At 38.2% G+C, this 119,699-nt stretch overlaps 2 protein-coding genes across 5 annotated transcripts; one reads left to right on the top strand and one right to left on the bottom strand.

Moving 5' to 3' along the window:
- Positions 1–21,345: 21,345 nt before the first annotated feature.
- On the bottom strand, positions 21,346–94,244 carry LOC149837124 (uncharacterized). Of its 3 annotated transcripts, XM_090005836.1 has the most exons (9): positions 93,741–94,244; positions 70,412–70,630; positions 55,207–55,613; positions 42,157–42,342; positions 40,517–40,709; positions 25,657–25,733; positions 22,693–22,843; positions 22,491–22,521; positions 21,346–21,553 (listed from the first exon to the last, which is right to left on the bottom strand). In XM_090005836.1, the coding sequence occupies exons 1-9, from the start codon at positions 94,062–94,064 to the stop codon at positions 21,468–21,470; spliced, it is 1,674 nt and encodes a 557-aa protein (XP_089861962.1). In that variant the 5' UTR covers positions 94,065–94,244; the 3' UTR covers positions 21,346–21,467. The 3 variants fall into 3 exon arrangements, with proteins under 3 accessions (XP_089861962.1, XP_089861960.1, XP_089861961.1); XM_090005834.1 differs by lacking the exon at positions 21,346–21,553 and having other exon boundaries at positions 21,555–22,521; XM_090005835.1 differs by lacking the exon at positions 21,346–21,553 and having other exon boundaries at positions 21,555–22,521; positions 40,517–40,646; positions 42,187–42,342; positions 93,741–94,197.
- An 18,504-nt stretch (positions 94,245–112,748) lies between these two features.
- On the top strand, positions 112,749–117,856 carry LOC149837123 (uncharacterized). 2 transcript variants are annotated; one of them, XM_090007252.1, is made up of 11 exons: positions 112,749–112,929; positions 114,122–114,286; positions 114,379–114,497; positions 115,300–115,374; positions 115,537–115,630; positions 115,773–115,832; positions 116,018–116,083; positions 116,200–116,298; positions 116,491–116,535; positions 117,211–117,313; positions 117,613–117,856. In XM_090007252.1, the coding sequence occupies exons 1-11, from the start codon at positions 112,807–112,809 to the stop codon at positions 117,690–117,692; spliced, it is 1,029 nt and encodes a 342-aa protein (XP_089863378.1). In that variant the 5' UTR covers positions 112,749–112,806; the 3' UTR covers positions 117,693–117,856. The 2 variants fall into 2 exon arrangements, with proteins under 2 accessions (XP_089863378.1, XP_089863379.1); XM_090007253.1 differs by lacking the exon at positions 115,773–115,832.
- Positions 117,857–119,699: the final 1,843 nt, after the last annotated feature.

The raw sequence follows: 119,699 nt of genomic DNA, 5'->3' as shown, positions 1-119,699 counted from the left end.
GTTTCATTAAAGAGATTCGTACGTAGAATTTCTCAGATTTCTGACACCCTATTTCTGTGTTTTTTTGCAGTCGTAGAAGATCAGTGAAGTGACTCGCTTTTGAGAGAACTACGAGTGCTACACGTTTACTAGATAGCTTCACAGATAAATAGTGTGACTTTGAATTTTCTTATGTTATTATCTCGAGACAGACTATTTCTTCCTTAATTAATAAAACTTTAGTTTGCTATGGTGTGGATGATTAATGTAAGATCCTTTGTGGTTGGTTAGTTATCCAATGGTGAGTAAAACTATAAAGGCTCTGGATCTTTGAGAATGTTTCCGTAATGGTAAAAAAAAATTTATACTTTTTAAGGGGTATGAGTTGGGGTCGTTACATTGTATGTTCTTCCCCGAAGACAAATTTGCGTGTTCCGGTGTGTACAGAGGAATATCTTGGGACCCGTGATAATTCATATGCCAATGTTACCCATGACAGTTTTATAATAAAATAACATATAAAAAAGGAAGATATGCGTTTGACGAAAATGTCCTCCCATAAAATAGATATATGTTTGACAAAAATGTCCTCCCGTAAATAGCTTTGCATATTTCTGTGACTCTTATCATTGCCTAAGTCGGAGCCCATCGGCTCCTTCAAGGGGACAGTGCCTGAGCTGAAGTTTGTGAAGCATATTCTCAAGAGTTCACCATTGCTAGAGTCTCTAAGAATCAACCTCGTTTGCTTGGAGGTGATGTATCCTCAGCTACATATAGAATCGCTTTGCAGTAGGAAATGAACTCGACGATGAACGTTCTGAATCACCCTTTGATAACGCACCATATGTTGTAACAAGAGCTCCCTTTAATGATTCACCCTTTGTCGTCGTTTGCTGCCATCAGAGCACCCTTTGTCGTCGTCTGCTATCGTCGGAGCACCATTTACCATCATTTGTTGTTGCTGGAGCACCCTTTGTCGTCATTTATTGTCGCCGAAGCACCCTTTGTCATCGTCTGCTCGTGAGAAATAGTTGAACTACTAGAGGGATCAACATTATGTTTATTGTTCATCATGATACCTGGGTGCAAGCATCGAACTGAGTAGGCATAGAATAATGATTTACATAAAAGATAATGGTGGCAGCGTCAAACTGAGTAGACAAAGTGCAGTGATTTATAATAGAGATCAGATCAGAGAGTAGTGATTTACAGTAGAAATCAGATCAGAGAATAGCAATTTACAGTAGAAATCAGATAAGAGAGTAGTGATTTACAATAGAAATCATATCAGAGAGTATCGATTTAAAGTAGAAATCATATTAGAGAGTAGTAATTTACAGTAGAAATCAGATTAGAGGGTAGCGATTTACAGCAGAGATCAGATCAGAGAGTAGCGATTTACAGTGAAAATCAGACCAGAGAGTAGCGATTTACAGTAGAAATTAGATCAGAGAGTAGCAATTTACAGTAGAAATCAGATCAGAGAGTAACGATTTTTACTGTAAATTGCTACTCTCTGATATGATTTCTACTATAAATCATTACTCTCCGATCTGATTTTCACTATAAATCGCTACTCTATGATCTGATCTCTATTATAAATCACTACTCTTTGATCTAATTTCTACTGTAAATCACTACTCTTTGATCTAATTTCTACTGTAAATCACTACTCTCTGGTCGGATTTTCACTGTAAATCGCTACTCTCTGATCTGATTTTTACTATAAATCAGTATTCTCTGATCTGATTTCTACTGTAAATCGCTACTCTATGATCTGATTTCAACTATAAATCGCTACTCTCTGATCTTATCTCTACTGTAAATCGCTACTCTCTGATCTGATTTCTACTGTAAATCATTACTCTCTTATCTGATTTCTACTGTAAATTGCTACTCTCTAATCTGATTTCTACTATAAATTGCTACTCTCTGATCTGATCTATATTGTAAATTGTTGCTCTCTGCCTACTCAGTTCAACACTACCACCATTATCTCTTCTGTAAATCATTATTCTTTGTCTACTCAGTTCGACACTTGCACCTTAGTATCATGATGAACAACAAACAAAATGTTGATTCTTCTGGTAGTTCAACTATTTTTCATGAGTAGACGACGACAAAGGGTGCTCTGACGATAGTAGACGATGACAAAGGGTGCTCCAGCGGCAACATACAACAACAAAGGGTGCTCCGGTGGCAGCAGACGATGGCAAAGAGTGCATCATCAAAGGGAGCTCCTGTTATAGCAGATGGTGTGTTGTCAAAGGGCGATTTGGAATGTTTAGGGCAAAATTTTACGAGGAGCTCCTTTTGCAGTAGAGGAGTTTACTGCTTAAGTTGAAAACAGAACGTTTGGACTTTAAAGAGTTAAGATCATCCTCCTTTTTCTGGATGGAGGACATTTTTGTCCTTTTCTAGAATAATCGTTTCATGGAAAGAATGGCGAGAAAGCGTACTTAAGTCTTTGCAACCACACCAGACTCCGATGCTAACTGATGCTGACACACACGAGGATACGAGCCCCACGTGCTTACATATGTGGCGCTCATTCGGACCCTCGAAGACACACATGCGTGGGGGGGGACATATAACCTACTTCGAATAAAAGGTGTTGGAAATATTGCAAGTTGAACCAACGGGGAGACCGCTTGTCTGGCAGGAGCAGTTAGTGCCTTATGTTGGGATGTTGCAAGTTTGAATCCCAATGGTATGGTTGTATAACTGGTAGGGGTCTTCTTAACCCCAGCTATTTTCCCTATCAAAAAAAATATTGTGAGTTGAACCATCGAGTGTAAAAGAAGGTGCATGAGTGTTGGATACAACCAATTTAATTTCATGAACCTCATGCACAATGCCAACTTCTCTTAGCACCGAGAGGTCATCGGAACATGGCTACCTTGAATAGCTTCATATATATATATATATATATATATATATATATATATATATATATATATATATATATATATAGAGAGAGAGAGAGAGAGAGAGAGAGAGAGAGAGGAACTTACATACGAAATACCAAAGGCAGTCAGGGTTTAGTTAGAGTCCAACTGAACAGTCAAGAGGACAGCTTGCAAGTGCCCATAAAAGTCAAACGTGTAGAATGCATTTGTTAATGTTCAAACTAATAATATTTACCTATAATGGCTCAAACGGCCACCCACAACTAGGGCTAGTAAACAAGCTGAAAGAATACAACAGGGCATGTTCGGGCTTGGCTCGTTACCAGTTGATTGAGCTCACGATCATGTTTAGCCAAGCCTAGCTCGAGCTTGGCTCATCCTTAAATAAGACTAGCCAAACATGAGCTGGCTGGTAAAAACATTTTATGTTATTTATACATAAAATATACATTTTTATATATATTACACTTAAAATATATCTTTTTATATATTATACTTAATAGTTTATTTTTTATCATATACATCCTTCTCTTTTTATATATATTTTATGCATTATTCTTTTCATATATTGCACTTAAAATATTATATATATATATATATATATATATATATATATATATATATATATATATATATATATATATATATATATATATATATTATGGAAAATGATTGTACTGTACAACAAAATTGACATGCTTTTCTAAATGGCTCATAAATTTTGAAAGTTGCCTGATGTCCAATTTCGTTGTTTCCTAACTTTTGAGGATATTTTTTCTCTTAGCACGAGCATATTTTTTTTTATTTTTTTGTGTGACGTTGTAATGCTCTCTTGATCTTGTGAAATATCACTTAAAATGAAATTTGCATGATATTTATGTTGAAATCATGATTTTTTCATAAATAGTACAAATATCATGACACTGCTTGCAAAAATCTCTTGTAAATTTTGTCAAGAGTTTTGTGTCTGTGAAAGTTTGCCTTTCTATATAGAATTCATAAAAAAAATTGTAAAATTCATGGACTTTTGTGTAAGACTTGAGTTTTTTTAATATATATATATATATATATATATATATATATATATATATAATATCTGATCCAAGTTGGATTAAACCTGGATCTGGTTCTCAGCCCATGCATTGCGTGGGCTATTTAAACCAGAGTTACCAGTCGAGGAAGCGGGAGCAGGAAGCGAGGCACTTTCAAAAATTTAGGAAGCGGGGAAGCATGGGACTACTTAGAAGAAAATTCCGAACCGTCTCGGAAGCGACCTAGGAAGCGAACCGGAAGCGAGGGGAAAGCGAAAAAATAGAAAAAATAGAGAAGCGAGGGGTAAGTGCGGGGGAAGCACGAGGGAAGCGTGGGGAAAGTGCGCTTCCCATAAATGGGAAGCGTGTTTCCCATAAAAGGGAAACACGGTTCCCATAAAAGGGAAGCACACTTCCCAAAAAGGGGGACGCTTCCCCTCACGCTTCGGAAGTGCGACGTTTCGCGCTTTCGAAGCGCGCTTCCCCTTTTACCTAGGCGCTTCCGGTAACTCTGATTTAAACCCTCCCCTGTATTCTTCTGTCTCTCTCCCCCTCGACCCTTCTGACTTCCCAAAACCCTCGCTCTCTTCTCAAACACCTTCTGATGCCTCTCTCCCCCCTTTCTGTTGAAAGCTGGAGCTGCCACCGCCTCCTTGAGGTATGCACCACTCCTCCCCCTCCTCCCCCCCCCCCCCCCCCTCTCTGTTAGACGACAGGAGGGAGTCGCCTCTCCTACCATCTTCTCCCCTATGTTAGCAAGCAGGGGCACCACCCCTCCTGCCTCCTTCTCTCTCGTTTCCTTGTTAACCTAACAGAGGAGGGGTGTCGCCCCTCCCTACTCTTCTCTCTTGTCTCCCTGTTAACACAGCAGAGGAGGGGCGTCACCCCTCCCTACTCTTCTCTTTCATCTCCTTGTAAATCGAGGCAGAGGAGGGGCACTGACCCTCCTACCTTCTTCTCTCTTGTCTCCCTATGAATTGAGGCAGGCAAGGGTAATGCTCCTCCTGCCCCCTCCTCTTCTCTGTTAGCAGGTAGGGGCGATGCCCCTCCTGCCTTCTTTTTTCCTTTGTTAGCAGGTAGGGGAGATGCCCTTCCTGCCCTCCTTTTTCCTCTGTCAACAGGCAAGGGTGACGTCCCTCCTGCCCTCCTCTTTTTGTTTCCCCCTTTGCCCAGAAATCGAACCTGACTCGACTATGGCCTACCCAGCCATGATGGGAAGGCCCGATCGAGTTGAACTCAATCATTATCCAACCCAGATCGGTCCCCGCCTTCTGCTGGTCGAACACATCCGGGCTGAGCCCGGCTAGCATAGAGCCCAGCTAGGTTCACCCTTGGCATGAGCTCGGCTCAGCTCGGTCGGCTCAAACTAGGTTCGAGTTTGACCCCTGCTATGTAAGAGTTGCTTACTTCAACAAACTAAAAAGATTTTATCATTTTTTTTAGCACGATAAAAGTACCTTTTAGCGCACCCTATCGATGTAATGGATGTGGCATGCGTACCAAGGCACGAGCTCTTTGATAACCTACCCTCAGAATCGTTAGCAAATCAGACTATCTTCGAGGTAGAAAAAAGTTGCATATAAGGACAAATGGCATGACACACACACACACACACACATATATATATATGCTTTTAACTCAAGAACACAATTTTGCATATTCTTGTCCAGTTAAAATTTATGTCATTTACTTTGCCATCGCGTTGTTACATGCACAAGCTACTGGTTACGTTATTTATTTAGCCGATGTATGATTTTATAAATCGTGCATCGCTTACGGAGTTTATTTAGCTCAATGTGTGGTTTCACATATTGAGTCTTGTTTTATGTCATTTACTTGCCGTCGCGCTATTACATGCATGCGCTACTGCTTACGCAATTTATTTAGTCGTACGGTTTTGTATATCGTACACTGCTTACGCAATTTATTTGGTTGATGTACGGTTGTGTACATTGTGTATTGCTTACGCTATTTATTTAGCTCGATATGTGGTTTCGTACATCGAGTCTTGCTTTATGTCATTTACATTGCCGTCATGCTGAGATGTGCACATGCTTATGCTTTGATATATATATATATATATATATATATATATATATATATATATATATATATATATATATATATACATATATGTGACTTTGTAAGGTACACAATTTTGCATACTCCTACTTACTTTGCATTACACTTGCATTTAAAGACACAGATTTGCTCATACTCGCCAAGTCTTTAAAGAAAATGGGGATTTCATATGCGAAATCTCAAAGCTTGTAATATTTATTGTTTCAAAAAGCAAAAACAAATATTTGGCGTTTGCATATTCGCAATCAAGTCTTACCCTCAACTCTAAATAACGAAAGGGCTTCAACTGTGTAACCCTTAGTAGTACGTATAGTCCTTTATTTTGATATCCAAATAACTCGAGTATCCCCAGCCCAATGTATCGGGACTTTGAGATTTCAAAAGAATGATGGGGTTTCTTTTTAAGAAATTGATACCTCTTTCATCATAATGGTACTATCAGACATGCACGACATGTTAGTACTACGATGATTAAATGAGAGGTTTATGGTAACCTCATAGCGTGCAAATGCACAATGATGAAAAAAAATCACATAAATGGTGATAATCAAGACTTTGAGATTTTAAAAGAATGTTCAAGTTTCCTTCTTAAAAACTAATACCCCTCTCTTCGTAATGGTACTATCAGGCATGCATGACATGCATGACATGCAAGCATTATGATGATTAGATTAGAGGTTTGACAACCTCGTAACATGTAAATGCACAATGATAACATGAAAATCACATAAATGGTGATAATTGCCTTTATAGGCAAGATGCTTGAGTTGGTTTGAAAGACCAGATCATGTAAAATGGGTCGTCAGTTAAAATAGAACCTGACATACCAATTAGTCTCTTTGGTTTCGTCAAGAGAGAGGATGAGATGATACAAAATATCTGATGAACAAGTTGTTAACAACTACGCTTCTCGAGTAGCAATTGACTTGATATCCCCGATCATCAGAGTTAGGGGACGGGACTACCAAAAATTATTCTAAGTGGTAGATCCCATGAACTTCTGTAGAAGTTTGATGCATCCCTTGCCACGAATGACTCTAAGAAATTCTCTTTCAATCACTGGTTGTCCCCTTTATAACAGACTCAGCTAGTTGTCCAGAGTATCAAAATACAAAGAATAACAAACCCCTGGGCAGTCTCGGTTGTTTTTACGTTTCTCCTGTGTGTGCCTTTAGGATAGTTAATATTGAAACAAAGTTATCATGTTTATTTTACTTATGTTGATCACGAAAGGAATAACGCATGTGTTAGTCTTATTATAAATTGTTATATCTATGCACCTACCATATTTTCATCAATCTGACCCGTTTCAAGGGTACAAGTGATGATTAGGTCGAAACAGCAGGTGATAGCGCAATGGCAAGATGATATCAAGATCTCACTGTTTCTCTGGCATTTTATTCCTAAACACATATTTTTTATAAATTTTGTATAAGAGTTTTCTCAGAAAATTTTATTTTTGTATGAACTCTAAATTATTAAAAACCTCATTTTGAATCTATATGGTTTTAATGATTGTATGAAAGTACAAATCCCTTGCATAAAGGAAGGTTCATTGTAATGCGCCCAAGGTTCGTTGGCTTGTTATTTTAAATATCATTTTTCGCTGAACTACTATTTTAAAACTCTAAAAAGTGAATGATTACAAGGCTTTTCAAAGTTTTCTAAAAGTTACAAGTTTTGAATTTTGGGGCATTACATTTTGCATGCTATCGACTTATAGCGATGCAAAATTTTGTTTTAACATCCAAATTTGCGTATATATAGGTGATTAGAATACAAATTTTGCCAAGAGTTTCATGTTGATGGTTGTGAAAGTCTACTTTCGATGAAGAATTTATAAAATGTTTATGAAATTCACGTTCTTTCACATGCGGTCAACTTTAAACAATGCAAGATTCTATTTTAGTATGTGAATTTACTTGTATATATATAGGCATTTGTGTTCATTTTTTTCTTATTTTTGTTTATATGTTAAAAGAGTTGTAACCCTTTTCCCTCTAGAACCCTAACTCTTTTCTCGGTATCCTTGTGGTGATTCTTGTGAAAGTTTTTTTGCTCAATTTTGGTGATTGCCATTGTTTCTAAACTTTTTTCTTTTTCTATAGATATGAGCAGTTAATAGCCTTGTAGTATTTTTATTTGGTTGTTGTTATGAATGTTTTATTTATGTAACCATATGTTTTAATTAATATTTAACACTAGATTTATCATTTATGATTTAATATGTTTAGGGTTTTTTTATTAGATATATATTTCTTGTTGTTTTTATAGTCAAATTGGGGTTAGGGAGACTCCAACACCTGTGATTTGTATACAAAAAACCATCCTTCTGTCAATGAGTGTCAGTTTGGGGGTTATCTTTCCAAATCTTGGTTATTCTCCCTCTCTCTAACTGTGTTAAGTTTTTAACCAAAAAGTGAGCTTTATAGTAACTGTAGGTAATGTTAACCCTATCAAAACTATACAAAGTATGTAACAGGTCTATAGATAACTCCCTTCTTGGATCCCTTCCTTCCAAGGTCTGTAATACTCAATGATAGACATTCATTCAAGTTGTTTTTAAGATAACTTTTCCTTTCACTCCTGCATTCTTTAGGATTTTTTATCATGTTGACCATTCCCTATATTTTAACTTCTCATACCTTGAGAAAGTATTTAGCTAGTGGGTTTTAATGAATTATTTCTTTATAATTTATATAGTATTTTTCAATGAACTACTCAAATGTCTTATATTTGATATGTATATCATAGGTATCTCACAAAAATGTACTATGTATAGACGTGGCACAAGAAAGGCATGTAATCTCTAATCACTGGCCCCAATGCCACCCCCATCTGTACCCTCAAGGAAGGATGCAATTGAGATAGTTAAAGTATAATTATTAACATCCTGAGTTATGTATGTATACAACCAATGGTACTTACATGTACTTGTTGATATTCAATTTTAATTGGTGATAAAAACTGGGTGATGATAATAGAGAAGACATACAATAATCAAAATATAGTGAAGTATTGTTCGGAGAAGAAACATTGCTGGCATCAAAGTGAGTATATCATATATTTTTTGATTATTTTTTTGTTATGTTTGTACGTTGACTCATTTAAATCTAAAATAAATGTATCACTTATTTTGATAGTGCAACATCTAGAAAGATTCATAGAGAGACTTCAAAAGTATCACATGGAGCAAATGCAAGCATGATATAGACTGCCAAAGACTATTTAGTGTACCTCGTATTTCTTTGAGTCTCAAAGCGATGTTTTTATTATTATTTTATCGTCTAATAGAAACTATCAGTAAATATGAACATTTACAACAAATACTCAAAATGCCAAAACATCGAGAAGGGGTTCACAAATGCTTGGAGACCGACTAGTTGTCATATCCATTATGTGAATGTGATAAGGTATGCTTAATGTTTATGTTTACATAACATAAATTTTTGACTGCATAATGACCTTGAACTCAATTTATGTTGCAAATTTCGATTCCTATCAACTGAAGCAATTACCATTGGGTTCTTTGAGAAATATATATGAATGCAAAGAAGTTTAGGTTGTACAATTTCACGGGGTCTACAGATCTTGTTGATCAAAACGTTGAAGATATGGTACAATCACATTACTTATTCAATACTGTGTATTTTTCTCAAGTACTTGTTAGGTTAAATATTGTATTGCAGGTTTATGTTTTGGTAGGATGATCACTATTATACAAGATATTCCTAAGCAAACAAACTTTTAATTACTTTGCACATGTTTGTTAACTCAATTCGTATATGTATTTGTTCTTGACTTGATATATGATTGTTACCGGTATGATTATGAAATATTTGTTCTAGTGTGTATTCAATACTTGGGCTTAGGCGAAGAATTAAATTTCACACGAATATGTGTATGTTATCTTTTATTAAAGTATATGTTTTGTTTTTTTATGTAAGCTATTGTTAGTTGTTTACTAATAACTTTTTTTTTCAGAATAATGGATCTATTTACATGAAGTATATAATGGAATTATATAAATATAAAAGGAAGAAGGTTCATTTGTAGTGGGCCAAAGAGATGGCTGAGGGGGAGGAAGAGAGTGCATCAGACAATAAGGTGCCGGATGTCGAGAAAAAGTTAGTTGAGTTTTGGACAATCCTTGAGAGTATACGTTGATGGTTATATATATTCTATTTTGACAATAAAAAATATAAATATAATTTTGACAAAATGAATAAAAACATGAATGTTATTTGGATGTAAAGTTCATTCATGGTTGTATTTAAAAACTTTGTTACAATTTTGCATTTTAAGTTGACAGAATTTATAATTGTTCTGTTATGTTTGTAGATGAATTTTAGTTGTGAATTTTAATTTTATTTGTATGTATTGTTAAATTGTTAAACAAGCGAATTTGGTTTGTATCAGTGAAATTTAAAGAAAAAATATCGCATATTTGATAAAATTTTATACATAAATTTAAAATTCACATATTTAGTTGAAAATTCATAAATTTAGGAGAAATTCACATGTTTTGTATACTACTGTTTGTTCTATATACGTGTAAATTTTTCATCCTTTTGAAAAATTTTGCAGATAAGAAAGAAATTGGCCTATGTGCAATTTTACATAGAAAATCCACATATCTATTCTTATTTTTAACATTTACCTGATCATGGAAACTATCATAGTCTGGTACTTTGTGTTTTTGGGCTTGACAAGGCATTGTGATTTCTAGGTTGCTCTACCATTTCTTGATTGTAATTTCTTTACTGTATTAATGCTCTCTGTCTCTCGTCTCATCTAACAAACACTCTCATGAAAGAAATAGATGTTAGGAACTTGTTGGGCTTCATGTTATGACAGGGCATTTTTCTTAGCGAGGTAGTTGAATATAGTGCTTACTGGATTTGTCTTGTGGTGGAAGGTCATCAACTTCCAATGGTAACTGTTCAGGCAGAAATGTGACTACACTGTGTGCCACATCAGGCAAGGCCTTTACTTTGTACAGGATGTGTCAAAGGCATGACTATAACTTACAAGCCTTACAGTTGCAGAATTGTGTTTCAACAATATCATGGAGGGTGGGGTATAGAGTTCTCAGTGGAGGTTGTCAAATGAGTAATTGGCCCAATATAGTTTACATATTACCGCACATTATGCTAAATTAATAAGTGATGTCTGACCCGAGCCTAATAAAGGCTCATGTGGATGCTGATGCAATGGAGTGAAACAAGGGAGGAAAATTAATGAGATGTATTTCTTTTAAGAGTTTGCCTTTGAGATAGACAATGATGTTGCAAGCATTGGTCAAGAGTTTCCCATGTCTATACATGTCCTATTTGCCATGCTGGTCATATCGTGCTTCAAACTTTCGTCAATGACTTTAAGAATAACATGTACCATTCCAAGTATAGTTTTATGAATAACTTGCATTTCTACTGTGTTCAATAAGTATCTCAGTTGTGTCATGTTGTAAGTACGCCAGTAAATAATCACAACATTCTCATGCCCTAAATAATCAGTATCTCATAGTATGTTTTTTTTTACTATTTTCAACTTTTACTGGCGCACAAAATAAGTGCGCCCGTAAAAGTTAGGAATTTAATGAAGCAGGTTTTTCACTGGCGCTGTAATTGCGTCAGTGGAAACTAAATCATTGAGGCAAAGATTGCGCCACTGAAAAGGTTTTAACTGGCGAATATAAATTGCGCCAGTAACACCTTCACCGGTGAGGCTTTTATTGCCTCCACGATTGCGCCAGTAAAAATCGAATTCTTGGGCATGCATTTGTTCATATGTTGATTTATAGTTGTACTATTGAACATTATAACTCTTTCACAAATGCACAGAAGGGCTTGAACATCTAAAGTTTCCTTCCTCCACAGAAAGAAATCTTCTCATGAGTTTCCTCTTATTCGATCCACGTACACCAGAAACTAGGCAGGGAGCATGCAATGCACTGCAATGCTGCCTGCCAAACACTCCACACATCCAAACAGGTATCCATTTTTTGTCAACTAGATTTGTTTGTGAGCCCCACCAACACTGCTAATACTCATCATGCTATTCTTTGCACGCGTCATGAAGCTCGCAGACTTCTCATGTGTGTTTGTTTTGGGCATAGCTGGTGGTGCATCTTTTCCCTTCTCAGCAGTTGGTGGCACAGCAGGAGGAGGAGCTGCCTTACCTTGCACTGCTGCTGCTGCTGCTGTTGGTGTCACAGCAGGAGGAGCAGCTGCCTTACCTTGCACTGCTGCTGCTGTTGGTGTCACAGCAAGAGGTGTGGCTGCCTTGACTTGAACTGCTGCTGCTGTTGGTGTCACAGCAAGAGGTGTGGCTGCCTTGACTTGAACTGCTGCAGAAGGTGCTGCCTTTCCTTTTTCTGTGGCCACTGTTGGCAGCACAACTGGTGGTGCTGGCCTTTGCTTTTCCGGTGCAGCCGGCACGGCAACATTGGCAGCAGGTGGGTTCAGCTCCCTTGTGGTTGTCTTTGCCGCAGATGGGACGGTGTAGATGCCCGCCTTCAGATGGTCTTGTGGTAGCTGCTGCGGCGCCGCTGTTTCAGGAGTCTTGCCAGCCAACCTTTCCTTCACAGCAGCAGCAGCATTGGTTGTAGCAACTGCCTTGTCTTGGTCACCTTTTGCAGTCGCAGAAGCCGAGCCGGCTCTAGTTTGCTGGGCTTGTGTCTGGCCATCTTCAGTAACAGGTGAATTGCTGCCAGCTGTAAGGCGGGGGCGATGGAAGGAGAGGAGGGAAGGCCTGTTTGCAAAAGCATTGTAGAGTTTCTCACACATGCCAAGAGGATTATGAGTTGTGGTGGTTTCTTTCTTCTCCATTGCAGCTCTCTTTCCCCTTGATTCTACTCAGGAGCCCAACGCTGTGGCTTTATATAGAGGTTCTACTTGGCGTTGTTTTTGAAGTTTCTTTTGCTTTGCTTGTGTGATCAATAAAGGGTTGCGTGGAAATGGAGCAAAAAGGATCCCATCTTTTGAGACAGGGTACTATGTATCCTTTGTGGATCTTAGCCGTCCAGCTGATGCATCTAGACGGCTAGAATCAGTCTACGTCAAGGTGAGAATGTGGACCAATGCAAGCCATTGGTTGGACGGCTAGGATCGAATGTAGGATGAAACCCATTCTATGTCAAATGATAGGATCTGTACTCGCAAAAACTATGCTGCTGAATTTTGTTTTATGAAAATTGTTGAATCGTGATTTGGTATCATATTCTCGCTATCTTTCTTTATGTACATGCGTTAACAAAAATTCTTACTATTTGTTGAAGCCACTTAGTATAGTCCTATAATATGAAAACATATGGAATAACTTCTCACGGAAGTTATCTTTAACTTTTCTACTTTGAATTAGGGGATGTATCCAGCTATAGGTGCCATAGGCCACCCTGTCTTTCATGACAGTTGGGCATATTTATGGCCATCAGATTGCATCAGTTCTATATTCGATATACCAATTGTTGGAATGCGTAAGATTCCCACCACTCTGTATCCATTTAGATTGTAGGTCATGTTTTCTAAGGGGTTCCTAATCAGACTTGAGAAAGATCCAATTCAGTTCCACTTCTGCACATCAATTTAGATCCAATAAGCTAAGAAGAACCAGCTTGTCTTTGAGTATCTGATAACGCTTGATACATGCATCTGTGTTTCTTAAAAAAAAAAAGGTAAAAAAAAGAACAGAAAAAATCCATGCATCTATATTGCACCTAGGCCCCTAGGTTCAAACCAAGTAGCTCATCAGGGACGCCCATGGATGGACTCAAGCCAACCATATAGCTCCTTATGACCATAGAATGGAAGGTCAAGTCGAGATTGGGTTAGGACTTGGGAGGTTCAAATTTGGTGGACACCACTCATTTCACGCACCTGTTTCTTTTGAAAAAGAGTACTCGATGCCTAAAATATCAAAAAAGAAGTTCCAAACATTTTTCACAAGGACTAAAAATAGGGCTGGTACACCAGCCGAATGAACCGAACAGGACATCCTCGGGCTTGGCTCGTTTACCAGTTGTCCAAGCTCATGAGTCGGCTCGTGCTTGTGTTTATACATTACACTTAAAATTATATGTATTATATATTACACAGAATGGTTCATATATTTTCCATGCATCTATATTACACCCAAAACATATACATATTTTATCTATACAAGCTCACCCAAGCTTAGCCGAGAGGTTTGACTCGTTTAAGCCAAACGAGCTGCTTGTGACTCGGCCCCTCATTTATACAAACCGATCATAAATGAGTTTGTAGTGAGCCTAGCCGAGCTGAGTCATGAACTGCTCAGTTCTCTTAACATCCCTAACTACAAAGTGAATGTAGGAAAACTAAGGTCTCTGTTTAGGTCATTCTGTTAGAATAGAAAAGATAGAGAAAGACTAGTGTTATGAAAACCGGGTCTGAGTTTTTACTTATCCAACCTGGTTTTATAGGATAGTTGTGATGGTTTACAAGGAAATTTGGTAATGATTGGTTGGTTTATGAATTTACTTGTTCCTCTAAAATGAAAAGGAAAAGTCCTCCTAAACCTGCTTGCGCACTACCACAAGAAATTAAGCTTATTTCTTCAAAGCAATCATCAGCCTATTTTACTCTTAAACCCCTCCAGCAGTATGCCTCCATGGACATGGCTATGGGACAGAACCATTCTTTTGGATTTTTTAGAGTAAATTCGGTATCCCTGTGACATGGTTTAAACATTTCAAGCTCTGTAACAAATATCGTGAGATTTATAAAAATCTAGCGATAATATCGCGAGAAATTGCCAACGGCAATTTCTCCCAAGATTTTCAATCCGTGACAAATATCGGGATATTTACCATTTTAGCAGATATTTATCGCAATATTTTCATTTTTAAATGTGTTTTATTTATATTTTCCTATAAATTTTATTTTTTATTCCAAGATTTTGCGGAAAAAAAATATGAGATTTATGAAAAGCTTCAAAATCTCCCGAGTTTTACTCCCGATATTTTGCCATTTTTAACTTTTGTCACTATGATTTCAAGTAGCCGACTGTTCCATTATTTTTCTTCCTCGAGATAATATTACAAGAAAATTTTTAGTATCTTTCTTTTTGTCTCTGTGTGCCCAAGATAAACATGAGATGATGTCAAATAAGATAGCATCACTGGTTAGAGTTGGACGACCCCAGCTTGACTATTTAATATGAGAGAGCTTTTGTTCTTCTAATTCTCGAATTTAATTCTATATTTTTGGGTTATAATGCCAACCTGGGCTACACTGCCTGATTTATGTTCGATTTATTCATGGCTTCTATACAGCGGCATCCATCAAATATCTACTAATAGATGGACAGAAGTGGTGCGAACAACTAAAATCTCTTTGTGGCTACGATGGAACAAGATTTTACACATTTTCATTTCTTGGGAAAGATAGTCATACATCAAATTTGATATTGCACTCCTAAAAGTTTAAACAATACCCATCAATAGTAAAAGTGGAAAGCATTAGCATTTGCTATGTTAACAATTCATAAAATGAGTGGACTGTACGACAAAAAATGATATGTTTCATGTCCAAAATCGCAACTAGCCAACTTTGTTAGTACTTTTTTACCTTTCGTATGTGCGAAACTCAAAAAGTTTGCACAATATATCGCTTCTCTTGTTGGGTATTTTAAACTTCCACTTAAAAGGAGGTCTGCAAGTTTATTTTTTGTTGACATCACGAAGTTCACATAATCATATTTGCGAACATCCTGTTAAACTCAAACTTCAAAACTTCGTAAATACCTGACTAAATTTGTATGTACAATATGAATTCACTTAAAAAAATATGTGAACCTTCTATTAAACTGAAGCTCGTAACCTCGCAAATATCCTACTTAATCTGCATATGCCTTACGAAATTCAGACAAAAATATTTGTGAAGCTCCTCTTAAATTGAACCTCGTAACTTTATAAATATTGGGACTAAAATCGCATATATGATACTAAAATTGTGGGATACCACACAAACCTCATTTCAATAACAATTAGATCCACAAATATGTGACTATCTGTGTGGCATGTGAACCTATATAACTTTGCATTAAGGAAGTCCACAAAAAAGATAAGAAAAAATTACCAATATTTGTGAGGATAAGAAAGTCTACATAAAATATAGATGAACAATGACCAATATTTGCGATGATGAAAAAGTCTTCATAAAATATAGGAGAAACAATGATCAATATTTGCAACGATGTAAAAGTTCGCAAAAAAAAATGCAAAAAGTTGACAAATACATTTGTGAATTCCTCCTATAAAGAGTTGAGATTATCGAAAATTTTGCAACAAAAAATATGTTATTTTCCTTCCATCTGTATTTTTTTTATTATGAAAAGTTTGTTTCACGCAACTCTTTGTAGAAAAAAAATTGCATATTTAGGATGAATTCGCAAATGTATTGGTCAATTGTTCGCAAATTCATTTTGTGAACTTTCATATCCTGATAAATAATGGTCATTGTTCATGAATAATGTATGTAGACTTTATCATCCTCATAAATTTGTCATTTTTTGCTTACTATTTAATGCAGACTTTTTCATCATTGTAATTATTGGTAATTTTCACCTATTATTATTGTGAACTTTTGCATCCTTGCAAATATACAGTTTTAGTAGCTCAAATCAAATTGACGACATTTACACAATTCACCTACTTACAATTACAATCTACAGATATAAAAATCACTTGTTACATTCAAATTCATAGCACTTACACAATTCACCTGTTTAGAATTATAATCTACAGATATAAAATCTATAATTATAATTTCAATTTTATAAAAGCTTCAGCGTTTACACAATTCATCTATTATATTCTAATTTATAATACTTACAATTGAATGTTTACAATTAAAATTTACAACACTTACAATTTAAATTCACAACACTTACAATTCAAATTTACAACAGATATACAATTTAATAGCTTTACAATAAATCATTGTTATGATTTACAATTCAAATTTAGGATTGCATACACAATTCTCTTTTTCCTACTCCATTTGCAGTCTTTCAGTACTTAGCCCCAACTTCCTCCTCCTCCTCCTCAATGGCCCTTTCTACTAAAGGATTGTGTGTAACCTGCTATGATACATTAGCTACACAGTCATCATTGGTGGTACATACCATGAATGACAAGACAATGTCTTTACCTCTGTCATGCCAGTCTTCATGTTCAAAGATGAATATTGTGGGATAATCCTTTATTTGGTCCTTTATTTGTTGTGAGATAGATTTGCTAATTATACGAAAGTGATAAGGTTGTTGAAAAAATTAAACTGTCAAACGATTCGACTGCCATTTGGCACTCAACTTTATTCATGTTGTGCAACCAAATATCCATCTTCGTGATGTCTTTCGCTCCCATAACCATGTCAGAATTCTCCTCCTCCTCTTCACGGAGGCACCACTTAAACTACAAAATAAAGTTTTATTTATGGTTAGTCTTATATCACATTATTTATAAAAAACATAAGAAATATTATCAATAATACCTATATTTGCCATGGTCAGTCTGCATAATGATGCAACACATTGTGCATGTCTCATGTGAGGATACACCGCTCTTTGATCAATCACCTCTTCACTGTGTGATCAACTCCATATTACAACACATGAAAATTCATAAAGACAATCACGTATCCGGGGCCTTACAAAGGATATGTGCTCTCATATCCAAACCTATAATGATTAGTGCAAGAATTAACAAAAATTAATACATAGTATACTACATCAAAAATGTTAAATAATGTTTGAGTATAAACCAAAATTTTAGGTACAATAAAGGAATAAATACCTCCAACAACACCAACATCCCAACCATATTTTTTCTTTCACTCCTTTTACTACTCAAACTTGCATGCAAGTGTGCAAGTAAGGTTGTTCTCCATGAATATTGATCGATGTGATTCAGGTCTTGCAATAGTTCAATGTACGGTACATGGATCAACTTCGCACCTATGTCAATGAATAATCATGTGCCAAAAAAATAGAACAAGAATGTTCTCACCTCCTTTTTCACCCTACTATCACCCTTTCTTCTAACACACGGTAGCTTCTCCTTCATCCTCCTTCCCCTATTGGGGTCATAGTAGTTCCTCAGCCATAATAACTTCAGTCTTTCTTTACTTTCAAATAAAGATCACACAAGTATTTAAAATCTCTCTACGGGTCCACTCATGAACTCCCTATAACACTTAAATCTGTTGATTCGTGTCGCGACCTTCTCATATGATGGTCATCTCAAGATCTTTAAACTGTAATGTGTCAGTTGCCAGATTTCAAAGCTGCACAATGACCTCTAAGAGGGAGTGGCCGATATTTCATGGTGTGATCCCCAAGAAATGCTAGAAATGCATCTGATGCAATCATTCATTCACTTTCTCTATTTGTTAGGAACCACTAGTGTGGTTGGAACCAATAGAATGAGTGCATGTGAGATGTTAGATATCATTAATCTGTTGGTGAAGAATCTTGCAATCATAATTAATTTTGCTGAAGCACACATATAAATATACCATTTTAACAATCTAGTTATCGTAAAAACATGTTTCACACATACATAAAAAACTAATCAATCAATTACAATATTCAAACTTATTAAAATAATTAGTGATAACCATAGCAACATTCAACTAGTCAATTGCATCCATAAATAGTGGTAACCTCAGCAACATTGAACTAATTAAAATAATTCAATAATTCAATTAGTTACATTAGACACTTCTACTTTTTAACATTTAAATTATTTAATTAGCCAATTAATGTAAAAGTTTTAATGTAAAATTAGGACTACCAAGTAACTTCAGTCAATTTCTCTATAATTTAACATAATGCATATGAACAAAACCAAATTGTTCATACACTTTTTAAGTGTGAAGGAATATCAATAGACACTATTATTGATTTAACAAGAAAATAATATTTCATGCTTCACACACACACATTATATATATATAATTGTAGAAATCGAATTAATTATCCTAAAAATATACTTTACACACACACACACACACACACACACACACACACACATATATATATATATATATATATATATATATATATATATATATATATATATATATATGATAATTTAATTAATGATTGAATATAAAATTGACAATGATTATAAATATTTTTCAAACACACACACACACACACACATATATATATATATATAATAACAAATAAACAAAATACGTGTTCATGGACATCGAACATTGTTCTTTGTTGTGACCTCTTCCTCAGAGCTTGCATTTTCTCCTTGAAGACATCATCCTCAGACTCCTGAGGATGATCCCCCCTTATGATCGTCTAGTACACTCTTCTACCCAGCCTGAACATCGCTTTGAGCATCTGATCTAACCACAAAACCTACACTTATATCCACTTCTTGAGGAGGGTCCACATTAGCCTTAGCTTTAGGGTTTACATCCTCCCCTTGATGAGGTACCTTTTATGCCCTTGTACATGATCATTTCTCTCTATTATCCTTACTCTTTATCTTTATTTCACTACTACCACTACAGGTAGCTGCAAATGAATCATCGAAAAAAATGTTATAAAAAAAATCATCATCGATATTTTTAGAATACTCGAAGATGAAGTGTCACTGATGAAACGCTAAAAATAGTTGCCGAAAAATATTGCCAGAAAAGTCATCGACAAGAAGTAGGTTGGGGACCACAAAGAACCCTTGTTTATACAAAAAATAGCCCTAGGGTGCGGAAAATCAGTTTTTATACTCAATCATTTAGGAGTGCAACCTTCATTACGTATATGCATTGATCACTACATATATATGCAACTTTAGTTCAATATTTGTAAAGTCACATGGTTCAATTTAACTTTGCATATGTTTTTACAAACTTCATGAGGTATATGCATATTAAGTAGGATATTTGAGAGGTTACGAGGTTCGGTTGAACAGGAGGTTCACACATTTTTTTATGTGAATTTTGTATTATATATGTGAACTTAGTTAAGTATTTGTAAAGTTTTGAGGTTTGGGTTTAACAAGATATTCGCAAATACTATTATGCAAACTTCGTGACGTCCGCAAAAAAAACGTGAATCTCCTTTTAAGTGAGAGTTTGTGATACCTAACAAGCGGAGCAATATAACACACAAACTTCATCAAGTTTTGTACATGCAAAGAGTAAAAAGGTCAATATTGGACATGGTTATGGACATTTGGAGAAACATGTCAAAATTTGTGGTAAAATAGTATCATGATGAAAGATCGTTGAAATGAATTCTGATATTTTGAATTTGGCATTCATTAGTTCACAGTTTGTTGTACAAGCATGAACAAAGTATGCACGATTAATGAACATAAACTCCTATTGGAACTTCATGTAAGCATGCAGCCGAGCATGAACATGGGGAAAGTGTAGTGTGAATCATGGCAACTGCATTGGCTCCATAGCTAATCCTGCTCTAGTGGTCCTCCTCTTGATCAACACACTTGATCTCTCATTTTGGCTTGAAGCTTTGCGCATAGGACATCGAGGTTTCAAGCTCTTGGTAGCCCCTTCTTTCTCATTTACTCCAAACCTTGTTTGCCCTGCTCTTGTGCCATCCTTCTCTTCAATCTTTGCCTCCATTACTTTGTCAGTGATCTCCGAGTTTGTGCCTTTCTTGCTCATATTATTGTGCAGGGTCGATTCGTTTCTCGTGGCCTCAGCTAGTGGCTGAATAACAGAAGTTGCTCCTGACTTTTCCAATTGCTTGGTTTGTGCATTTACCAGTCCTGAACTCAAGTCTGTGTGCCTCTTTTCCTGAACTTCAATGCAAGAGCTGTTGATGACCTGATCTCTCGCATGTGGCTCAACTCTTTCCTCGTTTTTGCTCTCCAATTCTTTGGTTGGTATTGCACCTGCCTCCCCTACATTCCCCTGCATGATATTGCCAGGAATCATCCCATCCTTACCACATGACCCCTCTTCCACTTGAAGAGTCATAGAAGAAGCCTCCTCATGTGATACCAAGTATGGCTCATCTTCAATTTCAGAATGCAATTCATTTCCAGACACCATATGTATCCGTTGTTCCAGCATTATTTCATTCTTGGGATCAGCGTCACAAGCTGCAGCATTCTTGGCCAAACCCATTGCATTCCCTTCAAGACTTTGCCAGTCCACAAAACGATGCCGCAAGCATCTGAATGCTAAGTTATTAGAGAGAGCAATGAAGAACCTATGGCAAAGGACCAAAGGCTTGGAGTGATCATTCTTGCTTTCCATTTCTAAGGACAAAGAGTATGGAACAGACCCTTGCAATTTAGAATGAGGAGAGACATTTAAGATTGGACACTGATTTATGATTCTTCCCCACAAGAGTAAACATGCCAATCAAGAAAACAATGGAGCAAGAGACGAATGGCTTGAGGCCTAATTCCTTCTTTTCTTGTCCTATAGGCTAAACAAACACTTAACCACGGTCAATGGCAACCTTCATATTCCTTGGCGTCGAACACATGCTTCCATATGCACATGGAGAACACCAAAAATGACAAAAAGTCCCCAACTTCCATGCAAAATATCAAAAATATTATTAGATAACTAAAACGTACAAAAAAATTACAAATGATAAGTTGAATGTAGCCGAGTACAAAACCATTTAGCATTTACAGAGGACAAAACTAGTCAGATTGAAAGTTTGACAAGGAAGATTTGGACGACCAACTGTGCCTTGGGGGTCAATTTGCCACAGACCTCCCTATATTCAAGTTCTGGAACTGGAATCATGAAGCCACGTTGGGGATGACACGGTACTCACTTTACCAGAAGTCTAGCAGTTTGCACAAAGAAATGATGTTCCAGTGTATCTGAAACTTTCCAGATTCCCATGGCGAAAACTCACCTTCCATTTCATGATAGATGAATTCAGAAAGAAGTATCAACAGCATATGGCATCCCCATAAATGTACAACGATGTGAATCTGTACAACGAGCCCCTAAGTTGATAAATGGCCCATCTGAGACAACCACGTGCTACAGCAGAGTACAGGGATATTCAACAGGGAATTTGAAATATTCTCCACATTTGGCTTCAAGAGATTTGAACATTTTTTGTTGCAATTGTTCTATCCTTTCCCAAACATTGGTCAACTTTGGAAAGGATTATCTACCAAATTTATTTTGAATCTAGATGCTTATTGAATATTATGGCACAGAGCTAATATGGCCTAAGTTTGATCACAACTCCAAACACAGGTCAACTAAAACAGGGGCAGCTCGCCGCCTTGTTCTTTGGCTAACTTTCCACTTCTCAACTAGTACCTTCTTTATGTTGATGCAGCTGGAGACTACCGTGGCAACTCCTGCTGAGGTTATTGATGGACAGTAAACCATGTGACAGGACTCAAGCCCTGAACATCGCTTCACCAGGTAAGCTAAACCGATGTCAGTTACCCTTCGACAATGAGATAACACTATATCTTTGAGTAAGGGGCAGCCCTCACCTAATGCAGCCAAAGCCATATCGCCTACATTCTGCAATCGTAAACAATCAAATAAATTTTCATTTTCATTTTACAGTAAAAAGATAAAACATATATCCGTGGGCTGAATTGAAAAAATGTTTTCAGAATGCAACACCTTCATATCAATTGGATATATATATATATATATATATATATAGAGAGAGAGAGAGAGAGAGCATGCCTGGCATACGCTCACATCCAGGTACACTAGCTCAGGGCAGCCCTTGGCAATTGCAGTAACTCCAGCATCCCCAATTCGATGACATCCACTGACATTCAAATACTGAAGCGAACATCCACGTCCAACAGCAATCAAGGCATCATCACCGATCCTGACACAAAATATAAGCACATTAAGGCAATGCATATATTTCCCAGACAGAAAAATCCAAAACCACTCCCCAAAAACCAGCAAAGCCTCGAAAATCCATCCAGTAAGAAAGAGAAAATAAAGAAAACAGAAAGGGACACCATAAAGGACACCAGACACATACAGCAAAACTACTATATGCAGAAGTGACGGATTCTTTTTTCACTATTCTGAAGCCCCAAACATGTCATACATGACCGATCTTAAACTTCTTGACAATAATATTAAAGTCACTTGAATGCAATAAACTTCCAATTCATATCTAAAGGCAAAATGTCAACATCCCACCTATACATGTAAGCTAGAGAGAACTGCATGAATTGAGAAAACAATGAACCAAATTTTCTTGAACAATGACGGTATTTTCCTTTCCTTTAGCTCTCCTGCTTTCACAAATTTCTAAACATCTAACAGTTATGTAACATGGACACTTCTAAAAGGGCAATGAGCCTGTGCCAGTGCAACACTTGGACATGACTTCTGCAGTGTCGGATGCGATCAATTGCATCATGGTCCATTTCTGTCCAAAACTAGAGTCAGTTATGCCTAACCAAGTCCAGTTTCATATATATATATATATATATATATATATATATATATATATATATATATATATATATATATGAGAGAGAGAGAGAGAGTAAATCCAAACCTATAGATGTGTTTATCATTACTTATTCACTAAGAACCATGCTTTAGATGAAATCAATTTAACCAAAAAACTTTATTTTTAGTTAATAAAGTTTTTGGTGTAATATGAACCATTCATTTTTTTGTTGAGCTAAAAATACACTTAATTTAAACATGAAAAATGTTTAAACTTGTCACATGGACTCGCCAAATAGGCTGCTGCACCCGCATCGACGCAATGCGGGTGCAGCACCCGATGCGGTCAATAAACTTTTGACCGAGTTCATTTTGGTCCATTAAAAAAATGATGGGGCTTGAAAATAGGTAGCGGTACCTCGAGACCACCCCTTCCCATTAAGAAAAAGAAAGGGTACCTCGAGGGCCCCCCACCTGTTAAAAGGAGTAAAGAGGGACAGGGCTCGAGAATGGGGTAAAGAAGGATGAGGCAGGGGTAAAGCAGTGGTGTTAAAAATTTTATATATATATATATATATATATAAAACCTCCCGCACCCAAGTTTTTTTAAAGTGTCACATTGTCGCACCAGTACCCACACCCGCACCTATGTGACAGGTTTAAACTAATACATGTTTTTTACTAAATCAAGAATAGAGATCACATCTACAAGTTTAGAATAAATAAAAAACACATGCAAATATGTTTTTTAAAAGAGTCTGGGCTGGTCTGAAACTTACACATTACTCTCTCTCTCTCTTTCTTTATATATATATATATATATATATATATATATATATATATATATATATATATATATATATATATATATATATATATATATATATATATATATATAACCGAGACTCATAAAGGGGGGTCACACGGGGGGGCCGAGCCGAGCGAAAACACTGAGAATCCGATAGGGCGAGTGCAAGCAGCAAGCAAGGCATTTCCTTGTTCCTATAACTATATATGGATCAGGTAAGAATCCAAGATCCATACCTATAACTATATGTCCATATGTAAAAAACAGGTGAAATTTTTTTTGAGAAGTGAGGCAATAAATAAAAAACAAAAAAGAAGGCAGTACGTAAAAAACAAGGGAGACAAGAGACGAGAGCCCTCCCTAACCTCTCTCTCTCTCCTTCTTCCACTGGCCCACTGCCAAAAGGGGCAACTGCTGACCCCAGTCAAAGCTGAGAAGGAAAAAAATAAAAATAAGAAAACAAGGTGCTTTGGTCAGCATCAGATTGGACCCCATCAGACCTAAGCCACAGGGTCGCACCCGTACCCATACCATGCCATGTCAACATGGGTATGAGGGATGTTGGACGTTCTCATGTGACATAGACCAGCCCCTTGTACCAATGTCTTGCTTGCACTGGTACTTGGGTACCTTGGGAATGAGTTTATCAGATTTTAAACTTGACAAAACCCTCTTTATCCATTTTATGATCCAGTCAACATATTGCCAATACCAATATAAAACCATTGTTAACTATTTAGTTAAATGTGCATCTTTGACATGTTTTAGACTTTTCTGTTTGTATGGGTGTAAGCCCCGGTGGGCAGGGGGTACCTCAAGGGTTTTAGCAACCTGAGGCCAGCCAATGTGTGATCAATGATGGAGGGTTTTTTTCGTTGGACTATCCAAAAGAAATTTGACAGTCTACAACTTGATATTTACAGCATTTTCTCAAATTTATTATCACTGTGCATTTCTTTATGTGCACATATGTATATATAGCCGTATGTCTATATCTGTTCTCTCAGAAGTTCCTACGTTGTACTCTATACCCACAGCCGTACTTATGTGACATAACAGGCAAGCAATTGGCTGTCTACACACAGGTTAAAGAAACGTTGCCATGATTTTGAGCTGCCACCTGCAAACTGTTAGTGCACCAATCTTTCTATTAATTCCTGCACAGCCCTAACATTGCCTGCCTATGCCACAAAGACACTCCATTTAATCCCATGACATATCCCCTAATAGACTATTTTAACAGGAAACTGCACAAAAACAGCCCGCACCATGTCCTCTTAACAAAAATAGTAATAATACTGCCTTTTGAGAAATCAATGTTCTTGCAGAAATGAAGAAAAAACGATAATTCCTACACAATCCAGATGCAGCTCTCCAGTCTAAGAAATTGAAAACGTATTGACATAAGAATAAACTTTCACCTGTCACAGAACCGGAGACTTAGATCTGTCAAAAGCTTGCAATTCTCACCAATTGCAACAATACCCTTGTCTCCTATCTGCATTAAGAAAAAGAAAACTAGCATCAGAATTAACCCAAATTTTCCCAAGCAATGAAAGTAAAATAATCGTTAAGCCTCATTCCTATTAAGAGTTGCGTAAAATAATGTATTACTAGTTGTGTGCTGCCCCTTTACCATTAAGTATTCTTTTGCACATTGCATTATTATCAGGGGTAGTTATGTCCTTGTAAAGTTTTCTTTTCTTATTTTGTCCTGTAGTGTACATAGAGGGGGCCGCCTCTTATAAGGGACTGTCCTTTTATGTAAACCTAATGAAACTTTGAGTTGTTCTCTTCCCTCGTGTTCTTGTGCCCTCTTCATGGTTCTTGCTGTTTGAAGATGGTGTCAGAGCTGTTAAAATGTAAACTGCAATATATATATATATATATATATATATATATATATATTATTTAATATTATTATATTTTCTTTTATTATTTTCTTTTTCTATTTTTTTATTTTCTTTTTTAGCATCTAGTTCAATAGAAACTAGATATTTTGATCCAGTCAAGTTCCTGTTGGAACTTGACTGTGCAAATAGCTGTTGGACTGTAGTCCAACAGCTATAATAAATGTTGTTGGACTATAGTCCAACAGCTATAATAATAAATGCTGTTGGACTGTAGTCCAACAGCTATATTAAGAGACGTTGGAATCCAACGTCTCTTTTTGGAGAGCTCAAAATGAGCTCTCCTCTCTCTCCCATTGTTTTGTATATATAGGGGTGAACCCCTTCAATGTATATAACTACGCTTCTTAAGCATTTTGTTCATGAATAAAGTATTATTTATTTTTCAAGTGTTCTTCCCTTTATACCCTTTCAAGGGTCATGCTTGTAGTGTCTCCAATAGACACTTGTTTGTGAGTTATTTGTGCATTTGTTGAAGACCACCATTTCATTACATGGTATCAAAGCTACGAAATCCTTAGATCTTGAAGTGCTTCCGCCTCGATTTTCGTGCCACATTTACAAAAGGTGTTTCATCACCTTGTTCTTGGCTCAAGAAGATTTGTTTGAAGAAAGGCGAACTTGTGCTACAAAAAAATTTGGTTTTGTATCCTCTCTTATTCCTTTGTCTACTCTTTTTCTTTTCTTTTTATTTTTCTCTCTCTCTCCTCCTATTTATTCCTCTCTTACCCTTGTAAAAGATGGATGACAATGATAAGATCACCATCATTCCTATGAAGCTAAATAATACTAACTATGTAATGTGGGCTTCGATTATGAAGCACCACATTTGGGGAAAAGGTTTATGGGGTATAGTGGATGGTTCCGATTTGGAACCTAAACTATCTCTTACCAAGAAAGAGGGTGATAAAGAGGTTCCTCTAACGGAAGAAGAGAATAGTAAGGCGTTAGCCACTTATGAAAAGAAATGGAAAGAATGGAGGATAGGGCATGCAAAAATTATGTCATGGCTCATCAATAGCATAGACATTAAAAAATGCTCTAGTCTAGCTAAGTTTGAGCATGCCGATAAGGCTTGGGAATACCTCAAAAACATGTATTCCCTTAAAGATATTGCACATGTATGCAATTTACAAGATAAAGTTCGGACAATGACTCAAAAAGATAAAACTATTCGAGAATATTATAATGAGTTGTCCGAACTTTGGGAAGAGTTGGCTCTTCTTGAGCCCAAATGGCATTGTGCCAAAGACATCGAGCTTCGCCAAAAGCAACTCAATATGGAACATTTCTATCAATTTGTGAATGGTCTAAGGCCGGAGTTTGAATCCACCAAATCGGCCCTTTTACATCGTGGAAAAATTCCTTCTATTGTTGATACTATAGAAGAGCTCACTATGGAGGAAAATAGACTTAGAAAAAGTACTCCAAAAGTTGATGATGACTCCGTTTTAGTTGTATCTAGACCGGGGAATCATACTCGTACTTACAAGCCGCCTCATTTTGGAAGGCAAAACGGCGACTTTGATAAAAGAAAAGTTATTTGTCATCATTGTCATGAACCGGGGCACTATAGGCCTCAATGTCCAAAGTTAAAAAGAAGAGAAGAAAAAAGAGTTGCATCTGTTGAATCTGAGTCAAAAGATCAAGATGCACCTGTGTCTATGGCTCCACTGATGGAAATCCTTCAACCTCTTCTCAAAGGGGTATCCTCCTCAACCGAAGCCTCAACTGGAGCGGCAGTTGCATCTTTCTCCGGTCCAGGTAACTTTCCTTGGCTTTTAGATTCTGGTGCTTCTTTTCATATGACCCCAAATGTTAATAGTCTATCCGAATGTCTTAAAAATGACTCAAGTGTGTCAAAGGTTTTTACAGCCGATGGCACATCTCTCGAAGTAAAAGGAATAGGATGTTTTGAAAATCTTCAAAAATCCAAAAGATTTTTTATCCCAGAAGTTAGATATATCCCTAAACTTAATTTGAATCTCTTATCTGTCTCGCAAATATCTGATTATGGATGTAATATCTCCTTCTCTTCTCATGGTTGTTGGGTACAGGATCGCCAGTCAGGGAAGCTGATTGGGGAAGGCCATAGAGAAGGAGGACTTTATTACATGGACTTTTTGGAATTACCCAAGAATGCATTTTGTTATAATATTCAGAAATTAGAATTGGATTTATGGCACAAAAGGCTTGGCCATCCTCATATGTCTAAAATTCAATATTTTCCAAGTTTGGAAAAATTTTGTAATTCTGAAAATTTTTCTTGTAAAGACTGCATTCTTGGCAAAATGAAAAGGTTACCATTTCTTAGTAGAACTTTTGTTTCCTCATGACCACTTGAGTTAATACATTCGGATGTTTGGGGCCCCGCACCAGTTATTTCCAAAGGTGGTTATACATATTATGTCATTTTTGTTGATGACTTTTCTAGACATACTTGGATTTATTTTCTTAAACATAAATCTGATGTCTTTGCTAACTTCCAAATATTTCATAAAATGGTTAAAAATAAGTTTCAAAATGATATTTTTGTTTTTCGCACTGATTCAGGGGGAGAATTTATGTCCAACGAATTCAAAGATTATCTCAATTTACATGGTATTACACATCAAAGATCATGTCCACACACTCCACAACAGAATGGCCTAGCCGAACGCAAACATCGGCACATTATGGAAACTACTAGGACATTGCTAATTGCAAATCAAGTTCCAAAAAGTTTTTGGGCTGAAGCGGTCCTAACTGCCACCTACCTCATTAATAGGATGTCATCTTCCTAATTAAAGAATACAACTCCAATAGAAAAGCATGTTAATTTAACTCCAGATTATTCTAGATTAAGAGTCTTTGGATGCAAATGTTTTGTTTTCACCAACAGAAATGATAAACTCTCTCCTTGTGCAATCCCATGTGCCTTTTTAGGATATGCTGATAATCAAAAAGGCTACAGGTGTTTCGATTTTCAAAATGACAAATTATATGTGTCAAGAAATGTATCTTTTTTGGAAAAAGAAAGGTTCTTTGAATTTGAAAAATCCAAGGATGTCACTGAATACTCGTTTTTAATTTATCTAACTTCAAAATCCAATGAATGTGATGTTGGATATGACCTTGACAATGATCAAAGTCCTATTGTTGTTGAAAATGATGATAATGAAGAGCAAATCCATAGGGATGTTAGTCTACAATATTCAAGACGTAGAGAGCAAAATCTTCCATGTGCATTACAAAAATACTCTGAAGTCCCACCTAGAAGAACGTCTAGAATCTCTAAACCTCCAGAAAAAATTGTGTCTTATGAATCTTTTTCACCCACGTATAGGGCCGCCATTACATTAATACAATCATATGTTGAACCATCATCCTATTCTCAAGCAAAAAATCATATAGAATGGATAGAAGCCATGAAAATAGAATTTGATGCACTAGAAAAGGCCAATACTTGGACGATACAAGATATTCCTCCGGGTAAGAAACCTATAGGTTGTAGGTGGGTATACAAAGTCAAAACCAAAAGTGATGGGACCCTGGAAAGATATAAGGCCCGTTTAGTAGCAAAATGATATGCCCAAGAGTATGGCATCGATTATGAAGAAACATTTGCTCCTGTGGCCCGTATGACCACTGTTAGAACTTTAATAGCCTTGGCCTCCATTAGAACATGGCCTATCTTTCAATTAGATGTCAAAAATGCTTTCCTGAATGGGAATCTCGTTGAAGAAGTATACATGGAAGCCCCACCTGGTATTAGTATCCCTAAGGGTAAAGCTCTTCGTCTAGAAAAAGCTCTTTATGGTCTTAAACAGGCTCCAAAAGCCTGGTATGACCGATTTAGTCATGTTATGCTTGATATTGGTTTTCAACCTTGTTTAACTGACACTGCTTTGTTTGTTAAGAAATCTGATGCAGGCATCATTATTCTTCTTCTCTATGTGGACGATATGATCATCACCGGAGGCGACAAACAGGGAGTTGCAAATATCAAATCTCTTCTTAAAACTCACTTTGAAATGACTGACTTAGGTTTATTAAGATATTTTTTAGGCATTGAAGTTGCTTATTCCCCTCGGGGGTATTTGATATCTCAATCTAAATTTGCTCTTGATATCGTTTCCAGGTCTGGAATTACAGATGATAAGAAAGTAGACACTCCAGAAGTTGTCAATGTTAAAATGAAAATTGATGATGGAGAACTTCTTGATGATCCTACTCCTTATAGACAACTTGTTGGAGCTCTTTCTTATCTTTCCATACAGTTTCAGCATGCTCCCACCTCCGTGCACATGGGAGCGATTTTGCGTATTATTAGATACTTAAAATCCTCTCTTTCACGAGGACTCTTCTTGTCTGCTTCATCTTCATTAAATTTAATTGCATATACTGATGCTGACTGAGGAGGTGATCCCAATAACAGACACTCAACTACTGGTTTTTGTGTGTTCTTAGGTGAAACCTTAATTTCGTGGAGGTGCAAGAAGCAGCAGAAAGTCTCTCTTTCCTCCACCGAAGCTGAATACAGAGCCATGGCAACCACCACTATGGAGGTTGTTTGGCTCAGACGATTGCTAGCAGATATGAGAGCTAAAGCAACGCAAGCTTCAAAGATGTGCTGTGACAACAAAAGTGCGATCTACATTGCAAGCAACCGGACATTCCATGAGCGCACTAAACACATTGAGATGGACTGTCACTATGTCAGAGAGGAATACTTACATGGAACCATTGATCTGCCATATGTTACATCAGAATATCAATTAGCAGACTTCTTCACCAAGCCTCTCGCTGCTCCCAGATTTCACTTCCTCTTAGACAAACTTTCGCTCATTGTACCGTAAGTTTGAAGGGGAGTGTTAAAATGTAAACTGCAATATATATATATATATATATATATATATATTATTTAATATTATTATATTTTCTTTTATTATTTTCTTTTTCTATTTTTTTATTTTCTTTTTTAGCATCTAGTTCAATAAAAACTAGATATTTTGATCCAGTCAAGTTCCTGTTGGAACTTGACTGTGCAAGTAGCTGTTGGACTGTAGTCCAACAGCTATAATAAATGTTGTTGGACTATAGTCCAACAGCTATAATAATAAATGCTGTTGGACGGTAGTCCAACAGCTATATTAAGAGACGTTGGAATCCAACGTCTCTTTTTGGAGAGCTCAAAATGAGCTCTCCTCTCTCTCCCATTGTTTTGTATATATAGGGGTGAACCCCTTCAATGTATATAACTATGCTTCTTAAGCATTTTGTTCATGAATAAAGTATTATTTATTTTTCAAGTGTTCTTCCCTTTATACCCTTTCAAGGGTCATGCTTGTAGTGTCTCCAATAGACACTTGTTTGTGAGTTATTTGTGCATTTGTTGAAGACCACCATTTCATTACAAGAGCTTGGATTCGCATTGAAGAGGAGCATCTGATCGTCGAAGAGGAGAAATTGAAAGGAGCATCCAGACTCGGTTCTGGTCCTGGGATGAGGTCCTGTGCTGATGTCATCCCTTGGAGAACAACTGGTAACCAGTCTGGTCAGGTTTGATTGGTTTGAGTTTGTCACTTGCTAGGGTTTGATTTTAGAAAGTCTATAAATCAAAACCTTTGGATTTGGAGATATATTGGAATTTTGATGAATTTTTCAAGAATTTCTGAGTTTCTAGAAAATTTCAGACCAGTTTTGAGAAAACCCTTAAATCTGATCTGGTTTTTGGTTATTAAGGGTTTGGATTGCTTCTATTCATGTCGTTTTTTAATTGGGAGTGCTTCAATATTAGTTTTGTGCTCAGTTTTGGGTTTTATGCTAAGTTTTGTTGAAATCATAAGGTGTTCACATCCAGCGGCAACCTGTTTTCTATCTTTCTAAGCATATTTTGGATAATGGGTAGGCTTATTTTGTGATATGCTTCTGTTGTATCAGTTTGGGAGTGTGAGCAAACCTATTTGGGTGGATAAGTTGTGGTTTTCTTGGTAGATTGTCAGCATAAGTAGTGTGTTTTGTTCTTGTATTCAGATTTGAGCACTCTTGGGTTGAATGTTTTGACTAGACATTGGGATATTGTGCTTGTTTCCTTTGTTGGCTGACATTTTCTTGTTGCTACATACCTGTAGTGCTTGTCTTGCATCTATTTCAGACTTGTACAGCCTTTTAAATCGTGTAGTTGGGGGTTGTGTGAGGTTTGGAGAAAGAAGGAATTCAGATTATCCCAATGAAGCTTGAAGGAACAAACTATGTTTATTGGGCTGGTTTTATGACAATCGTAATAGTAAGAAAATGACTTTGAGGATACTTGAATGGCTCAAAGGTGAAACCCAAGCCCACTGATGTTTATTTTGACAAAGTGATAGAGGAATGAATTGTGATTAATACAAGGGTCAAGGCTCGGATACTAGGTTCAATAGAGTACAGGATAGCTATGAACATTTCCAAATTTCATGAGGCCAAAGAAGTTTGGGCATATCTCAAACAAGTTTACAAGCAAGAGAATTGGGCTAGACAATATCAGCTCACTCAAGAATTGAAGGACAATCGTCAAGGAAACAAGTCAATTGAAGAATTTTATTTTGACATGCAAAGTATTTGGGATGCACTTGCACTCATAAAGGGTCAGACAAAATGTGAGAAGTGTGCAAAGTGTAAGATGTGTATTTCATGTCAAACTTGTCTGGAGCTTCTTGATCAGCATAAGGAAACAGCTAGGGTAATTGAGCTTCTTATAGCACTTTGACTAGAGTTTGGTGGAGTGAGGAGTGTCATACTGCATCGTTCACTCTTACCCTCGGTCACCAATGTCCTAGCTGAATTGATTATAGAAGAGACCAAAATAAGGTCTCTTAGAACTTATTCATCCAGTGATAGTGTTATGGTAGTTCCTCAATAGCTAGATAGAAGATTTGGTGATATAGGTGGTGGAAGAACTCGAGGAAGAGGTGACTTGAGCTCTATTCAATGTCACTATTTTAAGAACTTTGGTCACATGAAAAATTTTTGTCCAACTCTCAAGAGAAAGAAAGGTAGAGTTTATGTAGCAGTTTCTAATGGTGAGGGCACTAAGCCCAAATATGATCACACTGATATTGGTGCTCAGTTTGCTGGTTTATCAGTTGAGAGCCTCAAAATCATTAGGTGGTGGTTAGCTTCAATTATTGGAGAAGATGTAGCAATAGATGCAGATCCAACAATTGCAACTTCTTTCTCAATCAGTTATAGCTTCTCCTTCGGCTACTCTTGTCTCTTCCTCTTGTACTGCCTTTTCAGGTATCTTAAGTTACTTCTCAGGTTGGTTAATAGACTCAGGAACTTCTTGTTATATGATAGCCAATGAGCCTATCTTAACCAACTGTCAACCTTGCAATAACACCTTTTGTAATGCAGACGATTCATCTATATTTGTTTCAAAAGCCCGTTTTGTTACTTTTGACTCTTATCATGACAGTAAGATTAATATTTTTCAAATTTATCATGTTCATCGCTTGGTATGAATCTTATCTTTGTTGGTCAAATTACCAAACTTAATTGTAATGCCACCCTCTCCTTTTGGTTGTGTGTTGCATGATCAGTTGCTAGGGAAGAAGATTGAGATTTGTCATAGAAGAGGAGACACCAAAGACTGGGATATATCTCCGGCTCTAGGTTGCAAAAGTTGGTGTCATCAGGAATCATTGGTGGGCATCAATTAGTTGTGTTCAAACATGTTATAGACGGTGAGAGTTGTAGGTTAGCAATGGGTCATGCCTTACCATTTGGGTCTAGTGATAGGGAGTCTAAAAGTCCTTTTGATCATGTACATTCTCATGTGTAGGGTCCTTCGTCGGTGATACAGATCATTCTGGAACTGTATATAAATCCATCGAGCAAGGCCCAATCGGGCCCATCGCCACAATATCCAGATTCGAACCCGGATCATCCCATTACCCAAGATCCATCTTTGGACCAGCTGGCCCTTGTGGGGGGCACTTGTAGGGGGTGTCTTCCCTTATTTTTGCAACTTAGAGGATATGTGGATTGACTTGAAGACCCTAAAGTGGAAGAAGGAGGCTTGGCTAATTTTGGCCAAGTCAAGAAGGTTTTATCTAATAATAGCTTAAGTCAATTGGGTGTTATCTAGAATTAGCTTGAGTCCTAGTAGCTGATAATCAATTCTAGTTTTTAGTCTCCTTGGTCATTTCTTGAATTAGCTTTTTATTTATTTCAGATTGGTAACTTGAATAGCTCTCATTGGCCTATATATAGGCTTTTACCCCCTTTGAAAAGGAATAGAAATTGAACATGGAAGTTGTCTCTTATCACTCCCTCTCTCAAATACGTCTTTCCTGCTCGCTCTCTCTCTAGTCATTCCCTTCTCTAGGGTCTTATATCTTTCTCTCTCTCTATCTCTCTTTAAGCCCCTAGGCTTATTCTCTTCCTCCCCTTGCCTCTGGGCCCTCTCTCACGTCTCTCTCTTTCTACATTCTGTGTTGCATCAAGATCTGAAACCTGGTACCTTGGCCCAAGCCAAGTGTGGACGGTGGACTCGAGTTTGGTGGAGACCAAACCCTTGTTGCACCAAATCTACGCCTGGACGACCCCCTTAACCTGCAGTTCTATAGTAGAACTCCCCAAGAGTGTCTACTAGGTCCCAATAAGTCAAACCAACCCTCACCGTAACCCAAACCCACATATACACCCATTTGACCCAAACCAATTCCAAGAAACCCAACATATTTTGCTTGCTGTGAACTGCAAAATTTGACCCCACTTCCCTGAGTAATATATCCCTAACTCGACCTGATCTAGGGTTAAGATTTTAACCATAGGTGTTCACACATGTCCCTCACCAACACTCCAAAAATCAGCCTTAGATCCCAAGGCAGTAGAAGATAACCAAATTTTCTATTGAACCCTACCGAACCCAAAACACAGTCCAGACCCAGTCTGAACCCAGTTTCCTGCAATCTGATTCTGAGCTAATAAATCCCGAACCAAGTGGAGTTTGGCCTTGATATTTTAAAAGGACCTACTTCCACTTGTCCTAAACCTCTCCCTAAATTTTCAACATTTTATCTTGCTGCAATTTGGGTATACTGAACTTTTTTTCCAAACCTGTCAGAATTCAAACTGAACCTGACCATGTTTCTAACCTAGCCAACCTACCTAGACCTACCCTTGAACCCAGACCTACCTCGTATGCCTAGGTACGTAACAGTCGGTCTTGTCAAAAGGATGATCATCATATTTTGTTACTTTCATAGATGATTGTACAAGATTTACTTGGTTATATTTTATGAAAAATAAAAGTAAACTTGTTGAGATTGTTAAGATCTTTTGTATTATGATTGAGAATCAGTTGGCAGCTAAGATTAAGACACTTCGAACTAACTCTTGTGGTGAATATGTCAGTTGTATATTTGAAAAGTTCTAGCAGGAGAGTTATAAATCATCAAAAATGTTGTCCCTACACTCCCGAACAAAATGAAGTGGCTGAAAGGAAGAATAGATATCTTGTGTTAAGTTGTATATATATATATATTATTAATAATGTTGTAATAGTTAATACACTCTAGGGGTATTTTCATCTTTTGTAATAGGTTGTGCCCATTAGTGGCACATTAGTCTTTCTATTCTTTTCTTTTATTTTTAATGGTTTTATCTTTTTGTAATAGGCTAAGAGGACTTTGGTAAAAGGCCATAAGAGTCGTTGGGAGCTCCCCAGCAGCTAACAAAAGGGGATCTCACCCTCATTTGTTAGTAATGTTTTTCCTAATAACTCAACATCAATAAAAGATTATTATTTTATGTTTTTTGTTCTTTTTCATGTGTCCATTAATGTCTCTTGTAATCTTATGTATTTTCCATTGATTGGACTATTTGTTGTCCCTTTGAGGACTTGTACTTGTGCACATTTGGGAACTTTGTAGCCATTGTATGCACTTTGTGCTTGTGTAGCGTCTTAGTGCCTTTGTATTATCCCTTAGTGAATTTATATTTGTGCTTGTGCACATTGTACTTTTGTTTTCTGCTTATTTCATTACATGGTATCAGAGCTAAGAAATTTTTCTTGGTATTATGTCTCTTTGGGCTTTTAGGATTCCTTGGTTCAGATTCATGCCTCATGAAGAAATAATGATGGATGTATGGCTTGGATTCAAGGAAGATCTTGACTCCGTATGTATCTTAAATCTTTTAGTTATTTGTATTGTCTATCTCATGCATTATGCATGAGAAAAACACTTATTTTTCTTATATTTGAAAAATTATTTTGTTATTTCTTAAAACGTTTTTGAAATCTCCTTTGTTTTATGAGTGTTTATTAGCAAATGATTGGGATTTTTGAATTCCCTTGGGTATATGGGGTTATTTGTTAAAATCTTTAAATTGTTTTCTTTTCAAAATTATTGTTAGATTTAAATTGCATTTATATTTGTGCTAATTTATTAAAATATTTTCATAAGGCTTATATTATCTTGTGAAATAATATTTATGCATGTGTGTGCTTTTATAAATCTCTTTATTTAATATGTAAGTATGTGATCTAGTGTGTTTTGAGTTTGTGTTCTTGACACTTAGATGCTTTATTTGAACACTTCATGGTTATAAATGTCAAATCATGTCTATGTATGACTTCAAATTCATGTTCTTTCGTTTTTAGGGTTGCATACTTTTAAATTATCTTTTGTGTAAACTTCTTTATAGTCTCATTTGATAATATATATTATTATAAAGAATTTTCCCATGCATGCACACTTTAGAAGATTTCGATATGCTCTCGTTATAAATAAATATTCATATCCTTACCTTGGTTAGATTTGTAATATTGTATCTTGCCAAGCATTAGATTTATACGATCACACTGTGCTTTGGATATTATAATGCTTTTTCTTTATGCTTGTTTTACTTTTATTCCCTTGGCCCTTTAGTGGCCCTTGTGGTTGTGCCCCTTTATGGCTTGTATTCTTGCCTCTTGGGAGGTGTTTTTATTGCACTTGAATGGTTTGTGCCTTGTGATTCTGATATTTCTTGGACTCATGGAACATCATCTTACATACATCATGTTACCTCACATGAGATTTAAGTATTAGGTTTTTCTTGCATACTTAGTATTAATAAAATTTGTATTTTTTTTAGAGCCTTCCTTGTGTTTGTGGTTCACTTTTGTTCTTGTCCATTTTGTATCTATTGGACATTCTTGTTGAAGACTCTCATTGGTGGACATTTTATCTTGTCATATGATTGTATTTATTGCATGTTTTTACTAAACTTATCTGAGGATTCAAACTCTTGTTATTTCACTTGATTTGAAATTTTTGTCAAATTTGTTCTTGTTCCTTGGAATGTGTCTTTCAAGAATTTCCTATTTGCCTCGTTATATGGCTTAGTCCATCACTCTTTTATTCGATACATCCATTATTATTTGCTTGGCCTTTTTGAGGTGAGTTATGTGTGAACCTCGGTGTTGTGGAGCCAGAGTTAGTTGTTGGGGTGAGTTATGTGTGCATATCTATCTTTTTGTCAATATAGATTGTCAAGTTTATTTGGCACTTGTTTTGGCTCTGACTCACAGTTAATTGACCTCTGGTTTTATGAGTGAATTGTATCATTCAATTGCTTATTTGGCCTTTGTTGTTTATTGGATGCTCGTATTGATCTTTGTTAGTGATGGCTCAATTGTTATTTGCTTGCGATCATATTGGTCCTTATGGATTAAATCCCATATTATTGCAAAATTTGTTGCTTTGATTTGAATATTTTTTTCAAATGTTCTTTCTTTTTTACAATAGTTTGTCTTCATTACAGTATTTTTTTCTATCTTGCTTTTCCTCTCTTTCCTCTTATTTGAGTAATTTTTCTTTAGAGAACATTAATTTTTTATAATTTCAGTAAATTATGCCTTATGCCCTTTCCCTTATTTTCCTTGCATGAAATTGCTTTAATTCCACCTTTTTATAAGAAACCAAAGTTATCCAATTGAGTCTCCGCATTTCTTAAAAACCTTATTTTAAACCCATGCTTATTTGTATAAACCCATTACTAATTATTGAGGAAAAAAAAGAAACTGATGCCAGCTTTATCTATAAATCAAGGTGCCATTGAAGTGCCACCACTTGTTCAAATAAAATAACATTTTGAGGATAATGAAAATTAAAAAGACATCTAGGAAAACAATAGTTGCCTGCACATGTGGCAGCACCGTCAGGTGCCTTTGATGTAAGATGCAAAAAGCCTTCAATGATCAGCTTCCTACTTGACATAATCAAGCCAGACCTTACAAGAGGAATAACATACTCATTTTTTTTGACACTTTGATCTTACCATCCCTTAGGGCCTATGCAACCCTAGAAATTCAAACATTCCAATATTTTCCAGGGGAATTTTCTTAAAAAGAACCAGAACACTTCAGATTTTCCCAAGTACGCTCTTTTTACAAGGTTCTTAGAAGTTTTGAGGGGAGGCAAAGCACTACAGCCTCCATGATGAGAGGGGTAAGTATAAATGTGCTAAAAGCTTGACGCTAGCTAGTAAGAAAGAATTCCACATCTCTATCCAGAACAATCCAATCAAACCAGATAAACATGAATACAACTATAAAAAGAGTTTGCAGAAGGTGGTGCGGAAGTTATAGCATCAAAGTAAACAAACTTTACATGGTAATACTAGAAACAAGTGACAAAAGCTTGAAGTTGGCCAGTAAGAAATTATTCCCTGTTCTTCTGTTTGAAGAAATTTTCTATCTCAACAACGTGCAACATTCAACATGGTTTGCAGAAAAGTAGTGCGATAATTAAACTATCAAAGTGAAAAAATTATCCATGACAATACTAGAAGTAACACCACATCTATAAGCAACTTCTGCAAGCATATTCCATGATGGTAAAGAACCAAGGCTAATCTGCTTCGCTGCTTAAATATGATAGCTGACCAGCCTTCAGATCCTCTTTCGAACTCAGTGCCAAAGCAAGCTGGATTTAACATTGTTCCTATTTTGTCAACAGACTTGATACACCGCCTTCAATCATGATATTTAGCCTAGAAGCGTTTGCTCAGAGAGAGAGAGAGAAACCTGATTCCAGTGGCTGTCACACAGTCCAGCTGGCTGCTCAAAGACTAGCCCGTAACTCAGGGATAAGAGCCGTCTTGGTCTCTTAGAAAAAGGAAAAAAGGGGCAGGGACAAACGGGCACCAATGCCCATCCCCATTTTCTCATAGTGCTTTTGTTTTAATAGTTGAGGGGTTTGAGCACCCTCATTTGACTGCAACAGAAGTGCACACCTTGCGTACCTCAGGGCAAGGCATGCACTTCAGGACCTGAGATGCATGGCTCAGAGGCCTCTGCACTTCTTGTGCCTCGAGCCATGGGCTTTGCCCCTAAGGCGCACCCTTCACACCTTGAATTGAAAGTACCTAACAGTATTGGTTTTCCGTTAGTACAAAACTACTTACATACTACACAGTGTTTGAGTTGGCTATGTACATAGATGCTTTCTAATGAACAACCTACCCCAAAGACCCTTTAATTTTTCACTTTTGTCATGGATCTTTTGATATCATTCAGAAACTCAAATCAATAATTAAACAGAACCAGAGATTTCAATCCCTAGTGTTGATGGTGAACACCAAGTATAACTTCCATTTACTAGTTGATTCCCCTAACTTGAAGTCTTGAACATACTTATCTAGATAATTATTACATAAGCTGCATTTTCACGGCAAGGGAAACTCATGCCCTGATTGCTTTCTCTGGCACATTGGATGCACTTACTTGAAAAGCCCTAGAGAAATGGAGTTCCCTGAAATCCACTCTTCCAGACAACTAGATCCATTAATAAGTTAGTTTTCCAATACAGATCAGAAATTCCATATTCCATAACCAGTTACAACTAGCATCCTTTATCCTAGAAAAAGACTTGAACATGTATATATCTATGTTATTTTTTATCAAATACGGAAGTCAATCTCTGCTCAAAAGCTATCAAACTTCAATGACTAATCCATCTCCCCCATAGGGATCACATCTCTCAGATTGCTTCCTCCGCTCTCTGAAGAATGCATACAATGTAGCCTCAAGTCTTTGTGTCCATCCGATCAGTTGATTTGCAGGCATATGCAAGAAATTTACAGCTTAACACCTTCATAAGCTGAGTTGTGCCAAAGCAATGAGGTTGTTAAAATGAGTTAATTATGATTTTCATGTTGCATCCAAAGCATCCTCCAAATACAACTTAAGCTAAGATTATCAAGTCTATATGTATGCTAATTCATACTTCCAAAATACACCAAATCAACTTAACTAAGAAAATCCATAGGCTAAAACAACAAATTCTACACATTCAAAGCCAAAAATTAAAGGCAATGTTTAAAAGAGATGAAAACAAAGCAATGCAGCAAACACAACCTCATAACAACGTCGAACATGAAGTTTCTTCAAGTTCTTGCATCCCTGAGCAATATTGCATATTGCAGCATCCCCTATGCTTGAACAATCCACCAAATGTAGAGCTTGCAAGAGTGAACAGCCTCGTCCAACCTCAAGAAGTGCATCATCACCAATCCTTTGGCAGTACATTAGAACAAGTTCCGATAGTCCCCTACAATTTTATTACACAAACAATCAATGACAACCTGATTCTTACAAGCATTGAATATAGAAAAACATTTATTTGAGAATAAAGTAGTGATTTCAAGTGAATTATATATGAACATGACTAGGGAACTATAATCTAGAAAAATCTTCTCGGTTGTGATTTTCTTTAGTCAAGGTGAACAGTTTCACTTAGGGGTTAAAACAGATTTGATACAGGCCAGTTCATGCCAGATTTGAATCTGAGTCCAAAATACACAAGTAGATCCAAATTTGATCTGGACCCAAACCAGATCCAATAAGTTAGGATTGAATTCACATATGAAATATATATGGTAATACTGGATCTGAGCACATATATTAAAAACATGCCCATTACACGTAAAAATTGTAATTGGATCAGATTTTGAACTGAAGCCAAATTAGATCTGACCTAAAGATCCAAATGCACTTATGGATCTTACTTTAAGGATCTGAATCCAGAAATAACAAATCAGATTCAGATCGAATATCTGACTATACCCGACCCATGTTCATCCTAGTTTCACTCCTACGTCATACATATCACAACTGCATTGCTTAGACACCATCAACATTCAATTAAAGGTATTCATAGTTAAGGAATTAAGATAATTTTCAAATTTCAACCCTTCTTCACTAGTTTGCTGTATGAAGGCCATGGCTAGAAAAAACAAACCTTCAAATCACAATATACAGCAAACTCTACTTAGTCATGCTTGGTCAAAACACAAGACAATCGAGCCAGAAATCAAGTGAATAATTACATAGATATTGGATGGAAAGTCAAATTAGGCCACCAACTCAGGATTGAACAAATGAAAATTCCAAAATGCATTGGAAATAGGTGAACGGCCGAAGTAGTATCAAGTGTCCAACAGACCCAATGATTTCAACATGGGCAAAAGAATGAAATATTCCTAGAAAGGAAAAAATGGAAGACCAAGTCCAACAATGACAAAAGCTATAGTTCAAAAATCACATAATAGGAAATACCCAAGAAGAAAAGGAAAAACAATATCAGTTTGATTCGAAAATTTCCTAAAGTGTGTGCAACTGTATAGTGCTAGAAGCTAGACCTTGTGAGAATATAAATTTTCCCCATATTTTATTGACATAATTTAAAAAAAACAAACAAAAGAACAAATTTATCTTGGCATATTTTATCATCTTTCTTTTTCAAAAAAATGCTAAGATTTTCTGAGAAAACCAAAATTTTAAATTGCAACGAGCCCATAGTGTATACCCATGTACATATAGAGAGAGAGTGTGTGTGTGTGTGTTTGCATGCCCGAGCACGTGTGTGTGCTCACGAGAGAGAGAGAGAGAGAGAGAGAGAGAGAGAGAGAGAGACCAAATAATATCATGTCAGTTAGTGTTTTAACATCTCCATGCTAATGCCAGAAAACTACATCTGGTCAGAACAAAATAGATACCTGCAAGATCTACCAATAGCCTCAAGTCCAGAAGTTCCTATATTGTGGCAACCATTTACTTCAAGATGCGTAAGTTCTCTACAGCCAGTGGCAATTGCAGCGAGACTTTTATCACTCAAGAAATAGCAGTCGCTCAAAGTGAGAACATTGAGTTTCTTACACCCACTCCCAATGGCAAAGAGGCTCCTGCAAGATGCATGGTGTGGTAAATATCACTAAGCCATGATAAAGCACAGCCCGGGATAGTGACAAAATATGCACATGTTTTATCAGCAAAGACCCATGAATAGTTTTTACCCCAAGATGAACTAAAATATGTTAAACAGACTTAGCATTACAAGCAACAACTTGCAACCAACAGTAACCAAAGGATTTATTCAAGACAAGTAATCATAAATATCTCATAACAAACATAAATAGAACAAGAATCTGCAGAAAGGTGGCAGAGCAAAATGAGAGTAAAATGAGAAATGAAACTAGTTTGCCACAAAAGTGAGTCAAGAGAATGTGTGTGTTTTAAGCTCAAACAACTAAAACAAAACACAAATGCCTAAAGAATGAAACATTCACTTAGACAACCTGATTCAATATAATTGTGTGAAACTGCAATTTATAGTGAATCTCATTACACATGCTTTAATATGCAGAAAATTTTGAACTATGAGAAATCCTTTTGTAACAAACTGCGTTTATAACACAAATGACAGAATGAACTTTTGTCTCTGTTTTGATCATGGATGTTTTGCTAAATATGTAACCATGATGAAGAACGTACGTGAATTAGGATACAGGCCATCTCAAACAGTAGAGGCCTTAAGAAAATTGACTGACAATAGAAAGAACGGGAATGATGCAGGATCAAGGGAATTTAAAACCAGAGGATTTTATGATTGTTAAGCTTCCCCCACTTTAATGGACGCAAAGAAATGCCAACGCCATATATCACAAGGTTAATGGTATGGGAACTTGCTATTCTCTCATTAACCCATAATTTCAGTCAAGCATTTATGCATTTTAAAATTGGGTCAAGGCGGGCCGGGTCGGACCTGGCCCGCTTCACATTGGCCTGGGCCAATGGGCCGGGCCATGGGCTTCTCTTCAAACCCGATCCTGTTAAGAACTGGGCCAAAACCCGGCCCGGTCAATGGCCCTGTCCATTAGCGGGCCGGGCCGGCCCAATGCCCACCCCTAACCAGAAGTGCTCTTAGTAAATGGGAATCACAATTCCTAGGAAGCAGAAAACAGAAATTGTCCAGAATCGTGCTTCATAGCCATGAGAACCGTGGGAATCTCAATTCTCATCTTATGGCTTAGTTATCAAAAGTGGCTCCTAAGTGCTGCCTAGGCGAGCTAGGTGCAGGGCCACCGTCTAAGCTTATGGGTCTAGGCAATAGGGCTGTGCTTTTTTGACCTAGTCTGCCTAGGTTGTCCCCAAGTAGGCCGCAGGGATATGGTTGTCAATTTTTTTAATTTTTGTCTCCTTTCATTTTTTATTCTTTTTTTTTTCCCTCTCACCCCAAAAGCTTTCTTTTTTGTTCTTTCCTTTTCTTCTTCTTCTTTTGCTTTTCTTTTTTACCTTCTTATTTTTTCTTTTTTTTTATATTCTCTTTTTCTTTTTCCTCCTCCTTTCACCCCTTAGCCTTCTTCTTCTTCTTCTTCTTCTTCTTCTTCTTCTTCTTCTTCTTCTTCTTCTTCTTCCTCTTCCTTTCCCCCCTTTTTTTTCTTTTTCTTTTTTCCCTTCTTTTTTTTCCTTCTTCCCCTTCTCGCCCCTCCACCCACTTCTTTTTTTTCCTTCCTTTTTCTCCCTTTTTTTCTTCTTTTTTATTTTTGTTGTTTACATGTATGCATGTGTCTTTGTCACGCACACACACATAAAATCTGTTTTTTCAGTCATCAACATTTATTTATTGAGAAACAAGCTGTGTTTCAAATTGATTTGATGTAAAAATGTGAACATTTTATCATGAAATTTTAGTACGATATCAACCAATGATTTTTTTACCTCTTGCAAAAGGGATAGACATAGGATAGATCCTAGAATTAAGTGGTGGGCACTGAAAGGAGCTAAACAAGGAATGTTTGTAGAGCAGGTAGTTAAGGAAGTTGATTGGTGTCTCGAGGAGGATTCAGAATCAATGTGGAATAAGATAGCGGGTGGTATGAGAAAAGTAGCTAAGGAGGTATTGGGTGAGTCTAAAGGCGGTGCACCACTAGGTAAGGATACATCATGGTGGAACGAGGATGTCAAATTAGCTATTAAGGTTAAAAGAGAGTGTTATAGAAATCTAAGTAAGAGTCGTGATAATGAGAATTTGGAGAAGTATATGATAGCAAAGAAGGAAGCTAAAAAAGTTGTTCGAAACGCGAGGGCTAAGGTATATAAGGAGGTTTATGACAAGTTGGATACCAAAGAAGGCGAGAAGAATATTTATAGGCTTGCAAAGATGAGAGATAGGAAATCGAAGGATTTGGGTATGGTTAGATGTATCAAAGATGAAACGCAAAGGGTTTTAGTCAAAGATGAGGAGATTAAGGAGAGATGGAAAGATTATTTTGATAAGCTATTTAATGATAGTCATGCTCAAGATCTTGGAGACTTCTCCATTCCTTTTCATGAGATAAATCGTGACTTCATGCGCAAGATTCAAAAGAAAGAAATTGCAGAGGCTTTGAAGAAAATGAAATCAAGAAGGGCAGTTGGCCCAGATGGTATACCTATCGAGGCTTGGAAATGCTTGGGAGAGAAAGGTTTAGAATGGTTGACAAATCTTTTTAACTTGATTTGGCGAACAAATAAGATGCCTAATGAGTGGAGGAAGAGTACTTTGGTGCCTTTATATAAGAATAAGGGTGATATTCAAGATTGCACAAACTATCGTAGTATAAAACTCATGAGTCATACTATGAAACTTTGGGAGAGGGTGATTGAGTCTAGGTTGAGGAAGGTTGTTATGATATCGGAGAATCAATTTGGTTTTATGCCTGGAAGATCAACTATGGAAGCTATACATCTTCTTAGACAACTTATTGAAAGATATAGAGAGAGGAACAAAGATTTGCATATGGTTTTTATTGATTTAGAGAAGGCATACGATAGAGTACCTAGGGACGTTCTCTGGTGGACAATGATGAAGTACATTAGTATAATTAAAGATATGTATGAAGGAGTAGTAACCAATGTCCGCACTTGTGGAGGGGTGACAACCAATTTCCCGATAACGGTTGGGTTACATCAAGGATCTGCTTTAAGCCCTTTCCTATTTGCAATAGTGATGGATGAGCTTACGAGATCAATTCAAGAAAATGTACCGTGGTGTATGTTGTTTGCTGATGATATTGTTTTGATTGATGAGTCTAGAGCTGGGGTTAATGCTAAGTTAGAATTATGGAGACAGACATTGGAAGCTAGAGGTTTTAAGTTGAGTAAGAGTAAGACTGAATATATGGAATGTCGGTTTAGTAAGCAACGAAGTAGTGATGGGAGTGTAGTGAAGCTTGGTGAGCAAGATATACCGGTGAATGATTATTTCAAATATTTGGGATCCATCATTCAAAAGTATGGAGAAATTGATGGAGATGTAAATCATAGGATAAAGGTTGGGTGGATGAAATGGAAAAGTGCTACTGGAGTGCTGTGCGATCGTAGAATGCCATTGCGGTTGAAGGGAAAGTTTTATAGGACGACTATTAGACCCGCTTTACTATATGGTACGGAATGTTGGGCTGCCAAGAGACATCATATTCAAAAAATGAGTGTAGCTGAGATGCGGATGCTTAGATGGATGTGTGGAAATACAATAAAAGATAAGATTCGGAACGAAGAGATACGTAAGAAGGTAGGTGTTGCACCCATTGAAAATAAGATGCGAGAGAATCGTTTACGGTGGTTTGGACATATTCGGCGAAGGCCTAATGATGCTCCAGTTAGAAGGTTGGAGAAATGGGAAAATATATTAGTTAAAAGAGGTCGGGGTAGGCCTAGGAAGACTTGGATGGAGATGATAGGAAAGGATATGAATGCTTTGAACCTCACCGAGGACATGGCGTTGGATAGAAATGATTGGAGGAAAAGGATTCATGTGGAAGACCCAAAATGAATGTCTTTTTTGGTTCATATCGCTGACCCCAATTGTTTTGGGATGAAGGCGTAGTTGTTGTTGTTGTTGTTGTTGTTTAAAATATACATCTGAGCATAAAGATGCTTAATCAATTACATGTTCTTCATTCAGCAACAATCATAAACACATCTAACGGTTCAGATTGAGCATAAAGCATCTAAAAACTGTGATTTTGGAAGGGTCCTAACAGTGACCTAACGAAACAGGGGCAGGATAATCCTCTCTCTCTCTCTCTATCTATCTATCTATATATATATATATATGTGTGTGTGTGTGTGTGTGTGTGTAGAGTAATCGGATGGTGTGCCCCAAGTTTTGGTGCATGTTCAATATTATGCAATTTCATGAATCGCGCGACATGTTATTGATTTAACTATTTATTGTAATATTTTTTTCTTGATGTTTTGGTTTTTTTTTGTCCCGCTTAGGCCCTACCTAGTCCTTTTAGGGGTCTTCTTCCTAGGCTCCGACTAGCACTTTTTTTGATAGGCAAGCCCCCACCTGTTGTACATGGTATCATTGGGTTTTGAACTTGGACCGTACCAACACAAGGTAACATGCACTGACTGCTCCTACCAGACAACCAGAGCCCCTGTTGATAACTAAGTCTGATGGGGATCCTAATTCCCAGTCAAGAGAATCGGGATTCCCATGTTTGGGAACTTTATTTCCTCTCATACATAGGAATTTTAATTCTTGGGTACAGGATAAATCTCAAGTTGAGGGACTTACAATTCCTTATATATAGCAATTCTAATTCCTAAAACTTAAGTAAACTATTTTGCATGTGATAAATTCAAAAGTTTAAGGGCATAAGAAAGTAGCCTTTTTCTAGGCATAGGGTATTTATGTCTGTTAAAGTTGTGTGTGTGTGTGTATATATATATATATATATAATTGTAATAGGTAATACCCATTAGGGGTATTTTTGTCTTTTTATATTATGTAATAAGTTGTGCTCATTAAGGGCACTTTAGAAATTTTCATCATTTGTATTTTGTTTTTTTTATTATGGGCATTATAGTCTTTATAATGCCCTTGACTCAAAGAGTCGCTCGGAGTGCTCCCAATGGCTCTTTGAGCCCTCCTTTGTCTATGTAAAGGGGTTGAATCCCTTCTTGTAAACATGTTTTCTCAAGAATTTGATTCCTAATAAAATCCTACATTTTTTACTTGTGTTCTTAGCCCCTAAGTAGCTTATGTTCTTGTATTGACCCATAAGTGGTCTTTGTGTTTTTGCTATTGTGTTCTTGTAAGCCCATAAGAGGCACATTCTTGTATTGTTTTTCCCTCTTTCATTACATGGTACGAGGGCAATCAAATTTTTCATTACAATTTTTTTTCAAATGAGGTACATTGGATAATTTAGATATGCTAGGATGACCTAGCCATTGATGCCACAAAATAATATCCAAATCTTGTACATTGTAACAAAAAGAATTTTTAAGGATTATCAATTGACCCATGTAGTAGATATCTCTTTCTCTATGGCATTCCTCAATCTGCATCTCGGATTGGAGATCCTGCACCAAACATTGGTCCGATAAAAAGGAGCTTTTACAATCGTGATCGGCTATTTGAGGAACAAAAAGAATATTTAGATTGAGTTTTGAGGCAAATCTAATTTTTGGTATAAAAAAATTTGAAGAATTTTTAAAATTACTAATCCCTTTTATGTCAAGAGACGAGTCATCGACGGTGAAGACATTACATCTACTTGAATTATTTTTACATTCGAAAAGTAAATAATTATAAGGGGTCATATGGAAAGAAGCACCAAAGTCCAAGAGCCAAGAAATTTTACCAGGAAAAGAACAAGAGGAGATTGCGGCACCCCTAATGGAAAAAGATGAACCTTTGAGAAGTTGTTGTAGGGCCTCCACTAGTTGGGACAACGACATGGTTCCAATGGATTTGGAATTTCCATTAGTTTCACTCTTATCTTCATATGATGCCTCTCTTCGTTCTTCATTTCCTTTAAATTTAGGGTAATAAGGCTTAATATGCCCTGGTTTTCTACAATTATGGCATATGATCTTATTCCTTCATTCATCATTACATTGCCTCCCAAAATTGGGTCTTGGAAAGTAAGGAGGATTGTAGGCATAGCTATTGGCTCCGGGTCTTTAGACTGCCAACACATTATCTTTTGGCTCCTCCATACACGTTTCGACCAATACTTCATGGAGAGGTGGAGGCTCATCTTTCTCATGATGAGTGATAGTAACCCTTACATGTTCAAATTCGGGTATAAGGCCTTCCATAAATTGGAAATTTTGATCTTCTAAGAATTTTTTTTTAGACGAGCATCATTGGGTGTCTCCCAAATAGACTCTAATTTAGTCATTTGGTCCCAAAGACTTTTTAAAGATCCATAGTATTCCCGCACACTTTTGTCACCTTGCGTACACTTATGGATTTTATTAATTGTTTCTCATTTATGAGCAGCATCTCTTTGGGTATACACTTGATAAAAGTCCAAGCCTCATCCACTCTTTCAAATTCTAAGATATTTTGACGTGGCTCCTCACACATGCTTCCTATGAAGAGAGAGACCACTTTAGCATGGCCTACTTCCCATGCCTTATAGCTATTTTTGCAATCCAAGAGAGTTTTATCTCTCTCATTTCCTTCGAGGATCTCCTCTTTACTTGTATCATCTTCTCCCATGACAACCTTGGTAAGAATAGGTTGAGGTTCCAGAGTAGAACCATCAGGCTCTGGAACCATGTGCCACAATTATTTCTCAACTAAGATTCTCTTCACCGCGGTGGCCCACATGTTGTAGTTGATCCCATCAAATTTGATGGGAACAACAGTTACAACTTCCTTGTCAGTCGTGGAAGCAAAGAGAAAATAAGGTCGAGAAATAGAGAAAAAAAGATGTAGAAAAAAAAGGAGATGAAGATGGTTGATGGCATGCTTCCTGAAGCAATAAATTGATGTTCCTTCGATCTTCACATTCCTCTACGCTATCTTTAAATACAAATTATAAACGAAGAGCACCAAGGCTACTAAACCACTTGAATTCTTGAAAAAATGAAGGTCATTTTTTTTCAAGAGAGAACCCTTTGTGTAATTAAACCACTTGAATTAATAGATTCGGATGTATGGGTTCTGGCACCCATTGTATCTAATGGTGATTATGCTTATGTAATCTTTGTTGATGATTATTTTCAATACACATGGATTTATTTTCTTAGGCACAAAAACGAAGTATTTAAAATTTTTAAATCCTTTCGCAACTTAGTTAAAAATTTGTTTAAGTCGAATATAACTATTTTTCGCTCTGATTCAAGGGAGAATTTATGTTAAATGATTTCAAAAAGTATTTAAAACTAAATGGAATTGTATACCAAAGATCTTGTGCTTATACCCATCAACAAAATGGCTTGGCAGAAAGAAAACATAGGATTATCATAGAAAACCCTTATTATTTCAAAATGTCCAAAAGGAATTTTGGGTGGAAGTTGCCCTTACCGTTATTTACCCTATAAATAGAAGTCATCCTATCAAGCTTCAAAACATTACACCTGCTGAAAAACTTTAAAAAAAATTCCCTAACTATTCTAGATTGAGAACTTTTGGATGCAAATGCTCTCTTCTTACCAACAAAAATGACAAATTGTCCCCTCAAGCAATTTCTTGTGTTTTCCTCATATACGAAGAAACCCCAAAAGGATTTAGATGTTATGATCTTCACAATGACAGACTTATATCTCTAGAAATGTGACCTTTTTGGAAAAAGAATTTTTTTTATCAAAATGTGCCTAATAACTACTCCTTCTTGCTTGAATTGATTCCTAAAGATAACAAAGATTCTTTCAAGTACTAATGTTTTGAATGAAGAACCTCAACTAAATACTCTTGGTGATGTGAATCATGATGTAGATAGAAATAACCATCCTATTCTTGAATATAACAGAAGCGGCAATGATAGTCAGCCCAATGCCTTAGACAATTATTCTAGCATTAAGTCATAGGAATCTAGTACCCTTACGAGATCCACTAGAGAATCTAGACTCCCGAATAGGTTTGTATCCTATGATTTTTTTCCCTCAATATAGAGCATGCCTAGCCAAAAAAAAAATCTTATTTCAAACCCAATTCTTATAAACAGGCCAAAACTCATCCAGAATGAATAGAAGACATGAACATAGAAGTTGATGCTTTAGAAAAATCCAACATATGAAAAATAACATATTTACCTAAAGAAAAAAAGTCCATAGGTCATAGATGGGTGTACAAGGTTAAAACCAAGATTGATGGCTCCCTTGAACGATATAAGGTTAGGTTAGTAGCCAAGGGTTATTCTCAAGAATATGGTATAGACTATGATAAAACCTTTACACTCGTAGCTATGATGACTTATATTAAAACCCTTATAGCTATAATTGCCATTAGGAATTGGCATATTTATCAAACATATGTCAATAATCCATTTTTAAATAGTAAATTGAAAGAAGTATACATGGATCCTCCACCAGGATATGAAATTCTAGCAAGAAAGGTTCTTCATTTATGTAAAACCTTGTATGGTTTAAAACATACTCCTAAATCCTAGTATGATAGATTTAATTATGTTATAGTTAAAATTGGTTTTAAATCATGTTATGCTGACATTGTTATGTAATCTAATACAGGTGTTGTTATTCTTCTTCTCTATTTTGAAGACATGATTATCACTAGAGGGGACAAACAAGGAGTTAGTTATATTAAAAATTATTTTAAAACAAACTTTTGAAATGATTGATCTAAGTTTTCTTAGATATTTTTTAGGGATTGAGGTTGCATACTCTGTCGATGGTTATTTACTAACTCAATTCAAGTTTGCTACTGACGCCATTGACAGGTCTGGAATTATAGATGAAAAAAGGGTGGACACTCATGAAGTGATTAACGCAAAAATGAAGAATGATGGCATACCCTTGGACAACCCCACTCCTTACCGTCAAATGATTGGAGCCCTTATTTAACTATTATCAGACCTGACATTTCTCATACAGTGCATGCAGTTAGCCAATTTTTGCATTCTCCTACCATTGTGCACATGAGTGTTGTCATCTATGTCACAGGGATTCGGCTAGGAGGGTGCCGCACCCGCGTCGACGCGACTCGACGCGGGTGCGGGTGCCGCACCGGGTGCGGTCAACTCGATCCTAGGTGCGTTGACCGCACCCAGGATCATTAATATCCATTTTAAAAAAAAAAATTTGCCCAAATGGGCTTCGAAATTTTTTTTAAAAAACTTTATGCTAGTCTGTCAGCTGCTGACAAACTAGCATAAAGTAAGTTTTTCACGCACAGCTGCAAAGTTTAAAAAAAAAAACCCCGCCTATTCCCCAACCCCCTTTTTAAAAAAAAACCCCGCCTATTCCCCAACCCCCTTTATATATATATATATATATATATATATATTACTTATTACATTTTTGCCCCTGCCACACCCCCGCACCCGGGTTTTTTGGAAGTGCCGAATCCCCGCACCCGCACCCGCACCCGCGCCCGCACCCGCACCCATGTGACATAGGTTGTCATGTGTATTATTAGATATTTAAAAAAATTTGTTTCCCACTTTGACTTAACTACTTATTCTGACTCTGACAAGGGAGGAAACCCCAATGATAGACGTTGAACTACGATTTTTGTGTATTTATAGGTGACTCGACGATATCCTAAAAATGCAAGAAGCAACAAAAAGTATATTCGTCCTCATCTGAAGTTAAGTATCGTGCCATGACTACCACGACATCTGAAATTGTGTGGTTGAGAAGCCTCTTAAAAGATATAGGGGTGTATATGCAATCATCCTGAAAGTTATTTGTGACAACAAAAGTGTTATCTATATAGCTGGCAATCACACATTTCATGAGCAAACCAAATATATCGAGATGGATTGTCACTACGTTCGTGAAGAATATCTGAAGATGACCATCATCCTACCCTATATAGCATCGGAATTTCAGTTAGCCCTTCATTCTCCCCAATTTCATTTTTTGTTTGATAAACTTTCGGAGATTACACTAAGTTGGGGGGGAGTGTTAAAGTTGTATATATAGGTGTATATATAGTTATATATACCTATATAATATGTTTGTATATTTATACATATAAATATATATATATAATATAATTGTAATAGCTAATAGCCTAATACCCATTAGGGTATTTTTATCTTTCTACATTATATAATAAGTTGTGCTCATTAGGGGCGCTTTAGACATTTTACTTTTTGTATTTTGGCTTTTTTATGAAGGCATTACAGTCTTTATAATGCCCTTGACTCAAAGAGTCATTGAGAGTGCTCCCTGTTAAGTTTTATATATATATATATATATATATATATATATATATATATATATATATATATATATACCTATTAGGGGCACATTAGTACTTTTACTATATTTTGTTCTTTTTGTCCTTCTATGTTTTTATAGGAACTATTTGATCAAAGGCCAAATAGAGTTGGTGGGTCCTTTGAGCTCTTGTATTGTCCCTTAGTTGGACTTGTGTACGTGCATGTGTACTTTGTGTTCATGATCTTGTAAGCCCTTAGAGGCCCTTGTTTTGTATTTTTGCATATTTTATTACACTCTCAACGGCTATATTTAACATGCTTTCTCTCTCTACCAATGGGGGATCTACATGGTTGGTAAGAGCTGTCAATGCACGTCTCCTTATGGTGGGACGTTGCAGGTTCAAAACCCAGTGGTACGTTGAATAATAACTAGTGGGGGTTCTGCCTAACCCCAGCTTGCCTTTCAAAAAAAAATGCTTTCTCAAGCATATGATTCCTAATAAAATCCTATATTTTTTACTTGTGTTATTGCCCCCCTAAGTAGCTTATGTGCATGTGTTCTTGTATTGACCCATAAGTGGTCTTTGTTTTTTTGCTATTGTGTTTTTGTAAGCCCATAAGAGGCACACTCTTGTATTGTTTTTCCCTCTTTCATTACAATGCCTTTTTGCTATGTCGTTTCAAAAGTAAAGATTTTCCATTTTAGATCGGCATTCGATATCATTTTATAGGTATGGAATTATATAACATTTTATAGGTATGGAATTGATGGAGATGTAAATCATAGGATAAAGGTTGGGTGGATGAAATGGAAAAGTGCTACTGGAGTGTTGTGCGATCGTAGAATGCCATTGCGGTTGAAGGGAAAGTTTTATAGGACGACTATTAGACCCGCTTTACTATATGGTACGGAATGTTGGGCTGCCAAGAGACATCATATTCAAAAAATGTGTGTAGCTGAGATGCGGATGCTTAGATGGATGTGTGGAAATACAATAAAAGATAAGATTCGGAACGAAGAGATACATAAGAAGGTAGGTGTTGCACCCATTGAAAATAAGATGCGAGAGAATCGTTTACGGTGGTTTGGACATATTCGGCGAAGGCCTAATGATGCTCCAGTTAGAAGGTTGGAGAAATGGGAAAATATATTAGTTAAAAGAGGTCGGGGTAGGCCTAGGAAGACTTGGATGGAGATGATAGGAAAGGATATGAATGCTTTGAACCTCACCGAGGACATGGCGTTGGATAGAAATGATTGGAGGAAAAGGATTCATGTGGAAGACCCAAAATGAATTTCTTTTTTGGTTCATATCGTTGACCCCAATTGTTTTGGGATGAAGGCGTAGTTGTTGTTGTTGTTGTTGTTTGAATTATATAACATTGTCTACCCTTAGCAAACTTTTTTTATTATCATATAATGACGTATATTGTTAGGCTTAGTTGAAGTTCCTTAGAATTATAATATATGTGATAAGTTGTGAATTAATTGTTGCACATATTTTTTTTATTATTTCAATGTTTTGTATCCAAACTCCAAAATAAACTTATTAAATTGTTTTTAAATCTCTTGCACTTCTATTCAATATATAGTGTGTTATTTTGTTAAATGATTTAGATATTTTTTCTAATAAGATGATGTAGTTGTCGATTGTAAACGTCATTTCTTAATTATTCATTAATATACTTCTCTCCTCAAAAAAACTTCGCTTCTTAAATTTTTTCCATCATTTTATTATTATTTCTAAGAATTTCATATACTGCTTCCTAAACAATTCTCCCTAGCGCTCTTTACACACTTTCTGCTTCCCCAATCCTTCAAATTTTTGAATGACTGTTTCCTTATCCTGATTCCCATACTGCTTCCCACTCTGGCAACTATGATTTAAATCAAATTGAGACAAACCACAATAAGATGAAAGATATATAACTTAAGTACCTAAATAGGATTTCTTAAAACTATGCAGTTTCACAAACACAATGTCATCGCGAAGACAATATACAATACAGTTTCTAATTGTAGAGACATCAATGCTTATTTAATGATTGACATGGTACATCATTCTTCATCTTTCAATGAGTGCCTATCTCAAGTCTTTCACCACTGTTATTTCCAATGTGTTTAAATGCAATGAAAGTTTCACTTGAATATATGTATGAGTTGTCTTGCCAAATAGTAAAATAAAAGCAAGGGATAAAATGGGTTAGAAATGATTTGGCCATGCTAGACCCATTGTGTTAAACTCTTGAAGAGAGAGACCAATTCTGGATCCAGATCCAACCTGATCTCACAGTGGACCCCTGGATTGGGATATGATCCGGGTCTCTGTGGTACTGGATCTGCCAAAATTGGTTTAAGATCTATAGATTTTTCATGTGGAAAAGTAAAAATGGGTTAAGGCAAGACCTGTGCCCGTCCATATTTGTTCTGACAACAACCTGAATTCAGATATGTATTACTTGGATATGTGAATATAGGGTTGGATCCGGTTTGGACCTGGGTGAGAACTCTGAGTCTCTGACCAATTTGCATCACTACCTAATTGTGTGTGCTTATAGTCACAACCATTGTCTGTTACCTTAAAATGAAGAGAAACAACAGACACTTCAAAGACTACGATAGACATGTACCTGTCAGTGAATTTTTGGAAACTGTACAAAGCCAGCAACTGCAATGATGAACAGTAGGCGCCAACAGCTTGCAAGGTCTTGTCTGTAACATTTACACATTGGAGCCTCAAAGACTTCAAGGATGCACATCCTTGGGCTATGGCAACTACACCTTGGTCTCTAATATTTTCTGAATCCAAAGACAGACTCTCAAGATTGGTGCAGTGGGAACCAATAGTTTCCAGTGAAATATCTGTTATTTTTGCACAAGTTGCCACACCGAGAACCTTCAATGACTGTCCAACACCAACAGCTAACTCAATCAAACCTTTATCAGTCAAACCCTCACAAAAGCGCAAGTTTAGATCTTCAAGTTTCTTACAGCATAGGCCTACAGCCGCAAGACCATGATCTCCTACATAGCAACCCTGAACATACAGAAGTGAGGAAGGTACAAAGAAAAGCTTGCAACTTTAGAAAGCAACTATAGACCAGAAGTGAGGAAGGTATAAGGAAAAGCTTGCAAAAAACCTTGCAACTTTAGAAAGCAAATATAGACTAAGTTAAAGTTTTAGTCAATCTTTGGCTGAAAGGCAGCATAATGGCTTCTAGAAATTTTACCCATAAGATGAAACAATCATAAGTTGCCATGGATGTTAACCAATCGATTGCCCAGCATAAACTAAATATTTGCGGCTTGGCAGTACTTTATGAATGCATCATCAACACAAAATGGTGACTGGAATCAGAAAATAACTTTCCAATCACTGTCACCAATATCGCCTATATTTTGAAAATATCACAATATTATCGCCATTTTACGCTAGGCCAATAATATCAGCAAAATATCACCAAAATGTAAATATCTTGATATTATTATTACGATATTTTTTTAAGTTTTCTTATTTTTATATATTTTAAGTTCAATTTTTCTATTTTTGGTTTCCTCTGTATTTTAAAAACTTCACCATTAAGAATTTATTTTTAGAAAATTAATACATTCTTCGCATGTACGATATCATATTCGGTAGTTTTATGCTTCAGAGGTACGAATTTATACATTTTACAGCATATTTAGAATTTAGTATAGGTCAATCCAAGCATGGAAATGATTTTCTGTGATTTGATTTGTTTTAAAAACCTTATTTTACTTTCGAAATAATTATCTTAATTTGTACGAGTGATTTAACCTTCTTTCAATGAAAAACAATTTAGATTTGTGTTTAAATACATGTTATCTTATCAAATATATTTATTGTTTACAACACGCTAGATGTGTTCGTGTTTATATTTAATATGGTTTTGATGGATTAAAAATTTATTCAGAGGTTTTCATAAACCTAAAATCTTTTTCGAAAATCATTTTTGAGAAAAACGTGTTTTCTTATGTACGTTAGATCTTGTATTTGATTCATGATATGTATGTTGTTTCTGTGTTTACAACATGTTTAGATGTTTATGTGCATGTGTATGATGTGCTTATGATGAATTCAAAACCGTTGGATACATGTTCTTGGTGTTTCTTTATGAAAATAATGAATTTCTTGAAAACTATATTTTGTCATGTAGTTTTATTATGACCAGTTTTAAAAAAATTATGGTTCTCCAAAACAGTGAACCCAAAAATTCTCAAATTTTAGAGAGATTTTTCAGACATGTAGGTACAGTTACAGAAAAAAATTTAGGTTCATTTACAGTCCGGATTGGGAGATACGACATATGCAAGTCAGCATAGAATTTTAGTCTTGACAAAAATTATGTAATTGTTGCACAATTTTGTTGATTTTATTTCTCCCAAATTACTCAGTGTTTATGGCCAAGATTTTTATGTGTTGATTCATTACGGTTTGAGAATTAAAAATCACGAAAGTCTGTTCTAAAATCGAATATTTCTGGAACACAGTCTATCTAAGAACATAAACAAACTGTAGTACGTGAATTTTAATTCTCAATTGGGATGGAGTTTAGACCTAATTTCTTTTAAAGCTTTTGTCAGACACAAAGCTAACTACAATAAAAATAAAAGAAATTATTTTATTCTATAAATTTGTTAGTAGATGTTTCTTCAGAAAGATCGAACCAGACAGGTCTGTTCTGTGAACAGAAAACAGGTTTCAGTAAAAGAGTTATTATTCTCTGAATCGGAATGAGCATGACCCTAGGTTTCATTTGTAGAAAACTAGCATTATGTGCATCTATAGTAAAAAAATTAGAATTTATTTCATTCGCTGTGATGAATGACGAAATTTTATACTGACAAGGAAAAAATTGTTTTTATAGTTTTGCATGTTGTTTGTTTGCATGTAATTGCTCCAGATAGGATGTGTTGAATTGCATGAATGTAATTATTCCAAATGTGAACCATGTATGCAACATGATGTTGTGATGTTGTATGGATGCTTATGTTAATCATGTAATGGTTCGAAAAGTGAACCGGATTGTATTGTGGCTAAGGAGTTAACTATATATATATGGGCCTACGAAGGGTTGTATGTTAGGGAAAAATTGATGCATTAATAATGTGAATGCATTCTTTATACTGTGTTGTGATGCATAAGATTAATTGCACTTGTTGGCACACAAAGATACATTGTTATTCCTGAGCGGGTGTGTCCCAATCTAAAGATGCACGATGTGATGCATGTTGTGAGTCCATGTTTGTTGTACAGAATAAATGAAGAATAACTCACAGATAAAAGAAACTGGAAAAGTGTATTATAAAACTTGGTTGCCTACTGGACGTGTGGGAACCTCGACTGCTGGTTGTAGGAACCATGTGATACTGGACGCCATGGCCATTGTTTTTCCCATGGACACTGGGAAGTCCATAGTCCCTAGCCACGGTTACAAAGTAATTTCCATTGCTTTGCCTAGGGGCAGTGATGTTTGCTCAGTTGTAGCGTTTTGGTATACCGAATAAAAGTGGCATTGAGCGTGGGTCACTATTGCCCCGACATTGTGTGTGTGTCGCCAATGTTCCGACCTAGCGTGTATTGCGGGTTGATAGAGATTCTCGGGTTCTAACTCAGTTAATAAAACATAACGTGAATAAGATACAAGCTAAGTTGTGCACGTGAATGCTCGAGATCTGGCCTAACTCAGTATCATCAAGCAATGGTCAGGATTAATCACTAAATGTTTGTATTCAATCATGTACATGCATTCAAAAGCAACAATTAGGTACAAGATAAAAGTTATGCATGCTTCATGTAGTGTGTTAGCTCATAAATAAAATATGTGATTGATATCTATGTTAGTTCATACATGGAATATGAGTCATGCATCTGATATGCATTGTTATACGTTTTGTGCAAGTATTGAGATATGAATCATGTTAGCATGTAGGTATGAATGAATGAATTGTTGCAAAAATGTTACATTAATTTGATATGCAAGCATGATAATATTGTGTTAGGTTATTAATCAAGCTATATGGTTTCCAAACAATGTGTTTGGTAAACTTATACTTTATTCTTTATTGTCAATGTATGATTTTGTGAGTTCTCACCCGTATTTACATTTTCGAATGGTGGAGCTCAGACTTAGCTCCTATGTGATGGCGAGAACTGTCTGGCCGGTGTGGCGAGGGTGGTGATTTTATGGGCTAAGGATTTTTAAAAGTGTGGATGGTGTTTAGACTTTATAGATTTGATATTTAAAGTTTGTAAAGTTTGATTTTTTTGACTTCATTCTTTGGAATGGTGATTCGAACTATTTATTTTTCATTATGGTTTGAAATAAATGGTTTGAACGGTGATATTAAATTTGTGATGGACCCCATATCCTCGGGTTATATTCCGCATTCGGAAAATAAATATAATGGTTTGATTTTTGACAAAAGATCTTGTCTGGTGTCTCCTTTTTGAACTCAATTCTAGTGGGTTATTAAACGATAACGCTTGTGCACAAGCTGACTCCCTAGAGCTTAGTCTGGTTAGAGCAAGACCATAGATTAGTCTCGGAGTCAATTCACTTCCTTTAAAAAACTGAAACTTTTTGGAGGTGAATTTAGGTTTGTTACAAAAACTATTATTTTACTACATTTTTATTGTTATTTATATTTTTAAATTTTTAAATCTTCCAAGCTTTTCCTAAGAAAAAATACTTTTTGAAAATATTTCAGAGAAAAAACATCATCGAGAAATTACCTTTGAACTATACAGGTGACTATGTACCACATGGAAGAAATCCAAAAAATCAAGACTAAAAATAATGAGTTTAATCTATCAAAATTGATTGTCTGATATACTTTTCAGAGAAAATGGTGTGCAGGTTAAGCAAGCTTCCAAATATGCCCAGCTATGTCCAACAATAAAAAGCGCAAATTTTGTGCACCATCATAGTAAATCTATGACACAACCCAAGTCTAGCTCCTGTCAATAATTCACTCAAAGAAACTAGGTTCTCAAATTGATTGTTGGAAGATACTCTGGAAAAGAAAAGTAGTGTGACCAAACATGATTCAGAATTCACATACTAAATACATCCTCAATTTAGTGCTCCTTAAACCATTTATACTACGAAAAATGACTGTACTACCCCTAAGAATAATCTCATTTCACAAAATAGCAAAGAAAATATCACAATATTTCTCACATATCCACCCACCCGATTTTCCCTGAATTTGGAAGCATTTTTGTCGATTTTTTCCTTCCGCTAAAACATCATTTTAGAGAAACTAACCATTTCAACGAAACTGGGATTCGCGTATACATTGAAATAGCGAAACTCAGTTTAGTGGTAACAGAACTAACGAATCTTAGTTGTGAGACTTTTCTTTTTTTACAACTACTTTCCTTCCCGTCCACACTCATCATCACCATCACCACTTCTCCACCATCAACATCATCACTACCACCACTTCTCTACCATTATCACCACCACCATCACCATTACCACCACCACCACCACTACCATTGTCATTACCATCATCACCATTACCACTAGGGGTGTCAACAGGTCGAGTTTGGTTAGGACCCAGGTGGAACTATAGATGGACCAGATTTTCGGGTATGGTATAAGAGAAACCTTGGTTGGACCCGATAAGAACTACATGAACCAGACCCTAACCATACCCGGTGAAATAATATTTTTTATCATTTTTACATTGAAAATTTGTGAGTTGTAATCGGAACTCGATCAGGCTCGGGTCTGATATAAAATTTCACAAACTATACCCGGGTCCATGTACTAATCAGACCTTCAGGTCTGGACCAGAGTCTTAATCGGGTCTTTTTATTTGTCACGATACTCAGACCCTATAGGGTTTGGTCGAGGTCGGGCCAGGGTAAACCCGACCCATTAACACCCTCAATTACCACTGCCACCATGATCATTGTCATTGCCATCATCCCCATTACTACCACCACCACCATTGTCATCACCACCTCCATCAACCATCACCACCATTGCCACCATCTCCCTCCACCATCACCATTACCAATACCGACGTCATCACCACCACCACCACCACTAGGTTTTGCTAGTTCTATAGCAACTAGGTTTCACAACTGAGTTTCGCTATTCTATAGCAATCGAGTTTCGCTAAAACTGTATAAGTGAATCTCAATTTCGCTAAGACTGTATAGCCTTTAAAAGTTTTAGCACAGCTCGACTTATGACAACAAATATGAGATTCACCTATACTAAAAAGTTTTAGTGAAAGTCAATTGTAATAAAATAGCAAAACTCAGTCGTGAAACCTAGTTGCTATAAAACTAGTGAAACCTAGTGGTGGTGGTAATGGTGGTGGCGGTAATGGTGTTGATAATGGTGGATGAAGATGGTGGCAATGGTGATGATGGTGATGGTGGATGGAGGTGGTGGCAATGGTGATGGTGGCAGTGGTAATGGCAATGGTGATGGTAGTAATAGTGATGATGGCAATGGTGACAATGGTGGTGATGGTCACGGAGATAATGGTGGAGAAGTGGTGGTAGTGATGATGGTGGTGATGGGAATGATAGGGGTGGAGTGGAAGAAAATTAGTTGTAAAAAAAAAGTCTCACAATTGAGATTTGTTGCAACTAAACTGAGTTTCACAATTTCAATGCATAGGTGAATCTCAGTTTCGTGGTGAAAGTGGAGTTTCGTTGAAATGGTGAGTTTTGCTAGAACGGTGTTTTAGCATAAGGGTAAAATCATCAAAATGCCCCCAAATTCAAGGAAAACCATGTGGTGGGTATGCGAGCAATGTTGCGATATCTTCTGGCAATTCTATGAAATACGATAATTCTCATGGGTAGTATTGTCATTTTCCGTTTTATATTATTTAGACGTAAAGCAATCACTAATTCATTGAGGCACCAAATAAAACTTTGCATGAATACTGCATCCAATTTGTTAAAAGGTAAATAGAATTTCTTTGGTCCAAAAGGTGTTGTAGAAGCTAACTGAATTGCTTCAGAATATAATAATCCACAGCTAATATCAACCTTCTAATTTTGAATGCTGGTGGCAAGATATGAGAAAACTGCATTTACTAAATTTTATTAATGATATTTCTTATTTCAGATTGCTCAATTCAGCAACTTTCTTATGAATTATTTTAAGCCATGTCCTATAAAAACTCTACAAACATCAACACGTCACAGGTTGATGTAAGTTTATGAAAAGTGAACAATCAGTCAGGTGAAAAACAAAATATTCTAATTTTCCTGAAATACAAACATATACTAAAATGTTTCGCTCCATTACATGCAAACATTATCCAGCTTAAGCCTGATAAATGGGCATGGAAAAATTTTGCAATATTTGTATTTTGGTCACCATAATGTCAAACCAAAAATAGCAATTGCTAGAATGTGAAATTCTGTTTACAGTCTCACAAATAAAATTTTGTTTTTGAAGCTTAACCTTAAAGGAGACAATAATGTAAACAAGATGAGAATATGTAAAACCCGTAATTTTTAAGGATTATTAATAAATAAAGAACTCGTTTTTTTAATCTCCAAATTAGAAATGTGTTTCTAGCTTTTGAATTTCATTTATTTATTTCTTACATATTCATTTGTTCATTCAAGCCAATCAGGGTAGAATTTGCATTTATAGAACTATTTTGGGCTATAAATCACTATTTATATATATATATATATATTATATTTAAATATATTTTTGATGGAGTTTGTAAATTATTGGAGTATATTTGTGTGTTATTTAACTCTTGGTAATAATTTATAGGGTAATTTGCTATTTTTGGCTAATCTTGTTATAATTGGCATTTTTTGAGTTTTTGGCATTTGCGATCGCACACGAAGGGTTCGTTGTATTGCTTGGGTAGCAGGCTTTGCGGACTTCGAAACTCTTCGGCCTTTTGAGTTTCGATTCATTGTTCTTCGCATTATTAAGGTAAGATACCTTAACTGAACTTATAGAGAGCATGTTTAGGCACTAATTGTATAAGCATGATGTTGCATTGAATATCGAAATGAATTGCAAATACAAGTTATGCTCACACGCTTCACTTAGTTGTGAATATCTAGGACTCTTGTGATTGTAGTTCGGAGATCATGATTGTAGTTAGCGGAATATGGAGTGTGTTTGATACAGGTATACCTGTGTATGGGTTTAAATGCCTGTGCACTTATAAATGTATAATATGTACGCAATTTGTATCATCATCCTTTGGTTTGCACATACTATGTTGCTTTGTGTGTTTGTATGAATTTGATATATGGTGCACATATAACTACTATGGATATGTATAAGTCGTGTTTGATGCATACTGTGGATGTTATATATATTGTCTTGTCATATGATGGACTCATTTATTCTTTTATAGAAGAATGCATGCGAATGTTATAAATTGTTTTGAATTTGTATGTCTTTTTTGCTTGAGAAATATATGTGTATGATGTACGGTGGGATGGTCAATGAGATTTTGGCTAACCCTTACACAATTATATTTAAGGTGATATATCGATTCATGTGGTGAAAAAATGCATATGACTTTTATCGTGTGTGCTAATCTCGAACTACGTAGGAGTTATGTATATTGAGGTTTAGTTGCTTCGTATTATGAAATGTGCATATTCACGTATGCATGCATAGAACTCATGTTTTGTTTACGCATGTTTCGAAGTTCAATTTACGAAGTACAATGTTCTTTGTGACGATGATATGATGCATAGGATAATATGCTTATGTATGATATGATTTAAATGCTACGTGAAATAAAATTATGAATGCATGTGATAAATGTTTAAGTTCAATAGTGAACTTTGGTTCATAAAGCCTTATTGGTTAAATGTGTGATTTTATAATTTAATGTCATATGAAGTGATGTATGGTGTGATGCTTTGATTGTATACATGCTTATGCCCGTGTTGATGGCTATCGACCCGGAGAGTGGTCAATTGTATTGATGCATGTATCACAATAGTTTTCACTGGATATGGTACTCGTTGAAGAACTGTTCCCAAAGGATTCTATGTGAGGGTGTGCATGACCAGATCAGGTAATCCGACTAGAGCGATAAGTCTCTGTGAGGAAGTGCATTGTCCAAGAGCGGGTAGCCCGCGAAGACGGTATATTCTTGTGAGGAAGTGCATTGTCCAAGACCAGGCAGACCATCCGTCTAAGGTGGTAACTCCTTGTGGAGGTGTACATTTCCCAGACCAGGTGATCCGGCGTGGATTTTATAAATCTTTATTATGAATAAATGAAATGTTATGATGAATTGTAATGATCTTTTGAGTTGATTGAGATAGCCAGTTATGAATTTATACATTTGGCTTTTCTATTATAGCATGATTATATATTGAACTCAGATATGATAATCAGATCCTTATTGATTTTAGATCTTGATATGAGGTTATGATTGTGACGCTTATGTTAGCGTATAGGTGAATGACACATCATGCCTAAAAATGACTAGTTTTGACTTATTAGGTGAATGATACATCACGCCTACATAGTTTCATTGCAAATAATTGCATTATGATTGTCTAAGTAAATATATCACACCTATGTATCATGATTGATGTGCATCATAAATATCTAACTAAATTACTTATAAGGTATGTGGGTGTGTTTCACGTTGGAATGGTCAAATATGATTTGACTTATTGTTTATAAGAATTATGAATACATATGAAAATGATGCAATGATCTGAATGTCTTAAATGCATTATATATATATATAAATATATATAAATATATATATATATATAAATATATATAAATATATATATTTTATATATATATATATATATATACTTATATATATATATATATGTGATGACTTGTATGACTTGAATGCATGTAGATTATGCTTTATTACATGAGTTAAGGTGGAATAGAATATTAAGTGATGAAATGTTTTTAAATGCTTTATGTTCGAATGCTTGAAATGAATGACTCATAGGACGTTGTTCCCTTGTCTATCACTTGACGAGGGATGAATAATATATCTTTACCTTTAAATGCTTGATATATTTTCTTTAAGTTTGGGTTTGGGTTTGGGTTGCTTTACCAGACTTTAGCGACTCTGACCCCGTTTTATGGAGGACAGGTAATGCAGGTAAAGTATGATGAGTAGTTGGAGTGAAGGGCTGGTCGAGTTGCATCCTCGAGGGTCCACTCTTACCTTGCGATCTTGGTATTCATGATCTTTTCATTTTAAGTACTTGATGATGTAGAGACTGAAGTATTGTTTTCATACTCTGATTTGAAATAAAATTAAAACTCTTCATATTTCAGTCTTATATTGTACGTGGTTTAAAATTTGTATATCCCGTACATTTTGATTTGATTGTTATCTTTAGTGTAACCGCGCCAAAATCTTAACCGTTTTTAAAAATCGTTTTCACATTATAAGATCTGATTTACTTATACTTATCAAAAAAAATTGGTCTCGAAATTTCAATATTTGAACTATAATTAAGGTTAAAAATTTTTGGGTGTTACAATTGGTATCAGAGCAGTTTGGTAATAGTGGCCACGAGATGCGAGTAAGACAACCGTCGCAAGTAAGGTATTCATTTTTAAATCCTGTAGATGCACATATATGAAAGGTGTCATTATTAAATGTGAAAGACCTGTATGATTTGTGATGTTTGAAATGTTTTTGATGTTAACCTAAAAATATGCTTAAGACTCATATTTATTTTATGATCTCTTCTTCGCCGGATGGTTTGGGTAAGAAGGGTCAATGACCTGATGAATAATCCCACCTGTTTAAATGATTGTATAAATTTCGAGGACGAATTTTTTTTTAAGGGGGGTAGGATGTAAAACCCGTAATTTTTAAGGATTATTAATAAATAAAGAACTCTTTTTTTTATCTCCAAATTAGAAATGTGTTTATAGCTTTTGAATTTCATTTATTTATTTATTATATATTCATTTGTTCATTCAAGCCAATCAGGGTATAATTTGTATTTATAGAACTATTTTGGGCTATAAATCACTATTTATATATATATATATATATATATTTAAATATATTTTTGATGGAGTTTGTAAATTATTGGAGTGTATTTGTGTGTTATTTGGCGCTTAGTAATGATTTATAAGGTAATTTGCTATTTTTGGCTAATCTTGTTATAATTGGCATTTTTTGAGTTTTTGACATTTGAGATCGCACACGAAGGGTTCGTTGTAATGCTTAGGTAGCGGTCTTTACGAACTTCGAAACTCTTCAGTCTTTTAAGTTTCGATTCATTGTTTTTCACATTAATAAGGTAAGATACCTTAACTGAACTTATAGAGAGCATGTTTAGGCACTAATTGTGTAAGCATGATGTTGCACTGAATATCTAAATGAATTGCAAATACAAGTTATGCTCACACACTTCACTTAATTGTGAATATCTAGGACTCTTGTGATTGTAGTTCGGAAATCATGCTTGTCATGATTGTAGTTCGGAAATCATGCTTGTCATGATTGTAGTTAGTGAAATATTGAGTGTGTTTGCTGCAGGTACACCTGTGTGTGGGTTTGAATGTCTGTGCACTTATGAATGTATAATATGTACGCAATGTGTGTCATCATACTTTGGTTTGTGCATACTATGTTGCTTTGTGTGTTTGTATGAATTTGATACATGGTGCACATATAACTACTATGGATATGTACAAGTCGTGTTCGATGCATCTGTGGATGTTATATATATTGTCTTGTCATATGATGGACTCATTTATTCTTTTATAGAAGAATGCATGTGAATGTTATAAATTGTTTTGAACTTGTATGTCTTGTTTGCTTAAGAAATATATGCGTATGATGTACGGTAGGATGGTCAATGCGATTTTGACCAACCCTTACACAATTATATCTAAGGTGATATATCGATTCATGTGGTGAAAAATGTATATGACTTTTATCGTGTGTGCAAATCTCGAACTACGTAAGAGTTATGTATGTTGAGGTTTAGTTGCTTCATATTATGAAATGTGCATATTCACGTATGCATGCATAGAACTCATGTTTTGTTTACGCATCGTTCGAAATTCAATTTATGAAGTGCAATGTTCTTTGTGGCGATGATATGATGCATAGGATAATATGCTTATGTATGATATGATTTAAATGCCACGTGAAATAAAATTATGAATGCATGCGATAAATGTTTAAGTTCAATAGTGAACTTTGGTTCATGAAACCTTATTGGTTAAATGTGTGATTTTATAATTTTAATGCCATATGAAGTGATGTATGGTGTGATGCTTTGATTGTATACATGCTTATGCCCGTGTTGATGGCTATCGACCCGGAGAGTGGTCAATTGTATTGATGCATGTATCACAATAGTTTTCACTGGATATGGTACCCGTTGAAGAACTGTTCCCAAAGGATTCTCTGTGAGGGTGTGCATGACCAGATCAGGAAATCCGACTAGAGCGGTAAGTCTCTGTGAGGAACTGCATTGTCCAAGAGCGGGTAGCCCCCGAAGACGGTATATTCCTGTGAGAAAGTGCATTGTCCAAGACCAGGCAGACCATCCGTCTAGGGCGGTAACTCCTTGTGGAGGTGTACATTTCCCAGACCAGGTGATCCGGCGTGGATTTTATAAATCTTTATTATGAATAAATGAAATGTTATGATGAATTGTAATGATCTTTTGAGTTGATTGAGATAGCCAGTTATGAATTTATACATTTGGCTTTTCTATTATAGCATGATTATATATTGAACTCAGATATGATAATCAGATCCTTATTGATTTTAGATCTTGATATGAGGTTATGATTGTGACGCTTATGTTAGCGTATAGGTGAATAACACATCATGCCTAAAAATGACTAGTTTTGACTTATTAGGTGAATGATACATCACGCCTACATAGTTTCATTGCAAATAATTGCATTATGATTGTCTGAGTAAATATATCACACCTATGTATCATGATTGATGTGCATCATAAATATCTAACTAAATTACTTATAAGGTACGTGGGTGTGTTTCACGTTGGAATGGTCAAATATGATTTGACTTATTGTTTATAAGAATTATGAATGCATATAAAAATGATGCAATGATCTGAATGTCTTAGATGCATTATATAATTATATATATATATATATATATATATATATATATATTTATGCGATGACTTGTATGACTTGAATGCATATAGATTATGCTTTATTACGTGAGTTAAGGTTGAATAAAATATTAGGTGATGAAATGCTTTTAAATGCTTTATGTTCGAATGCTTGAAATGAATGACTCATAGGACGTTCTCTTGTCTATCACTTGACGAGGGATGAATAATATATCTTTACCTTTAAATGCTTGATATATTTTATTTAAGTTTGGGTTTGGGTTTGGGTTGCTTTACCAGACTTTAGCGACTCTGACCCCGTTTTATGGAGAACAGGTAATGCAGGTAAAGTATGATGAGTAGTTGGAGCGAAGGGCTGGTCGAGTTGCATCCTCGAGGGTCCACTCTTACCTTGCGATCTTGGTATTCATGATCTTTTCATTTTAAGTACTTGATGATATAGAGACTGAAGTATTGTTTTCATACTCTGATTTGAAATAAAATTAAAACTCTTCATATTTCAGTCTTATATTGTATGTGGTTTAAAATGTGTATATCTCGTACATTTTGATTTGATTGTTATCTTTAGTGTAACCGCGCCCAAAGTCTTAACCGTTTTTAAAAATCGTTTTCACATTATAAGATCTGATTTACTTATACTTATCAAAAAAAATTAGTATCGAAATTTTAATATTTGAATTATAATTAAGGTTAAAAATTTTGGGCATTCCATAATATCCTTCAATATTTCCAATTGGTCGCTAAAGTTATCATACTATATGAAGTATGAACTGCAAACATGAAACCAAGCAAATAGGACATGGTTTGCTCTTGGTAGCAGGATTCGTGCAAGTAGGGTAAATTCCTACATCCAAATTATAATACAAGGTTTAGGAACAAATTCCTGCCTGAGTGACTTGACATAATGCAACTATATTGCATCTAAGACTCTCTTGGGGAGCATTGAGTATGAGGTGTGTTGCGGTTTCCCGAGAATTCTCATGTTCTATGATGTTTGGGAGATTGGTGTTTGCCAAAACACTGCATCTAGGGGTGTCAAGAGGCCTGGTTTGCCCGGACCCGAACCAAACCAAACCCTATAGGGTCCAGATATGGCGATAAATAAGAAGACCCGGGTCTGGACCCGAAGGTATGATTAATACACGGACCCAGGTATAGTTTGTGAAATTTTATACCAGACCCGGACCTGGCCCGAGTTCCGATTAAGACCCACAGTTTTTCAATGTAAAAATGATAAAAAATATGATTTTGCCGAGTATGTTCCAGGTTTGGTTCATGTAGTTCTTATCGGGTCCGGGTATGTTTTTTCTTATAGTGGACCCAATTAAACCCGGATCTGGACCTGATACCATACCCAAAAATCTGGTCCAAGTCTGGTTCCACCTGGGTCCGAACCAAACCCGACCGCTGTTGACACCCCTAACTGCATCACAAGGACATGTTTTTGACAACTCCATCCTCAACACCACATTTTGGCAAAACCATAATTTGGCAACACATGGAATGGAAATTGTTTCCCATCCCAATGAAAGGCTCCCAAATAGGCCTAGTATAAAATGACATGCAGGCGTGCGCATTTCACCTCGCAAAAAGAATGAACTATAAAAGATAAATAACATGAAAAAATATCGCTTTTGAGAGGTATCACTAATCAAGTGCAAGAATGTGCAACAAAAGCAAAATAATACGGAATCAGATAGAGGAAATAAAAATATGCAAGCTAAGCGGTTATGACATGGGTAAAGATCACCAGGTATGTCCCCACTACGCTGGAAAATATCATGATATAACCAAGAAGATTTTCACAAAAACATTGTTACAGATATTTTTAAGTTATATTATTAATATCAACTTTTAGTGGTTTATGATGTTATAGTGAAAAAATTTCTATTTTAAATGAAATCTCGTTTCCTAATTCCTGACATTTCTCTGTTTGTTCTAATACATTACCTGCTTCTATTAACCAGCTCCTTTCTTTCTGAAACAGATAAAAGCTTCCCAAGATTTTCCAAAAGCTAATTTTAGATTCTCCCAAGAAATTGCTTCGCTAAGAAAATTATTAAACTGATATTGGTGACCATGGGTGTAACCAGTTCTTGCATAACTTCCTGATATAAGCTTTGATAGTGCTTGCAAAACACTGATTAATAAGCCCATGCATTTTTCTAAACTTTTAAAAGAGTTGACATTTTGAACACTATACAACCTAGTAACAAAAATTAAAACATATTAGTCTCTCGTATTGGAATTTCTTACAAGATTTCCTTCTTTTTTTTCCTCTGGTTTCATTAGAAAAGTTCCAAGAGTAGGAAGTAATAGGTAAAGCAATAGGAAACTGCAGTTTAACAACATTAGATACCAACTGAGTTCAGATTAAAAACAAAATATTGCAGAAATCAATAGGTAGGCCTGATGTTTGTCAACTATGTTCCAAAAGTGTAACATAATAGAACTAAAAAGGTACGGTATTAGGAATGCTTATCAATTAATGAAACCTCCAATTTTTCAACAAACTGATCTCGATCTATCAGCAATATAGCATACTTCACACATTAAGCAGATAACAAGCTAAGCAACAGAATTGTAGGCAGAAAATTCTTACTATGAAAGACAAATATCCTCAAGGGCATGTAAGTTACAAAGAACTGCAACATGTAATAATGAAGGATTTCTCAAGGTCATAAAAGGAACAGAACTTTCAAGTGGTAAGAGGAAAGAACCTGTAAATCCAAAGCTGTTAGGTCTCTACAGTTCTCTGCTATTGATTTCAGACCAGCACTTGTCACTGCAGAACACCATATTAAACTTAGCTTTTCAAGTTTGGGACATCCCTTCCCAAGAGCTGCCAAGCCTGCATCAGATAGACTGCAGAGTTCAAGCTCAGACTCAGACCCACTGTTCTCAGCTGCATAATGAAGTTTTGAAGCGCGACCAATTTTCTGCACATGAAAGTCTCTGTCATGCAACAATATAATGCAAAACAGAACTGAAAATAGCATGATCACTAAAACCTCCACATGACCTATCCACAGGAACAATGAGTTTCAACAATATAATGCAAAACAGAACTGAAAATAGCATGATCACTAAAACCTCCACATGACCTATCCATAGGAACAATGAGAGTTTTGATGTCTCTCTCTCTCAAAGTTATGGTCATGTCTGCGCTATAAATTTATGATCTACCATTATGAAGAATTTCTCATGGTATTAATCAATATATTGCCAATTTGAATACTCACAAAATTATCGCAACATTTTCACAAGAAATTAAAATTTTCAGTGGTGATGTTTGTGCTATAAATGCATGATCTACCATTATGAAGAATTTCTCATTATCTTAATCAATATATTGGCAATTTGAATACTCACATAATTATCCCAACATTTTCACAAGAAATTCAATTTTTCAGCTTTCCAGCTTTTCCTCTGTTTCTTCAAAAAATAGCCAGGACTTTTGTGCTTACTTCCCAAGAAAAACAATCAGCAAAATCCCAATATATGTGTGTGTGTGCGCGAGCATGTGTGTATGAATACATGCTCTCTGCATGTGAGCACAAACATGTGTGTTATCAAATCCACAATTTGGTTTAACATTGTTTCACTGAAGCTCTCTCTCTCTCTCAAAAAAGCACATTTAATCATATACACACGCTCTTCAGATTGAGGATCCATATTGCTAGATTCCTCTCATTTTGGAACCATGATTACAGGATGCCGGTTCGAAGGTCATAGGCAATGACCAAAGAAGTGAATCTGCAACCACTCAGCAACTACAAGTGCCCAATCCACCCATCATGAGAAACCCACGAACTGCTCATACTGCAATAAAATTGTTCAATTGACGATCCAGCATTTTAAAATGCATATCACTCAATTCCTGATTCATAGACCAATGAGTCCCCGGATGCTGGGTTAGAGTCTTAGCTCTCAGCCAAAAAAGAGAATCTGAACCCACTTAGCAAATCTCTAAGTCCCATAGCCACCATAACACAAAATTTAAGAAATGGTCTAACTGAAACAACTGGTTAAATCAACGTTCATATTACCGCACCAATTTGCTTCTGAAAGAGGTAGTCTAATACAGTGTGTAAAACCTACGTTTTTTATCCCACCCATAATGTAATATTTAGAGGCAATCTAATCAAATAAATGCTTAAAACATAAGTTCTCTCATACTACCCATAGTGTAATGCTTTTCAATTAAATGTCAGAACCCAACCTCCGGGAGGGATGGTCCTGCAAATCTGCTCGAGGGAGCATCGGCAGGGGGGAGAAAATTGTTCCCTCCTAGGCCAGCGTCCTGCACTGAGGAAGAGGTAAGGGCGTGTGGAGGGAGAAACTTGTTCCCTCAGGGCTGGAAATCATGAACAAGAACAAAGATTAGAGATACACTCAATAAACTTCATTAAAGAATAAATCAAGGACAAACACTTATATGTAGTCGACCTTAGAGTCCAAAAAGAATTAAGTCCAAAGAAAATAAAGAGTCCAAAAAGAATTAAGTCCAAAGAAAATAAAGAGTCCAAAAAAAGTAAGAATCCATAAATGGAGGGGCATCTTCCAGTCCTTGTCTAGCTGAGACTCTTGGGCGGATCAGGATCCGGACCGTGGAAATAAGGTCTTCTCTACGGATCATGGGTGGTCGGTAACAATTCACCCCCCTCAAACTCACCTTGTCCTAAAGGCGAGAACTCTGGAAAGTGAGTTGTGATCAAGTCTTCTTCTCATGTTGCCTCGTCTACTCTGCTCCCGCTCCACTGTACCAATACCTTTGTGATCAAACATTCGTCCTATTTGCAATGTCTTTTGCCCAATATGAGAGTTTGTTGTGGTTGTGGCTGTGATGCTTCTCCCAGGTTAGATAGGGTCGGGAGTTTATCGGGTGACTCCCCTTATAGGGTTTCAGACGCGAAACCTGAAACACGGGGTGGACCTGGACTCGTGCAGGCAGATCCAAGCAATATGCCAGCATACCAGTCATTTCTAGGATGGAAAAGGGTCCATAGAATCGAGGTGCCAACTTATGTTGTGGGACCCATCGGACTGTGTCGTGCCGATGGGGCAGCAATCGAAGGAGCACGGGTTGCCCACCTGGAACTGTCACAGGTGATGCCTTCAGTCATACGCTTGTCTCATAAGCTCCTGGCGATAGTCATATTATGGCGCAGCTGAAAAAGGTGCAAAGGGTCTGACCCGATCCATGTAATATCCATGTAACTCCTTTTACATTTATCGAGTCTGGATACACCAGACCCGGACCCATACTGTAATGTAAACTTAAATACACAAGTTAGGTCACGATTTCTTTTTACTGAAATCATAACAGTCGTAATCGACCTCTCTCTCCCTCTCTCTCTCTTCTCCTTCTCAACGCAGGTGCAGAGGAAAACTTTCATGGTATCAGAACATAGATCCATCTAGGGGTTGAAGAGGATTACAAAGGTGCGGCAGATCAAAGGTTTGAGGTTTCTTTCATCTCCCATCTTCTTTTCTTCTTCAGTTTTTCTTTTCTTATTCAGTTTTCTTTTCTCTACCTCCATTCCCAATCCCCATCTCTCGTTTTCCCCCTTTTTCTGTTTTTCTTCAGTCTTTTCTTTTTTTTTTAGTGGATTCACGCCTCACGTGAATTCCTAAGCTGTTCACGAAGAGCTCACGTGAATCCTGGTTCACGATAACCCTGTACATCAAGGAAGGGAAAGGCTCGTTTCACGTGAATGTCCTGTTTAACGTGAAACACTAAGATTAAATTATAAACCATTCAATTTTTTTTCCTTCTTATCTTTTCTGCGTATCCCTTCTTCTACTGGGCTGGATATCCAAGTCTGATCGTGCATTTCGGGCAGACCTGTGACATCAAATCTGGGATTCTAAACCCTTTTGATGTCCAGCCTGCTGTGTGACAATCTCTTTTGATTCGACTCTCAGAACCCCTTTCTCGTATCATATTTCTTTTGACTGTTACGAGTGGGATCCACATTGAAAATACAGTCTGTTTTTTTTCTCTTCCTTTCCTTATTGCTTCCACATTGAAAATACAGTCTGAATTTCTTTTTCATTGCTTAAATATCCGACCTTTCAAAAGTAGAAAAGAAAACCCAGTCTTGGAATACAGCCTGAATTTCTTCTGACAGCCTCTGGTCGCCAATTTTTGAGTTTCTCAGCCGAAAAAAAAAAGGGACGATCAGCAAACATATCTGGCTGCAGGCTGAGCACTCTGTGAATACTCTGGTAACACAAAAGGGGTTCATTGTTAAAACTCTTCTTCATGGATATTCATTCCTCTTCATCCAATCTTTCTTCAAGTTTCCTCACTCAACTCGTTTCTGAAAAGTTAACTACCTCAAACTTCTTGATTTGGAAGAGACAAATCATTCCTTTTACAAGGAGTCAAGGTCTCTTAGGTCACCTTGATGGAACCACTCCCGCTCCACTCGAATTTGTTACGAGAGAGGAAAAAGACGACAAAGAGTAAGTTCAATTGTGTATGTCAAGAACGTAGAGTACCTCAACTGGGAAAGGAAAGATCAGTCGGTGGTTGCATATATCACTTTCACCTTGTCCCAAGAGGTCCTTGTTGCAATTCCCGACAATTGTACTGCTCCGCAACTTTAGGAAAAATTGGTTCAAACATATTCACAAGTTTCGCAGGCACGAATGGTTTTTCTCAAGAGGGAATTTCAAATGCTGAGAAAAGATTTCATGACCATCATGGAATATCTGAACAAGACGAAGACTATCACAGACCAACTTGCAATTATAGGGTGTGCGGTGAGTGACAGTGATATGGTACAACAGACTCTGAGTGGATTAGGATCCGACTACAATATGATCGTCACTTCACTATTGTGTCTCCCTGCCCTTCCTACCTTTGATGAGTTGCGAGCAAAATTGATTCAGTATGAGATGACTCTGAAAAGGTTCTCTGAGGAATCTCACATTCACACAAATTCTCAGGAAGTTTTTGCCACAGGAGTGACTTATGGTAGAGGACGAGGACGAGGAGGACAAGGGCGAAGTGGACACGGAGGGCGTGGTCTGCTTCCCACTCCAAATACGTTAGCTCATGCGCAGGGATCAAGATCCATTCCTACTAACTTCCTTTGTAACAAAAAGGGGCATATCAAGGCGAATTGTTGGCATAATCCAGAGAATAAAGGAAAGGGTCCACAGACAGAAAACAAAAGAAAGTTCTCAAATAGTGGAGAGATTAAAGATCTGCTGATATCTGCCTTGTCAGAGTTGAAATTGAAACAGAATGATGAAGGCACTTGGTTTGTCGACTCAGGGGCAGCGACTCATGTGACAGGTGATGCAGGTAAGATTTTTAATCCCATTCCTTATTTTGGAAAAAGTAAGATTGTCACTGGAGATGGATCCCACCATCTTGTTTCTCATGTTGGAAAAATTGTCATTCCCATGTCGTATTTCACTCTTACTCTTTCAGACGTTCTTCATGCCCCTGATATTAAGAAAAATATTGTCTCTGTTTCCAAACTTATTGATGATAATAATGCTTCTGTTGAATTCACTCCCTTCTCTGTACAGGTCAAGGACCTACGCACGAGGGAAACATTCGTTGAAGGAAAGAGACGAGGCAATATGTATGTCTTTGAAGAAGCTCCTTGTCATGTTGTTCGCCCTGTCCACCTGAATTCAAAACCCTCATTAGAGTCATGTTCATCCTCTTCTGCTCATGTTTTTAGTATTTCTGAATGTAATAAGCCATTCTTATGGCATAGTCGGTTAGCACATTGTGGGAGTCATTTTATTGAGAAACTTGTATCTAATAATCTCATTCCAAAAGAAAGTCTCAATAGGGATGAGAACAGTCACAAATGTTCCAGTTGTCTTTCCTGCAAGAATCATGTATTACCTTTTCATTCCATTAATAAGAGAGCTTCAAAACCTTTTGAGATAATCTGTTCTGATGTATGGGGACCCGCCCCAATTGCCTCTGGATCTGGAAGCAAATACTATCTAATATTTGTTGATAACTATTCTCGATACACTTGGATATATTTCATAAAAAATAAGTCGGAAGTCTTCTCTTTGTTTCAAAATTTTCTTTCCCTTGTCAAAAATCAATTTTCTGAGTCCATTCAATTTTTCCAATGTGATAGAGGTGGGGAATTCTCATCCCGTGATTTTATTTCTTTTCTTCAAAATAACGGAATAGGAAGAAGGGTGTCTTGTCCTCACACCCCTCAACAAAATGGAATCGTTGAACGAAAACACAGGCATATCGTTGAAAGTGCCATGAGTATGCTTCATGACAGCAATCTTCCCATCAACCTATGGACAGAAGCTTTCCTGCCGTGCATGTGATAAATAGACTGCCTATGGTTCTGGAAAATAAGTCTTCTTATCACTGTCTTTTTGGAACTCATCCTAGTTATTATGATCTGCGTGTTTTTGGATGTGTCTGCTGACACAACGAATATGCCAACTGAAATTTACTATCCTTGGCTGAGCTCAGAACTTTTTGCTGGCTCCAATGAAGCATGTTCCTCATATTGTGTGCAACAAGAAGGAGAGGTGTTTGAGAACACTGGGACGTCGGGGTCACAGAATGCAGAGGAAGTACCGGGCAAATACAAAGGCATTGTCTATTCTAGACAGAGACCGACAACATCAAGCCATTCAGATCATGTTTCAGTCGCCAATCATGCGCCTTCTCATACTCTTGCAGCCAGAAAATCAAACCGCATACGACATCCTATTGACAGGTGGGTTAGTTATAACAACTTCTCCTTGGATCTTCAACTGTTTTTAACTGCCATCAATAAGGACGAAGAGCCCATCATGTATTATCAGGCAGCCGCTTCTATGAAATGGGTAGAAGCCATGAATGATGAAATGCAAGCCTTGCATGAATGTGGAACATGGAAAGTTGTTCCCAGACCACCTGATAAAAATGTTGTCGGATGCAAATGGGTCTACAAAATCAAGTACAAGCTAGATGGAATCATTGAACGATATAAGGCCAGGCTTGTAGCAAAAGGATTCACTCAAGAAGCAGGGCAAGACTATGATGAGACCTTTAGTCCGGTTGTAAGAATGGGAACGATTTGAATCATCTCCCTGGCTGTTGAACATGGATGAAAGTTGAGTCAGCTTGATGTAAAAAAATGCATTTTTACATGAGAATTTGAAAGAGGAAGTATACATGGAACAACCCCCTGGATATCAAGAACAAAATTATAAAACCCATGTATGCAAGCTAAAAAGAGCCATCTACGACCTGAAGCAAGCATCTCGCTCTTGGTTTGATAGCTTCTCGCTAGAGATTCAGAAACATGGATTTTCACGTTCCATGCTGGACCACTCATTATTTATTTTTAAAAGCCCGCCTGTGACCACTCTATTATTAATTTATGTCGATGATATTATCATCACAGGAAACTCTGCGGACCATATCCAAGAAATAAAAGACTTATTAGGTCAAAGGTTCAAAATGAAAGATCTTGGAGTCCTACGCTATTTCCTTGGTGTAGAAGTTGATAACCAGGCTCATGGCTTGACACTCACTCAACATAAGTACACCGTAGATGTTCTCCGCAAGGCAGGCATGAAAGACTGCAAACCTCTGGGAACTCCGAGTGTACTTCATCACTTAGCGCTCATGATGGAGATCTCTGTGATGACCCCACCCGGTATCGTAGCATAATAGGAATGTTACAATACCTCACATTCACTAGACCTGATATTGTTTATTCAGTCAATCAAGTGTCTCAATTTATGCATGTGCCACGTACTGGACATATGGAAGCAGTCAAGAGGATCCTTAGATATCTGAAAAGGACTATTGGGGATGAATTGATGTATTTACCACAGTCATATGGCCAAGACGAGCACGAAATTACTGTATATTGTGATGCAGACTGGGCAGGAGATCCTGACGAACGAATATCTACATCAGGATATTGTGCCTTCATTGAAAGAAATTTAGTCTCTTGGAGCAGTAGAAAACAAAAAGCTATCGCTAGATCAAGCACTGAGGCTGAATATAGATCCATGGTTGTTGCCACTGCCGAAGTCACATGGATCAGGCATCTTCTAACTGAAGTAGGAGAAAAGATCTCCCACACTACCTTGCTCTGTGACAATCAAAGTGCCATCAACATGTCATTCAATCCAGTACATCACAGTCGTGCCAAGCACATTGAGATCGACCAACACTTTGTGAGACAGAAGGTTGAAGAAAAAGAGATTGAGCCTGAGTTTGTCAGCACTGAAAGACAGGTTGCAGACATATTTACCAAAGGGTTAACCAAGGATCGTTTTTGGATGCTTAAAAGCAAGTTGTTCATGTTTCAAAACCATAATCAACTTGAGGGGGTGAAAAAGGTGCAAAGGGTCTGACCCGATCCATGTAATATCCATGTAATGACCATGTAACTCCTTTTACATTTATTGGGTCTGGATACACCAGACCCGAACCCATACTGTAATGTAAACTTAAATACACAAGTTAGGTCACGATTTCTTTTTACTGAAATCGTGACAACCGTAATCGACCTCTCTCTCTCTCTCTCTTCTCCTTCTCAACGCAGGTGCAGAGGAAAACTTTCAGCAGCAATTGATCTCTCTCCAGCAACGACACTTCCACTGCATCCGCTCATGCAGTACCACCAACGTACTCCGCAATGGTTGGAGGGGACCTACCATACAAGGCAGGAGCCTTACCCAGGCCCTGGGTCAGTCGACCACGAACGCATGAAGGTAGTCTTCCAAGCAACGGTTCAGCACATCCATCTATTGTCCGCCTGGGGGTAGTATGTGATACTCATGGCTAGCTTTGTCCCTATAAACAAAAAAAATCTATCCAAAATGTGTTGACGAAGTGGGGATCGCAATGACTAACTATAGTGTGAGGCAAATTGTGTGGACGAAACACCTCATGCATAAACAACTCGGCTATGGTCTTGGCGGTATAGGGATGGGACACCGCTAGGAAGTGTCCATACTTGGACAGATGGTCTACTACCACCAAAATCACGGACTTCCCTTGGATGGACAGAAGCCCATCAATAAAGTCCATAGAGATGTCCTCCTATACGTGATCGAGCACCAATAGGGGCTGCAGTAAAAATGCGGGCGAGGCTACCTTATACTTGACCCTCTCACACACATCACACTACCCCACTACCTGTCACACCTGCTTTTTCATACTCGTCCACGTGAACTCCCGACTCAACCGTTAGTACGTCAGATGAACCCCTCGTGTCCCGCTGACGGTGTGGCGTGGTACTGCTCTATCAATAATCTCATAAGATCTTATTCGGGATAGACTACTATCCGCCCATGATGCATCGCCAGGTTCCCTCGAATCTCGAATTCGAGAGCCTCCCCTCTCTGAAACTATGTGCGGATGGTGGAGAGGAAGTTGTACACCTTGTATTCTAGTGGGACATCATCCAAGAACGGGAACGTTATTGCTGTCATGCTAAAGCACGACAGCTCGTCCACATGGCCGCATCGCGAGAGCGAATCCACGACCCGATTGCTAGTGCCTTGTGATACTGGATCTCAAAGTCATAGTCGATAAGCTTCAAGATCAACTTTTGCTGAGTAGAGGTACTCACCCTCTGCTCTAACATGTACTTGAGGCTCCCATGGTCTGTCCATACCACAAAGTGTCGGTCAATCGAGTACGGCCGCCACCTGTCCACCACGAGAATAATGGCCAAGAACTCCTCATACGTCTAGAGTCTGCATTTTGCCTTTGCGATCACCTTGTTGAAATAGGCTAAAGAGTGTTCCTCCTGCGTGAGAACTGTTAAAATGTATCTCTCTTTATGTAAATATTTACATATATATATATAAAGAGAGATACATATACATATATATATATCACGTATATATGTATATGTATCTATCTTTATATATATGTGTAAATATGTATGTTTCTTTTTGTTTCGTTTCTTTTCTTGTAAAACCCGCAAGGGTATTTTAGTCATTCACCTTTTGCGCATATTCATAATTATGAATATGCTGTAATTCTTTTTGCTTTTTCTCTTTTATTCTTTTTCTTTTTTCTTTTTCGTTTTTTGTCCTTTTTTGTGTTGACTCAAAGTCAACTTGGAGGGCTCAACACTAGCTGTTGAGCCTCTCCAACGGTTAGAATTCTAACCGTTGGAGGGGCTCCAACAGCTAGTGGAGCCCCTCCAAGGCTTCCTTTCTCATTATAAATAGGGGAGTTCCCCCTTTGTAATACTTACTTCTTGGAGCTTTTGTTCTCCAAGCTTCTCAATAAAATTCTTTATATTTTGTATGCCTTTGTGCATTTGAGTTTCTTTATTGTACCTTTGTGTACATTTGTTCTAAGTGTTCTTGTGCATTTGTGCACATTGGTGGTGTTGTGCTCATCGCACACTTTATCTCATTTTTGAGATATTTTCACATGGTATCAGAGCTAGGCTTAAAGGAAAAGAAGATCGTGCTCTTTTTTCTCTTCGTTGGAATACCTCGTAAAGTGTGCCATTAAGTTGTGGTGGTTGAAGTGAAGACTCGGCTCTTCATGCTATATTTTGGAAGCTTCCTACATCAAGAAGGGACTCATTTCGCATTGTGGTACGCATTTATTTCTCTTTGTATCCTCTCTAATGGGCGAAAAGGATTCTCACTTCTCTCTTGGCTTCAAATTGAATGGAACGAATTATCATGTATGGGCCGGGAATATGGAGGCCCATATAAAAGGAAAGGGTCTTTGGGGATATGTTCAAGGAACTATTCCCGAACCCGTACCAAAAATTACTACCCTTGACAAAGGGGAGATCAAGGTTCTTGAGGGAGAAGAAAGAGAAAATGCTTTTGAAGATTACAATAAGAAGCATGAAGAATGGGAAATGAAAAACTACAAAATACTCTCATGGTTCTTCTCTTCGGTTGAGACCAAAATTAATGCCAATATTCTAAAGTTCAAAAAGGCATGTCAAGTATGGGAATATCTTGAAAGAATGTATACTTCAAGAGATTTGTCCCATAAATACTATCTCCAAAAGAAGGCCTTAACCCTTAAACAAAGAGAAATGTCCGTTAGAGAGTATTTCGCCGAGTTATCCACTATTTGGGATGAGCTTGCCCTCCAAGAACCTAAATGGAGTGGTGAGGCTATTGAATTGAGAGCCAAACAATTAGAAGAAGATCATTTCTTTAATTTTTTAAATGGGCTTAGACCCGAGTTTGAACAAACTAGATCCTCTCTCTTATCTTCTTTCTCTTCCCCTCCGTTGGAAGATGTGCTTACCAAATTAAGTGGAGAAGAAACTAGATTGGGAATGAATAAAACCAATCTAAGTGTGTTGGCCGTCCCCTCTAAAGATGAGGATGAGGGTGCTTATGCCGTCTCAAGACCGGGGAATAATGTTAAAATCTATAAACCCCCTCATTTTAACAAAAATCAAGGAGGAAGAGAAAATGGTGGGCATTATGGAAGGAGAGATTATAGTAAGATCATATGCCATTTTTGCAAAAAGTCGGGTCACATTAAACCGGTATGTCCTAAATGGAAAAAGATGGTGGCTATGTCTACTACTGTCCAATCAACCAAGGAGGAAGGTCCTTCTACTTCCAATCATGCTACTTTGGCTCTCAATCAAATCATGGAAGCTCTTCAACCACTCCTCAAGGGATCCGTTTCCGGAGCCGCCATGACCACCTTCTCTCCTCCCGGTAAGACTCTTTGGCTCTTAGACTCGGGTGCATCTTTTCATATGACTCCAAATGTTTTTTCACTTTCTAAATACTCAAAAAATTTGTCACCCTCTTTTGTCTCCACCGCGGATGGGCTTCTCTTGAAATAAAAGGAATTGGTGATTTTGAAAGACAAGGTTTTTTTATTCCAAAAGTTAGATTTATACCAAAACTAAATTTAAATTTGCTTTCCGTCTCTCAACTATCAGATCATGGGTGTGATATCAAATTCTCATCAAATAAATGTTGGATACAAGATCGCCGGTCCGGGAAGTTGATTGGGGAAGGCTCTAGGAAGGGAGATCTTTATCTCATGGAGTTTCTTCAAATTCCAAAAACCTCTTTTTGTAATGTTGCCCAACATAAGGATATAAATGTTTGGCATAAACGCCTTGGGCATCCAAATATTGTCAAGCTTTCGTATTTACATTTTGTTAAAACCTTATGTAAAGACAATTTCAATTGTAATGATTGCATTCTTGGTAAAATGAGAAGCTTACCTTTTGGACAAAGAACTATGTTTTCAACCAAACCTTTCGAAATTGTGTATTCGGATGTATGGGGACCGGCACCCGTTGTGTCTAAGGGAGGTTTTTCATATTATGTTATTTATGTGGATGATTTTTCAAGGTATAGTTGGATATACTTCCTCAAACATAAACATGAGGTTTTTTCTACTTTCAAGATCTTTCACATGTTAATACAAAATCAATTCAATAGTAAATTACAAATTTTTAGAACCGACTCCGAGGGAGAATATCTCTCAAATGATTTCAAAAGTTATATTGAAAATAATGGGATTGTTCATCAAAGGTCTTGTCCCAAAACTCCCCAACAAAATGGGTTGGCCGAACGTAAACATAGACACATAATTGAAACTACAAGAACTTTGCTAATTTCTCAAAAAATTCCAAAAAGATTTTGGGCCGAAGCGGCTCTTGCATCGGTTTATCTCATCAACCGACTTCCATCCAAAAACTTGAATCAAATATCTCCATATGAAATATTGTATAAAAAAGAACCCGACTACAATAGGTTAAGAATTTTTGGTTGTAAATGTTTTGTTTTCACCGATAAGAATGATAAATTATCTCCCAAAGCTATTCCTTGTGTTTTTTTGGGATATTCGGAAACTCAAAAAGGGTTTAGGTGTTATGATATTAAAAATGATAAACTATATGTTTCAAGAAATGTAACCTTTTTAGAAAACATAAGTGGTTTTGAAGAACACAAAAATCATGAAGATAATGCCGATTATTCTTTTTTGTTTGAACTATTATCTAGAAATGAAGATTTTTTTAGCGATGATGAATTAAAAGAGAATGAGGATATAAGTGAAAGTATTCCTCAAACCATTCATGATGAAGAAGAAATGATAAATGAACCCATTACCTATACTCATAGAGATAAAGGCACTTTTAGAAGTGCAATAGAGAAATATAGTGATCTTAGTGAATCTTCCAACAACTCTCGAAGAACTGAAAGATCTAGGAAAAATCCTTCTAGATTTATATCCTATGAGTCTTTTTCTCCAAAACATAGGGCATGCCTTAGTGCCATTCACTCATATCAAGAACCTAGAAATTTTAAAGAAGCTAAGGAAATGATTGAATGGAGGGATGCCATGGACAACGAACTTAGAGCCCTCAACAAAGCCAAAACGTGGGTTTTTCAATGTCTTCCAGAAGGAAAGAAAACAATAGGATGTAGATGGGTTTTTAAAGTCAAAACCAAGAGTGATGGCACTCTCGAAAGATATAAAGTCCGTCTTGTCGCAAAAGGATATAGTCAAGAATACGGCATCGATTACGAAGAAACCTTTGCTCCTGTTGCACGAATGGTTACTGTAAGGTGTTTGATCACCATTGCATCTATTAAAAAATGGAATATTTACCAAATGGATGTTAAAAATGCATTTCTAAATGGGGATCTTAATGAAGAAGTCTACATGGATGCTCCTCCTGGTATGAACGTACCAAAGGGGAAAGTCCTTCGTTTGCAAAAAGCGCTTTATGGTTTAAAACAAGCCCCTAAGGCTTGGTATGATCGATTTAATGATGTAATGGTTCAAAATGGTTTTTCCTCATGCTACACTGACACTGCTCTGTTTGTCAAAAAGTCTGATGCAGGAATTGTGATTTTACTGTTGTATGTTGATGATATGTTGATAACAGGTAGTGACATAAAGGGCATCAAAAACATTAAAACCACTTTAAAAGAAATGTTTGAAATGTCAGACCTGGGGTATCTGACTTACTTTCTTGGTATCGAGGTAGCCTACTCTCATAGAGGCTATTTTTTGTCTCAAACTAAACTTGCCTGTGAGATTCTTGACAGATCAGGTATTACTGATGATAAAATCTGTGAGACCCCTGAAGTTGTGGGATCAAAAATGAAGATCGATGATGGGAAACCTTTGGAGGATCCTACCCCCTACTGGCAACTTGTGGGATCTCTAATGTATCTTAGCATCACAAGGCCGGACATCTCTCATGCCGTGCATACTGCAAGCCAATTTCAGCATGCTCCTACATCCGTTCATATGAGTGTCGTTCTCCGAGTTGTCAGATACTTAAAGGGAACTTTAAACAAGGGAGTTTTCCTTTCCTCTTCTTCTGAGTTGAATTTAATTGCATATACTGACTCTGATTGGGGAGGTGACCCAAATAACCGTCACTCCACTACAGGCTTTTGTATTTTCTTAGGTGAATCCCTGATCTCATGGAGATGTAAGAAACAACAGAAGGTGTCTCTATCATCCACCGAAGCAGAATATCGAGCCATGGCGTCTACAACTATGGAGATTGTCTGGATTCATCAGTTGTTGCAAGACATGGGGATTCCAATTCAAGAACCCACAAAGTTGTGTTGTGATAATAAGAGTGCAATCTATATTGCTAAGAATCACACGTTTCATGAGCGGACAAAGTATATTGAGATGGACTGCCATTATGTCCGAGAGGCATATCTACAAAAAGTCATCGACCTTCCTTATGTAACGTCAGAATATCAGTTGGCAGATTTCTTCACCAAGGCGCTTTGCTCTCCAAGATTCAACTTTCTCCTTAGCAAACTTTCGGTCATTATGCCCTAAGTTTGAGGGAGGGTGTTAAAATGTATCTCTCTTTATGTAAATATTTACATATATATATAAAGAGAGATACATATACATATATATATCACGTATATATGTATATGTATCTATCTTTATATATATATATATATATATATATATATATATATATGTAAATATGTATGTTTCTTTTTGTTTCTTTTCTTTTCTTGTAAAACCCGCAAGGGTATTTTAGTCATTCACCTTTTGCGCATATTCATAATTATGAATATGCTGTAATTCTTTTTGCTTTTTCTCTTTTATTCTTTTTCTTTTTTCTTTTTCGTTTTTTGTCCTTTTTTGTGTTGACTCAAAGTCAACTTGGAGGGCTCAACACTAGCTGTTGAGCCTCTCCAACGGTTAGAATTCTAACCGTTGGAGGGGCTCCAACAGCTAGTGGAGCCCCTCCAAGGCTTCCTTTCTCATTATAAATAGGGGAGTTCCCCCTTTGTAATACTTACTTCTTGGAGCTTTTGTTCTCCAAGCTTCTCAATAAAATTCTTTATATTTTGTATGCCTTTGTGCATTTGAGTTTCTTTATTGTACCTTTGTGTACATTTGTTCTAAGTGTTCTTGTGCATTTGTGCACATTGGTGGTGTTGTGCTCATCGCACACTTTATCTCATTTTTGAGATATTTTCACAAGAACAACCCTATTCCCAGCCCAAACGTGTATGTCTCTACAACGAAGTTCTTTAAAAAATCTAGTAGAACCAATACGGGGGCCCAGGTCATGGCGTCCTTCAAAGACTCAAAGGCCCTGGCAGCCTCCTCGTTCCAGCAGAAGGCCCCCTTCTTCAACAGGGTATTCAGCAATTGGGCGATCTATGTGTACCCCTGTACAAACTTGTGATAGTACCCAACAAGGCTACGGAAACCCCGCAGTCCCTTGTGAGTCTGCGGCACCGGCCAGCTCTGCATGGCCTCAATCTTTTCACAGTCAACTTCCACCCCTTGACCTGAGATGACATGTCCCAAATATTGGACATGTGTCAGCCCAAAACTGCATTTGGAGCATCGCGCATACAAGTGGTGCACAACGAGGGTGTCCAACGCAATATGCAAGTGGTCTTCCCGGGTAGGACCATGGTTGCCAATCGAGGAAGCGGGAGCGGGAAGCGATACGAGAAGCGTGGCACTTTCAAAATTTTAAGAAGCGGAAAGCGTGGGACAACTTAAAAGTGAATCAAAAATCGTCTCGAAAGTGACCTAAGAAGTGAACTGGAAGCGACCTAGGAAGCAAACCGGAAGCGAGGGGAAAGCGAAAAAAATAAAAATAAAAATAAATAAAACTGAAAAAGGGAAGAAGCGCAGGGAAGCGTGAGGAAGTGAGGGGGAAGCGTGCTTCCCATCCCCCAAAAAAAATGATGCTTCCCATCGCGTTTCGAAAGCGCGACGTTTTGCTCTTTCGAAACTCGCTTCAGGGAAGCGCGCTTCCGATAACTCTGGGTAGGACTGTAGATCAAGATGTCATGGATGAAGACCAATATGAATCGTCGGAGGTAGGGCCGAAAGATGTCGTTCATGAGACCATGAAACGTGGTGGGGTGTTGGTGAGGCCAAAGGGCATCATCAGGAACTCATAATGTCCGCCGTGGGTCAGGAATGACGTCCTCTATGGACATCCTTATCTGATGATAGCCATACCTAAGATCCAACTTCGAGAAATAGTGTGTCACATGCACCTCATCAAGTAACTCATTAATCATAGGGATCGAATACTTGTCCTTAACCGCAATCTGATTAAGGGTCATGTAATCGACGTAAAACCACCAAGATCCATCATTTTTTACCAACAAAACTGAAGAAAAGTATGAACGCTTGTTGGCCTTGATGACCTCATCATTGAGCATCTCTTTTACTATACACTTGATCTCCAACTTTTGGACATGTGTATACAGGTATGGCAAAATGTTTGTCGGTTTCGCTCCCGACACGACAAAAATAGTATGGTCATGAGATCATGAGGGAGAAAGGCCTATCGGCTCCCCAAACACTATGTCGAACTCCTGGAGCAGGGTTTCCATCGGGTTTGCTCAGGAGTCGCGAGTGTCCCAACCACAGGCATCATCATGTACATCTGGGATGCACCCTCTTATACCACCTTGGTGAGTTGTTTAGACTCGACCATAGCGAGAGGCACTCAAGGAGGCATGCAGATCTTCATCGGTCGTTCGTCTCGTCGTACTCGAATTCCATGGTCATGTCCTTAAAGTTCCACTGGACATACCCCAAGAACTGCAATCACCGTATCCCCAACACGACGTTCGTGCCTTTTATAGGAAGCACGTACATGTTCGTAGTCAAAATCATTCCCTAGATCTCAAGCTATGTCACAGGGATTCGGCCAGACAGGTGCCGCACCCGCGTCGATGCGCGGGTGCGCGTGCGGGTGCGGTCAATCCGACCCTGGGTGCGTTGACCGCACCCAGGGTCATTTTGGTCCAATTTTTTGATTTTTTTTTAAGAATTGCCCGCTGCAGAATATTAAAAAAAAATCTGTTGACAGTTGACCGCGCAGCGGGACCTGCCCCTTGCTGGATTTTGATTTTGATTTTGGCCTTGATAGCTTCGGTCTCTTTAGAGTTGCCTATTCCCTGACGAGGACTTCCAGATTCTTCACCTCTCCCCACCCCTTGCTGGATCCCTGCAGGTAATGATGAGAGAATGAAAGGATGGAACAGCCGAAGCGTGGATGCCTGCTTGTTGTTGCTACTCTTGTTTTATAAAGGGGCACTTGTGTCCACAACATCTGACGAGCTTTGTTGGCATCCCATGCTATTCCTGCCTCCAAACAATGAATTTACAGCATTGGAAAACATACTGTTAACTTGGAAATGATGATCCGTCTTCCTCAAAAATTAAAACCAAAATTCAAGAGCCTTTTGAAGTCTTTATCCTTCAACCATCCAGATCTTTCTTCGTCAAGGATTTTCTCTCTCCATAATAAATGATAATGGTGGTGGTAGCCTTGGTGGCTATTAGTATTCACTTTTCTCCTGACGAGATGGGTGCTCTAGCCGTAGCCTGGTGTAGACCTCTCTTTTCCACATGTCAAATCCAATAAATTTCTTTTAGCTGTCATCCAGAGTCCAGACCGAAGATCTGTGTGCAACTATATATAAAATGAAATTTGAAGAACCCTAGGCAGTGGCGTGGCGGTGGAGCCATAGGCCTCGTGAAGACTCTCTCTCCAACAAACCACATCAAACCTTTCGCTTATATTTTTTTTCGTGAGGACTAGGGAGTTTCAGACATGATTGAATCATGACAGTCAGCAGAACGCAGCAGGCTGGGTCGATCAGATTGCCAATCCTTTCGGTTCAGCAATTTTGTCCCATTGCGCCAAAGTACACAACAAGCAGAACGTGGGTAACAAGTCTTCAAACAAACACACCAGCAAAAAAAAACTGGTTATAAGTCCTATATATATATATATTTTATTTATTTTTTTGCCGCACCCCCGCACCCGGGTTTTTTGGAAGTGCCGCATCCCCGCACCCGCACCCATGTGACATAGATCTCAAGTCAGATTCTAGGGCAAAGGGTTGTGCATCTCAGCTTGCTACCATTTTCAACTACCACCTCGAACGAATGTTGGGGGCGTCGCTCCGCACTTAGCCCTCTTGGTCATTAGTGCACACAAGAAGTTGCATGTTGACCTAATGTCTATTAGAACCAAAATATTCAGTTGGCATATTGTCCCAGGCACTCGTATTGTCTACGGTACTTCGACGCCAGCTAGAGCATGATATGAAATCTTTGGAATCACCTCTAGCACGTCCTCAACTGTGTCCACCAACTCGGGATCATTGTCCTCGCAGTCTTCGGGCTCGTTGTCGCACAAATATAAATTGAGGGCCTTGCACTTGTGGCCCTTCACCCATATGTCATCACAGTTGTAACAAGAGTTGCCAAAAGCTTCTTAGATAGGTGGGAAGCTCGATTCAAAGATGCTCGCTTCCGAAACTTGATGAGAATCTCGATTTTCCCACACTTCTACTATGCTTTCCACATGCTTCATCTATTCTATTATATGTGCTTTCACTCTACTTTTCATGTTTTTTTATGCATTTTCTCTCACACTTCTCACTCACTTCCATGTGCTTTCTCTAAATTAGCAGTCATCATTTTTAGATTTTGTTAAAAAATTATATTACACTAAAAAATTTATGAAATTTAAGAATAGTCACTTTTATTTTAGTTTTTATTGTGTTCCATTTTGACTCTCATTCAATTCTTATATTGTTTTTTGTTACTCGCTCCCCGCTTCCTATACATTTAAAAATGCATCACTTCTTGCTTCTCGCTTCCACTTCCTGATCGTTTCCCGCTTCTGCTTCCTAGTCTGGCAATCTTGATTGTAACAGAGGCCCTTCAAACGACACTCCTCTATTTGTTCATATGTGAGCCGCTTCACCTGCACCGCGGGGGTACTCTTCTTACTTACACCCCGAAGGAGGCTTCTGGTCCTTGTCCTGTGCTGCAGGTCATTCACGATCGATCTCTCACGCATGCCCTGGGGCTGTCCTACTGGGTGTCTAGTTCCATTGGGATGTGTACCTTTGACTAGACGTCCCGCTGTCTTTAGCCCAACGCAAGCTCATCCATGATAGCTTCTCCTTGACCACACGTGCCAACTCAAAACCTTGGGTCAAGGAGGTGGGTCTCGCGACTTGGACCTTGATCTGAAGGTTTGGCTTGAGCCCTGCTATGAACATTCCAATTAATGATTCATATGACCACCCCATCACCAGGTTGCTTAGCCCCTCAAACTCAACCCGATACTCCATGATGTTGCCTTGTTGGCGAATCTTGTACAGTGTAACATGGCGGTTGTCGTAGGCAGACGGGCCAAATCGAATCACCAAAGCTCGGGAGAAGGCCTCCCAAGGAAGCAAATCCATCTAGGTCTCTAGCCAGTGGTACCAGCGAACGACCTCATCCTCGAGGTGGATCAAGGCAAACGCGACCCGATCTTCCTCAGGCATTTTGATGATTTTGAAATATTGTTCAACACAGAATACCCAGATATTGGGGTCATCACCTGCTAACTTTGGGAAGTCCAACCGGGCTTGACGGACTAAGAAGGGTCCCTGGGTGGATCCCGTCTCTGAACTATTTGTGCCAGATCCCCAAGGACGTCCTGAGGAGCTATCCTAAGCTCCTCGGCTTTGCATGGAGTCAAAGATCGTAAGGACTTGCTGCAATCACTCATTCATCTTCCCGTTCAGTGCGTTTATACGTTCGTTGACAACCTTGAGGTCCTACATCACCCTTCGAGGGCCTGAATCTTTGTGTGGAGCTTGCCAATATGATCCTGAGCCAATGTCATCCTCGGAGTTTCCAGGACAGATACAGATTCAAGAAACGTGTACCGGGGACTTGCAACCAAACAAGAACTCACGTGTACAGCCCACTAGGCGCAGGAATTGTGCATGCAAGATTGGATCGCCAGGGCCGCGAATTAAATTCAGCCACATGTTTGAGTTTGTCAAACCCTCCCAAAAGCGCAGACTAATTCACTGACGATCGCAAGCAGAGTTACCGGAAGTGCCACTGCTATAGGGGAAGCGCGCTTCCCCGATACGCTCTTTGGAAGCGCGAAACGCGGCGCTTCTGAAACGCGAGGGAAAGTGCACGCTTATGACAGGAAGCGTGTGCCCCTTTAAAGGGGTACGCATACACCATTAAAGGGGGACGCATTATTCATTTTACCATTTTTTTTAAAAGAAAGATTTTTTTCATTAAGGGTAAAATGGGAAATTTCAAAAAGTCATGAAATAAAAACTCAAAAGAGAGGCTTAGGGTTTTTTTCACGCCTCTTTCGAGCCTCTCTTCCTCCCTCTCTCGCTCAGCCGATTTAGCAACCTTCTCTGGCGACCTCCGACGTCCAACGACCTCTACCGACCGGCGATGACTACTATATTCAAGTATATTTTTATTTTTTATTTTGTTTTAATCGAAGGAAACCAATTTTTTTGGTCACCTACCAATCATCACAGTGTCTGCCACTGATTAAGGCAACCATCTATAGAAAATCAATTGAGACCTTTTCTTGAAAACAAGGTGCTACATAAAACACGGCAATATCAAGATGGATAAAATCTGGAAAAAAATGAAGCTCAACAATGAAGGATTTTGTTCTGCTGAAGAGATCTTCACTAACAACCCTCTCATTTCACCACTCAGGCTTCACTGAGTACTCTCTACATGATCGTGTTACCGATAAAAAATGATACCAAAATGAACATGATGGCATTAATGGGTTAAAGTAGAAACCAGATCCACAAAAGATCTCCTAATCTTTTGCGTTGACGGCAATATCAAAATGCTTGTTATTAGTTGCTTATGAACTTCCAAAAGGAAGAGATCTCCTAATCTTAACTCGATGGTGTTGATTGGGGACTCTGGTGGGCAAGTCCAACTTGCTCTCAAGGTTCACCAGGAATGAGTTTATCTTGGACCCCAAGTCCACAATTGGTGTGGAGTTTGCAGACTCCTGTCTGAATGTTGATGGGAAGGTCATCAAGGTTCGGATTTGGGACACCGCTAGTCAAGAGAGGTGCATGTTCTTTACTATCTTCTCTTTTATACGACCTTCACTCCTTATTGTTATTGGTTATGTTGGTGGTGTCATTTTCTTGCTTTATGAAGGTGGGACTTTTCATGAATACGATGGAATGTGCTCCCAAGCTAAAAAAATTCAAGCGGGTATGCTGTATTTGGGCTTTTCTGTGTGCTTTCTGGTTTGGGGTTTGGGGTTTGGGGTTTGCGGGGTTTAGTGAGGCCTATTGCTGGGTTTCAGTGTGCCACCTCTTTCTTATTGCTTGGGTTTGTTAGAAATATGATAGGTTCTCTTTGGAAAGTTGTGGGAATTATAAGCTGGATACGTGGTTATGTTCTTGTTGGAAGTTTCTTTTCTCTTTCTGGGTTTGTCATGCTGGTTGATAAGCAAACAAGAATTTTGGTGGAGTTTAGAGATAAATTTGTTGGTTATTGAGATGGGACATTCTATTCGTCTCGTTTATTTGTTTTTGTTTGTTGGAGATCTGTTACAATATGAAGGGATCTATTGGATTTTAGAAATATAAACTGGCGTGTTTGGTTGGTGTTTTTTATTAAGTTTTTTTTTGTTGCTAATTTAACTAAATGGTGGAATCTAATGGGGTTTATGGGTGGATTTGTTCATTCTAGGCTTTTTACAAATTTTATTTTTGGGGATTTGAACTTTGATTTTTATTTTTTTACTTGTTTGTGGGAACCTGAAAGCTTGACATTCTTGGTGTATAAAGCTCTGTTTGAGATCCTTGGCATGTTCACCATTTTCCAACAATAAGAAAAGTTGGTCTTGCTTTCTCAAGGGGTTTAGTCAATGACTTTCGATTACATATTTTATGAGTTGGAGGTTGTTGGTGCATTGAACATTCCAGTGTGGTTCTTTATTGCTTCAGGATAATGAACTCCTTTCGAGGACTTGTTGTTTTAATTTTGTCCCTGATCTATTCCTGTCACTTAGATTTCCTATAAAGGGATTTGAGATAGTGTTTTCTTTCACTATATCATTGATCGGTTTTGTTTAACTATTTTTAAAGAGTCACATGTTGGTCGTGGTTCTAGGGATCTGGTAATGGCTGCTTGAGCAAGTTTTAGGGTTTTGTTTGTTGATTATCAAGCTTGAGTGACTTGATGGTGATCTCTGTGTGTGAGTTTAGTGAAACTGGTTTAAGAGTAGCTTCTTCTATTTATTTTTAATTTTGAACATGTGCATGTGTGAGTTTAGAACTTTATAACTTAAAAATTTAACCATATCTCTATGTAATCTTTGAGTTTATTGATTTTTCATTTTCTATGTTGCAGAGATCACAAGATTTACTACAATCAAGTCATTTGATTCTTTCATTGAAAAAGGTACGCTTTTTAATCAAATTTATTACTTTTTTAATGCATTACTTAGTGCTTGCATGCATTTGTTAAATGGTTGCAACAGGAACGTGAATTATGATCTTCTCTTGATGTATTATTTTTTAAATGCTTGAAAGTTGCAAATGATGTATTTGTTAGATAATTGCAACTTATATTATTTATTATCTTAGATACATGTTTTATTTTGTCAATGATGACATAAATCTTATTTTTTTATAAAATAAAAATATATAATTACATTTTCGCTTCGCTTTCGATTCTTATTCGCTTTCCTTTCGCTTCTCATTTGAATCTTGTCGCTTCCTTCTTCGCTTATTAGGTCACTTCTGGTTTGCGTGCCTCGCTTTCTGCTTCCCGCTTCCCGCTTCCTCGACCGACAACTCTGATCGCAAGAATTTGGTCTTGGTGCAGGCTGCAAAAAAATAGCCCCACACCTAGCACGCTGCCGAAGAAAGGTTGTCTGGTACCAAAATAAAAATCATTGGCGACGCCTAAGGACTAGACCCAACAAGAACCACAATAAAAGGGTTAGATAGCGCCTGGTCAGAATAAAAAAGGGTGAGCCCTTGCTGACGCAAAAAAGAATCTGATCCATCTCCAAGAACATCCCTTGGAAAGTGTTGCTCAGATTCTGACCTCCGGGAAGGAAGGTTCTGCAGATCCGCTCGAGGGCATTGCCTGTGCGTGAATCCCAGAAGGGGGAGTCAGCAAGGAAGAGAGAGAAAATTGTTCCCTCCTAGGGAGGTATCCTGAGTTGGGAAAGAGGTAAAGGCGTGTGGAGGGAGAAACTCATTCCCTCAGGGTTGAAAATCACGAACAAGAACTAAGATTAGATATTCACTCAAACTTCATTAAAGAATAAATCAATAACAATCACCAATATGTAGTCTACCTTAGAGTCCAAAGAAGAGAAAGAATCCAAAATAAGTAGGAATCCAGAAAGGGAGGGGCTGGGCGGATCCGGCTAACAGTGGAAACCGAGTCCTCCCTGGACGTATCAGGGGAGGTCCGTAACAACGTCATAAAGCACTAAAAAACATGCAGAAATACTATAAATATTGAAGTTTTCGGGTCCATTCATTTCCATCCAAACCAATAGTTTAATGAAAAATTATCGCCAACTGATAATTGGTTTTAGAATACCCAATTCCATTGAATATTTGTCACACAAAAAAGTAACCACATCATCGATTAAATTAAATTTTCCTTTGCTATTGCTCCTAATTACGTTTTCCCAAATGAAATGTGATCCGTAAGGCCAAAAAGAGGGGTTAAAAACACCTAATTAGCAAGGAATCCAGGCCCAGAATTACCGATTTAAAATGCCGGCCACCGCCACGGACACGGTGGCTCCGAAGGGGGAATCCTGTCTGAAACTGGAGGGAAACCGGTAGCCTCTCATCAATGTACACATTTCTCAGATCAACGAACCGCTTCACCAGGACCGACGTGCAGGTGTCGGGGCTCCCGGACGCACCGATCCTGATCGTGTCACGCGTCTCGTTCTCGAGCCTGTGCCACCGCTTGCAGACGAGCGAGCAAGCGTCTCGGTGGGATTTCCGGCCGTCGAGGTGCCGGAAGATCTCGACGATAAGCTCATCGGGGATGATGGTGTTTATCATATCGTGGCCCCTCATTCTCCTCCAACTCCCACACTCGCAGAGAGAGAGAGAAAGAGAGCTCGGGAATTCTTGATCTTCTAGGGTTTCTGCTAATTAGGGCGCGAAATTTGGGAGGGCGAGGAAGAGAGCTTCGACGAAGAAGAAAAGAGAGAGAGAGGAACGGTTCTCTTACAAACCAGTTGTCGTTTTTTTATTGTTACACGATGCCGCCCGCTATTGTATTTATTTTCCGAGGTCTGTCAACGCGTCGCGCACCCGACCCATCAGGGTTTACCCGAATCCGCCCAAATAATAATTTCTCGGGTTTGGATTTTGCTGTGTCATGAAAATGAAATCTCAAATCCAGATCCATATAACTTCCGAAGTTTATTATTACTAAAATTACATGTAAAACACTCGAGTCAGGTCGGGTCAGGTATCCTGCCATGCCTAAGAATTCGGGTTCAGATGGAATCGGGCACCTGGTACGAAACCAGCACATTGACAGCCCTACCGAAACTCTGTCAATGGGCCGGGTATGGCTCTGTATCTAACCAGTCAGATCCCGGTTAAGTTTTAAACCATCGTGTCCAATTAATAAAACTGGTCAAGGTTGAATGAGTCGACTAGCATATTGACCCGGGTATTTTTCAAACTGAATTAGGCTTTAAACAGAGTTCTGGCCAGTATTAGGGGTGTGAACAGATTTGGGTTGGATGTGACAAATATCAGATCCGACTAATTGCATTTTGTTTAAATGGATTTGGATTCGAACTCAAACTCAGATGGTGAAAGCTCCTACCAAATCTGCTTTTTTTACATGTAATTGAATTCGAATATCTATCAGATCTAGATATCTGTGGGATTGGGTAGCAAAAAATCAAAACCATATCTACATCAGATTATAATACATATATGATTTCAGCTTACCAAATCTGACTGAATGAAGTCGATCATATCTAGATTGAATGTGTATGGAATGCATGGTAGAATTGAGTAGATCGGGTGATGTGGAGTTCTCGCCAAAAAAAAATGACAAAATAGTGACTTCCGGGCACTATTTCGGTTATCAAAAAAGTGATCTAAGGGCACTTTCTGTAGATCTGAGATCTACAATCTTTGGAGATTCCATCTGAACAAATTTAGCCTCTCATCTGTGTATTTTTTCACATATTCCAATGTGTTATCTAGCCAATTCCGGTGAGGACAGGTCTGACACAGTGTCATGGTCATGTGCACTTAGCCGACCTAATTTCGACGTCCATTTAGTGATTATGTGGACGTTGTTTGAATAACTGCCACAACTTTTATCTCCTCCATCGATCTGGCAGATATGTGTCAAACGTTTCGTTTTCTAGACACCTAATGAAGAGGATCAATCGCAACATGCACGAATGCTGCAGCGTCGCCCTCAGCACTCCGTCCGATAGTCAACGAATTCACCAACACTGACCAAATTTTTGCAATAAACTAGGGTGTTGATTGTCCTTTGGGCAGATCTTTATCTGAAGATTTTGCTCCAGTGAGTGGCTAGCGTCAGAGTTGGGTATTGTGCACGACACAGTGACCTACAGCAGGCCACCTGCGGCTCAGTGGCACAGGCAGAGTGCACAGAGTCACTCGCACATGCATGTGCAGAGCAGGGAACCTCCCCTTGTGCACATGTGGTACGCAGGGTGCGTAGAGCGTGCACATACGACTCAAGGCAAGGGCATTGGCAGTACGCCCAAGGCAAGCACATAGGTGGTGCGCCTAAGGTGAACACCGAGGTTGTTGCACACAAAAGTCTCGGAGAGCCTTGTAGAGAGCCAATGGTATGAGACTTGGTGTGGTGCTTGGTGCAGAAGAGGTGTGTGCATGATATGAAGTGTGTCATGTGTTGGGGTTTGACACTAGGCTCTACAAGGAGCATGGCATGTGCACAGGTATGGTACATCGTAGATGTGGCAACTAGGGATGGCAGTGGGGCAGGGCGGGGGACAAGGTTTCCACCCCCGCCCCGCCTCAAAATTTTATCCTTCACCCCCGCCCCGCCCCGCCTCCGCGGCGGGGATGGATTTTATCCTCCGCCTCTATCCCCGTTTCATACCCTTCATCCCCAGTCCAAACGGGGCGAGGCGGGGCGGGGCCCCACTTTCCCCCGGTCCGCTGCCATCCCTAGTGGCAACGGATGCTTGGATGTGTGTGAAGTATGATGGAATTGCCATTGAAGCAATGGATTGGTTGGTCGTGGCATAAATGGGGCATCTAGCAAGCAGGCCCAAAGTGAGCCTACTCGTATGTGTAAAGATTATGCACGACATGCTGGGTGCATTAGCAGCTGTGCATGCACAGCAATGGCACCGCACATGGCGCGGTCCACTGCCATGCATGTCAGGCTCACATGGCACCTGCTTGTGCCACGCACTGTGGTGCCTGAAGCACAAGCGTGTCACATGCGCTGCACGCATAGCGTGTGGTCCACAACATGTGGCAATGCGCTGCCATATGCGGTGGCATCTAGCAGCGTGTTGCAGCATGTGCAGGCATACGTCTGTGGTGACCACGGCATATGCAACAACATACACAGCATGTGCAGCAGTGCACACACATGACTGTGTGCATGATCTTTCAAGGTGATAATCCAGCATGCATTTGGAGTTATTTAGGGCCAAGATCAAATATTTACTATGTAAATGGACTATGGAGAATAGGTGAGTGAAGGCGGATTTGAAGAATTTTGAAGTTAAAAATTTTACGGTTCCTCCTACTGGTGAGGGCTCAGCTCTCAAAACACTTATATAGGGGACCTTCTGTTAGAGTAGTTTGGCATGTCTTGGCACCAGCTTGGCACAAACACCTCCTGTATCGCACAGGCAACACTGAGAGTGCATAGGGGGTGTTTTTGTGTAATGGAAATCCCTCGTGGGATATAGGCAAAGGCTTTGAGTGTGTGGGTAGGCGGCCCTTGGTGTGGCGGTGTGGTACCAATTGTGCATAGTGGCACGGAGTCGTGCAAGGCGTTGGCGAACGAGTTTGGGTGGTGTTGTTCGCTATGGCATGTAATCATCAACTGGTCTTCGGACTGGGGGTCGAAAAATCTTGTCCCTTTAGTGGTGAGGTTCTGCTAGGAGCATGCCCATGGGGTCGCTATTCGCTCTATGGCACGCGAGGCTGAGACATTCGTGCGTTGTTAGCTTTGGGTGATCGGAATTAACGAAAGATGACTCAAAATAATATTTGGAGGCTCGGGATGCATCATGCTCCTCATGACCCGCATTGGATGTTGATTAAGTCGACAGTGCCGCGAAGGCATATTTTAATTTATGCTTGCATGTGTGAGCGGCAAGGCATGTTTGGCACTTTGGTTGGAGGTGCTAACCGGTATGAGCGGCTATGGTACGGGACCTATTGAAAAGCATAATGGAGTTTGGGCAGAGTCAAGAAGGAGCGGTGAGAGAAGGGCCAAACCAATTCGAATAGTCAGTCATCAGAATTAGTGTATTCGGTTATAACTATAACAACCCCAACTCATACCCCTGAAAAAGTATATTTTTTTTTAATTGCAGAAAGTTTCCCAGAAACTCTGGGCTTTTACAGTTTCATTTCACATCCACAAAACCACAAGGGATCTTACACACCATCCTTCAAACCAAACCCAAACTTAATCAACTTTATTAATTAAGAAATGATAGAGTCATGAGACAAATAAATAAGAACATCAGAGTGCATAAAAGAAAATAAAAAGAAAGAGGCACGTTGTCCATAGAAGTCTGTCAAGCAGTCGTGTAGTCCCCTCGTAGCTTCGCTCATGAGCAAGTCATCTCACTCGGCATCTAAGACTGTAAAAAATACCAAAAGTAGGGTGTCAAAATCTAAAAAAAATTGTGTATGAATCTCTCTAATGAAACAAATAAGAATACAAAATATAGATAGGATTCATGCAATAATTTAAAAGAATATTACTAGAACAATTGCACACTATCAAGTAAGCAATAAGAAATACTCACAATGCAATAAGATGCAATTAATATACATGACAAGTAAAGAACAAGTAAATATGCATGATTTGATGCATAACAGGAAAATGTATGATCTCAGTGCGCATGCATAAATAATTTATTATCTTTAATTAAGTTTTTTTTTATATGCATGTCCATATTAAGATTCACATACACATTTAAGTTTCACTCTTTATTATTACCATTACCTGCAGATACACAAAACGGGTAAGAATTCTCGAGTTCAAGTAGGGTTTCCAGGGTAACTTACCACACAAGTTGTATTTTATTACTGAGTTCCAAACTTAGCCCTCAACCAATATCAGAAAATGGCATCATTCATCGAAATATTAAAAAACATCATCTAATGTCAGGACACCAAGGAAAATAACACTCACATGTGTCACTTCTTAGTATACCAAAACAACAATTGTGTCTACATATCACCACAAAACAAAGTTGCAAAAACTCTCTAAAAATGTGGCCATGAGCAAGAACCTCAATATCAGGTTCAAGGACAACAACATCTCACATAGAGTTTTTGTATCCTTTTGGTTTTTCCAAAACCGTAACTCCAAGAGTCTCGTACTCCCGATGAGACATCTCAGAAAGTATATTACACTATTTTTTTCTTTATGTTATTATTAATAGTTGTTTCATTAATTTGTAATTCAGCATGCCAAATTAATATCACAAATTCGCATTTCTAAATGTGAGACTCATCACAGAACTCCAGCTCGTGAAAAAATACCGAACAGTGCAATATAGAGAAAAATGTCAAATATAGTTTTTGCGATGTATAGAAACAAGTATATGGAGCAACCCAAGCTCCGCGCTCACCAGGCCCACGATGATCTATTGATCATTGATACATCATATGCAAAAATCAAAACAATCATGCTACCAATGCAATGATGTCAACATGCTTTTAAAATGCATACTCATATGTCGAATAGCAATATGCATGTGCTTTCATGTAATCAATTCAACATACAAGCCTTCATGCATGAATCATAAGTACATGTGAATCTTTATGCAATAACATACATGTGAAACACACATTAAGTTTATAGTAAGCACCTGGAACAACTTTAGAATAACACGATAAATAAGCATGTCATAACAAGGAGGCATGTGAAACACACACATAAAACAAATAAGCATATATATAATATATATATATATATGTATATATATATGTGTGTGTGTGTGTGTGTGTGTGTTTCATAAACTGCAGAAAACTGTATCCCAATATTTGACACGCTGGCTGGTTCGGTTTAACCCAGCCTGCTGCACCTAAACAGGTGCAGCAACTGCTGCCCATCTTGCTCAACAAAGCAGGCTGCACCCCGCTGTCCAACCACAATGTAGTAACTGGATGGGGGTTGGCAAACCTCAGCCCATCTTCATAAGTCCCCCACCAGCCACGACATTGGAATTCTGTAGCACAATCATTAAAACATCATAAAGGCAACACTCAGTTTCTTCAATGAACTGAAGCATATAACATTAAACCTATCATTTACAAACTCCAACTGAGAGACACCACCACTCGCAATGCCAAAAAACTTTTAAATAAAGAAACCCTTCAACATATTCATTTTAATTACCAGAATGCATACATTCATACACTATGTACAAACACAAGCATGCATGCATGCAAAGTTTCTAATAGAAACTCCATTAAGTCCAATCTATCAACTACTCAGCTACAAGGCACCTCGGTGATGGCTTCATCATTTTATTCATAGGTGGTGAAAGGATGTTTGTATGCATGCAACTCATGCTATACTAATGACAAGTTACTATTTCTTTCCTGGCTATGGCAGTCACAAAGACTGTCGCAGCATGTCTAAACCCAACAAACTTGGAGTTGAGCAGACCCTAGCCTGCCTTATGTCGGCATGCTGCCCAGAAAAAAAAAATAGCAGTGCCCAACAGGGGTGTTGTGCTCCTTTCTGTGCCCAGGTGATTGCCGAGCAAACCTTACGTCACGCTGGATCAGAACGACCAGATCTGGTTTGGTCCAACTAGCATGGCCTTGGTCAGCTGGAGGAAAGGCTGGGCTCGGTTATGGTGAGCTTGGCAGACCCAACAGGGCCTGCGACAAGTCGGCTCAGTCTGGTAGCACCAGACAAGTGCTACCAGGCTTGGCCATGCCCAAACAGGCTCCTGGAACCTCCATAGATTGGGCCTTGCCCAGTACAAAAAGGAAACAATTATGCACTACAAAAAAATTTTTGCTAGGACTTTTAAATATATGCATATTGCAGGTTCACCATGCAAGTAAGTGCAGTTTTTTGGTCAGCTATGCTTAGGCGAGTAGACATACAAATAAACATGTATATGCATATTCACATTCAAGAACATATGCACATTCACATTTACATAAATTCATAAACTTGTTTATGCCAATTTTTTATGACATTTTTTATGGCACACTAGTATTACCATGGGTATGCATTCATATCGAAAAATGAAATCAAGGATGTATTAATCCTTATCATGCTTATGCAAACTTGTATTGAAATATGCATGCTTTCATTAAGCCTAAGTGCACTTCATGACTCCAACACATTAGATAAAGTTTGGGAATCAAATCCATTTAGAAATAAGCTCATAGTACACCATTTTTTATCATGATAAAAATTATGTTTTATCATAAAACTAAGCATGTACATAATTTTATTTGAAAGAAGATTAAAAGAATTACAAATACATTCATAGAATAGGATCTATGAATCATCCTCCATGTATTTTAGTGTAAACATTCATATTTACACGTTCTCCATGGATTTCCATCAAAATATTGCATGGAATCCAATCTATAATCAATTTCTCACTTGATTCAAGAGAGAAAACCCATACCTTGAATAAAAATATGAAAAAATAGGGGTGAAGGTTGAAAAATGTGGGTGAAGGGCTGGAGAAGCTCTTCTCCTCCTCTCTTTTCTTTCCTTCTCTCTTTCTTCCTTTCTCTTTCTCTTTCCTTTTTTTTAGGATATTTATAAAGAAAATGGGGGTTATGCCCTCCCCCTTCTTCAGCCTTCTCTAAATGGGTTGGAGAAAGAAAGTTTCCTCCTTAGGACTCTCTCTTAATCTTTCTAAAAATTTTCCAACTCTCTTGTTTTTACTTTTTTATAAAGTTTTCTAATTTTTCAACAGTCCCTTCTTAAAACTTTTCAAGCCTTTTTAGGCATGAGTAAAGACTCTATTAAAAAGTCCCAATCAGCCATAAAAATAAAATTTAGAATTAATTAAAATTATTTAATTATTTAATTATTATAAAACAATTAATAATTATCTAAAAGTTTTCAAAAATAGCCAAAATAACTTAGGAGACTTTTTAACCTTATTTAACTCCAAATTAAAGCTTTTAGATGATTTTAAAGCTAAAAATTTGTTGGGCATGGATTTGGATCCAAATCCAAATCCATCTCCAAAAATCCAAATGGATTTTGGACTGGACCAAATCCAGATTAATATGGGTCTTGGATAGAGTCCAGATCTATATTAATTTGGACCAAACCCATTGGATCCAGTCTGATCCAAACTGATAAACTGCTCTTTTTTTAGAAAAATATGATTTTTGGGACAACTGAAACTCAAATTCGACAAAGTAACATATTGTTGTGGTCGGTACTTCAAGACGCATCCAACGACATATTACACGAATATCAAATTCCAAATTTTGCCCAAATTTAAAAGTAAAAAATTAAACATTTTCACACATTTTGATTGGCTCATCTTGACCTAGCTAAGGAGACCTGGGTTAAGCCTAGAATCAAAAGCATTAGTTAAAAATCGAGGTTCAAACAATTTTTCTCCCAGACTTGGCCAAATTTTCGAAAAAACAGAAAATGACTAACTAAGAAAATGCGTGGTATTACAATAACCAAGTAGGACAGGTCATCGGATCAGCCGGGTTCAGTCCAAGATCAGCAGGGTCAGCTAAAGCACTGAAGCTGGTACTCAATATCGAAGTAGCTTCAACAGTATGCAGTTGAGACAGTTAATAGGGGACAGGTGAACAATATAAGGAGTAAAAGTCATGTGGTTCGCACAATCAAAACAAGGTTGATGGCAATGGAGTTTGATCCATGGGCCACCCAACTAGCTGAGCGTCACTTTAAGTCAAAGCTATAAATACATGTTGTCTTTTGTATTTGGCTCATTCTGAGATTTGGAAGTTACCTTTTGTAAGAGTGAATTGAGATCAATAAAGTTTCTTATGTTTGGCTCCTTTAGGAGATAGCCTCGTTGAGAGGAGTAGGCCTTGCTAGTTCTTCCATAAACCAGTAAAGGATCATTGATCATTCATCCACTCCATTTTAATCAATTCCAATGAGCTTCAACAGTTGAAGTTCAAAGAACTTAGCAATTGGATTCCTCCATTCACAATTGAATTTCATAAGCGCATTACCGTTCCAGCATCATGTGATCCGATGAGCTTCCAGCTCATCCGGGCCTAATCTCAGTCCAAAATAGTTGATGAGATTGATTTTAACATCTACTATCAGAATCTGCAAGTGATCGGAATTGTAGAAATAACAAAGCTTTCGATGACTTAAACATTCAGCTTAGATCATTGTCTAATGATCATTCAGCTAAGTGCATAAACAACTTAGTAGATTGATTTACTGGATAGATCAATATCTAATCTCTGATCGCAGGTCTACTATAGCCAATCCAGGGAAGCTGCACGTGAATGCTCATATGGAACCTCAACTCTGCAGGATGTACTTACACGACTATGTGTAGGAACTTTACAACCGCAAGCATGTAGTACTGGAAAGCATCGAACACAGCTTGAGCCTATGAGTGTTGTCCTGAATGCCTACTGAGAGTAGCAATCGTTGTGTGCATGTTCAGATCTGCACCTGCGAGTGCAGTGCCTAAACCTAATTAAATCTAGATCGCCTGTGAGCAAAAGTGATAGCGCTTGTATGTGCTGAGGCGAATCTGAGCACCTGCGTGTGCTATTTTCATCAAGACATTGTAACTACTTGTAAATAGAACAACAAAGGCAACCGACAGTGAAGATCCTTAGAACGCAACTTATCAATATGCACATAAGTAGCCATCGGATGCACGATGATCATGTTTGAAAGAATTTCTTGAAAGGTAAGTTCACTAAGTTGAAGTTTCACTATGTATGAAGATTACGTGTAGGAAAAACATATGTTATGAGGCCTAGTACTGCACAAGTGTTCCTTGGCTTAAAAGACAAAAAATTTGGTCTTGGATTTAGCCCATAACAACTGGTATCAAAGTAGATTTGGCGTAAGCATGGCATTGGTTGTTGAATTTATTTTGAGCAGAAACACACAAATGCCTAAGTGGTGGATATGTTGGAGAGCCTTTGACCAGGTTTCTCTTCATGTTGCCAAGGTATGTTTGAAGCACTAAAGCTGGAGTATAATGCTTCATGGTGGAGTTAGCATGAAGGTTGGTTTGCTGGAGTTGAGTTTGGCTATGTAAAAGACCAACTACGTAGTCGACTCAGGAAATTGATGTGTAGTTCCTGTGTGAGCAGAAAAGAGTTGTTTATCTACATGCCTCAAAAGCTTTGCAAGGTACAATGGCATATGGAAGGTGCGTTAAAAAATGATGAATCTTTTGAATCAGAGCAGCATTAAAGAGGGCAGTGTTCGCTTGTTACAAGCTCACCAACCACCAAGAAAGTGCCCTAAGAGCCAGGGCTTATGTGCAACATAAGGTCATTGTGAAATGTGGTGGGTTGTTGTTGGAGTTGTTGGAGGTGCACTAAGGTATGAGACTTAGCATGTTCAAAAGTTGTGACGACTCTGAGTTGAAGCCAATATGTAGGCACGACTATGGGTTCAAGAGTGCCTTGTGTATTGAGGGCAACACGAGGAGAAGCTTGGTTGTTGCTCATAGTTGAGGGCAGTGCTAGAAGGATTGCCTCAGCTGTCGCTCTGTGTTCAAGGCATCGTGAGGAAAAGCTTGACTATTGTTCATGGTTGAGGGCAGAGCAAGAAGGATTGCCTCGGTTGTCGCTATGAGTTGAGGTCAACATGAGAAGGAGTGTCTTGGTTGTCACTCATGTGTGCCAACATACTCTTCGCGAACCATGGTCAAGAGGACAGGTAGTGTTTAGTCGAGTATGGCAGAAGTAACAGAACCTAAAGTGATTGAGCCAATGAATGGGCAATAAAGGCTTATAGGACAGTCAAGTGAAGAGAACACTTAGAATGGGTTTCACTTTGTTTTGGCGATTTGTGCATGGGTCGCATGGTTGAGTAGTGAAGTTGGAGCGAAGGGGGCGCCCGAGTGGGAAAAGTGGTCGTGCACAAGGAGGGTGGACATGCAAAGCGAGTTGAGATGGCAAGATGTCGTGTGGGCATGGAAGACTTGCTTGAAAATTGGGACTACACTAGGGTCCCATGATTGCGAGAAAGAAAAGGAACCAAATGAGATGAAGGTGAACAACATCCAGATGGGTTGCGTTGTAGAAGGAAACTTCTCAGATGTTGGCAAAGATATCGTTGAGGACGATGATGACTTGAGTGGGGAGAGTATTGCACACAAAGTCTCAGAGAGCCTTACAGTGTGTCAGTGGTATGGAACTTGGTGCGGTGCTTGGTGCATAAGAGGTGTCTGCATGCCACAGAGTGTGTCCTATGCTGAGGTTCAACACTGGGCTTTGCAAGGGATGTGACATGTGCACGGGTGTGATCCAACGCAGATGCGACAATGGATGCTCGAATGTGTGTGAAGTATGGTGGATTGGATGGCGGCGATGTGCATGAGGTAGTCGGGGCCAACCTCGTAGCAAGCAGGCCCAAAGTGGGTCTGCCCGTATATGCAAAGGTTGTGCATGGCCTACTGAGTACATTAGCAGGCATGCATAGCTTGGTGTGCACGAACAAGATTGGCACCGCGCGTGGTGCAGGCCACTGCCATGCATGCCAGGCACACATGGCACCCCCACGTGTCGTGCGCTACAGCACACATAGGCATGCAGTTGCGGTGAGCATGGCATGAGCGTGACATATGTAGTAGCGCATGCGCGATATTTCGAGGCGATAATCCATCCAACATTTGGAGTTGTTTGGAGCCAAGATCAAAGATTCACCGTGTAAATGGACTATGGAAAACACGTGGGTGAAGGCAGATTCTAAGAATTTCAAAGTTGAAAAATTTATGGTTTCCCAAGTATTTTTTTGGTTCCTCCTATTGGTGGGGGCTCAACTCCCAAAACACCTATATAGGGGACATCCTATTTGAGTTGTTTGACACTCTTAGCACCAGCTTGGCACAGACACCCCCTATATCGCACGGGCATCATTGGGAGTTCATGGGGGGTGTTCGTGTGTAGTACAGATCCCTCGTGGGACGTAGGCAAAGGCTTTGGGTGCGCAGGTAGGCGGCCCTTAGTGCGGTGAAGTGGTCCCAACCATGCATGGTGGCACAGGGTTGTGCAAGTGAGTGCACGACATCAGCGAACAAGTTTGGGTGTTGTTGTTCACTATAGCATGTAATCATCAACTGGTCTTTGAATTGGGGGTCAAAAGATCTTATCCCTTTGGTGGTGAGGTTCTGCTCGGGGCATGCTTATGAGGTCGCTATCCACTCTATGGCACATAAGGCTAAGGCATCCATGCGTTATTGGCTTCGGGTAACCAAAATTAAGGAAAGGTGGTTGAGAATGATACTTGGAGGCTTGACATGCATCAGTAAAGGCTTTGAGATGTGTCATGCTTCTCGTGACCAAAGTTGGATGTCGGTTAAGTCGGCAGTGCCATGAAGACATGTTTCAGCCTATGCCAACGTATGCTTGCCTGTGTGAGCGGCAAGGCATATTTGGCCCTTCGGTTGGAGGTGCTAGCCAGTATGGGATGACTATGCATGTATGTTGTCATCATTTGCGCGACGACCATGTTTGAAAGGATTTCTTGAAAGAAAAGTTTGTTAAGTTAAAGGTCTGTTGTGTAAGAAGATTACGTGTGAGAAAAATATGTGTTATGAGACTGACTAGGCCACGAGGCCTAGTGCCCCATGGGCATTCCTTGGCTTGAAAGGCAAAAAAATTGGCCTTAAAATTTAGTCCGTGACACAGGTAGTGTGCTCGCATGAGGTGCATAGGCAGCGCGCATGAGCATCACATGCATTGGATATGCTATAATGGTGGAGAGGTAGCGAGTGGTAGCAAGTGTGCATCTGTGCACAAGGGCTTTGTCACAAGTACCAGGATCGTAGGGATAAAACAATAATTTTATAAAGTGGGTACCGGATCCCTATGTGCATTTTTTCTTATTTTTTAGTATCTAGCATGGGTTTGTACTAAGGGCCTGCTTGCCCATTTAGACGGCCATCTGAGCCTTGTATGTAGGACTTGCATGCCCAAAAATTTGTGCTTGTAGGTTTGCACATGCGAGACAAAACCCTCCTTACTGTGGCCGTCTGGTTTGCATAGTTTGATGATTTGTGTATGGATCTTAAGTACTCATGAGGTTAGACCTGTTTGCTTGTGAGTGGTGCATACCCCACATTATTGTAAGTGGTCACAAGGATCTAGGCCATCCTGGCCTTCACCTAACTTGTTTTTTTGTTGTAACTCACATTGATAAAGCATGATCTTACCTTGATGAAGCATTCGACCGATCTAGCTGGGGTTCCACCAACAGGTATCAGAGCTTAGTTCTTTAATGATATGTGCAAGCACGAGAGTGTCACACGAGCCAAATAGAGGAGACCAATATTGACGTCATGCGCAAGATGACAAACCTTGGCCAAAACTTGAACGACCACATGGACCGGATTGAGACCGTCATGGCACAACTCTCCAACTCCATCAACACTTGGGTGGAGCATGCCTAGGGATGGCAGTGGACCGGGGGAAAGCGGGGCCTTGCCCCGCCTCGCCCCGTTTGGACCGGGGATGAAGGGTATGAAACAGGGATGGAGGTGGGGACGAAGGTTAAAATCCATCCCCATCCGGGGGTGGAGGCGGGGATGGACGTGCACTTTTCCCCGCCCCGCCATGATCCCCGCGTCATCCCCGCCCCAACCCCACCCCAACCACTTTTCCCCGCAATATCCCCGCCCCGCCCCGCCTCATCCCCGTTTGAACCGGGGATGGAGGACATGAAGCAGGTATGAAGGCGGGGGTGGAGGATAAAATCTTGAGGCGGGGTGGGGGTGGAGACCTTGTCCCCCGCCCCGCCCCGCCCCACTGCCATCCCTAAGCATGCCCAAGGGTGTGACACACCTTGTTAGCCTCGTGATCCTTTGAGAGAGTTTGCGGAGACCTCGGTGTTAGGAGAACCCCAAGTGCATATGGTGGATGATGCTTGGTGAAGAGTCTCGCATATGCAAAAGAATAAGGAGGAACTCCCTATTTTTGGTGGTGATGGGCCTAGGGAGTGGCTTTAAAAGATGCACCACTTCTTTATGTGCCACCAAGTGTCGTATGAGATGTGCCTCAATGCGGCAATCTCATGCTTATAGGGGAGAGCATTACGGTGGTGCAACTGACATGAGGTTATCAAGGGTAAACCTACTTGGGAGCAATTCCAAGATGGCCTAATGGATCGGTTTGGGCCAACGAACTTTGGCCGACCATGACGTTGCCCTTAAACAGCTGATGCAGAAGGGTAGCTTGGAGGAGTACCAGGCCAACTTCGAGGAGTTGTGTTCTCTCCTCCCCCACGTTAATGAGCAAACATTGTTTGGGTTGTATGTGGGAGGACTGAAGGATGAGTTGAAGATAGAGGTGCTATCTCTAATGTACACACCCCCTTAGGCTGCATACAACATAGCCAAGTTGTTTGAGTAGAAGCAGAAGCTTCGTTGGGCTATGAACAAGAGCTCCAAGGGCAAGGAGGTTACCCAAATGACTGAACCTCCCCAGTTTGGCAAACAGACTTCACCAAAGCCTAAGATTGAGCATATCTCTCAAAAGGAGATAAATGAGAAGAGAAAAAGAGGCGAGTACTTCAAGTGTGGAGAAAAGTGGCACCCAGGCCACCACTCCCAATAAATCCTTTAAATCATCAATTATGATTAGGAGGAGGACGATGAATCAAGTCGCAATGAGGATGCACCTTCTTTTGAGTAGCATGAGGATTCAGTGAGCTATCACACTATGTCATGACTCAAAGGGCCCCATTGTATGAGACTTGAGGGCAAGATTTTGGGGGACAACCCATGGGTATTCTTGTTGACATTGGGGTATCTTATAACTTCGTCAAGAGAGTTGTGATGGCTAAAGTAAGATGTGTGATATCCTCTTGCCAATAATTTGAAATGAAGTTGGGAGATGGAAAGGGCAAGACATGTACAGAGATGTGTCAAAGAGCTAGCCTCAAGCTCCAAAATTCTATTTTTGTCTTAGATCTTCACCTCCTTCCGATACAAGGCATCAACCTTGTACTGGGCATTCCATGGCTCAAGAGTCTCAGGTTCACCAACATGAGCATGCAGTTCATCAGGTGCGGCAAAACTATCACACTAGTTGGCCAAGTGAGAAGCGTAGAAGTTGAGTGTTTGAGAGTACTATCCAGTATTTTGTTTGAATGGGGCAAGGCATCGTGTGATGAGCAACTTAAAGATGAGGGAATCCAAGGACTCATACAGAGGGTTAGACCGGAACCCACCTCTCACGCACACTACAGTGTTAAGGGAGATGTGCTTTATTTCAAGAGGAAGATTGTGATACCCCCAGGGAGCTCTTTGATAGAGAAGCTCATACAGGAACATCATGACACCTTGGACGCCGGTCACATGGGCATTTCCAAGGCTTACCAGAGTGAGGCATTACTTTCATTAGAAGGACATGAAAATTTTAGTGATGGAGTATGTCAGGCATTGCCAAATATGCCAGGCTAACAAATATGAGGCAATAAAGACTCTAGGTCATCTCGCGCCCCTACCCATACTTGATTGAGCATGGAAGGATATCAGTATAGACTTCATTAAAGCCATGCTTGTCATCGACCATCTAGAGGTTATTTTCATGGTAGTCGACCAACTGACCAAGTATGTCCATTTCAGTCCCTTGCCTAAGACATCCATAGTTCCCCATATTGTCCAAGCTCTTCAAGACAATGTAGGAAAACTTCATGGAGCACAAGGACCATTATGTGTGATAGGGATGCCACTTTTCTAAGCACATTCTGGATGGAATACTTTACCCAGAGTGGGATTGGCGTCCAATTTAGCACAACTAACTACCCTCATATAGATGGTCAAACTAAGGTGGTGAATCAGACTTTGAAGACCTACCTAAGATGCCTTGCTATATCTAGGCCCAACCACTAGTCACAATACTTTTCGTGGGTGCAGTATGCTTCTATCCACCATTTGGCCATTGACATATCTCCATTTGAGGCCTTGTATGGATATCTCCCTCCTTGTCCTATCACATACAAGCATGGGAGCTCCCATGACATTGAGATAAATCGAGAGTTGAGGACACGACAAGATCCATTAACTCCTTAAGAGGAATATACCAAAGGCACATGCCAGGATAAAGTACCATTTCGACTGTGGTCACCAAGACCGTTCTATGAGGTTGGGAGCTGGGTGTGGTTGAAGAGGACACACCGAGCTCAGAGACAACGAACCACGTATGATCAGGGGCACCCCAAACTTGTACCCAAATATTATGGTCCTTACGAGGTGATTGAGAGGATTGGACAGACTGCATATCGACTGCATTTGCCTAAGGTGTCGAGAATATATCCTGTATTCCATGTTTCCTTGCTCAAACCATATGTGTGGAATCCACCCAAGAGCGAGGAAGTTCCCATCGAGGATGAGTTGCAGCCCATACAAATCATCAAAGGTAGATACATCATGCAGCACTGCAAGCGGGTCTAAAAGCTCCACATCGAGTGAGAGCACGATGGTGAGAGAACTACCTATTGGATGATAGAGGAGGAATTTCGTGAGAGATATCTACATTTCTTGGTCATCGAGGGTGAGGGAGTGGAGCATGGCGGGTTGATACAACACATGCTCGTTGATCGACAACACGAGTCAACAGACCTCACCACACTTAGGAGGACCGAACCCAGCATAACATCAGTGCACCCAGTGCTTGCACACTGCACCAATGCACAACGACACACTGTGCGCCAGAGTCAGCAACAACACACCATCAACTGGGTCTATTGACTCCCAACTTGAAGTGCTGAGTGGGCCGACTAGCACCTCCAGCTGAGGTGGCTTGGTCACCACTATGTCTCTCTTTCTATTGGAAACCACCATGGTTCTTGGTGAGCAGGTTTGATGATTGAAAAACCACTTACCGCCACCTTTAAATTCTGCATTTGGCACATTTTTTCATTTTATGCTTTGATTTATAAACTTGCATCTCAAACTTTGTGTCAAGCCTAGGATAGGCTGACGCTAGTGTTAAGCTGTTCCTTTCTATTTTTACAAACCCTATTATCATCAAGTAACCATGGAGAGAGGCTGGAGAAGAGCAGGACCATGGAGAACACAAAATGACTTACTCCTGGTTTTAAACCAAAAGGTAGTTTGATAATTTTGATTTGCAAACTCAAGGTTAAAAATAGGGGTGATTTTGTGATCTAGTCCCACCCTTTACTTGATATTCTATGTCAGATACTAACTTTTATGTGAATCTTAAATTCAAACTTACTAGACAAAAAACTGTCAAATAAGGTCCTTGGGTTAACCTCCATAAGTAAGAACCTGACTTGATTTGTTTTGTAAAGCTTGCATTCACTAATTAAAGAGACATGATTGCTTTTTAAACACAAAACATAATCCAATTATCCTTACATGTTAAAAATACATGATTATGCTTTTAAATACAAAAATAATCTAACTACCTTCACATGTTCAAAGTTTGTGTGAAGGGTATTTTTGTTACTTTAGATAATTTAATGGAGTCAGCTACTTGTTTTGTATAGTTTCCGTTCTATTCACTGAAAATGCATGTTATGCTTTTAACACACAAAAAAAACCTGGCTACCCTTATATGTTAAAGTTCTTGAATTAAGGATATTTTTATTTTATCAAAATTTTTACCCAGGTTTAAGTGGTTGAAGGCCATGGTAGATCACAATAAGTCCTTATTTGACCATTATCAAAGAAACTTAGGTCTGTATCAAGAATTCTAGAAAAGAAAAACATTTTTTTAATTATAGGAAAAAAAGTAGGTCTATAAATGAAAAATTCTCTAAAAAAATAATCATTAAAATTAAATGAAAGCAACTAGGGGTTTTGCTTTGGCTATCTAATCAAAATGTCAAGACCATAGTCACCAAAAGCTTCTTGTTTTTCATGGAAACGCTCCCTTCTCGGTCAGCATGCTTTGAAAGCAGCAAACTCATTGCTTTTCAAAGATGAGAGGAAGCTTAGAGAAATTCACTTTTGAAATATGTTAAACTGCTTTCTTTTAGGGGTAGATTTGGTTGTGTTTTTGAAAAGTGAAAAGAGATCAGTTTTCAAAATCTTACGTGATTTCAAATCTTATGAGACTCCATGAGAAAGAGAATATCACACGTGAGATTAACTTTCTAAATCTCATTTTTTGGGTTACGTGCCAACTCATTTTTTATGAAGTATATTTTTTTTTATTAAAAAACTTTTATATTTGGTTGCTTGGGTACTCTTAAAAGAGATTCACTTTCTAAATCTCATGCCATTCCAAATCACATGAGATGCAACCAAACTATCACAAGCCCACTTTCATCCTCACTTAAAAGAATCTCTTGTTCTTCCATCAAATATTTTGCTCTTTTTAGGATACTCGGGTTCAAATACCCATTGATTTGCTTGCTGTGTGCTTACTGGCTTCATATAATTCAGAAAACACTAGTTTTCTCGAAGTCTCTTGCTCGTATCTCTAATCAAAGGGTGTTAATCTATAATATCTGCCCAGCGGGTCTCCCGCTAATCTGAAATTGATTCTCTCTCACCATTAACATTTATCTCTTGCTTCTTGCCGCTCTCCATTCTTCTCTTTAGTAATTTTTTTTTCTTAACAAGCTTGCATATTAATTTATATCCCCTTATACTCGTTTTTATTCGTTTCCAGTGCTGCTTAATATTGCTTCATATGCATTGAGGGATAAAATCAGTATCTATGAAATTAGGATAATATCAGGTTGCACCCCTACAAGATGTCTTTTATGATTGCTTGACAACCAAACTCTGCTTCTCGCTTCATGCTACCCTTTCAGTGCTCTCTTTGCCGCTTCTGCTTCACGTATGGCTTCTCGTGTTCAGTTTATTTCATGACAATTGTGGACAAGAACAATGTTGTCAGTATCGGTGCATATTGGCCTGTATCGGCGGATACATGTCAGTATCGGCAGAAAATCGATATGCTTCACTCTTGAATCAGCTATTTTTTAATAAATATAAAAGATACTTAAAATTATTTTTTAATACACATGTTAAATTCTGATTGACACATAATATTTTTTAATTATTTTAGCCCGATTAAAAACGATTCACTTGAATATCGATATCGGACGATTCACTTGAATAGTTGGCCAGACGACACAGGGCCGATACTGGTACTATTTCAGATTTTCAGCGAAAAAGTCTGACCCCGTTTGCCACGAGTGGGCCCCACCACCGAACAAAAACTATGGTCTATGGGTCCCACGACATCATCGTACTGCTGGGCTGCCTAACCCAGGGACGTGCAGGTGATTAATGACAATCGAAAGGGCAGGGAAAGTCATTTTCGGTGGTGTTATATACACGAGTCTGTAGGTTGCAACCAAGGAGAAGAAAAATGGAAGAAACGTAGAGAGAGAGAGAGAGAGAGAGAGAGAGAGAGAGAGACGATGTCGTTCTCGTTCTTCAAGCCGTCGAGGCCCAAATCGCCGTCAGAGCTCGTGAGATCGATCAGAGAAACCCTCGTCGCACTCGATGCCAAGACCGTCGCAGACGTCCGAGCCCTCGAAAAGGTCCCTTCTTTCTATCGTTTACCCCCTGCAAAATGGAAATTGTTGGAGTTTTTCCCGTTTCTTTTGATGTTGGTACCCGTAATTCCGTGCCAAATCGATATTTTTGATCCATCGGGGCTCATTTCGATTAAAAGATTGATGTTGATATCTTGATTCCTTCCCATTTGGGCATGTAGAATGAAAAATTTTCTTTTTCATATTGCCTTTTTAAATGTTGACATTGGGTAGTTGGAGTAATCTTGTTTTATGTAGTGTATCCTTGAATTGGGCCTTGAATAATATGCGCTAGTGTAGCTTAGTTGAACTTCTTGTTGACGAGTTGATGTTCTATTCGACAAACTGATTTGCATTATATGCGTTGCCGTGTTCTTATGCGTTATTTCAAAACTTTTTTTCCAATTTTAATCGATGTTTTATGAAATTTGTAAAATGCTTGTTCTGAGAGGCATGTTTTTGTACTATTATATCGAATAACTTTGTGTCGATTGCTTCGTTTGTTCGTGTATAGTTTTATCTCCATACACATCTATATGAATCCCTCTGTTGATGAAATTCAGGCGCGTGAACGTTAAATAAGTAGTAACTGTTAGTATCTGTGAACTTGACAGTTGTTCCATGCATTTTGTGCTAGCCAAGGATTCTACATTCAGTTGTCCATGAGTGGCACAAATGCATTTTGTGAAAACTGCAGGCAATTTTTCCATTAGTTGATCTTCATTATTTTTCCTTCTATTTTTGTTTGATCGTGAGAGGAATCAAATCTAAGTTGCCTATCTTAACAAGTCCAGTTGTTACTGCATACGTTGTTTGCTGCTTTTTAACCATTTATTTGGATTCTCATTTATTCATGATCAATTTCTATATTTGCTTCTGCACCTTTCTCTGTTTTTTTTTTCGTTCAACTGGTTTGATCAGCAAGATGGTCGAAATTTTACCCTTAACGCAAAAGGGTGAGTACCTATGTTTTACTTTTATTAATAAAAAGGTTGGTTCATTTAAATGTATGCATAAAATTTTTTTTGGCAACTTATAAAAAGGATAGTTATCTATTTGCCTTTTAACAATGCTTTGAGTGGACTTGGATCAATTATGTGAGCTGTTATTCTGTAATGGTGTAGCACTGCAATTCGATAACTTGGCACTGTTATTGGCTATGAAGATGTTAATATCTTGCTACAACTCATTTCAACAGGTTCTCGATGATGTTGAAAAGAACCTTGTTGCGATGAGACAAATGCTTTTTGGGGATGGAGAAGTTGAACCAAATGCTGATCAGATTTCCCAACTAGCTATTGAAATATGCAGGGAGGGTGTTCTTGATCTTTTTGTGCACAAGTTGCCTATTCTTGGGTGGGAAGTACGTTCCTTATTTTCTTTTCTACTATATATATAGTTATCCTCCTGCTTGTATTTGGGACTTCTTAAATGATCACTCTGCCTCTACAATAGGCAAGAAAGGATTTGGTGCATTGCTGGGCCATTTTGCTTAAGCAAACGATTGGATCTAGCTATTGCTGTGTGACATATATTGAGAATCATCCAGAGCTTCTAGACTCCCTTGTGGTGTGGTATGTCTTCTTCTGCCTAGCTAGATAGTATTCTTGGTTGGTTTGCTCAAGATGTTCTATTGGAATTTCAAGATCATCGAGGATGTTCTCCTATGTCTACCTTCAATTCATTGACTTATTTTTGCCATTGCTTGGAATTTTTTCTTGTCATTTATCTAGATGCAGAAATTAATTACTAGATACTTTACCAATGCAGGAGTTTTACATGAGAAACCATGTAATTTGGGTGTTCAAGTATTATAACTCCTTTATGGTCTAGAGTTTACTCCTAATCGTTAGCAAATGTAGCAGTGGATCCTGTGTCACACAAGCTATCATGTGTTCTCAAATTGGAACACTAGCTTATGGAACTTCTAAGAATTTTGTGCATCTTTTCATAGTGAAACATTAGGGGGCATTTGTGTTGGAGGGTACCACTCTCGGTGTGTAAAAGAGCATGGAGAGTGTTCAGCAGAAACAAAGTCCGACCACCCTCCATCGGACTTTGTTTCTGCTGAAAAGAGGAGTGCAGCATGGAAAACAAGTGGTGGGCGAAATCTTTTCAGCAGGAAGAGGAGTTCTTTTGTTTGTTTGCACCACAAATCCATGATGTGGGTCCCACAGAAAAAGTTCTCTTTACCATGGTAAAGTGCCTTTTTCTGTGACACACAAACAGGCCCTAGGCCTATGTCCATGCGTGTGTGTTTTCACGATTCTGCATGCATGCACACATCAATTGCTATATTTTTTATGCTATAGATTTTATAAGTGATGTACTGAATACTATTGATGAATTCCTTTATTTCTTTATCTTTCCTGATAGTTATGGAAACAAAGAGATTGCCTTGAACTGTGGGAGTATGTTAAGGGAGTGCATCAAATATCCAACACTTGCTGAGTGAGTTTCACAAACTATTTTTTTTGTTTCTTCATAATAATTTCCAAGGGATGACACTTTCTGTTTGCTTGAGGGTCCTTTTCCAGATGTAGTTTGCTCTCCTTTCTTCAGGCTTATGATTTTTCTAGCATTTGAGCGTTTGAATATGTAGTGTATTTACAGATATTTATTGGAGTCAACAAGCTTTGTGTTGTTTTTTAAATATGTGGAGCTCCCAAACTTTGACATAGCATCAGATGCTTTCGCAGCCTTTAAGGTTTGTTCTATTATGCCTATAGTGTTAGTCCTCATGCATAAAGATCTTAATTAACTTTTTTAATAGCCATTTTAATGGAGTTTGCCATCTCACGACTTCTTATTTCTAAAATCTTTATATCATGAAAGATATGTTTTGGCAGGATCTGCTTACTAAGCATGAACTTGTGGTCTCTACGTATCTAAGTTCCCATTATGAACAGGTTAGCTAAAAATCTTCCCTTTTGTTTTTTTATACATATGGACTATTCTGCTTCTGTCTTGTGTACTTGTGCATTGGTTGGGAACTGCAATAATCTCCAGGTACTATACACTTGTCATAGGTGTGGTCCATATTGTGTTAATAAATACGTCAATGACTTTCTAATTGAAGATGATATTTTTCCAGTTCTTTGAGCTCTATGAAAAACTTTTGACATCAACAAATTATGTGACACGAAGGCAGTCATTGAAGGTTGGTATCTACATTCTCTTTGTAAGCTCCTTCCATTTTGTTATTTGTTTTTGAAGGTCATTTCTTGTTTGTATAAATTTTTGGTTTCATCTAATAAGAGCATCAATTATTTGTAGCTTCTTTCGGAATTTCTTCTGGAGGGACCAAATTCACAAATCATGGTGCAATATATTTCAGAAGTTAAAAATTTAAAGATCATGATGAACCTCCTGAAGGTGGCATACGTTTTGTTTCATATTATGATTTAAGTGCCGTGTTAATTATCTGAGTCAGAGTGTTAAACATACCTGATCATAGACATTTTATGGCCACAATATTTGTTCTTCTAGGTGTTTCTGTTTTCTTTGTTTCACACAGTAACTTCTCCATGATATCATCATACTTTCTGAAATTTATAACTTGTGCAGGATACTAGCAAAAACATCCAGATGTCGGCTTTCCACATTTTTAAGGTGTGATCCTTTAAATGTATATTTTGGTGCATTCAAGTGTTCGTGCATTGTTATGTTTGGATCTCCTTCACAAGTTTGTATCTAGGATTCAGGAATGTATAATCATAATAACACACTGCTTTGAAATTTCTGATGCACTCTATAATGTTCTGTGATTGCGAAGGAGTTTTGCTCTTGCAACAACTTCTCTTCAGTGTTCCAATGAGTTTTGTGCTGCTAAATATAATCCTTGCAGTTTAAGCTCGAAGTTCCCACCCCAAACTTCCAAACTTTGTTTTTTCTTCACTTTAACATGTAATATCCTGAAATGTGGATGGAGATGGAGCTAGGTCTCATATTTTAACAGGATATGAAGGACTGTCTTTGTTCCTGCCCTTCTCTGAAATATTCTACTACCTTGGACATATCTACTCCCATCTTTTTCATTATGAATATTTAAAACCTTGTTACGATTGTCAGTTTTCATGCTGCCCAAAGATTGGTAATAACTGAAGGATGAAGGTCAAAACCATGAGAGGATGGACAAGAGCCAGATGCTCTGACCCTGGGCCCTTTCATCATCTGTGCATGAATGATATATCCATCAAACTGGATCTGCAGCCCTCTGCTACTGTTCATTGTTGTGCGTATTCTTTCTAGTAATTGTTAACAAGTTATGTTTGCTTTACGTTTCAGGTTTTTGTCGCCAATCCAAATAAACCACTGGATATAGTTGAAGTTCTTGTGAGAAACCATGAAGGATTGCTAGTGCTACTTCACAATCTTACGTTCAGCAAAGGTAAACCTGCTCTCCTTCTATGACCATTAGGTGTCTTAATTGGGGGACAAATGAGATCAGTGTGTGGTTAGGTCGTATACCATTAGGTTATTGGGTTCTAATACCAGGTGTCTTCATTGGATTCAAGAATTTGATAAGATCCCATTTCAATTAGCTAGTTTCAGTTGGGAAAAAAATCCCGCACCAAATTGTCACATTTAAGCTAGTGTGGTTCTCATTTGATTCACACTTCAACCACTTTTTTCTCTTCTATCTCATTCTGAATTTCAGTTTTGCTTCCACAATTTCTTGGAATGCAGATGATGAACAGTCTGAAGAGGAGAAAGATATCCTCATTAAGGAAATTGAAGGACTTGTGCCCTTTGCAGGAGCTTGTTAGTTAGTAGGCCCGTACTTTTTTTTACCTTGGCTCCTCTAAATCAATTGCAGTTGTAATTTCAAATACTATATATAGAGATGGTAATTATAATTCTTGAAACTTGTGAGGTTCATAACCTTTTATATTTGAATACTGTAAATAGAGATGGTAGCCCACTCACATGGTTAAGACGATGCGTGGTTGTTCGTGCTCTTCTGAACATTTCATGATCTGTGTGTGATCCTATGGAAGCCAAAAGGAGCCCTTCCTAGTGGGCAATGGGCTAGTACCTGGGATTTTGTTACAGAACAAGGGGCCGTGGGTACAAATCCACTTGGAACGGTCTGACACCCTATCTGGTTTCCCTGAAAAAGAACAAGTTCGATATATAATACTATACAGTTGTGAATTCAGTGGTCAAACCATGGCTACCAAGAAGAGAGATGGATGCGGGAAGCGCTGCATGAAGCGTGAAGCGAGATTTGGAAGCAATTACCAGCGGGGGCTCCGTTTGTCTGGCAGGAGCAGTTAGTGCACGTCACCTTGTGTTGGGACGTTGCAAGTTCGAACCCCAAATGGTATCGTTGTATAACTGTTAAGGGTCTGCCTAACCCCAGCTTTCTCTGTCGAAAAAAGGAAAAAAGAGATTTGGAAGCGATTGTAAAAGCATGTGAAAAGCGAAAACAGAAACATAAAAGAAATGAGGTAAAGTGGAAAAAAAAATAACACGAAAATACACAAAATACTAAGGGGAAACAAGTGGAAAGTGAGGAGGAAACAATTGGAAAACGAAAGGGATGCAAGAGGGAAACAATACGAGAAGCGAGTGCCAAGAAGTGAGTTGGGCCGGCCTCATTTTTCCCTTTTTCTTTGTTTTTGGGTTTTGTCACCCAAACACCTTTATTATCCTGGTTTTTGGCAAACATGGCTTGCCAAAAACCTGGTTCTAAAGCAAAACCAGATTTCTCAGAAACCAGATTTTGCACCGTCATCCAAACAGGGGCTTAATGTGCAATATACGTCAGCATATTTACATTTTTATGTTTGTGAAAAGATTAACTAATGCTCAGGTTATGTCCCTAAATTGGTAGGCTTGGGGTTCATAACTTACAAAGAATTTGGTGATTTAAAGTTGATGGCAATAACCCTTAAATCAACAGCATCCTTTAAATAATGTTGGAAGTTCCATCAGTCCAGTCAAATAATGAAGCCTCCCCTCCCTGTCGGCAGCATATATTGGATATCCTTTTGAGAATTCAAAAGTGTGGTGGCCGCTCCAATATAATGACAAAAAGATAGCATGGCCCATGTTTCAATCTACCATAGAAGTCACGGTCATAGACTCATGTTCTTTAAACATGAAATGCCAAAAGCACCCTGTTTTTGGCCAGGTTATGAATGGAAATGATCGTTGTGGGTAGGGGTGTCAACGGGTCGGGTTTACCTGGACCAAAACCTATAAGGTCCGGGTATGGTGACAAATAAAAAGACCCGATTAAGACCTGGGTCTGGACCTGACAAATAAGAAGACCTGAAGGTCTGATTAAATACGTGGACTCCGGTATAGTTTGTGAAATTTTATACCAGACCCGGGCCCGACCTGAGTTTCGATTAAGACCTGCAATTTTTCAATGTAAAAATGATAAAACAATATTATTTTACCGGGTATGGTCCGGGTCAGATTCATGTAGTTCTTATCGAATCCAGGTATGGTTTCTCTTATAGCAGACCCGATTAGACCTGGGTCCGGACATGATACCATACCAGAAAATCTGGTCCAAGTCTGGTTCCACCTGGGTCTGAACTAAACCTGACCTGTTGACACCCTACTTGTGGGGAACATGCCGTTTATGTATGCAACCAACTCAAGAACAATAGACAGGGAAAACAAGCAGTAGTGGACTTGTTTGGATACGGGCACAAACCCAACTAGAAGAGCACAGTTGATCTATAATCGAGTTGGGCTTGGCCTGGGAATGAGGCATGGATATACCCGTTTAAAGTAGCTAATATTGGATGTAATTTTAC

The sequence above is a fragment of the Nuphar pumila genome, chromosome 5 (assembly GCF_984573655.1).
Source record: "Nuphar pumila chromosome 5, dmNupPumi1.hap1.1, whole genome shotgun sequence".
NCBI classification, from domain to species: domain Eukaryota; kingdom Viridiplantae; phylum Streptophyta; class Magnoliopsida; order Nymphaeales; family Nymphaeaceae; genus Nuphar; species Nuphar pumila.
This window is presented reverse-complemented; position numbering and strand designations above follow the sequence as displayed.

What these genes read in the sequence shown, in the direction of transcription:
- LOC149837124 (XM_090005834.1), bottom strand. Translation starts at nt 94,064, where the DNA reads ATGAGGGGCCACGATATGATAAACACCATCATCCCCGATGAGCTTATC. An exon ending in TAACAGCTTTGGATTTACAG is followed by an intron (nt 55,614 to 70,411) that starts GTTCTTTCCTCT and finishes CTGTATGTTCAG; the next exon opens with GGTTGCTATGTAGGAGATCA. An exon ending in TGGATGTGAGCGTATGCCAG is followed by an intron (nt 22,522 to 22,692) that starts GCATGCTCTCTC and finishes TTACGATTGCAG; the next exon opens with AATGTAGGCGATATGGCTTT.
- LOC149837123 (XM_090007252.1), top strand. Translation starts at nt 112,807, where the DNA reads ATGTCGTTCTCGTTCTTCAAGCCGTCGAGGCCCAAATCGCCGTCAGAG. An exon ending in TGCCTATTCTTGGGTGGGAA is followed by an intron (nt 114,287 to 114,378) that starts GTACGTTCCTTA and finishes CCTCTACAATAG; the next exon opens with GCAAGAAAGGATTTGGTGCA. An exon ending in TAAGTTCCCATTATGAACAG is followed by an intron (nt 115,833 to 116,017) that starts GTTAGCTAAAAA and finishes ATATTTTTCCAG; the next exon opens with TTCTTTGAGCTCTATGAAAA.